The sequence below is a fragment of the Dicentrarchus labrax genome, unplaced genomic scaffold, assembly GCF_905237075.1.
Source record: "Dicentrarchus labrax unplaced genomic scaffold, dlabrax2021, whole genome shotgun sequence".
NCBI lineage: Eukaryota > Metazoa > Chordata > Actinopteri > Moronidae > Dicentrarchus > Dicentrarchus labrax.
This window is the reverse complement of record NW_026136705.1, coordinates 18,563,474-18,681,069: the sequence shown is the minus strand read 5'-3', so window position 1 is coordinate 18,681,069 and position 117,596 is coordinate 18,563,474. Positions and strand designations below refer to the sequence as shown.

Here is a 117,596-nt window from a genome sequence, read left to right as displayed (position 1 = left end):
CAGAAGATGGATTTGTGGGTTTGTATGACTTGTTCCAAGTTGTCCATCATTGTTCCAGAGAATAATTCTGAGCTACAGTGACTTTAGCATTACGTGGCTGTGTTGCCATCTTATGTAAAGTAAGTAATGCATATGTTATTTTTTGTATGATACATGCTGATAAAGAGTTTAAACACATACCAATTTAGTCATTATTGAAAAAAATTAAAACATTTCTCCTTCAGTCTTTGCACTTTTGGCTGCCTCTGAAGGCATTTCTTAATTAAAACTAGTTTATGGCTTCATGTCCCTGGTGCTGCTAATTTCTTTGATGTACTCTAGAGTCAAATTAAATGTCTGTACCCATGGGATAACAGGGTTCCCTGAAACTCGGCCTGAATCCCACATGGACACCTCTCTTGAGTACAGTAAGTCTCTGAATCAGCTTTATTGGCCAAGTATGTGTACACATACAATTAATTTGACTCCATTTTTGCATTGCTCTGAAATGTATCCATCTACATTTATTTATTAGTTTATACGTTTCAGGAAGACAGATATAGGCATACAACTAAAAATAAGGCCAACAAAGCTGTACACATATAGGAAAAATAATATATAACTATAATGTAACTTATGTACTAGTGAAAAAAATAGATGCATATATCAATATATGTAAAAAGCAACAATGAACAACAATATCAAGTGTTTCTGTAAACAATAATGCAATAGTACAAGGGTATAGAGTGCAAATAGTGCTGTGAAAAATACCTATTGCATATATAAAGCATTGCTTAGATTTCTGTCTAATAAGATGATGATATATAGGCTACATGTTTAAAAAACTGGGTATTTAAACTTATAAAGATATCATTTATCATTTCTAGGTACTATGAATAATTTATTGTAGGATTATTGCACACAGATTCTTTTCTCATACTGGATACCATATATATAATCATAACAACGAATACTCCCCTTTTGGGGTTAATTACTACATCAGGCAATCCAATCAAACTGATTTAGTACTCACAGACAAAGCAGCAATGCATTACTCTTGACAGGAAGGTGGGGAATTGAATTAGATTGAAATAAATGTGACATATTACTGACCATGTTGTAGCAGTGAATCAAAGACATGATAATCAATAGTCAATTAAGGTAAGCTACATCAATAACTCTCTGCTGGTTCTTCTCTATGCATATATTCAAACACAAGACAAAGTAGATTCAGGAGAATGTAGAGCACATATAAATAATCTCCTATACACTGAAGAGCAGAGTCGGTGTGGCTGACAGGTCAGAAATCACAAAATATTTTTGATTCTAAAAATAGTCCTGAAGCTAATTCTTCTCCCATAAAAGGGGATTGATTGGAACAGATATTTAAACAACATCTGAAGCCATGTGGAGGGGGAAAGCAACACAAATTCCACTTCCCTCACTTACACTGATTTATTCACTTTTTTAAAGCTGCCAAATGACAGCATAGACCATTTGTTGTATAAAGCGTTTCTTGCATCGGTTGATAAAACGAGGCGAAGCACAGCTCGACTTCTGCAGCAGGGGGATGTGGAGGCAGGGGGTTCCTTTTCTACTTTTACTCAACAGTTGCCTGATGACGGTGAACTGCCCTTATCAGAAATTCAGTGTTGTTCTACTTGTTAATAGAAATGTTACAGCATATTGCAGAGTGAGCATATAAAGAAGTGTTATTGCTGCACTTGTTGATAAGTCTCTACACACTATTCTGCTGCTGCAGCACATTTTGAGCTTTTGGGGGTGTTGCTTCAGTCCTCTCGGCGCTGCCTTGTGGCAAAGTAACTTCTCACACAAAAGGAAAAGAATATTTTTGCAGATGCCCATTTATGAACAACTGGAGAGCAGCCTCGTAGTTGAGGATTTCATGAGTTTTAACAGATGGTGCTGTTCTCATCAAGGTAAGAGGAGACTCCAGAGAATGCTCGGCAGGCTGTTTCTGCAGCTACAAAGCAAACAGGCACCCTCCCCGTCTGTGAAATGTAACATACCCACTATTCCAATATGAACATCCAGTTGGCAGTGACATCTCCCTTTTCAGCCTCCCCTCTGTCCCCTTTGTCTTCCCCCTTTTTCTCGTCCCTATCCCTCCTTCGCACTGTCTCACACAGCTGTAGGGTAAACCCACTTTTGTTGAATGCTGGACGGCTCTCTGGTACAGAGGTATGTTTGCCTGTTCCCTGAAATCTAAACTTGTGCTCCAACCCAGAGTTTCTCTTTTATCTCCATGGAAACGCAGCGCCGTCCTCATCCTGTCCCACGCTTCTGAGAATAATCAGTCACCCTTTCATGAAGTTATACCGTGCCATGTATAGAATCAGTTTTTTGAAAAGGCAGTGACACTGTCAACATCATGATTATATAAGTCGCGGTTCATAAGCCTTCTTTTCCTTTAGGTGCATCCGTGGGAGTTTAGCAATATTTTGTATCCGTGGTTCTCAGGGATCCCTGAGATTAGTGCGGTCATCTCAGCTGTTTAAATTCCCATTACTCTCATGCTCTCTGAGATGCTACTGGGTAATTAAAATTGATCTGTCTCTGTCCTCCCTGGAGATGCATTGAGGCTGAGATTGCCACCCTGGTTCCCTGATACACAGCACATATTTGTTACAGTAAGCAAAAAGAGGAAGAACATTACCTCAGCATTGCACAGTGAAGTGCAGTTTGTATTTCTGTATTTCATTTCCCATCGCTTCCTTTTTGAGAAAGACAGGAGTAACAAAACTCTTCATTGTTCACAGACCGGAAAATTTGATTTATACATATATGTTTTGCCAAATATCTTTGATAGGAAATGTAATAGCTGCTTTTTTTCTAATCTAGTAAGTGTGGCTTTAACAAAAGAGACAAGGCCCATGTCCCAGATCTGGTAATCTTCTGCTACAAAGTTTGAGGTTAGGCAACATAGTGGCTTTTGCTGAAACAGTGTGCTTGGAGTCACAGTTGACTTTTAAAATATTTTACCAAAACCCCTATTTTCCCTCACCTTCACCAAGTTGCCTAAACACAAACCAAATATATGAATAATGGTTCAGCTGCCAGAGGTGAGTAATGTACAGGAAACAAATGACATAAGTTGACATTTTGCAGGTCAATATAAACATTTTGTTGTTAAGTTGATAACAACCGTAATCTTGTCAGCAATACATAAGTATGTACGTGACTGGAGAGCAGCTAGTTTTTATGCCTCCCTCGTGGCCAAAAGGCATTATGTTTTCAGGTTGTCCGTCTGTCCATCCGACCCATTTTCATGACTGCAATTTCTCGGGAAAAGCTTGAGGAAAGTTTTTCAAATTTAGCACAATCGTCCACTTGGAGTCAAGTATGAAGTTAGGCCTGTCCCCTAATTGTTGAGTTAACTTTTAGTCGATGAGAAGAGTCTTAGTCAACGCAGTTTAGTCTGACATTCGCAGAAAAAGAAAAACAGCGTCAAACGGGAGCTGCACCTCGTCACCGGAACTAAATTATGGGATTGTTGCAACGACTGCTGCATTTGATAACTGTACGAACTGCTGCCACTAGTTAGTGGTCCTATCAGCTGACTATACCTGGACTGTGAGCTTGAAAAACTGGGGTGGTTTGTTTACACTTCTGGCATAAGAACACTGGACTGCTGGGTGGAGGAGGGTAAACCGGAATGAGCAGCACAGCCACAGTGGGGGTGAGCAGCCAACGGAGGGCAGCCTCCTAGTCAGCACGGCTGGGACCGAACACAGCCTCCGACAACATCTGAGATTTACGGCAGCTCCAACCAGCACCAGACACAGTGGGTTCAGACAGGGACAGGAGAACCATTAAAGGGAGAGGAAGAGGTGTGAGTTTGTAGTGAGGTTCGACTGTTGGCTTTATCTAATGACTGCTAGTCGACTAGGAAAATATTCAGTTGGGGGGAGCAATAGATGAACTGATTAGACTTTGGTGGTCAAAGGTCAAAGTTCATAGTCACTGTGAAAACAATTTTTTTTTACCATAAGAATTGAATTGGTCGGACAAAGAATTTGTGACATTTTTGACTCAAAGGTCATTCACACAGAGAAACAGGGGTATCATTTCTGTGCCCAAAGGTACATTTGTCAGAAAAGTACCCTGTAAGGTACGAAAAGGTCCTTAAGGTGATAACTGTGGATCTTTGTTTAACTTTAAAGGTACAAAATCATGGCTGACAAAAAGGGATATATAATTGTACTTTTTACAAGCTTAATGTACAGGGAAATGATACAGCAAATCAGTGATCATAGCCAGGGGCTCTATAGGGGGAAAAGTTAGGACAATTCCAAGGGCCCATGACTGACAGGGGCCCCAAAAATAGGTAAAAACTAATATAAAATTATTAAACCATCATCATTCAGTATATATATTTCAAATATTATAATGAAATTCATGATCTCTTTGTTTTTACTCGTTTTTGGGAGTAAAAGTTAAATATCCCCATTGACCAAAAAGTAAACATCCATATTGACCGACCACCCCCCTGTATCTGCATGAAATGGTTTGGTCCTGCTTTAGTGCACTTATCAGTGACGGTGTTTAGTTGCAGTCAGTAGATGAGAACTACAGTGATCACAATGTTGCATAGTAAATCAAAATCTGGTTTCAAAAAAGGAAAGAGAGAAAAGAGAGAGAGGAAAGACAAAGGCAAGGATGTCAATCTGTAACCCAGTGTTTCACCAAGAAAGGAGCCTATAGTCTGTGAGTGGTATTAACCTGTTGGCTTAATGTCCATAGGGAAATAAGATAGCTTGATAGATAGTTAGCATCATTGCAGAGAGTCTGTGGGGATTTCTGTCTCTCTTGCTCTTTTTACCATTACAAAAAAGAAAATGAAATATTTATTAATGACAGAAATTCAAACACATTAATAACAATTCTTTTCTCACATAATGATTATGAAATAAAATAAAAAAACAACAACCTACTGTCTGTACTGGATGCTGGACAGTTGGAAACAGCTTACCTGAGCCTGCATGTAAGATACAGACAATATTAAAATAATCCAGTTTGATACGTTCATTTAGATTGAATTATGGAATGACATCTATAGATACAGACTTTATTATAATAATAATTAATAATAATAATTTCGTTAAGACAATTTTCCATTTTGAAATTTTACAATAAAAATACACTGAGACTGTAAAAGATGGCCTTTAGCACATTTTTTATGGTTGCTTTTAATCTTGCATCAAATAGTGAACTGCATACTGTATGCAGACTTGCATGCATGTACAAATCACCAGCAGTAAATATTGTGCTAGTAGCCTACCAGTATTGAACTACAAGAAGCAAGACAGTTGCAAGCCTTTAATTAGAGTTATGTAAAGCTTTTGATGGGACAGTTAGGTCCTAGAGATGTGGTGACAACAGCTGCGCAGAGGGGGCCCAATTTGATTTTTTTGTCATGGGGCCCAAAATTCCTGGCAGCGCCCCTGATCATAGTGGAGTTGGGTATCGCAAACCCCTGCAGTCTGCTCTGGCAAGTGCACTGCTGAAGCTTACACAGTTTAAAACTTGATTTAGGCCATTACAGTATTCACTTGTACAATACAATAAAAAAGGAATTTAAAAGTTTAAAAAATTACCAGTGCTTGTACCCTGCTAGGATACAGGATTTTAGGTCCATTCCTGTACCTTCATTTCTTAGTGTGTTCTTACCTCAAAATAGGCTTTTTGCTATATTTTAAGAATGAACTTCTGACGGGGACACAATGAGTTAACATAACTACAATAGAGGCTTTCATCTTTCCGTCTCATCCATTATGCCTTTCACTTACTGTCTCATTCTGAATTTCAAGCATCATCTTAATCATGTTACTGCAAAAAAACATACTGGAGCATGTTTAGTTAATTGTGATCCTGTGAGTAAGTAAGTGAGGGAATGAGTTTCACCTACAGCTCATAAAGAGGCATCTAAAAATGCCAGGACAAAACAAAAGCACCACATTTAGTATAACTCTAAGAATCCTTCTTTACATAGTAATCAAGTACATGTGTACCTGTTTAGCCAGTACATCTGTGATAATTCTTCATTAATCAGTGTAAATATATATATTAACTAGTATCATACATATGTACCATCAAAAACTTCCTTGTAGCCAAAATAATATATTTTGTTCACTACATATATGAGTCTGGACAAACATACACTACTTGACTGGTTAGTGGAGGCATACAACTGTGGGGTGGTAATTCTAGTTCAGAAATGCACTGGTGGCATTTTCCTAATATAACATTGAATTTGCATTTGTCATAGTGTGAAAACACACCTTGCTTAACTCTAGAGCCTCCAGATATAGTACATTTCCTGTAACAGACATTTATTCTTGGATATAAATACAGTAAAGTGAGTATAAATTCCAGTGACTTTTGAAGGCAGTTTCCTGTGTACTGCTGTACACTGTATTTCGCTGGAGTTCTACCATAGAGCGATGCCAAGGACGAGTTAACAGCTCTTCCTAAGAAACCACAGTTTGCAGCAGCAGAACTGGCTCATGCTGCTCAGCTATCGCTCTCCAGACCCCAGAGAGAAAAAACAGATTGTCTCAGAGTACACACATGTCCTCTGTAAGTACATCCTGAAGCTCTCTGCTACTGTTCAGGATGTTCACCATCGCCGACCCTTAAGAAAAAAACAGCTTTGACTCTGCTGCAGTGATCTGTCAAGGACATGGCAGTTATCTGCAGTTATCTTTGGCTTATGTAACAATAAAAGCAACGCTAAATTTTTTACCCTTACTTGTATCAAAGCACAAAATGTTTCCAGAGTGCAGTATGATTTCTTTTTTTCTTCCTTTTTTTTGATTAAACTTTTCATAGACCACCACTGAAGAGTTTTATTTGGGTGATTAAACTATGATAGACGAGGGGCACTAAGGCAGTCTGATTGTTAATGTTGCCCATTCAAAAACATGTTTTATGTCTGAAGCCTTTAAAGGCAATGAACAATGATCTTTTCATTTCACTTGGCTGCGCTTTTGGTTTTGCAGTAATCATGCTATTATCATCAGACTCAAATGAAAGTGGGTTCCCTTGAAAACTCAGTTGTTTTCAAAACAACATTATACATCTATATGCCCACTTCCCCCTTTATCTGTCACCCTCAGCTTGACAGAGTGAAATGGCCGGCTGCTAAATTGAAAGTCTACAGTCTGCTTTTAAATCTACTTTGCAGAAGAAAAAGGGTTGTATTTTAACATTGATTAAACTTGCATTTGCAAATGAATCAGTTTTTAAGCCCTTTCCAGTTGACAGTGAAATAACTTGGAGTTGAATAATAAAAGAGCAGCATTTATTCTGAGGAAATGTTTTGGCATACCTTCACACACTGAAGTGCAACAGAGTTCATCACTTCACATCTATAAGAGAGTGCTGCCAAGACTGGACAGATATTTTAATCGAGTATGATAGAGTGTCATATGATACCCTGAATGTTTATTCATTTCATCCGTACCTGTAGTTTCCTGAGGGCTCTAGCACTCCAGTTGCAGCACACCCAAAAGGCCATATCAGAAGAAGGAGCTTTTTAATTAAAGCAAATGTTTTCTATTGAAAAATTCAGCCATTCATAGACATGCATGTGAAACTCACTGGTAAGTTAAGTCAAACATATCATAGGCTTCTTAATATCCAGTCAGCAGAACAGATTGTATGAGACACACAATTTCTGCTTTTCTGTTTTGCTAAATTTGGTTGATAATTGGCATTGTTCAACTTTAATTGTCTCTACTCTTAAAAAGGCTAGTTATGCTGTCATTCAAAAACATTTCTAATGATACTGTAAGAGACTGTACTTCCAAGAAAAATGACACCATCAATCTTTTCAGTAAGTGCCCCAAAAAACATGTTTAAATTCAAGTGACAAAGCCCTGTAGCGTCCATAGTAATTATGACAGTAGCAAGGAAGTCAAGTGACTTGATAAAGCAACAAGGGCCGTGTAGGGAAGAGGTTGGGGCGCCTAGACCAAAAATATATTTTGTGATTATATTAATTTAGAGGGCTTATACTGTAAACACTAGCACCAATTAAGGCACAGAGATTTAGTGCTGTTATAGTTCTTTGTTGATTCCAAGGCCACACAGACCAAGAATTGAATGAAAATGTACTAGTAGTGTATTATATTTGAATAAACCCAACTCTATATCAAGAGTTAGTGATATGGTACATTAAGCTTGTTAAATGTACAATTATGTACCCCTTTCTGTCAGTCATGATTTTGTACCTCTAAAATTAAAAAAAAGGTCCACAGTTATCACCTTAAGGACCTTGTTCGTACCTTACTGGGTACTTTTCTGACAAATGTATTTTTGGCTGGGCCACAGAGGTAGAGAAAGTTCAGCTAGTCTTAGTTTAGTGGAAGACAAAAACTTGAATTCAGAAGGTGTGCAGTTCTATTAGTCTGTATAATAAGGCAAATAGGTGTAAGAATATTTCCTTTCTTGACATAATGTGAGTTTATTTTGTCCAATTAAAGCAAAGAGAGCTTGTGGCACGTAACTCCAGATGGCCAGTCAATCTATGCTCCGTTTGTAAAATGCTGCACTCACTCGCTCTGTTGTTAATTTGGTTGTCATGACTTCGGGAGTGATTGACATCCTGTTACTGTTCCAGTTGCTCATCCTCATAGTGGAGAGAAAGCTGACGACTGTTCGTTTGAGTTCAGTGGAGCGGACAGCTCTGCAGAGTCGTGTAATTGCGACTTCATGACTTATAGGCTGAACAGAAATGCCCCACAGCTAAAAAACTGTCTTAGGAGACATCAAGAAAAAGGTCTGAAGGAGATGTTGCAACATTGTAGTGTTTGCTATAAAAGAAGAACATTTTGTGTTCATGATCCTGTATTATTGTTATTAATATTAGGCGCAAAGGTGCCAAATTAACAAAGCAAGCTGCTAGACACTGTGAAACAAACTTTATAGTCAACTGTGTAAGACTTCATTAGGATAGAACCATTAGGAATTGCATGCATTTAATCTCCACAAATGTTCTCATTTGTGGCTTTTCCATATGTGTGCCATGCATTTATTAACCCCGTACTACAATTGTCTTATTCTGTCTTTATAAAAGTGTGAAGCAATAATGTGATCAGGTCTTTTTAACAAGGAGTTAATTTTGCAGGATGATGAATAAGGCTTTACACTGGCCTGCTCCTTGTTAGATCTCATACTCGATAAATGCTCTAAATACTAAATACTGTCTTCTGCATTAGGCCTGTGTAGTTAACCTGGAAAAAACAGGAGTGAATAAAATGATGTTGTTTTTAAGAAATCCAATAAGCCATTGTTTTACAGCTTATTTTTCTTTTCAACAAAATAAAACAGAGATAAGTAACCAACTAGTGTAAAATAACATGATTTCACAGGGTCAGTAATACTCTTCACTATTCACTAAATTCACTATTTCGACCTTTATTTCAAACTTAACAAACTATGTCAGAATTACTGTCATGCACAGTATGTCATTTCTATTTGCAAACTGTCAGCATTTCATTGGCACAATCCACCACTGGAAAAGCTTTCAGACAGTGCCAGTGTTTGGGTAATTGTGAAAAACATGAATTGACACCAAATTTATTTCTCTGGTGGCACAAATCTCTGCTCATGTCCTGAGCTTTTATGTGGGTTGCTTTCATATCAGTGCTGCAGCAGCATCAGCATTCAACTGATTTAGCATGGCAGGCTGTGTGACCACAAGGGCAATGTAATCATCCCAACTAAGCATCAGTCAAACTTCCCACTTTCCTATCCACATCATTTTTTGTTGCAATTCAGACTTATTCGGCAGGGTCCAGTATTTAACATATAAAAGGATCTATTGCCAAAACTGGAATATAATGTTCATATGTTTGTTTTCATTAGTGTATAATCACCTGAAGAATGGTTGTTGTTTTTTTTTAACCTGAGAATGGGCTGTATTTTTCTACTTCCGCGGAATCCGCCATGTTGAACTGCCATGTTTCTGCAGTAGCCATGAATGGACAAACCAAACACTGGCTACAGACAGGGCCCTTTGTGTTTCTAGCAAGTTTCGCAGCCAGTGTGGTTTCTCTTGCACATTTAATTTGCTTCATTCATTTGAATTTTCATCTTTTGTGTTACTGTAATAGTCATTTGTACTAAGTGAACAGTCCATGCAGCATCTTGCCCAAGGATACTTTAAATAGATAGATGGCTACTGACCAACACATTAGCCTCTGGTGGTATCAAATCCCCATTAGATCTAATTTACTGAGCCTCCTTTCTCCTCAGTCATCAGTTTCTAGTAGCCTATCTATCATTTTATTTCTACACCAGAGATCAACCACTGGGGAACAACTACACAATCTACAGAAACCACTGAAGGGCAGTTTAAATTACATAAGGAACCAATATGCCTTGCAGCCTGAAACACGCTTGAAACCTGTTCACTGCACTTTTAGGAGTATTTTTTGTTGTTGTTATCTCTGAGTTATTCACTCAGTTTAATAGACATGCTGTAATTAAAGTCCAAAGAAGATAGTGGAATGGTTGATTTGATGGTTGAACAAGTGATTTTCTCTCTATCTTGGTGTTGGCTTACAACAGTTACAAAAATGCAGCTTATTGGTCAAAATATTTGTTTTTCTATTATATATAAAATAACTGCACCAGAGTTATATATGTGTGGCTTCTGTTTCACGTCGTATTTCAATGTATACCACCAGCAGGTGTGCTTTCTAATTTCGTTTGCTGTCGACAGGAAAGTAGTTCAACGTTTTTTCTAGAGTGCAAGAAAGATTCAAGGACAAAATGTAAGATAATAAAGTGAACTTTTTAAAAAAGCACTGAACTACTTAAAGATCTAAATGGCTCAAGTGGCCATCACTCTGAAGATACGTGCACAAAAGCATCTCAGAATTTGCGAGCTGTCAAAATCAATATCAGAAAGTTAAATTGCTGCAGAAATACAATGCAGAAAGGGGAACCATGTAGGGATCTGCATTTCAAATAATTGTTTTGAGTATGATTTGTAAGCATGTGTTCAGAGAGAATGTAAAAATGAGGGGAGAAATAACTGGCACAACTCCTGTTGCTAGGGCTACTGTTGTCCCTTGAGATGCAGCTTACTGTGCCAGTGTGTGTGTGTGTGTGTGTGTGTGTGTGTGTGTGTGTGTGTGTGTGTGTGTGTAGCTGTGAGGGTGTGCCCGTATGTATGGTCTCAGCATCAGTGCGCATTTGATTTCATGACAGATCCTCTCCATTCTGTGAATTAATGTGTGAGCCGCTGTGCCCCAAGGGAGCTGGTGGAGAGCCAGGTGTTGCCCCCTGTCTGACATCCTCTATCAAGGGGGACGACCAGATGAGGAGTCTAAAAGCCTTTTTTCGGAAGCAGTGCTACTGAATGATATCCTGGAGCCTCTCAAACACCTAAACAGAGACGACAAAGGGTGAGGGTGTTGACATGTGTGAAGTGAAAGTGAGGAAGAGAAGGGATTTAAGTGAAACTTTCTGTGAGTCTCTCTTTTTCTTTCCTTACCATTTTATATTGTACACCGCCTTTTTGCCAGCAGTTTGATAAGGAGATTTTGGGTTTTGTATTGTCCGAGAGCTTTGTGCAACTTGTCACCTTCCTCCAACTAACACAACTATTGATTTTTGTGATTGCCATTTTCCCACCTTCCTTTCAGCTTGTCGACTCAGATTTTAAAACAAGATATCATTCTATTTTTAAACATCCATCATTTTCCAGTGACTGGACACTGATTTATCCCAAACATCACCAAACAAAGGGTCAATTCACCCTACAAAGCAGATAATTTAAGTGAGCTGTATTGTCAAAGTGCATTTTTTTGATTTGACGTGGTTGGCTGTAGGTCTGAAGGTTTCTTGTATTAGGTTTTCTAATTAAATTATGTAACTGAAAAAATACATGTAATAGAAGCTGAGTCCACTTTTGAAATAACACTACTTTTGAAGGTTTTGTTTACGTCCCCCCATGTATCCTCCTGAGTGGTCTCAACCGATCTTCTTGCTCAGTCAGTCAGTGGTCAGTTAGGTAAGCCCGGGAAGCTGTCTGAATGGCAGATTGTCACTTGCTTCACAAAACCTCTGTGATACATGTAAGTTAGCATAATGAAATGAATGAAATTTAGTGTTAGTCATTCTGTAATACTGCCTGTTTATGTATAAACATTTATACGCACTGTTTTTGAACTTCCTTCGTCCTCCGTTTGACGCATCTATGTGCTGTTTTTTTTTTTTTTTAACACCACACCTGAAAGCAGCCTAATCTATAAAGTTTCCAAGTACTGCACCCTTGGTAATCTGAGCGAGGTAATGTATGTCACAGGTGCTCAGTTGTCTGATAATTCAGACATTAATGTGGTCCCCCCTCTATGTTGTAAGAAGATCTGCGCCCTTGCTTTCCCAGCGTTGTTTTTTGTAGCTGCTTTCACTTTGAAAACAAGAAGTATCAAAGCCATTTTTATGCTGGAGTCAGCAGCTACTAAGTTGGTGGGAGGAAACTGTGCCTGGAGAAAATGAGGATATGAATCAGTTTGTTTAGCTGTTCTTCATTACATTTTACAAGAGAAATGCAATTAATTGTGTTTACACAAAATGTCGTAGCTGCCCTTGCTGGAGGTGTTTTCAGATCTCTGTCTGTCTGACTGGCTTACATATTCCGGCTCCAGTTTGCTGTTGAGATATTCTTTCACAATATCAACAAAGGCTTTGGACTATCCCTGTCAGTGGAGGGGGGTTAAGAGGCAGGCTTGGCGCACTAACAAATCCTAGGTAACTGTGACTCTGCTTTTTGAGATGCAGTTTTCTTTTGTTTTTGCAAACAGTGTTTGTGCAGTCACTGCCAAAATGTTCCCATAATTGATGTTGCAGAAAGCTCCTGCTGCACATGGTTAAGAAGGAGTTTATGAAAGCTCTGTTCAAAAAACAGAAACAGTGCCCTAGTTGCACAGAGACATTGCTTTGAATTTTCACACCAGTAGGTTCTCAACTTTTCAGGTAGGGAGATAATTGGTGAAAGTGAAATATTAATGTCTGCAAAGTTAAAAGAATGTTACTTTATTTCAATAAATAAGATATCATCATGAATGTAGAATGTGGTGGAATATATTTCATGGATACCTACCTAACACACACATAGGCTTTTGAATCATTATAATTCTGATATATCAAACAGTACAGTATTTGTGGGTGCAAATGCAGCTCACAGTCTTAGAAAAAGTGTTACACTGACAGGAGTGGCAAGTAATTGAGGGACTGAAGATTTGGAAACACAGAAACCAAAAAGAAACAGATTATGCCCTTACCTAGCTGTTTGTTGGCAGTGCACTGGGAGAAATTCATACTAATTACATGTGTTCAACGCAGGTTCAGGTAAGCTACCTGGGGGTCCCATACACATAAATTTTTTTTAGCATCCATAGTTTTATTTGTAGTTTAGTAATATTTCAATAATGTAACATATCATCAGTACTCTTTCTACTACTGTTTCATACTGAGAATACCAACAGGCTGTGGAGAATTTTTGCTTTGTGGAACTGTACCTTTACTTTACACCCTGAGATTAAATTGATGCTACTCTGCATTTGAATCTGGATAAGATTCCTTTAAACCTCATTTAGATACTGGAATGTAGGTCTTGTCTTTATCTTTTCTCGATTAGTGGTGTATCTGCACACGTGGTCTGTAAATATGATACACTGATTTGAATATATATTTTTTTCTTTGTGCAGGGACAAGGACTTTGTTCTTGTGTGGATGAGGCTGACACCTGGATTTCTCTCCTAGCAATTATAGATTGCTAGAAGAACTGACTTGATTACTGGTAAAGGTCAAAGGTCTTCTTCTTTTTCTTCTTCTTCTTCTTCTTCTTCTTCTTCTTCTTCTTCTTCTTCTTCTTCTTCTTCTTATTTTCAAACTGACCTTCTGGATTGTAACCATAATCTGTGGTACTGTCCAACACTTGTCAGTGTTTTGTTCTCTCAGCTTTATCAGCTTCAGCCATTTGATTGTGGATGTAATTGTGATCTGTTCATCTTGCACACACCCACACCCAGCCACCCACTCACACACACACACACACACACACACACACACACACACACACACACACACACACACACACACACACACACACACACACACACACACACACACACACTTCAACTGCCATCTCCAGTTATGCTTGTACTAATGCCTGGGGAGACTCTTGGCAATTACCCTTATTGACCTCTCCAGAGGTATCAGAGTCACAGGTTATCAGACAAGGGATCCAATCACAATGCATATAAAGGTAAGTTGAGCAGAATGATGGAAGTCATGTTTCATGTTTTATTCCTCCTCCTTCTTGCCGTGGGTGAAAAGAAAAACACAGAGAAATCCAATTATTTGCTCAAACTGCATTGATTGTGTCCTCTCTAATAGGGTATTAGGCAAAGTCACAGGGAAAATGCAGTAGACAGTGTGTACCTCAAAAATAAAAGCCTGTTCTGTGGAAGTGGGGAAGACTTTTGTGGAACAACACATTGCTAGCAAGGGCTTTGTCATCTAATCAAAAAGACATTCTGTATTCTCCAGTGCTTCACTGAACCTGCTCCTTTGATTATCATTCAACATTTGAACCAGCTGTGCAATTATACCTGCCACATGTGACAAACCTCATACACTATGTGTGCACAATACAGTAAAACAAACATTTACTGTATGTCATGACCAACAAAAAGCATAAATGAATTTTAAATTAGGTTTTGTGACATTTGAAGTCTGTAGTGGGTCGTCCACAAAGATAACAACACGTGTCTTGACCACCCTCATCAAATACACAACTCACGTAGAAATCAAATGCACATGAATGAGAAACTCCAGTAACACGTGTGTTGGATATCAATCTGTTCATCATACCTGCTATGCATCTGTGTGTGTATGGACAGAGGGCAAGAGAAGAAAGATGCAGTAAGGAGGGGGAGATATGCATGTCCAAGTATATAAAGAATGAAAAAATAGTACTAGAGGGGGGCTATGAATGAATGATAATGTCTCTAGAAGTATTAAATGAAAGAATACCTTTTGACTACAAAATAAAGTGCATGGACATTACACAAACTGTATGTGCTTATGGCACACCAAAGGGCAAGCCAAAATCTCTATAATACATATTATCACTCTTATCACTCTCTGAAAATTTATTTTTATTTACAAAGGCAAAATAAAATGTGACAAACACCTCTCACTCATAAAATATGTATTAACAATATAGCTTAAGAATTTGTTTGAAGCTTTGTAAATTGCATCAAAGCAGCAACACACTCATTCAAACCAACTAAAAATGAGGTAATGTAACAAAGGGCATACAAAGTACTGATACAGTAAATTAAAAAATTTAATTATAATTTTTTCCTGGACTTGCTCAGCACACCATTTGGTAACCATTGCACTAGCAGAACACCCTGGGTGTCACTAAGCCCTTACATCCAAACCAACAATAAATTCCTCTTCATTTCCTTGCATACAACTGATCATCACTTATACACATACAACCACCTTCCTCGCTGTGTAGCTTTACTATAATTAACCAGAAAAGAGGACAAAAATCTGAAGATTAAACAAAAATGATCAACAATAAATAAAAAGTGCTATGGCACCGGTTGCAACAAGTAGTATTAGGCTTAACCTGTCACTTCAGAGCTCTGCTCTGCTGTAGCAGCAGATTGGGCTCCTTTTTTTTCTTCCATCATCTCACAGTTTATCATTAATTTTTCATACAACTTGACAGCCCTGACGTGAAATGTATAGCAAAACACAATACTTGAGATAAAAAAAATAAAAAAAAATGACTTTGTTACAGTTACAAGAGTAAATTAAATTCTACCGCTAAAAACTATGCCGAATGTGTCAATGTTCTGGGTTTAAATCTTAGCCCACATCTTAGCAACATCATTAATGATTAATGAGGGTTTCCTCCAAATGCTCTGGCATCCTCCCACGTCCAAAGAAATCCACTTATTAGATATACACCTGCCATAGCAGACACTGGTATCAGCAGAGCCTGCGGCGCTGAATGGCTTCACACTTCTCTTAAATAGGTCTGATGTGGCAAATCAACAGATGAATTTCCCCACCGAGAGCAATAAAGTACAACTGCATTTATATTACACAGGTTGACGCTGTGGCAATATGATACTGACTTGTATTTACAGTTACATTTAGTGTTATGAGTTTATGTCTTACTATAATTAATATGCAGTAAAGATTGCATTCCCAGGCTGAGCATTAAAAAAATGTTCCCTTTACTTCAAGACCTCAACAGGGTTGTTCTCTAAAGGGACTTTAAACAGAAGAACAATTGGTGACCTTCTGTCATTTATTCAAGTGTTAGTCATATGTCAAATACCTTAGGTCTTCTTCAGAACAATGGTCCTTTAATATAACAGTATGTTACAGAGTTGGCTATGAGCGGATTCGTCCTCAAAACTTAAACACAGGATACTAAAATAGCACACAGACAAAAATGAAATGAGGTGACGTAGAACCCTGGTGTAATCATGATTGAGCTATTTTTAAGATGAAAACACTGCACCACAAAATGTAAAAATGTAAAACAATGTCAGGCACAGGCACAGTGCATATGAGATTGTGTTTGGGGTTAATTGTCTTGCTTGACTGTACTTAGGGAGTGTATTACTCAATAATACACAATTGCATTGCATAATAATACATAAGCACAGATGGGAAGACGATTAGTATATAATAAGTCAAGACAGAGAACTGAATAGAGGAGGTACTCATTATTTAGATGAACTGATGGAGCATGGAGACAGCATGAAAACATATAACAATATCACATCTGCACCACTGAATTATGGTAAAAAATTCAAACAAGAAGTGCATCACTGAAAAATTCTCTTTTTCACTTATCACTGTTATGAAGACTTCCCCCCCTGAGTCACGGTTGAGCAGTACAGAGAACCAGCTGAGAATATTAGCATGCCATGCTGGTTTTACTCCTTTCCGTCACGCCTCTTCCATTAAATCGGCATGCTACTCTGCTGATTTAGTGAAAGTTTTGGTACCATCAAAATAACCAAGCAACTGGGTTCCTTACTTTTTTTTATCTTGCTTGGTTTTACTGTGTAATTACTGCAGATGGGTACAAAATGACATCAAAATGTTCAAAAACTGTAATCTAGCACCTTGGGAGGAGAGCGCTTTCTAAAGCCTCTCAAAGGACACCATCACCATGGAAATGACCAGTCTCTGAAAATAACAGAAATTATCAGTGCACTGTAATTATAGGTGTAGAAGCATGCACACCATTATTTATTTGTCATTGTGTTTTCTCTTTAGAAGGGCTCTGCATGTATGAGTTGCGAGTCAAAGAAATAACATGAATATGAGTTGTGGATATGTATTTTTAAAGTGTAAATAACAAAGTGTTTTGCAAGAATTATATATTATGAAAACAATATGATATACTATCCTGTCTTTTGATTCTTGTACAGTTTGCTCTGTTAGTACAACAGTAATTATACATTTATCCCCTCATTAATCACAAAGATGTATACTGTATACTTCTGGTTAACTTAATCTTTGTTGCAATTATGGATCTTTCAGTTGCCGAGGAAACTATCACCAGACAATAGCAGCACTATTCATGAGTACTTGCTCCAAATGTAAGGAACTTCTAGAGATACATCATAAAACACTATCAGAACCAGACCCAATCAGCAAGGTTATCTTGAGTCTTGAGCAGTTTTTGTGATTTTGATTTGCAGGTTGATGTTGCTGCAATGGCTCTACAATTTTAGGCATAGCTGTCAAAGCTTTAGATAAGCCAGCCAGTGTAAGTCAGCTAGTGCTTTGTTTTCAGGAAATGATCCATCCCTCCAACCAAGGAATCAGCAGAGCGAAAATCATCTGGTCTGACAGACCACAGGAGGTTGTCGTCTGCATAACAATGAAAACAGGCAGACAATGGAGGAAAACGTGTATATGATGCTTTTTTTTAAGTTTGATTGCTTTGGTTACTGAAATTAAATAATGCAAATAAAATTATCCTACTTTAATTATAAGTTCGTCCACTGCTGCTATATTGGTTTTGATTTGACCCAGTTTCAGTACCTCCTTTTTGTGGTTTCCTGGTAGCACATTGTGGCAGTGTACTGGTGTACAGTACCGTGGCCTTGAGTTTGCATGTTATAGATAAAAAATATGTCAAAGCTTTAGATTTTAGCCCTCATTACTTCTGAGTTATTGTGTGTAAGTACATATATGCAGGTACTAGGGAACAAGATGTGAAGTTATAGAATAAGGGGTTTAACATTTCAGGATTATTCTAAGAATTTATACTGTAGTTATTTTTTTAACTACTGCGTACCTATTCTATTACTACAGGGTATGTATGACCTACTGAGAAATAATCTGGACTTGTCAGCAAAGATGTAGAGATGACTGCATCACTTAATAAATCTCATGTGGTTTTATTTCAAAATAACCTCATTACCAACAAACATGACAATTACATTGCCCCTTTATAATTATGGCATACTTAGAGTAACTACATTACATTAACATGACATTATGTTGTCATGGATACTGTCGGCTTCTCTCAGCTGCCGCATTAGAAAGTCACAATGTGTATGTATGCTTTGAAAAGCAAAATGACCAAAGGGGGTATTGAGGTTTAACTCATATTACTGAACAACAAACTAAAAGGTCAATCTTATATTGGTTATTCTTTTAGATTGGGTGGGATTAGATTTTATACCTTCTACAAACTGCCTGAAGGGGATTACAGGGACACATTTATATTATCAAGTAGTTCAAACAGAAAATTCTAACCATATAATGTCAGAAAAGTATGATAATTGATATATGATGGTATATGTTGTCCGTTTCATAATAACTGAGGGCAATCTTTCACCTACCCTGATATCAACAGTTCATCACGATGACCGTCAATGTGAAAAAAATTAGGGTGATAAAAATGGGTAATTACGCAGTGACAGTGATCTGATTATTGTTCACAGGAGCTGAACTGGAACTTGCAGCAGTGTCACTCCAAACTGCTATTAGCATCAGGTTAATGGACTTGCCTGCAGGAAATGAGGGAATGGGTGAGTAGGGGACAAATGAAAATAACTGTGAAAAGACAGCAGCTGAGTGAGGTCAGAATAAATGTCTACAACGCTTTTAATTCTTCAGCTATAAGAGGGAAAGAGAACTCATAAGCCCTCGAGGGCTTAGCCAGAGAATGTCATAGCATTTAGATACAAATCCACACACATACTGTTCACTGCACATCCCTTTTTTATATACTGTCTGTGAACCGTCTGGTCTCTAAAAAGGCAAGGAGCAGTACAAATTTATGTCACAGAAACAGAAATCGGTTGCTCATTGTAATATTGTTCATAGTCTACATTTATATTTCCTTTTTATTCATATGCATTATTTCAATTGATCTGACACATTAGCTGGTGGTGGAGGAGGGTGCTGTTCTTGTTACCTTAGTGAACTAAAGGTGTTAGAGTGCTTGCTGTGCTCACTAAACCATATGGGTCAAGTTAAATGCTATACAATAGATTAAGTGAGTAACACAATAGACTTTAGCAGATATAATATGTTTAGCATATCAGGGTAATAGGCCTGTGTCCCTTAAATGAATGATTATTAAAATGATTACAGTGAGATAGAGTTTGTATCTTTTTGTACAAAATGAAGAAATGTATTCAGCTGTTAGATGGCAATACAAAGAGAAGCATTCAATTGATAGAGAGAAAGAGTAATTGTGTTGTTTGTTATTTTCTGGTTTAATTAAAATGACTTCATAAATGAAAAAAATGTGATTTGCTGTTGCTATAAGTAGAACATGAAAGAGACTCATAAAACTCAATTTAGGAAGATGCATCTACATTTATGTCTGATGTCAGATTTCTGTTATACAGTACATGGATAGATACAAAAAGAGGAGAGAGAAAGAGAAATCTTACAGTTTTGTTAGACCCATTAAGGTTGAAAGCATTTCAATCAAAGTGTTGAATAAAACACCCCAGGGAATCTGTGCCAAAGAACAAACAACCACAACAAAGGCCATGATGCAATGATACAAAGTGATACAAATAGTTTTTTCTTTTTCTTAACTTCTCCCATAAGGTATTTAATCCACCATAAAAAATTAACAGTGTGGGGCAGAAACTTCACTTTTTGAATGAACCTAAGCCGTAGATTTGGAAATCAGAGAAAACAGATGTTAAATGTTACTGTTTTATTATTTCCTGGAATCAGAATTGCCTATTTATGCCTCCAGTCACTTAGTTGACACATTTAAATTAGACACAGTGGAGTGACAGCACAGAATATAAAAGTAGTAGTAGTAGTAGCTGAATGCAACTCAGCTCAGCTAAAAATAAAGCAAACAAGTATCCATCATATAATTATATCCTCATGATGTTGTTTTGCTTGTTACTGCTTCTGCTTCTGCAGAATCTACATTTCTACTGTACTGAAGAATGCCAGTATGCATTACTCAAACATTGGGTGCATTTGCCTCTGAGTTGTGAAAATCGAATACTTCAGAAGCATACATAGGAGCTGTTATGGAGCATGCTCTCTAGGCGTAGAATAATTGAGATAGTTCAAATGCTGGAGAGTCTCATGGCATATGGTATCGGACACTCTGTGGGCTTCCTGCGGTATTTCATGTGACAACTTCCAGTCTTTATCCTCAGCTTGACTGGGCATATTAAGACACTGAATACTAACTAACGCTGAAAAGACTTACCCTGTGTTTGGAATTATTTGTCACTTGTCATTTGTTATTTGATACAGTAATGGTGACAGTATTTCTGTGTTTTAAAGGTTTAAAAACTGAAATTATCCAGACTTGAATATCATGTTAAAACATTCCCATAAAATCCCCCTGTTAATTCATATTTTCCACTATTGTTCACATCTCTTTGACAGATAATTTTCCATGATCATGAATGTATATTTCATTTAAAGGTCATCAGCTTACTTCAGGGGCATCGGGGATGGTTGGGGTTATTAAAGCCATGTCAGTGACATTTCACTTAGTGAGTCAAGTTGTTGGTTTCTCTCTGTCTGGCTAAATGCAAAGCAACATTAGCTGTCTCTTGTACAGCATGTAATTGTCAGGGTCATGTTTCAAACTTGCTTTTAAATTCAGTTTGTGTGTCAGCACAGACCCCCTGTGACACTATGGCGCGCCAATATGCTGCATCATACTGAGGGTACAATGAATCACAGTCAATGTAGTAAAACATAACAAGCTTTGGTGCTTGTCGGCATTAAATCTTGACTGAGAACTACATGTGTGAGATCACCCATCTCCATCCATCATGGCATAAAAAATAATCAAAAAGAAAATGTTACTAGGTGGGATGCTAATATTGTGCCCAATAACACTTATATTTACAGGAAGATAATGAAAATACATGAGAAAAAGCATTGATGACTAAAATAGAAAATTCACCATTTAACAAGTTGGCTATACAGTAGTACTCTAAGATAACCAATAGCTCAGTGGCACCACAGGACCCTGGCCTCTCCATAGTTCAACCAGAGCTTCATATTGGCGATTTAATAGGTTGGCCTTGCACTCTTCCTAACCTCTCCCCTCTTAAATGGCTTAAACGGCTAAAGTCATTTATCCAGAGATTCTGACCAATGTGTCATCCATCATAGTGTCTCCATTTCTTTCCTTTTTTTTAAACTTCTACTAACATTTAATCAATATTGGAACCCTCTCATTTATCATCCTCAGGCAGTCATACGATGTCCTGCCCAGAGGCTTTTGATAAAGCCGTCACTGTTTCCTTCCAGTAGCTTAAGATGTCTTCTATTTTGATTTATAATGACAAAAGTAAGCTACACTATGAACCAAAAATGTCATAAATGTTCTTTCTGTATATTTTTTTGTTGATTTGGTATTCCATTCCTTCTCCCATACTTTCTTTTATTGCTACAAAAATAAAATTTTTAATTAGTTTGAGGAGAACACATTTGGAATTAAAAGTCTTTCCCATTTTTCCCAGAATTTGCACAACACCTGGTGAATCATTACATTTTATTACATTAAAAATCAAACTAGGCAAAAATGTTAATAAATGGCAGTGAGATTTATTCACTTGAAACACGGTAATGGCCACACCTGTGTTCTTTTTAAACATGTGAATGATTAAAACCAACTAGCCTGAGATAACATGCCATATAATTGTCAAGAAATATACTATAGTGCAGCTAAGACCAGGATTCAGTTGAACTTTGCAGAGGAGTGAAAGAAAGCCTGTGAAGTAAAGAGAGACTCAAAGGTCTGCCTTTTCATGCACCAAAGACCAGCTAGTATTTCAGTATATGTTTGAACTATATAAAAAAAGACTTAATAGAAGGAGATGAAGAGATAAAGGGCAGTGAAGGAAGATTTTAAAGTCGGTATGCTCATGGATCTGGTTTTTGAAAAGGCTAAATGAGGGTATAAGCTACTTGCTGGACACTTGATCTCCACTCCTGTGTTTTCTAACATCATTATGGCATTACAGATGACTGGCTGTGTGTAACTTGAGCCCAACCACTTGGAAAACATCCCCTCTTGGTCTTGGTAGAATAAAAACCTCCTGAGGAAGTAATGCCTTGAATTAGATTTGCTCTCCATCCGTCCGCAGCATCTTTAAACTCAACACCACTGAGACCCATTGTTTGAAACAGCAGGAAATCAATGTCACCATTACATTTTACATCATTAACGTTTTGTGTGTCTGTGTGTTCTTGTATGTGCGTGACAGTGCATTAGTTGTTACTGAATACATCTCTCCACATTTACTAATCACATCACATTGCTAGGTCCTCGTTTCTCATGAATAGTACAGTGCAGCAGAAACCTTTGACACATCAAAGCACTACTGTCTAATCAGAAGTTGCATTTTATATTCATAGGATATAACAAGACATCTCTGAGCCATAACACTTTAACATCATCCCATATGCCTACAATTGCTTTAGAAATACCCATAATATATACACTGGGGAGAAAAAGACCCCGTCAAGAGGACGCAGTCAGCAATCTGACAGTAAATGCAATATGACGTGAGGAGAAGTGTCGGGCAGCCTATGGATTTAATTGGTTTATTCCATGTAGAATTGAAAACGACCCTTTGCTTTCTGTAGGGATACACATACTCTGGGACAAACTCTCTAAAATCTTTAAGAAAGGAAATCCTGTGTTTCTTAATGAATTCCATAATGGAATTTGCTTTTTTGATTCCATTATGATCTTTTATTTTACCAAGTGAGCATTGATTGATATTCCATCTATCCATATCTACAACCACTTATGCCTTGGAGGGTCGAGGGGGGGCTATTTGACATTGGGTGAGAGGCAGGGTACTGACAGTCATAAATAAGCAATTCTGTATGTCTCTGAGTGTAGGATTTCCTCTTAACACACAAGTCAAAGAATCGACAGACATGCTAAGGGCTCAGTCTGTAAGGCTGTCCTTAGGCACACAATGACAATACTAACGCTGGTGTTTATTTAGCAGGTAAAATTTTTGCATGTTCATCATCTTATTTTAGATTGCTGGCATGCTAATATTTGCTAATTAGCACAAAACTCTAAATACAGCTGAGGCTGATGGGACTGTTTTTCATTTTGCAGGGATTTGGTCATAATTTCAACCCTATGGTAGTGCTAGAGGAAGGTCCAGATGGATGGTTTGCTGATCCACCGACTGGCCAACTTTGGTTAAGAGACGGTGTTGGAGTTTGTGTATGAAATCAAATGTTTTTTTCCACCCTTTTATGCCCATATTGATGTTGAAAGATTATGTTTTGTTCACAATTGAGTCACAGGTAGTAGGAAAAAAGGAGAAGAGGACAGTAAAAGGGCTTTAGCAGATACTTAGGAAGATGGGAAAACTTCATCTTTAAGTTATTTGAAAATAAGTACTGTGTAGTGCTGTTGCACATATCAAATTTCAAATGGCCTAGCATAATAGAGCATCAAGTATTATTTCCAACAGCAACCCTAGATTTGTAATGTCATGTGAATATTTGACTAGAACTGACGCATTTCAATGCAAATGCAAAAATTCATTAAAATGACGGCATCTTCTCCTACTGTGGCATGGTGGCATGGTGACCTTTAATAAAGTCATTTTATGAAACGTCAGCTGAGCTCAATGGAAGACTGATGTTATTTGGTGTTTTACTCGAGAGGGAATAGAGTTTTTGAAATGTCTTGTACTAATAAACATTCAGCTGGTGACATTTCAAAGCTGATGCCAGGTACCCAAAAATCGATCATATTATGTGGCTGACTCCAAATGGCCAAACAAAATATTGCTCAGTATATAAAAGTGAATTAATGTAGATTACCCAGTATGACGAATTCTGCAAACAGGTGCACATTATAAAGGGAAAATATAATCAATCTTATGGAGGAAAGGTTGTAATTTGTTTTACAAACAGGGGTATTATTCTGAAGAAGCTAAGTGAGCAGGTGTGAGCTGTCTTATTCACATTTATCTGTGAAGTCCTCTAGGTGGAGAGTGAAAATAAGCACCCATAATGTTCCCTTCAGTTGTGTGCCACCACTTGACCACATCAAGGATAATTTACTTCAGTCGAATATGCTGCTTGAGTCTTTACTTTGCCTTTTTCTGCATAAATTTCACACTGCTTTGCTGTTAGTGCAGCTCATAACAGCAGGGTTATCAAAACTTATGTTCATCATTAATGTCAATGCGCAATAGTCAGCAGATAGGTGTCTGATCATGACGAGAAACACACATGCTCTAAATCTAACCTCTCATATGCAGAGTCAGTGTGCTAAGAGATGAATATTACATTCAAACAGCCCCACCAAAATCTGAATAAACAATCTGAGCAAATGCCAGTGTTATAAAGTAGTGCAATTATTTCAGTTCAGGTATTTGGCAGATGATGGACGTAATGGTTATAGCAGAATAGAAAATCACTGCAATCACTGGGGGGTTTGGTTTTTAACATGCTCTCGGACAGCGAGCTGAAAAAAGGGGCAAGAGGTGAGTTTTATATGTTCTGTTGGGGGCAGGAGAGTGGCAACTGCAAGTTTGTGTGTGTGATTATTTGGATTTTTCATGCATAATTCATAGCTTTAAAAATCACATAGATCAAAACTGGGTGTGCCTCGGTCATGCATTAGTTCTAGATATGGTTGTTCACTGGAGTGCTATCTTTTTGACATGAGGGAACACAATGGGGAACCCTGGAGCTTTGTAGACTGCCCAGCCTATGTATCATCATCATCTTTTGATAGTCAAAACACATTACTTAATCACCCTGACAAACCACTGGACACGTAACAAATTCCAGTGGGAGAGAAGATGTGGCCTGATATGGTTTTACAGCACAGAACCTCTACACTGCTTCCAACCTACTCTCTTGTTGTAGAAGCAGCTTCAGTAAAACATACACGATGATGATTCTTGACTCTTTGAAGACATGTCTTCTAATTTCACATAAGAGATATCATGAATATTAAAATGCCAACGTATGTAAATTAATCTTATGATCCATGCAGGCTTGAATTACAGATACTTTTTCACAGATTTCACATTTGTTTATTTGCATCTATGTGCTCTAAAAGAAAATTTGATTGTAAACCCCTTTAATCAGAAGTCAACAGTCTCATCTTGGATCATTTTAACATGCATTGTCTTTGCCCCAATAACCAAATTTAAAGTGGCATGCTTTACATACAAATATGCTTCCTCTGTTCCAACTGAATACTGCAGTATACCACCCATAATGTATCCCCCCTAATTCCACCAGTTTCCATCAATGAATCAGCTCCAAACTCCTACTTTGCACGTCTATTTGCTCTGTGCACTCCTGATTGTGCTTTGCACCGTGAACCATTAATTTCCCTCGAGCAGCTGAAGTGTAAATGTTAACCAAGGTCAACACGATTTGACTTCCCACCCATCTTCTCACCTTATAGGGCAGCATAGAGCATCCAATGAGAATATTCCACTTTTCCCGCACAGGAGCTTGCACTAGAATCACAGACATCTGAAAACAGTGAAAATAATTGGGTTGGGTTGTATACACAGCCTTAGAAATGGGGTGAATAAATACACTTTATGCAAATTATGGTTCCACCTCCATCTTTATTACTTCAAAATATCAATGCTTGCAGGTCTTTTTACATAATTAGTATAGTAATAGTAAATTACATTTTCTAGAGATTTCTTTAGTTGACCCTTAAACAAAGCACTTATTTCTTCCACATTAAAAACTGTGATATGTGCAGTGACAATATATGATTACCAGAAAAGTAGTTATGGTGATTTTTTAATATCTGGGTAATATTCAGTGTTACCCAGTCATCAAAATATCTAAATGGTGTGCACGACCACTATTCCAAGGATGTTAAGAGTAGCGCAAGTTGTCTGTTCTATCAGATATTTTCAGACAAACTTAAACTTAGGTTTGCAAAACTCACTTCTCTCACTTTCTATCCTATCTCTTTCATCTCCTGGGGTGGCCACTAAATATAAGGAAAATGTATTCATTCTCAGATAATGAGCCAAAACTTGTCTCCATGGTTACCAGGTGTGCTACGAATAATGTCAATAGATGGCTGGTGTCTAATCTCTAAGCTGTCTTAATTGTGTGATGGCCTCCCTTTCTGTCTGTATCTCTCTGCCTCCAACAACCAACAGTATACAGGGTGCATTGTGTGTGGTATCGACCAGGTCTGACCTCTTAGTAGTGTGGGCCTACCCATGCATATCAGTTGCATGATGACTTATTACTTTATGGAGATGGAATCTCATAAAGAGAGTCTGTCCATAGAAAGGATTAAGGATGGTAAATGAGCTTTGTTCAAAATCTATACTGCCCTCTGCCTCTCTATATCTACTATTATATCTATTATTTAATGCAATACCCATTAACGTCTACTCTAATCCTTAAGCACGCATGTGCATGCAAGGACACACATGAAGACAATCCCTGATCTGTGGTTCCTCTCAAGTGGTTGTACGTCTTCCTACAGGGCACACGAAATATAAAGGCACATTATATTGGAGAGCTGATTATGTTTGCGCCATCAGTTCTTTTTGTGTATTGGAAAAGGGACACTGAACTCAGGCACTGTGACGATGTGAACAAAACATGGTTGTCAAAAGCAAGGAGGCCTTGGGGCATTGGGAATCTTTTAAGCTTTTGTAAGTTGTCACAGAAACTGCACATTGCTTTTCAAGGAATCCAACATGTTTAGAGAAAAATGTTAAACAGGCAGGAGGAGAGGCATTGCACAAACATGCAGAATAGTGGATTAAAAAAAACAGTTAATAGCCTTAAAAAGACGGTGGATTGGATTGATGGAAAACAGATTAGTTTCCAGCAAAATGAAAACTATTAGCATAACTGAATATTAACAAGTTGGTTAGGACTACAATAGCGTCCTCAAGCATCTTGCACCACCATTGTGCTGAATATCCAGCTGAAGACAAATTTAATGATCAGCAAGTAGACGGACAGGCTTGACAGACAGAAACATACTGTAAGACAGAAGCCATTTAGCTTAACAATCAGAAATTTGCAGATAATGTGACTGAGTTGTAACAGAGGTACACAGATGGCTCTTTTTATTTCTACAATCACTATTTTGTGACTCATCATTCCAGACCTGACAGCTAAAATTAGATCACCACAATTTCCCATTGAGAATAAACCACCTCTTGTCTTTACTGAAAGATGAAGTTAATAACCTAATCCAATATTGATTTAACAAGTTTAGCACAGCCTGCCTGCATATCACTACTAAAGCTAAACAGGAAGAATTTATCATCATTAAGACCACAATTAAAACTGACTCTGGCTTTATTCACAGTCAGTTTATAACAGTTTATTACTGTAATAAACCAGCTGGCAGGACCAGAGGGTTTGGAGAATCATATAACAATAAAAACTGCAACTATTGTGAAACAGTTATGGAGGAAAATGCTGTTTTTGGTTCAAAGAAGTGACAAATTGGGCCCATTTGATCTCACATACAATTTAGTTAGCTTGTTGTTAATAAGGAAATTTCCACCCCACAGGTTAAAATTTGTAAAATTGTAATTGCATTTCCAAATGGGCTCTCTTCTTGTGCATCATTGAAGAGGAATATGGCATTTGGCACTTTCATTTTCAGCAGCGAGATCAGGAGGAATACATTTGCAGTTGTGTGAGAGGTTTGCATCATGACTAGCAAATTGCTTATTTTTTCTTTGCTAGGGTGCATTCAAAGGAAAGGATCCTGCCACAAAAGCTTCTCCCAAGAGGAAACTGATATCCTTGGTGTGGATGAGCAGAAACGCCACAAGCTAATATATAGCATATGAAATTAAATTAGTTTAGGGGGAGATATGATAACACATTTGTTTACTGAGTTCCTCTGCTCCTAGGAGAACAGTTGCCCATGGTTCGTTTATATTAGAGCAGACGCAGTGGTGAACCGCAGTGACAAATTTGCTACAGGGATAACACGTCTGTCATAAGTCTCTAACTGCTGCACCATTTCTATTGTCACCTCAAGAAATATATGAAACATGGTGCATAACCATAGTTCTATCGTTGACATCAGACTGTCAACAAAAATGACACTTTGGCAGTGCAAAATTATGTAACCCACCATTGCTCTGCAAAGCTAATGCTCATTTGTCTCTGAAAGATCCCATTTTCTTTTGGGGGCCGAAGGTGTTTGAAACAACCCCTCGGTGTGTATGTCTGCATGAGTGTGTGCCAGTGTATGTGAGACAGGCACAGCTGAGTCAGACCTCCATCACTTCAGTATAGCCCCAGCAGTTACCCAGGCTAGTCATCCATTAAGCCTCTGATTGCTGAAGGAGGCCCTGGGTACACTCTGTGCTGACACCTCTGTGCCAAATACAGCAGGCTGATCTCCACCAGCTTCATAGCCTGTGAACTGTTTTTCATTTACTCGCCATCCCTCTCTTGCTGATATTGTTAAGCTTTAGCACAATTATCTTATCATGTTCCTGCATCAGATCATGCCTTGGTATGCACCCAGGGGACACACAAAGTGAAAGTGAAAAGCATGAAAACTGTTTGATGTGAAAGCTCTTTACACCGGCAGACTGGACCAGAAGCATGACTGTTTATTAAGAAACAACTTTTGTTATGCAGAACAAATTACATCTCAACTTGAACACTTTATGTGGTTTGTGAATAAAATTAATAGGAGCTGTAATTTACCTAACTGCTATCTGTGAAAATGTGCTTAAAATAAAGCAAGTAGCTAATGTAGTGTCATGTTTCCAGTGTCTCATTAAAAATATATACATATAATTAAAGCATGAAATAATTAAAATATAACAAAAAATAAATAAAAGAAATCCCTCCTCCAATGGTATGCAAGACAGCTGAAAGGTTGTACACCAGTAACACCAGGGCTCTGCTCTTGCCTTGTTACTGTATAAATACATATATGTATGTATGTATCTATATATATATATATATATATATATATATATATATATATATATATATATATATTTGTGAGTAAGGCACAGCCTTGAACAGTTTACAGTTTGATGTCCTTTAGGTGCTTTGTTTTATTTTTAGTGACAATTTGCACCCCGATGTTTTGATGTGTGCTTTGCACTACTGTGCTGCAGGCCTGACCCTGCCTTTCATCTCTGTTTCATCCTCTATACTGGCTGGAACAAAGGAGCTCTGCTTTCCTATGTTTCTAATTTTGTCAGTTTAATCAAAGCAAAGCTTGAACTGTCATTCGCAACTCTGAATTTACACTATGACCTGTTGGAAGACAGGCCATTAAGATGAGTTTTCCCTGTTCATGGGCTACAACTATAGGCTATACAGCATCACACTCTGACAGGGCTTCAATTCAAGCTTTCCTCACCTGAAAAATCTGCAGCTCTGCCACATTAACCACTGTCAAGTATTACTTTCGATGACATGTTCGGCTATATCCCTTCCCTCCTCTAACCATTTGGTACATTGTTGTCCTACAAGAACCATATTAACTGTATATGTCAAGCATGATAAATAAATTAAACTGCTTTGGTTGAATTTGTGCTGAAACACACACAACATTAGTGAACCACATGGCATCACAGCACATATTGAAATAGAGGACAATAGGAAATAATGGGTACAGCAATGAAAATATATAGGCACACACTGCATATACATTCAGCATTCAATATCTATGAGCATTCAAGCACCATCGCAGTGTAATAGGGCTGCAGCAGATGAACGGCCAAGAGTAACAGGCGGTTGACTGAACAGAATGACATCCATAAAACGAATTATGATCATGACAGCAACATGCAAATCATTTCTCAAGTTAATGAGTTGTAGAAAAGCATGTGCCTATATGGCTGTGTGTCTGTGTGTGTATTTGAATCTGAGATATTTGGAGTGTGTGAGACAAGACACTGGCCATCTGCAATGACTGGCTAGTGTTTACATGACAGAGGATGGAGAAATATTAGTGCCAGACAGATTAGAGCTGAACACAGCCACTTAGCCATAAAATGTAGTCACCGGTCCATCATCACACCAAGAATCCATCTGACAGTGAGCACATTAACTGAACATAATGTCTCTGTTAATCCCGCTCCCAAACATTGTATTGCTATCTATAAATCTCATTTGATAAATTGGAGATCCACACTAAATATGCACTTTACCGAAAATGTTAAATGTCCACAATGTTTTAGGTGTGTAAATCCTATTTCTTTCCTATCTCACAATAATAATCCATACTGATATTTTCTTTTTTATACATAAATTTGTTCGTTGTTTGTTTGTTTAGGGGGGCAATTTTTTTTGTTGTTGATTGCCAGACTTTTGTAGCTAGACTCAAACTTTCACTCAAAACCTTTTCTGTAATGCTCCATTCATCAAGCAAATGCTTCAACAAAATCATCGTGTGGATGACTGAAATGTCCCAGTGAGTTGAAAGAGGGAGATTTATTATGGAAGGTAGGCTGTTAATCAATAAGTTTCCACTTTTTAATGCCACTGACATCCTGCAGAGAGACTGGCCTTTGCTTTTACTTGTAGAGTTAGTTGGGTAATTAAAAGATAGATTTTGCAGAGCATGTTTGGAAGGTTTAGTTACATTTATGACTGTGGCCAGTAAACCATGCAGAACACACAACTTAAAAAGGCCCTTGCTGCATAACATATTATAGCCATAAGCAGGTTAGTATTGAATCACAAAGTCTAGCCAAACTCAAATGAATCTCCTGCAGTGAGTCAGGTAAGGACAAAAACATTGGTGGTGCGAACGTTGCATCTCTTATTGATCTTCATTTAACAAAAATTGACTGTTAAGCAAAATTCTGCTTAAATCCCAATGACAAAAAAAAAAGGAAAATGTTACTTTGCTTCAAAATACTTGCTTACCTTGTTAGAGATGCCAATCATGCACATCCCAGACTGGCAGAAACACTGATTTTCCTTCTCTTATTATAGATGGCTATGTCTGGAAGTGTGTGTGTGTGTGTGTGATGACAGAAGAAAGGGATTGAGTGGTAATCATAGACACTCTAATTAGTGCTTTAGGCCTCATCTTCTTTAGTGTAGGCAGCTGAGGCACAAATAGATGCACTGCTCGTGGTTACACACACACACACACACACACACACACACACACACACACACACACACACACACACACACACAAATACACGTTATCTATGCAAATATTTTTGGGGGAATAACCATGAGGGGTAGGCAGCTGGACACAAGTCTAGTACTGGAGGGGTTTATAGTTTAAAAGGTTAGTAATTATAATGATCAATTTGTGAGTTGCCACTGCTTCTCAGAGCCTCTGAGAGCTATCAGCCACATATAATGGTCTTATTTCTATTGATCCTGAAAGTGTTGGTGCTTTTACTTGACCTTTGGAGACTTTGAGGAGGAGGAAGCCACCAGCAAAGCCACCTTAATACCTTTATGCTTGACTCAATGGAAGGCTGCTTTAACCGTCAGCAGCAAGTTTGATTCCAATCTTTGAGGAAGGACAAGGGTGACAGACGAGACCGTAAATGACTATTTGAATGCAAAATTGTGAAGATGAAAGGAGACAGGAGGGGCGAGTGGTGCTAAATCATGAAAGCCGTGGTGGCGCATCAGTGAGGAAACTTTAAAAAAATACACATCACAAAGGAGCTGAATAGGGAAGATTGTGTGGGGCAAAGCAAAAGGAAGGAAAGCAAACATTCCACTATAGGAATCATATTTTGTACACTGAAAATGTCAAACTGTTTGTGTGATCCGGACATTTTTGTACAATATTCTTACAATGCAACATTATTATATGTGAAGAAATGTCACATGGAAAGAATACTGTATGGTGCGGTGTGGTACTAAACTAAACATACAAAAAAAAAAACCTATAACCTCTATGAAGGTTAATCAATAAAAACATACTGTGATGAAGCTTAGAGGATACAGCTAATTATCTTTCTGACATGTTGATTTGTCACCACACACAGAGAAATAGGGGTTTTTACCACCACTCAGCTGCCCTTAACCCCAACCACTGTGGTTGTAGCTTCCAGGTATGAATGTGATCAGGGTGTTCCTGCAAAAGAGAGGTTTTGTCTCAGTGAGAGGTCTTTTAGAGGTCAAGAAAAGAAGGTACAAAAATGTACCATGTTCTAAGGTACAGTGCTTGTACCCTGCTAGATACAGCTGGAGCAACAAAGCATTTGTACCCACCTCATCCAAGTCCTTTTCTCTGCTGTCTCCTTTCCTACCATTTACCTTCAGTTTACGCTGCATGAGCTTTACATTGTTCTCCAACAATCTTTTTACTTAGGTTTTCATGCTCTCCTTCCTCACAGGTCGGGGGCTCTTCCTGGCAACATCCGATCCATTCTGAATGAAGCATGTAATTAAAATGGATTCCTGTCTGCTCTTCTCTGTTACCCTTTAATGTGCTTCTATCTTGACATCACATTGACAACCGCTTCGATTACCGGTCTGTCGGTAGAAATAATATGCTGACTGCAGATAATAAATATGCACTGTGCGTGAGAAGTAGGGGTCATGCTAAAAGATACATTTTTTTTTTTTTAAAGAGAAGAATTGTCAGCCATAAGGGGGAATATAAAATGGTGTTTCAACAGAATAATTAATTAAATAAAAACATGTCCCCCCCACCCAGTTTCTTTTCATTTCCTAAACCCACAGTGCATACACTTAACTAAATAATTCTGTCATGCATCATTAGGTTTTGGTAACTATGTGTGTGTGTGTGTGTGTGTGTGTGTGTGTGTGTGTGTGTGTGTGTGTGTGAGAGAGAGAGAGAGAGAAGAGAGAGAGAGAGAGAGAGAGAGAGAGAGAGAGAGAGAGAGAGAGAGAGAGAGAGAGAGCGCTTTAATACATATATACAGTATTTGGCCTCTCACTTGCATCTGTGATTCATTTTGTTTGGCTCACCACCAGGATAATGACTTGTCTCCTGAAGAGCATCTAGGGAATGCATTAACAACAGGAAGGTTAAATAGATCTATCAATAATATTAATAGCGGTGAGAGACTGTGGAGCACTGTGGTATATCTGGGAGTTATTCACTGTATACAAACAATAGGCACTACAATGTAACATTTGAACATATTTTTAAAAAGGCTGCTTTGCTTATCATTCCCTCTCAATGTTAACACAGCCCAGGCAACTAATTCTTCTGCTGAAATTTAATTACAACTCAGAATGCTGGGGATTATGTAAAGGAAGTAAACATGAGAAGAATGACACGGGGGGTTTGTCCCCTTGAGGTCTCTTTGCAACAGTTTTCACAGATGATCCATCATAATATTGTATAATGAATTAAGGACCAACCTTACTAAACATAAAATATCATATGAAAAATTATCAGAACAAATATCAAAGCAATCATTTTTCGATACCATATCTTGCAACACAAAACAAAACCAAATTATTTAAACAAAACAAAAGTCATGAATGCATCAGAGTCGTCCAATATCTCTCCTTAAATAGAATACAGTACACAACTAACAAAACTATAATTATGTCAAATAATAGCCAATTAAAAGATAAACCAAACCAAAAACATTATCAAGAATTCATGCTATTTGTCAACATGGACAGTCTAAGTCTTAAAGACTCAGTAAAACACACAACTTGATTTGGAGAGGTGTTTTACTCAGTGGTTCAGGTAAAAGTGGTGTCTAAGTGGAACAGCTTTAGAGGATTTGATGTTTTTTTGTGTGTAATGTAAACCAAATAACAGAAATGCAAACTGTGGATAAAAAAAGAGCACTAGCATTATGACAACTGTGAGAGGATAATCCTCACATAATAATGTGAGCCAACAGACAACAGAATAATAACATGTGCTAAAATCTTTCAGTGGTACTGTACGCTTTTTATTGACAGAAGCTGGCACGTGAGGAAAACAATTAGAGTTTTATCATTATTAAAACAATTTTTGAAAAGATTTTAGAGATTGTTGCTTGAACCACAAAAACCAAATCAACTGCACTATGAGGTACAGTGTAAAACGTATTAACTGCAAGTATAATATTGTTCTGGATCTGTATATTCTGGACCCATGTCTTAAGTAACAGTAAGCATAAGTTTTTAATTACATCGTTTGCAGTAACACTGACAGTATAAAATACCATTTGTAAGCCCTCCTTAAAGGTTAATTACCAGGCAACATTATTAAGGGGATATATGTTATGTTATAATAAAACAACTACTACTTGTAGTATCCTGCCCACTGCTAGAAGAAATAGATACTGCTGCCAATGACTCTCTCCCTCTCTCTCTCTCACACACACACACACACCCACACATACACATACACACAGAGTGAGTAATTGCAGGTTTAGCATATTTTCTACCGATAAACCAAAATTCCATAAGTAACACAGAGTGAGTTTGAGTATGCAGACAGTGTGTGGTTTGTTAACATGTAATACAGTATGTGACTCAAATGCCAACGCACTATTAGTCGAGCCAGAGGAGAGGAGCAATGATAGAGACACTCTGAATTACCTGCAGCTTTTAGTTTTCATTGTATAGGCTACATACTATTTCTAGATATTTCTGAAGGACACTGATTTCTATTTCAACAAATTAGGTCTATAAACTGTGATGTGGTTTACCCTCCTGATGACCCTTTCCTCCAGTGTTGCAAGTACTCTTTGATAAGCTAAGCTAAGTCTCCAATCCAGTCTTAACTCCAGCACCCTGTTATCAAAAATAGCAGGGTGCTAAAAGGTTAGGGGCTACTTATTAAGGCATTAATTATAAACTACCTCTGTGTCTGGAACAGCAGACTTTGCTTGGTTTATATTTCTATAACTGAAGGAAAATTGGGGAACCAAATTTCTATTTCCAAACCAATTTCTGAAAATGTCAGCAATCTGTGTGGAGAAAAGTGAAGTCAGGAAATGAATGAGAGGAAAGTTTGGCTTTTCAGATACCTGAATAGATCTTGAGTGTTGATTAACACTGACATATCTCTCAGGTGAACCACACAGCTTTTAGAGTTATAGCTGCATAAGCCATGCTGGCTGATATTATCATGTGGCTATAGTATAAATATAAAACGCAGGAATGTAATGCCCTTGAATCAGAAGCAGCACACATAAATCAAACAACTTGGAACTCAGAAGGATTGCTGAGGGGGTGTTGAAGAGTATTTGTAGAAACAGAATGTACTACGTATAAATAGAGAATGATATGTTTGTAAGTCACATAATTATCCAAGTGTACACTCTGAATTTCATTTACACACACATGTGGCATTCTTTTCTGACTGGGTCACCCTGACATGCATGGCCTTTTAGTGAGGCTGAGAATATGTCAATATGTCAATATTTCTGTTGAATCCAATGAAAAATAATAGAAATGGCTCATCAATGACCTTTTATAAAGATGGCTGTTGCATGCACATAAGCATGTGTGTTATGCATGTGCTGTACACCTACATGTTTGTTTGTGCTTGTGCGCACAGGCTTGCATACATAAGCAGCACTATTAGCATTGATTACTCTTCTTCTGCAGGTAATTGGCATTTCTCTCTCTACACATGGGACCTGCTTTTGGTATGTTAATAAGCTCTTTCAGTGGCGGCTGCTCCATGCACTGAATGTAGTTGTTGTATTTTGCATTTTGAATGCACTCTCAGCCTTCCTTTCAAGAGTATGGTGGACAATTGTAACATTTTTGTCGTATTCTTTCTGCTTCAGAACAAACATTTCTTCTTTACCACAATGACAGATTCAGAAAATCTGTTTCTGTATGGAACCTTTCTCCCAATTATGTAATTCCCTTCATGATCAAGGAGAATAAGCTCAGACAAGAATCTGACTACTTAATTAAAATGTTCTACTGTGTCCTGAATATACTGAATTAAGTCCCTATTTCCATGCCAATTTAACATAAAATAAAATGTTCAAGAGATCTTGTCTGTTTTTGATATTTTCAATGTCTGAACCTAATATATATAAGAGAATAATGGTTTACTAGAATAGTTTAATAGTGATAAAAAGCTTATTTGTTAACAAGAGATATATTTTCTTATTTGTTTACATGCCATAAGCCCTCCACATTACTTTTTTCATATGCTACCATAAAAGTTGTCATCCTTTGTTCTTTTTCCAGCCTTACATCTTCCTCTGCATTTCTACTTCTTTCTGGGGAAGACCCACTGAAATCCCAGAGGTGTGTGCCTGAGTGTCTGCACTGTAACTCTGAGTCATCATAATATGTCTGCTCCAATTCTGTTTGCAGGTTGTCATTCCACTGCCTACACTGCACCACTCACTCTCTGTCTCTCTCTCTTGCTCTCTTTTGATGGTACAGCACCAAAAGTTAGGCAGTATCTCTGAAACACGGACTTGCAAAATACATTTGAAAATGTTGATGAATGTAACCAAATATTCTAAGACAAAAGGTCCAATAGCTTTCAGGGGTTTTCAGTGGATCTTGTGGTTTTCTTCAGCGAATGCAGCTGGCTCAGGTGTCATCACATGATCTGATGTGTAATCATTCAAAGCCAGAATACAACTGGTTCATGCTTTCTGTTTGGATTGATGAGAACAGTGAACAGCTTGACGTGATTGACCTTGATATTCAGGATTTTCACACTTTGATGAAAATGATGCTTCTGAAAATGACACTGTTTAGATGGCGAATTGATGAAATGCTGCTGTTGTGGCCAGACAATCCAGCTACTCTGTTTTTAGTTCAACATTAACCAGGCACTTGGATCAGGGTTCATGTCTTACATCTGGCTGACAGATAGTAGTACATACACAAACTAGTATTCTCAAACAACCAAAGCAGGAAGACAAATAATATCCACATAAGAACATTGTGAAAAAATTGACAAATTCATAACTTATATAACTTAAAAGGCTGATGTGTAAAAGGTAAAAACAGAAATGATTTCCAGTCTCATTACAGCAGTTGAATAAACTATTTTGAAGAAACCCAATCCACCCTGTATATATGCATTACATTAATGCACTCCTGTTTTCTGTACAGTTTTCTTACCTTTTCTTATCTTTATTTATTTATATTTTTAAAAAAGTACTTTATTTCTGGGTGATTTTTGTGTGATTTGTATATTTTATGCACCAGTGCACCAAGACAAATTCTTCGTATGTGTAAAAACCTAGCAATAAACCAAATTCTGATTCTGAATCTGATACTGAAAGAGGAAATAGAGTACAGTAAGTGAGAAGAGCTGTGGTATGCCATCTAATAAAATGCAACAAATTGAGTAAGAGTTTGGCCTATGTTTGAGTGTAACTGTACTTTATTGCCCATATCCTTGATATTGATATCATTAAGCTCTGTTAGTTATGCTGTTTAGTACTGTTATTTATGGAAATCAATGTATAACATGTTCTTATGTTCCATTGTAGGCCACATATACTCTTAACACACTGTATCATCTGACATTAACCTGTTAAAGTTGTCACACTTCAGTCAATACGACGGTACAGTTTGTAGAAATGCACACTGTGGAAAAAAACCCATAAAAGCAACCCTTCTGTTGGGATAAAATGAAAAGGTTATCTTAAGTTTACCTAGAGAGGTGCCATTTATCCATCTCCATTAGAATACGCTCCCAAGAAAATGTGAGTGCGCCTTTTGTTGTCATTTACGGCAAACGTTAGTCGTTTGAAATGAATGCCTGTCATTATTGGTACAAATTATATTTTAGACTTTTATCTCGATTCGCTGACTTTACGCAAACAAATCAAGGTTTTGAAAAAAATCTGAAATACTCTTAAAAACATTTAACATACATAAAAACGTATCAAAAATACAGCTAGAGGGATGACGTGTACGTACGGGTCCTTCGGACTTCCGGGTGTGCGTACACAGACTGTAAACGGAGTTACCTCGCTCTAAAGATGTAAGTTTCTACCCTCGTTTTATGTTATTTGTCCCTAAATCTATCTTATGTCAATTAACCAGTATTAATGTGCTAATAGTGCTCATTTTATCTTCTTCATTAGGTCTAAAGTAACGTTTAAAATCACCCTGACGTCGGATCCCCGGCTGCCATATAAAGTGTGAGTTCACTGACAGCTCCGCAGACACAGCTGTAACCTTACATTAACTACATTTAATTCATTTTTCATATTTTCTAAACGTTTTCTCTTACCACATCCGCAGGTTTTGGTATGTAATGCTGTTTGTGGAAACGTGTGTTGATGTATTTAACTTGAGCAATAGAAAATGTGCTCAGTGAGAGAACATCTGTTAGTGTAAAGCTGTGATTACGTTTATAGTATAACTACACAACCGCAGCGTTTGTTCTGTTACTTTTACTGTAACGGAGCTGACAGCCTACCAATAATGTCACTGTGTCATTGAGCTCATTTATCTGTGTGAGTCCTGCAACAAAACCAGGAAAATACAAATGATCATCCCTGTAGATCTCTTCTGATCAGATCAGAGAGGACAGACAGCAGCAGCAGCTACAGACATACTCACAGACATGGACTAAATGGACAGTGGACCCTGTAGAGTTACTCTTGGACAAGCTGGGAGCAGTAATACTTTTCTTGTTAAAGTAACAAGTTATGCCAGTGTCATTCATTTGGTGCCATCAGACTGATGGTAAAAACACAGTGTAATAATCCATAGTTTGTCATTGTGTGCACAACATAATCCATGTCTGCTGTGTGTGTCACACTAAAGCACAGGCATGTTTTAAGACAAATACTTGTGTCATTAATGAATCATTTGTGTCAAATATGGTTTTTCCACCCCCAAAAAACCCAATTAAAAGTACCTCTCCCTTATTGAAAAATCCTGCATCATGAATATGAAAATAATATTAATCTCAAGAGTTTACTTTGTTGGACACAAGGAAAAAAATAAAGTCCATTGTCAGTGTTTGTGCTTTGGGAGGCAGCAAGTTTCCACATCACACTTGTGTGTGTTTCACAATGGACCACAATTGGCTTCCAAACTGTGGTGTTACAAAACCGTGTTCGTACATGCACGTCTTAATCTCAGATTTAAGGTGAGCACAGAAAATCCCTGTGGAGCAGATCAATTTGAAAATGGTCTTTTCGTGTCAAACTCAGCACATGGATCATAATGGTCAAACAGCACACGTTTGAACGGATTGGAGATTTTGTTCAGTTACTGTAAAATGAAATGAAATTTTTGATTTAAATCTATTCCTGGTACTTCAAATTAAGTAATTTTACTGAAAGGTAGTAGTAGTAAAAGTATTTAATTTACTATTTAGAGCAGTTGTATATACACCCAGTGGAACCCCTTTTAAGTTTCAACCTTTTGTGCAGTATGAAGACATCTGGCAAATTAGGTGTGAACTGGCAACTTGCTTATTGGCAGAATTCCTTCTTAATCTTCAGGAGCCAATGTATGATTTGCCATGCATGCTTTTCTTAAAGCAGCTGTTACTTTAATTTGTCTGCCACTGCTTTCTATTGTGTTTTTGGTGGAGGATGCATTAGTGAATTAACTAATTCCAAATGTGGATTTTTGAAGACAAGTTCTCTTAGTGTTTTACACTGTGTGTGTGATTCAAGAAGGATTTTAGTAGTATTTAATGTTGTGTTTTTAGCTCTGAAAATAAGCCAGACAAATCATGATATAGATATTTTATTATATTTTATTTTATTTTAGGTTTCCTTTTTGCCTTGAAACCTTGAAATGAGCCACTATATTACTTTAGAGGGGTATGATTGTTCAAAAGCACAAAAACATTAGCAAACTACATGATGCTAAATGACAGTTATAAACCGAGTTATTGTGCAGGATGTTTGGATTTACATGTTTTGGATCTGTTTCACATCTGTCTTTGTCCTGTGCATTTTAAATACATTGCTGGAATGAGCCATATTGACAACATTGTTGAAATCAGACACAAAATGTCAACTGAACATTTGTGTGTCTTTTTGTTCCACAGGCATTTTTTGCCACATGGTCAACTTTCCTAACAGAGATTCATGTTGAATTTTGATTTGAGCAATTGCAAATAACTTGTTGCAAAATATTGAGGCCATGCAGACTTCCTAGCCTTAACGTGTTGACAGGGAGTCGATTCTCTAATGAGGTCAGACAAGGTCTCGCTGCAGTTGTTAATGTCTTAACATGAATAGAGAGATAATAATGACAGCAAATGAGGCATCCATTCATTCTGGCAGAGGACTGAACTTAAGCACACGCCAGTCTATTCAGCTTAAATTCATAATCGCCACTGACATTCAAACAAGTTCCGACTTTCACTCTCACTCATAATGCTGGAAGCTCCTCTCTCGGCTACTTGCTGCTGTACTGACGGTGTGAATTGATTTTTCCCTCCACCACCACCTTACTTGGCGGTTACATATCTAACCTTGTAATTTTATTTATTTATCTTATTTATCGCACATCTCAGCAAAATATTTTTTGTATAACCCTTGAAGGGGAGAGTCTCCACCTTTTTGCTGAAAATGAACCATTAAAGAAGCATCCAACTGGAAGTGTGTAACTATATTTATGCCATAAAAGGTCTCATATATTCTGACAGAAATGACTCAAGCAGATGTAATGTTACACTCGATTGAGCTATGTAAGGAAATGTTCCTTTTGTTCTCTTCCCCGTTGAAGTCAAAATGAGCAGCTACAGAATTGCACTTCTGGAACTGCGAGACCATAAGGGACTTGCTTTACGGCACTAAGGCAGCCCAGGTGTTGATCGAAGCTCAGGTCAATGGGTTGAGAGATATTTAATCATGTGGCATTCCTGCTTTAAAAAGTAAATAGTAAAACATAGGGAATAAAGTAAAGGCTGGCCTTTATGGTGTTTTTAAAACACTGTTTTGTTTTGTTACAGACTAAGTGTCCCAGAGAGCACACCATTCACAGCAGTTTTGAAGTTTGCAGCTGAGGAGGTAAGTTTAGTATTTGTGCTCTACTATAAATATGTAGTCACTACATACTTTTAAGTATCTGCATTTAGCCTTAACGTCCTGTTAATACATATGGATAGATGCATGTGTAAATATGTTTGAGATGATTGAGTCTCACCATTGTGCCCCAGAGAGCAATCTACTCAGTACATAATTAAATTTTTTTATATTATTTGTTTATTATTAAGCACTGATTAAAAAAGATAATTAACATCGACATTCTTTCACAACTAGACTCAAAATCGCTTAAAAGGTGAAGTCTGGGAAAAGCCAGAAAAGTTAACTTTTCGGATAGGGTAAGAAATGAATAAATAACAGAAGAAGAAATGCATATGTAACCTCTAAAGACAGTCATCTTTCTCTCTGCAGGAGCTATACAAAGAAATACTAAAAGATTAACATCTTTTATGTATTGTACTTGCACATATATGCATACTACACAAGATTAATTATATCTTATAGATATTGTTATTGATATTGACTTTAACAAACTAGTATCGGTCGGGCTGTTATTTCAATATGGCCAACAAAGTTTACCAATTAAATCTGCATTAATGGTGTTAAGTTTTATAGACACAGGATCCATATCCTTTAATCAATACAGGCCGTGCAGTGCCTCATGTCTCATGCACACTTTATTTTACATGACCATGATCCAAAGTCTCTTTTTAGACTTTAAGTTTTTTTTCTGCACACAAACACCCAGCGATACTGCGACTAGGAGCATAATGATGGAGGACTGGAGGTGCTAATGTGCTGCGTTTGTAGTGTGTAGATACTGGGATGTTAATTTGCTTTGCTATTACAAACCACCACCATACTAACCGTCCACAATTATCCACATCTGACTTTACATGGTATAGCCATGGTTGCTCCATTAAGTCAACAGAGATAGCCCTGAAGAGTTGGATAATGCTGATCATTTATTAAAAGGGAAAACTGTTTGAAAGTAGACTGTTTCACACAGAATCAATCTGGGAATACAGTTTTTTTTTTTTTTTTTTGTCAAAGGCTCACATGCCAAAGTGTGTGATTAGCCAGTGCCAGTTTTTCACTGTAATTAGCAGGGAATGTATTTTAAGCCTCGCTTTCAGTGATCATTAGTAGTGTGGCTAATGAAGCTGTGTGGCTGTGTTAAACAGAGAAAAATCACAAGATAAATTTATAACAGTTAAACTCTGTGATGTGGTGGAAGTCGGGTTTTTACCATAATCCTTTTGTAAACAATATTTTATCCACCAATTTTATGCTACATGAAACAAAGATCATTCATTCCTGAACTAAACTGTATTTCATGCGTGCTTGATTGTGATACCTGGCAGTATTCTGGTGAGCAGCACTTTGCTAACCTTATCTCCCTGGTGACAGACTGCTCCCCTCCGCCCTTTCACTGCAAATCTCCGCAGCCCACATCCTCCTCTGTAGAACCCTGAAGTAGGACATGTATTGTGACCATGCTGAGTGATTTTCTTCCAGAAATTCAAGCGTGGCTATCTTTCCCTCAGGCTCTCTTCGAACTGTTTCTATCTGTGTGTGTGTGTGTGTGTGTGTGTGTGTGTGTGTGTGTGTGTGTGTGTGTGTGTGTGTGTGTGTGTGTGTGTGTGTGTGTGTGTACGTGCGGGCGTGCGACTCTGAATTAGTGTGAAAACACAAACCCATGTGTGTCTGTCAAGCATGAAAGTTGGCAGACAGAGGACTGAAAACAAAACACATTACACAGCTTTTTTTTTCTTTTTCGTAACTTCAGCTCCTATTTTGAAGCTGACACCCGACAGGCAGTGAATCTCAGTGCGCTCGCTGGCTCAGTGGATGAAGCTTGCTTTCTTGATGATTTATTCACACGATGTCTTCAGGCCAAGTGGAATTGGGTTGCCACATGTCCCTGATTATTTAACCAAAATATTGTAGCGCTGCTGGAAGTTCTGAAATGTCAAACGGTTCAGTTTTGAATTTCACTAATGGGGATTTGAGTGTGATAATTTTTCTCTGCTTAATTTTCTTTCACAGTTTAAAGTGCCATCAGCAACCAGTGCAATAATAACAAATGGTGAGTTTGGAGGAAAAGTCCTTTAACTACCGACTTTTTGTCTCTTTAGCAAACTACTCGATGTGCAAAAGTGACATGTTTACCAGCCGTTAAGAACAATCTTACTTCAGACAGAATCTCATTCTTTTAGAAACCATGCGTCTTGACTCAGCTGAGTGTCAAAACCTCAACAATGAGCTGTGAAGAGTTGAGGGAGCTCGAATGCTTGATGCTGGAAATAAACTGACAAATGAAAGTCAGACAATGATAAATCAGGATGATCAGTAAAAGCTGTATGAGCAAATGACCTACAAATTATCACTTCAAAATATTGTCACGTTCCTTTTTGCATGTTTGTGCTTTATGACAACTGAAAGTCCAAATGATTTACTCAACATTTACAATATATATCTGAAACAAATGGTAACTGCCAAATCCAAGTAAAAAAGAATTAGATGGTTAAGATAGAAGGACACACAGCGAATTTATTGATTTATCAATAAGTCCAGTCCAGTTCCTGAGGTTTCAAAGGAGAAAACTGCTGTGTTTCTTTCACGTTAAACTTCCAGAGTGTGCAGCTGTTACTAATTCTGCTTAAGAGGCATTACGTAATTTATGGGCTTTATTAATCTCTATTGGCTACTGAAATTGAACTACATTTAAGCAGTTTTAACTCCAAATAATGGCCTAAAAAGTCCTGTAAAATGTAAAAATATTCAGCTGGATTCATCCTCATACAATATACTAGTACCACAACTATAGCAATCACCAGAACAAATCACAGTAAATTGTCTGTGTGGCTGTTAGAGGGAAAATTGTTGGCTCATTCATTGTTCCCAATAATTAAACTGTTGCGCCACATAAAAACTGACAATGTTTTTGTTTACCTCTGCTCTGTATTGACAGTGTTACAAAATTGAGAAAGAGACATTCAGAGAACATTCACAAGCAGTATGCCTGATGTATTTTGTCACATGCTGTAGTATAGTCATAAAAGGAAGGCATTTCAGGGCTCTGTGGGAAAGTATCAGACATACGAGTGTCGCCAAATAATGGTGATGAGATGAGATTTGTGTTAAAATGGCTGAGATATGACTGCCATGTCAAACATGAGTTTTAGTTTTATCACTACGGAATGAATGGCTGATCTGTTATTATTCCAGATGGAATTGCCTGCTGCTGAGGCACACTTTCATTTTTGTTGCCTAGTGCAACATCATTATGGATAAACTGGTGATATTGTAAATTATGTTTTTTTTTTTTTTTTTTTCCCATTTCTGTGCTAGTCATTTGTATGACAATCTTTTGGGTTTAAATTATGTTGTTTTTTCTTTCACCCTTGCCTTGCAGACGGAATAGGAATCAACCCTGCCCAGACAGCAGGTGAGTTGTTATGTTCTTTTAGAGCCCGTGTTTTATATAATCTGTGAAAAGCTATTTTTTACACAGAAAAAAAAAAAAGAGTTGTTCTTACGCCTCCACTAAAGCCACTCTAGATGGTTTAAGATGTTGTTTTTTATTCCATTCAAATGTTTTAAGGGGCTTGGAAGAATAATCGACCCCGGGGCTTTCTTTTAAGCACTTTGCCACTTGTCAATGTGCTTTCATCAAAGCAGTAATACATTAATACAGAACCTGAATAAATCATGTTTCATAATGCACTTTGGTAATGCTGGTGGCATTGTGTTAATAGTCTAAAACATTAATTTGAAAAAGCCCACAGAAGCAGTGACTTCTGTGGGTGGTTCCACAAAGAAGGCAAAGAAATGTAAGGCTTCATTAGAAAAGCCTTACCTGAGGGTAACGTGACAAATCGATCTGGGATCAAGCAGTTCCAGCCATTATAATCACAGTTATTTAAATCCGGTTTGAACAGGAAAATTAAATCAGTATTATGATGTCAAACAGGGACCATTGATTGAGATTGCAAAGGTGAGAAATATATGATGAATACAGAAGAAACACAAAGGCAAACAGTTATCACTAACCTTACCAGCTTGGAAAGATACTGCAGATCAGTAATATGCACCAACTCTGACATAGGCAGTAGTGAAAACCACCTAGAGGGTTTCGACTTGTCTGCTAAGGCCACATGTCACCCAGCCTCACGTCTTGTCTCTCTCTACATCCTGAACTGTCTAGCAAAGTGGAAATGAAAATAGAGGAGTCCAGGCTCATGATGCTGACTTGGGAAGTACGTTTTGAAAATCTTTATGTGTAGAGTAACTGCCCCCAATCTGTCAGGAACCCAAAGGTGATGTAATATTGTACCATAATGCAATCAATATCCATCCACACATATTGGTGTTGGAGTGTGGTCAGGACTGCAACCGATTAAAACTGTTCAACCCACAGAGGTCACTACATCAGTGCTAAATAAAGATAATTTCTTGAGGAGAATTACAGTGAAATAAAGTGGCTGGTGCATGGTGGTGTGTTGGGGAGTTGGGGAGTTGCAATACTGGTTAAACTTAAGGTAATAATCCTAATTTAACCAATATCCCTGTGTATGAGCAGGCCTCATACTTGTCTGCATGGAAATGGTGTTTACTGATTCATGAATATAGATGCAGTGCCACGAGAGGCAGGAATTTAATGTTAAATTCAATTAAAAAGTTACCCCTGACTGGAGGCGAACTAGATGCTAGATGCACAAAGCTGTTTAGTCAGAATTCACTTGACTTTAGATTCCCACATTACTGCAGAGCCCTGGTGAATCACTTTTTCTCTGTGTCAGCCTCCTTGGTGTTTTCCCTGAGGTTCATACTTAACGTGTAGCCCACCTCTCCTTATGTAAGTCACCATCCTTCCCAAAGACTGGTAACAGATATCTGGGTTTTCTGCATAGAGCAGGATAAGGTAATGCCTCCTTTGACTGAAGGCAAGATTGGGTCTTTTCTGCTAAGAAAGGAAAGCGTGGTGGGTATTCACAGCAGCTTTTTATCTGCGTAACATTTGTGCTGTGTGCTGCCAAGAATAGCCTCAGTTCAGACACCTCTGTCAGACTGCCTTTTTTCACCCTCTGCAGCCACTCTACCTCATGTTCACAGCACTGAGTAGACGGTGGAAATTGATCCAGTGTAATAAAACAATCTCTTTTTCTTCAAACATCTGTATAAGGCCAGTTTCATACATTTCCTGCAGTGTGTGAACAGTGCACTTACACTGATTGTTCTGGGAATGAGTTTTACATATATGATCTAAGCATGATCAGCAGGTTGAATGAACACATTAATGAATGGAATTGCTATCTGTGGTTCCATAATGAAGTAGTATAAATTATTCAAATGAACTGGCTATGTGTGTCCTCGCCAAAATCCACCCAATTTCTAAACAATAGGCAACTGCAGAGGGACAATTCGGCTGGATATTAGGTTTGAGGAAATTATTTTATCCCTCACTTTAGACATCTCTGACCTTATATATCTTTACAATTAATCTAACTACCCAACTTGTGTGCAACATTGCAAACAGATCTAGATTTACTTCATATTAAGGTTTAAGTTAATCAGATTCAGTTATACTAAATTAAATAGTTTTCAGGTTGCCACCACTATTTTGTTCCAACCATAATTTCTGAGGCTAGAAATTGTATCTTTTGAGAATAAAGTCCAAGTTTCTGTTCAAGCTGGTGAGTTGACATGTTTGCAGTGCATCAGTGTTTTTGATAGTAAAACTCCTTATTAAAGAACACTAATTATAAACTGTGATCTTTTATATGGTGCTCTATCCTGTGTTGCAGGGAATGTGTTTTTAAAACACGGCTCAGAGCTTCGCATCATTCCCAGAGACAGAGTGGGAGGACAGGGAGACTGATGCTGCTTTTCCTCGTTGACGGCATAATGACTCACCCGGCAGAAGCATATAACACTTGAGACCCAGGAAACACCTCGGCGTGTGTCATATTTATTTTCTGGCCCACAACTGACAAGTGACTCACATGAGAATATATATATTTAAACTTGATGATGACATGCACACACACTTGGCATGCTCCCTGCTTCTTCATTCTCAGTCAAGTTTTTTTTCTGTAAGTGTAGTTGCATCAAAAGATTGGAGTGACATCGAGAGTACCCAGAGGTACTGAGTAATTAATATACACATACACAGCAGCTGCATCATGGGAAACATTTCAGATAAGTAACAAACAACTGAGTCAACAGTTATAGCTTTTGTATCTTTGTAAATGACAATAAACTATCAATATGACTAACAAGAACACATGCCTATTTTGCAATGTTTACTTTTGTCTTTATTGGCATTGTGAATATGGTCAGGTGAGAGGTGATTTTAGAATAGATATATAACCTGCTTCTAAGGACCATTGTTATATTAAGTAACTGTTGATATGCGGGTGAATTGTCTGTCTACATTAGGTCCTCGTTTTTTTTTTTTTATGTCAGGCTGTTGTCAGGCAAATATTCCTCAAATGCAAGATAAATAAACTTTCATCATGGATATGTACTGAACTTGTGTTGTGAACCAGCTCCTTCTATAACTATACAAACATATTTACAGATAAAAATATTTTAGCCATTAAAATGTGACTGTCAAACATAACAAACATGTGGATCTTTGCTGCCCTCTGTCAGGTTGCATTTTAACATCAGTTTGTACTCCCCCAAATGCCTTGTCTCTGTATTTCAAGCCACATATTATGCCCCCATCTTCACAGAATGAATATAAAAAGATTACATTGACTAATACACAGTTTTTAATATGCGTGACTAGCATAATTAGGAGCTGAGGACCGGAGCAGGTAGTGAGAAAACAAGGCAGGCATCCAAAAAGCTTAGATTAAAATGCAGAGCCTCCAGAATCTGTCAATATTCACTGAGTGAACCTAAAAAAATGGGTTTTCATCTGGGAAATAAATTACGTGTTTGATTGTAGTATTTTATTCTGAGCCTTTTCTTTTGTCAAGATCTGCTGGCAAGTGTAAGAATCAGTGGCTGAAAGATATACCTTCATATTAAGTCTGCAGATTAATCTCTACTAGTAGGTAGACCAGTAGCTTCTAAAATGCGCTTTGCTGTTTCTCTCTCTGACTGATTAACGAGGGAAAGCAGTTTATAATTCCCTCCACATTAATCATTATCATCTGAGAAGGTCTGAATCATTTGTTCCTGAATTGGTTATCTTTCCCCACCCTTGAAAAAAAAATAAAAAACAGAAATGTGTACTTGTTAAAGAAAAATAGGCTAGAGATAATGGAGCGTGCATGCTGTAACACACAAGAGAAAGAACACCGTTGTGTCTCACCATCCATTAGGATGCAATCTCAGATGGGGGTGGGGTTGGTGGGGGTCACAAATGGATTTTCTCATTTATTTTAATCAAAGTCACTGCAAGGCACATTCACCAGAAATGTACTTTTGAAATAGGAACCAAAGAGTGCAGTGGAAGCAGATGATGTCGCAGTGTTGGCCTACAGAATGCTTACTGCAGTTATTCAGCTATTTGCAGTGTATTTACAGTTATGTGTACCTGGTTAAAATGGCCATTCTTAATCCTAAAAATCTTTGTGTTTTTCCTTTTTTTTTTAAATTAAGCAATGAATGGTATATAATATTTGACATTTTACATGCCGACTAAATACAAGCAAAAAGATAAAGATAAAATGAATTCATTAAAAAGGAAATCAGCTCAATTCATCACATCCTGATTTTGCGCTCTTTTAGGCATGAAATTAAAATTTCACACTTAGGCAAAAACAAGTGCAGTTTAATCTTTATGGGCAACGAAGTAGAAATTTGCTTCATAATCACATTTCAGGTTGAGCTCTCAGTCTTAAGCTCCTAAGTTGAGGATGCAGCGCTGCACAGTTAGACCTGTGGCTCACACTGACGCCTGAATGAGGTCCTGACTGGGACTCACACAAGAGTATTTCCTCTGATCCCCCACTGTATCGGCGGCAGGTCCATTCCAGGCTTCAGCAAGTCCATCATGGCTCAAATATCTTTTCAGGCAGCTTCCACAAAGACGTATGATAAAACCGCAGTCAGTTTTATAGCACAGATCATGCAGGCAGATGCCACATTATGGTCTGGCTGAGAGTCTCAGCATCAACTGTGTGAGTCCTTTAGTTGTGATGAGACAATGCAGAGAGAGAGTGTGTAGCTGTGGGTTCATTCAACATTTGGGATGATGGATGGAGGACAAAAGATGTTTTAGTTGGATAGTCAATTTTTTTTTTTTTTTAAAAAACTTTGTCCTCTACTGCTCTCATATAATCAGACACCAGTTTCACCTCAAAGTGCAGCAGTGTGGGTGGAAATATGTGTCCCCTGCTCAGCCTCTTGTCCTTGCACCTGTGTGAATTTAGGTAGACACACACAAAAAATAAGCACTGCAGAAACAACATACTACAATTGTTGCAGTGTAGTCCATCTATTGCAATCAAACTCAGTCAGTACACAGCTCATGATCTGAGTTGGGGAGGATAGTTGAGGATGATTTCCAGCTGTGTTTTTAAGACTCTCAGTTTGAAAATGGCAGACAGAGAAACAGGAAATGGGATGCTGACATGAGAATGACAAAATAGTATTGACAGCAGCTGTGCATGAAGCTGTCCATCAGTGTGTGTGTGTGTGTGTGTGTGTGTGTGTGTGTGTGTGTGTGTGTGTGTGTGTGTGTGTGTGTATGTGTGTGTGTGTGTCTGAGGCAGAGTCAGAGGAATCAAGGCCCACTTGCTATAAAATGGGTTTTCCATGGACCCCTCCGTGGAAAACCCACTGCTTTTTAAATGACATGTTGAGCATGCTCCTTGGCCTCCCATTAAAGGCAGCCCATCTAAAATGAGATCTGGTGGTCCTCCACAGTCACAGCGTAGATAAGCCCAGCGCCACAGGTCAGTGAGCTAGATAAAGAAATGGGGATCCGGGGAATGGAAACAGCTCCCCTCTGACAGCCCATCCAGCTAATTTTCACTTCATTCTCACACATCTGTCACTCAAAAACAAGCAGCACATGTGTATTCAAACGGTGTCCTAAATGAGCTGGAACCTCAATCAGCACATGCACACAGCCAGGTGGTATCACACCTCAGGGAAATTGATAAATGTACAAAAAGCCATGCAGGGGCTCCATATTGAGCTTATTTAATTATATGAATGACCTAATTCTGCCCCCTTCTGTCTTAAAATTAGAATGGCAGCTGGAGGAAAACACCATGGAGGAACACATACATTGTTGGACTGCTGCTGCTGGATTCATACACTTGTATCTCTTCCTCTGCCTCTGGAGTACAGATATTTACGTACACAGCATATACAGACATATTTCAGTTTTATCTAATTCAGCAGTGAGGGGGAAACACTTCAAATATCTCTGCCAAGAGGAAGATTCTTCTTATCGCAGATCTGAACAACTGATATCCTTCAAGCTAAAGTGACATAGAGGATGTGGCTTTAAAGCAGGATTGCTTTTCCAAATATTGAAATACTGATGTGAATTCTGAGATGCAATCAGTATCTATATCATCTTTTAAAAAAGGGCCCACACTTTTCAGACTTCATATGATCCATTTACTTAATATCCAAAAGGTGACTCATCAACCTCTTACTTGACGAGTTACCGTCTGCCTCTTACCACCGCTCTCCTTCTTTGCCATTGCTGTTTGTCTGATAGCCTATTTAAGTCTCTAGAATTACATCGATGCTAAATGTCACCTTTTAGATATGGAATGACTCAACCCTTTATGCATCTGAAGAGCCTCTTCAAATGGTTGTAAGTGTGCCGACCTTCTTTCTGAGACGGTACTGTTCACCTTGACTACAAGCACCTGATACCTTTCTTGGTAAGTGTGGATCCGAAAGCACAAACACTTTCACATTAATAACAGATACTGCTAACTAAACTATCTCACTCTTACAGCCTACTTACAGTTGTGTACTATGATAGGCCTATGTAACTGAACCTATGAAATTATTTAGCAATAACCAGCACTGACATGTTGTATGATAATAACTTTAGCTAACATTAAGGTTACTGTATTCTTTATATCAGAAGCATATGATTCACTACAATAGCTGAGATTACATTCAAATAAAATGCTAATTTATTGGATGTACTACAGGTTACATCCAGTTACAAGAATGTGCAGCATCTATACTTTTCTTCAACTGTGGAAGAGAGACTGTATAAGTTTTAAAAGCATCTAAAAAGTCGCCTCACTAAACAGTTTTTCTCCTTTGAGTTAAGTGGTCTCCTAAATCTGTTGAGGCAGTCCTCGAGCTAATCTTTTATAATCCCCTCTTTCTTTGAATCTCTTCTCTCTCTGCACCAACTTTCTGTACCAATGTGTTTAAGGGGCTTTTGGGAGTATTAATAAACCGCTTGGAGAGTGTGTTTTAAGGACACAACAGCCACAGGCTGAGTTTGGCTTGTTTGTGCTATATCCATGAAGCTTGGTCAAAACAGAAAGAGCAAAGTCTAAGTCTGTCTCCTTTCCCAACAGCAGCTCATTTTCTCAATGATAGCATGTCGACTGTGTGCAGGGATATGTTGCAGAGCTTTACAACTACTTTCTATCTTGTCTTGTCTTGTTGTGTTGCTTTTGCTGAAATAGCTCAGCAACTATTGTAGTGATTGGACATCCATGGTCCCCAGACGATGAATCCTACTGACTTTGATGATCCTCTGACTTTATAGCACAATCATGTTTACATTAGTGGTTTTTGTGACGGCCATGAAATGTGGTACACATAGCCACAATGAATGCTAATGATTTTGGTGATTCCCTAACACCACCAGCAGATTGACATTTGTGGCTATGTTGAAACGTCCGAACAACTATTACACTAGTACACATTCTGGTTTCCCTCAGTCTTATAGGAACTACTCTGACATTACATCTAGTGCTGCCATCAGTTCAAAATGTGTTGTTTATTACCAAAACTAATGTCATTACCAAGAGAATTATTCAGCTTGTAAAAAAAAAATTGTATTGTATTGTGTCTTCAGTGGTTCTGGAGGGATGATGGTGTCCCTGATGGTGTCATTTGGGTAACTCGACTCATGCTTGAGAGTAAAACTTTTAACAGAAAGTCTGCATTACGAAATGACAAAAATAAATGGGTATATAGGAGGCAGGAAGGCTGTAATGAAAGTCATTAATCAGTTGCATTATGGGAATTGTAGAATTTAGCATTTTTCTAGCTTGACCAGAGACCATAAAAGTCAAGATACCTCAGCCTCTGATGCTTCCATTTCCCCATTATTTTTTAAAAACCGGTCCCTTATGAGTCTGCCAGCTTTATGGAAGTGCAGTAATAAATGGATGGAATGGTTTGTCTTTTTTTTTTTTTTTACTGCTAACTGGTTAAATCCTGCTTTCCTTCATTATCTTCTTTGTTTAGGTTAGTCCCTCTGAGGGGGGCTTACCTTTCTGTCAGTGTGTGTCTGAGTTTATTTTTGGAGGTAGGATAGTGACAGGGCAAGGTAGGGCTGGCCATCTTGTGCTTTTTGTTTTGTAAGTGTAGATAAGTTAGATCTAGACAGGTGTAAGTTGTCAACATAAAATCAAAATTTTTAGAGCACATTTTATTGTTGTACTGCAGTACTCCAAAATTTGATTTGTCTTTTTTCAGAAGCTCTTCTACATCTTTCACGTCTTTTCACACTTCTTGTGTGTGTGTGTGTGTGTGTGTGTGTGTGTGTGTGTGTGTGTGTGTGTGTGTGTGTGTGTGTGTGTGTGTGTGTGTGTGTGTGTGTGCATGCGCAACAGCAGGTGTTCGTGGACAAGGAACAGCTTGTTTTAACAGAGGAAAGAAAAGAGCTCGAGTAAAGGGAAAGGGTGTCATACAGAAGGTTGTTAACCTTCAATCCAGCTGCACTCTTTCTGTTCTGTGTCCGAGTTCAGTTGTGACAGCTGAAACTTAATTTGGCACTGAGACTCTCTCTCTCTTTTCTTTTACGCCTGCCTTTAACAGCACCGCTTTCACACTGTGTATGCGTAGGATTTAGCATTCTGCAGGGTGGACAAAACACAGAGAGCAGATAGATGCCTGTAATGTCAAAAGTCATAATGAAAATCCTCACTGAAGTTAGCCTGCAGGCCGAACATTGATTTTTTTGAGTACCGTCTGCGCTCTTTGATGTCCATCTACAGTTGGCTATATATTTCTTAGTGTACATGCAGCAAAATGTGGTAAACCTCTGATTTTGTTTACCACTCTCAGCCTTAAGCCAGCAAAAACTTGCTGTGTCATGGTCAGTGGGAATAAGTCACTATAACACAACACATGCCTGATAGTCCTGAACATGGGCAAAGAAAATGATCAGTTCTGATGCTGGACCTTCTCATTTCGCTGTCAGTGCAACTTAATAATTGCATGTCAACTCCTGTTAACCTTTAGCACTTGACTCGTGAGCTGATTTCTGGATTGCTGCTGCCGCTCTTCACCACCAGGGAGCAGTGCCCTATTAAAAAATAATAACACAATTTCTTTTCCCTGACCATTTAGATGGAAATCCTGGCTGCATTTAAATGATTGATCAGTCTTATTCAAAGGAATATGGAGGTGTTTCTTATCTTCTTCTTCTCACACTACCAAAATCATTTGGTTTCTCTGATAGGGTTTACACAGCCTTAGTTGCATGTACAGTGTAAGTAACTGTGATGTAAGTTTCTTCTTTTTCCTCACAAATACTTGGTCTCAGGAATATAAACAGCTTAATTTGTACTTCTCTGTGGGCCTTCTATTGTTATCTGTATTACACTCCTATAGGTCTGTGTAAAAACAGTAAACAATTAAAGTTGAAGTCTTCAAAAAGATACCAAGAATGTTTCATTGTTTTAAAAAGTCTTCTCTTCTCTTCTCTTCTCTTTTCTTCTCTTCTCTTTTCTTCTCTTCTCTTCTCTTCTCTTCTCTTCTCTTCTCTTGTTACAACTCACAGTAACAAGAAAATGCTGTAAAAGCACTGTGATAGCTGACAACAACCATTGCAAATTGACACTGCCTGCAGGGCTGAGGGCTTTGTCTGATGTGTGATGGAGCGTGGCAGGCTTGTCCCTTATTAGACTCATCACCTCTGTGAAATCACATGAAATAGAGAGAATAAGCTCTGTAAGGGGCATGTCACAAAGCCAACCAGCCAGAAAAGGTTTCACACACAAGCTGTAAACAAGTCATTAATTCCTAACAGTTCAGAATAGAGACTCTTCTGAATTTAAGGTAAAAGTCACACCAGTGAATATCAACCTGGGATTCACAGTAACCAACATACAGTAGCTAGTAGTCCTGATAGAAATTGATGCAAACTAGAGTGTTTTTCAAAAGCCAGGAAGGGGCAAAGTGGTTCATTGAACGGCTGTGCTTTCTCACAGTTTTCAGGGCACTTAATCTAGAAGCAGATTCACAGATACAATAGATATTTACCCAATTCTCCTCTAATTCATAATAATAACCTTGTTCCTCTAACTGAAAGGCAAAACATTGTCACCTGTAATGTAAATGAGCGTGTGAGACACAGGAACAAATTGGCAGTTTCACCAGACAGTAAACATTTACCAGAATGCCACTTTGTGTAAACTCACACGGTCATTGTATTGATGATTACAGAGCAGCAGTGGCGCTGAGATGCCTGTTTGGAGGAAAGAGTTCCTGGTGTGTCCTCTGAATGCCTTCTTTTTCACGACTGTAATAAGGGAACAAAGACGGACCAGATGTGAATCTCTATGGTTTGTATGTCCTTGTGTGAATGAGTGTGTGCAATGGGGGGGTTCCCATTACACTGTTAGCTGACCAAGACAAAAAGTAATTGTAGGTTGGTTCAGCAGTGAAGTAAAATCAATGGTTTTGCATGTTGAGCTCTAGCTTTTATGCATGGGTTTCCTCAAGAAGCAACAGGTACTGCACAGTTATGGAGATAGTGAAGACAGAGCAGAGAGTGACAGGAGGAAGGTTCCTTTCATTGATGTTGAGTGTTGAAAGGATGAAAGCAACAGCTGTGTGATGGATGTGTAGGAGGAAGTGTGGAAGAGGTATTCAGATCCTTTACTTCAGTAAAGTACTGATAGCCCAATGTACAAATACAAATTAAAGTCCTCCATTCAACATTTTAACTACAGGTTTATCAGTAAACATTAAAAGTTCAAAAGAAAAAGTATAGTCACTACACATTCCATGGAACATTTCAGAGAGTCATATTTCTTTACTGGATTATTATTCATGGTGCATTAATATGTAAGCTGCATATGGTCAAGTATAAACTATAATTATAATTACTGTATATGCTGTTGAGTAGTTTAAACTATATCAATGCATCTTATTTTATTTTAAAGGTTTTGCATGCAAAATATAGCTGTTTAAATACAGTGTAATAAAAAAAGTAGGCTAACATGACAATACTTAAGTACAAATAACCCCAAAATGTACTTGTTTTATATCCACCACTGTCTGTATGCATATGAAATTAATTTCTGTGCCTTAAATGTATTCACTGTATGAATAAATTCACAGCATGTACATAATTAAATGTGACCAGGAGCAATACAACCAACCTATTGCAATCAGGATGCAAAACATGGAGCTTCTCCGTGAACTGTGCGTGGACTCAAACCCTGCTGGACATCTGCAAATGCATAAAGAGACAGATCAGAAGCAGAAAATGTCCCATTATACTTCCATTGTCACACTCAGCTTTGTCACAGTATCACAGATTAAAACACCTACCTCTTGATTCTGGTGGGACAAAGGTGTGTGGGTGGTGAGTGTCTACAAACAAGTGTAGTCTCAGTGTAGTGCAGTCACATTTTCAGGGTGCTGAGCCTCGCAGAGAGAATCGGTTGTTTCAGTTATTTTGAGACTTTTGATAGCTTTTTAATGTTTACTCCACGTGGTAATCAGACAAAAACCATTTGACCAAGCATTACAAAGCCTGCTTCATATACATTCAGGGCAAACAGCAATACTCTTAAGTCATTTTCATGTTGACTATAATACTGACTCAATTATGTAATATTGATTTAGACTAGTCTGTTCTGGTGTGCTCCTGCTGCAGAATAAAAATGTACTATGTTGGTGAATATTCATTTGGCTTTTAATGGCGAATGTGGGTCCAGCTCATCGCAAAATGTCTATTCAAATAAATTAGCTTTTATGATAAGCAGGGAACGTGTTTGCAGCATGCACGCCAAGATGTTATGCAAATGCAGCAATCTGATGGGTGCTTAACCCTCATACTGTCTCATTACCTGACAGTTTTGAATCTTTTACATTCCCATATAGGCTCAAACCCCAGAATATCCATGTGTGGCCTTATCACAGCAGAGCAGCTGCTGTGCAGAAGGAGCCCCATATCCCGTATTTTATGAATATGTCATAGATCCGAGGCTGGACTTTCCAAAAGTTTCAGTGTGCTTGGTAGGTGATAGAGATGGACTGCAGGGATGAGACAGAGTTTCAGTGCTAATTAGTCCAATGGGAACAGAACAAATGTGTCTGTGAAATAGACAACCAGGGAGTCAAAATAATGAGAATCACTTGTAAACAGGTGCTCATTCTGCCATCATCATTTATATGTTTTCCTATGGAAAATCATTTTGTGGGAAACAAATTGCAGCTTAAAGACTCAGGTGAAAATGTTCACTAGTCTCTAATTTTGTTGACGTAATAATGATCTTTACATCCTTCCTTTGTTCCTCATCACTCCCTCCGTCTCTCATCAGACTTTAGGATTCAGTCTGTCTAAATATACTCAATTCTCACAGTGCGTATTTAACACACGTATCTGAATGTGTCCTCTCATGTAAAGTCACAAGAAGAATGTTGTAGCGCATATAAAGAGTATGACAGCTGGAAAAGCCATGTTGCCATGTACTTGGAAATAACAAGGTACTTGGAGCCCTCTAATCACCTGGCATTTTAAACGTGGGTGGTGATGAGTCAAGAACAAAAAGTAGTCACTAGCACTTCAGGTTCAGGTTCAGTCCTATGTATAAGGATTTTAAAGACTCGAGGCTTGTATAAGAAGGTTTGTAACAGTGAGGAACTTTTCAAATATTAATGTCTGAAACTTGTAACCAATTTCATGGTGATCCTTCAACAGGATTATAGCAATTATAGAAAATTGCCTCATAATGGTGTATGAATATATATTCACGGTGCTGATGCTCGGTCGCTGACTGATGAACTTATATAAGTTCCTGAAAAGTAGGATACACCATGTTAGCTCAGTAATCGTACCAAATCTTTGCACAAACTTCTGACTAACTTACATTTGAATGATAGCAGCCATGCTTTTTATCTGACCGCAGAAGTTGCTGAAGCCACTGCAAATCTCTCTCCACAATTTCTAGATATCAAGCAAAAGAACATTCAGCAAAAATGTTTAAACAGCAGAGAACTGATCACATCAAAAACCCTGTTTGCAGAACAGGGAGAGCAAAGAGGGTTTATTCTCTCATGACTTGACAGATGTTCCAACTTGCTGCACACATTTCCCCCCAGGACCACCGAGGTCTAGCAGGATAGATTTTGAGTCTTAAGAAACAAATTTGCAGTATTTGGTCCCTGACAGCCGAATGTACATTTCAGATCCCAATGCTGCTGCTTATGGCAATATTTTGGATTGCTTTTTTTGCATTATAGTTGACTGATATGGACTTACAAGAACAGAGTCATTCTTTCTCCAGTCTACTGGAAAATGGCAGGATTGTACAGTGTCTTCTTGCTTAAGGGAAGGTCGATAGTTTTCAGAGGCCCAAATTCAACTGCTTATTCACCACAAAATAAAGAGCAAAATGAATAAATGGATGAATGCATACATGAATAGGAACTAAACAAACCAGTCCCTCACGTCTATCAACACATTCTCAACTCAAGCTTTCTGCAAGAAGTGTGGGGAGCAAATGAGGAGAAACAACAACAAGCAGACTAATGACAGTGTCTTTTTTTAACAGAATAAATAAAAGCCCAAAGTTTATCTGGCAAGCATCCCATCTCATCCATATTTTAACCACACATGTAACATAATTGATCCCCATTTTACTTATTATGGTCTTGGCACTGCCATAATCACAATAATCATCATACTAAAGCCAACTAGTGCATACATTATCTGTACCAATGTGCAAGAAATGAAAGATTCAATTAGTTAAAAATGGTTATTATAAATTTTGTTTTTATTTTTGCATAGCCAGTATTATTCATTAATTTTTCAACCCCTTAGTAAGTTAAATCTGCCTTAATCATTGAAGCAGTCACATAACAAAGTTAGTGGAATTATTGAACTTTCTCTTTTCAGCATGGAAAACACTGACGAGCTGCAGCCCCCTGGGCTACAATTTTGACATTTCTCACAATTTCATCAGTGTCTACGTCCACAGATGACATGATTATATGATCTGTGTAACATAGAGTGCTCGTGAGCAATACTTAAATAGGTTATTTTTCTTCAGGGCAAATATTATCTTTAAAATTCCGTTATATATTACAAAGAATGGTCCTGACAGGAGAAAGTCACCAATTGCACTAAAATGTAACGAATCACATCTGTGTAATTCAGCTCACCCCCCCCCACCCCCACCCCCGCCTCCCTGTGAATGTCAGCTGAACTGCCCATTGGCAACAAGGCTGAGCCAACAAGCCCTCAATATCCTCCAATATGTGCACAGATGGGCGGTGCACAGGCGCTCAAGTGTCTGAAGTTAAAACTCCTGCGCGCTATTTTAGCTGAGTATGTCGAGTGTCCGGACGGATAGATGCGTGGGAGCCACCGTGTAGGTATCCAGTGGACTCCCGACACTTTGGGGATTTTTTACCTTTCTGAGTAAAACAGACCGGAGCATTTTTGCATCGCCTTGGCAGAGTGACAGTTTTCGGATGGTTTGGATCACATCCGTTGCCAAGATGCTCCACAGACTTCTCCTGTGTTTTTTAGTAACAGGTATTGTTCTCGCGCAGCCTGACAGTGCCGGATTATTTTACGCACTGAGGTCTGAACTGTCAGAAGATGCAATCTTGGTGGCCAACAACGGAATACGTGTGCCTTTCGGGAGATCGGTCTTCATCGATCCAATCAATGATTTGGTGATTCAGACGCAGCCGGGAGACCGGTGCAGCATCACCGTCCTGGATAATGATCCGCTCTCACAGAGACCAGGACATCTCTCTCCCAAAAAGTTTCCGTGCGATTTTGGTCCAAATGACGTGACATACTCCCACTACGGGTCGAGAAGTCCGGCTAAAGACAGAGTGAGGCTACAGCTCAGGTATGACGCGCAAACCGAAACCGTTATTATTCCGTTTATGATGGAGGTTGAAGTAGTTTTTACGCAGCTAGAGTTACTCACCAAAAACATGCCTCTCACTGTCGATAATTTGAAAGGGATCAGTAACCCGATTGACAAGAAGATTTTAGAGTTTACTTATGACAGAGACTCTCATAAATGTGAGGTGACATCCCTGTCAAGCGGGAGCGCACTGCCTAGATATGGAAGACTCATTGATGGGGAAAAACTTTCCAAAATGATGGACTGTGATGAATTCACACAAGCTGACATCCGCTACGAGCACACGTTTGACCGCAAGTCTCCCAACAGGGACTATGTTCCCATGGTTGTGGAGCTGCATGATAAGGAAGGCAACCTAGTGAAACAGGAGTATTTCCATCTCATGATTCGCATCAAAGAGGGGGAAGAAAACATTCCACCCAAGCCCAGCTTTGTGTCCATGATGATGATGGAGATCAGCCAGTTTGTCATGACCGCCCTCACCCCTGATATGCTCGCTGCTGAAGATGCAGAATCAGACCCAGATGAGCTTATTTTTAATATCACCTCTCCCTTATCTTATGAAGAGGGCTACATAGTCAGCACCGATGACAGAAACCTCCCCATCACGTCTTTCTACCAGAGAGACTTGCGTGATCTGAAAATAGCTTACAAGCCCCCCTCTCTGGACTCAGACACTGAGAGGATTTTCCAGCTTGAGTTTGAGGTTATAGACACAGACGGGGCTGTCTCAGACCCTTTTGCTTTTATGATAGTTGTGAAGCCTATGAACTCTCTGGCCCCTGTTGTGACACGTAACACTGGCCAGCTGCTGTATGAGGGGCAGTCTCGGCCCCTCTTCACTGCCCACAACTTGGAGATCAGCGATGAAGACAACCTGGACACTGTCACCATCACAGTTGTGGATGGACTGCGCCACGGGGACCTCATGGTGCTGGGCTCTCACAGAAAACTCTTTACACCTGCTGACCTTACAACAGGGGTCGTTGTGTATCAGCATGATGGGAGTGACACATATAGCGACAACATTGTTTTCAAAATGTCGGATGGAAAAAACGAAGTAGAATTCCTTTTTCCCATTACAATCGTTCCCACTGATGACGAGCCACCAATTATAAATGCCAACACTGGCTTGGTGCTATTCAAAAACCAGATGATGCCTATATCTCCCCTCATGCTCAGCGCTGCTGATATTGACTCTGAGGACTCAACTATTAAATTCACCATTGTCCCTCCCTTTTCTACTATTGGCACAGTGTTCCTAAGGCAGTCAGATGCCCCAGAGGACCCCTCCTCTTGGAAGTTCAATGCTGAAGATGAAGTGTATGAGAAGGAGGTGACAGAGTGGCTTCAGAAAGATATCACTGATGGGAAATTGTTTTACAAGCACACAGGCCCTCACAACACAGACACTGTCATGGATCAGTTTGTGTTCACAGTTCAGGATGACAATGACCCCCCTAATGAATCAGGAGAGAATGCATTTATAATTCGGGTTTTACCCATAGATGACGTACCCCCTGAGCTGTACCCTGGCACCACCCTGCAGATGACCGTTCAGGAGTACAAACTCACTCAATTTAGCAAAGAGTTTCTGCGCTACACTGATTTGGACTCTGAGGACCGTGACCTCAAATACACAATTATCCAGCCCCCAATAGATACAGATGAAAATAATCCAGTTGTGTTTGGTTCTTTGGTTTTGACAGACAGCCCTGACACCGAAGTCACAGAGTTCACGCAAGCTCAAATTAACCATCATAAGATCTCTTACGGCCCCCCGGAGGTTGAGCTGGGAATCACAGCCCACGTAGTGCAGTTTCGTTACACTGTTGAAGACACGGCTGGGAACAATGTAGAAGGGGCTTTCACTATCTACCTCCAGCCTGTCAACAACAAACCCCCCGAGATTACAAACACTGGCTTCACTGTGTTAGAGCGTGGTATGCACATCATCAGTATAGCTGAGCTAGACGCCACAGACCTCGACACAGAGAGTAAACAGATTACCTTTACTCTTAGCCAGCCCCCTAAACATGGCCAGGTCCAGGTTACATTCACTGACCTAGAGAAAAAAGGGGTTTTCAGACTTGAGGATATTTCAGAGGGGAAGATATCATACATTAATGATGGGGAGGAGACAATGAGCGATGAATTTCAACTGGATGTCAGTGATGGCATTCATGTTGTAACCGTGACAGTCAAAGTTAATGTAAAGCCTGTCGATGATGAAATCCCGACCGTCAGCCTGCCTGCTGGAACAATTGGTTCTCATATGGATGTGTTGGAAAACGGAGCCACAGAGATCACAACTAATGTCATTCAGGGCCATGATGATGACACAGATGACCTCCAGCTGACCTTTATTGTGGAAGATCCTCCAGTTATGGGTGAAATATTGGTTAAAGGAGTGCCTGCCACCAGGTTTACACAGGCTGATATTATTAATGGTGTGGTTGTGTATGCACACACCGGTGGTGAGATAGGTCTCACCTCTCAGCCAGATGGCTTCAATTTGACTCTCACAGACATGTCAGATGATTGGACGGTAGGTGGCAATAAGGTCAATGGAGTGCATGTTCGAGTCACCATCCTTCCTGTTGACAGCCAGCCCCCTGAGGTTGGAGTTGGGATTCAATTCAGTGTCATTGAAGGGGAGAAATACGCTATCGGCCCTCAGCACTTAAACGCTGACGATAATGACACTCCATCGGATGATATCCTTTGCACCATCATCGTCCAGCCCACCACTGGCTATGTGGAAAATATATCACCTGCCCCAGGCTCAGAAAAGTCCAGGTCAGGAACAGCTATCAGTGCTTTTACCATCAGAGAAATCAGGGAGGGGAATATCTACTATGTGCAGAGCATTCACAAAGGGGTAGAGCCAGTGGAGGACAGGTTCACATTTAGGTGTTCTGATGGCATCAATTTCTCAGAGAACCATTTCTTCCCGATTGTCATCATTCCAGCAAATGATGAAAAGCCAGAGATTTATTTGAGGGAGATAGTAGTGATGGAGGGGATGAACGTCGTCATTGACACTCCGATTCTGAACGGGGCAGATGCAGATATTCCACCTGAGGAGCTGATATTCATCATTTCCAAACCTCCCAAACATGGTGCCATTTTAAACCAGTTGTCCACAGGCTCAGTTTTGGTGACTAATTTCACTTTAGAGCAGATTAGGGAGGCATCAAGTATTATTTATGAGCATGATGACTCAGAGACAACAGAGGACAGCTTTGAAGTCACTCTGACTGATGGAAAGTACTCCGTGCAGAAAACAGCCATGGTTTTGATCATTGCTGTCGATGATGAGACCCCCAGAATGCTAATCAACGATGGGCTGGAGGTGGAAATTGGGGAGACCAAAGAGATCAACAACAAAGTGCTCAAAGCAACAGATTTAGATTCAGATGAGAGTAGTCTCACATACATCATCCGATTTGGGCCTGGTCAAGGTCTCCTGCAAAGAAAAATTCCATTCGGGTCTCTGGAGAACATCACGCTGGGCATGAATTTCACACAAGCTGAAATCGATGAAGGGCTTATACTTTACACGCACAACGGTCAGGAGGGCATCAGAGACTTGGTCAAATTTGATGTCACAGATGGAATGAACCCCCTAATTGATCGTTACTTTTACATCACTGTGGGCAGTATTGACATGGTGTTCCCTGATGTGGTCAGTAAAGGTGTATCTCTGAGAGAAGGTGGTAGAGTGACTTTGACCACAGATCTTCTCAGCACTACTGACCTCAACAGCCCTGATGAGAACTTAGCCTTCACCGTCACAAGGGCCCCTGTGAGAGGCCACTTGGAGTGTACAGATACTCCTGGGATGCCCATTGTGTCCTTTACTCAACTTCAGCTGGCTGGCAGTAAAATCTACTATATCCACACGTCAGATGATGAGGTGAAAATGGACAGTTTTGAGTTTGAAGTCACTGACGGCTACAATCCTATTTTCAGAACATTCAGAGTCTCTATTGTAGATGTTGATAATAAGAAACCTGTTGTTACTGTAAAAAGTTTAATTGTCACAGAAGGGCAGATTAAGCTGATTACACCATTTGAACTCACTGCTGAGGACCAGGATACACCCGAGAAGCTGCTGAAATTCACCGTCACCCAGCTGCCTGTTCATGGTAAACTCCTCTACAACCAGTCCACGCCCGTCAATAGCTTCACCAAACAAGACCTCAATGAAAACCTCATCAGCTACAAACACGATGGAACTGAATCCTCAGAGGACTCTTTCTCCTTTACTGTGACTGATGGCACACATACTGACTTTTATGTTTTCCCCGACACTGTGTTCGAGACTCGGCGCCCTCAAACCATGAAGATAACCATTGTAGAGACCGACAATGGCATCCCCCAGATAGTGGTGAATAAAGGTGCCTCCAGTTTGAAGATCTTGGCAACTGGTCACCTGGGGTTCCCATTCAGCTCCAAAGTGCTGCGGGCGGAGGACAGAGACAGCAGTCCGACCTCCCTGGTGTTCCACATCACTACCCAGCCCAAACATGGTTACATTGTTAACCTGGGACAAGGAAACAACTCCATCAACACATTTAGTCAAGGTAAGCTCTGAAAAAAGCACCCACCTGTATTATAACATATGACCTTTGCATGAATATTGCATGTGGATGACATAATCAAATGACAATGATTTTGTTCCGTGTTGTTCAGTGGTTTAGCAATGGTAGACTCCTCAGGGATTTCAAATGCAATCTGTCATATCTGGTAAACAAAATTACCTGAAAGGTTATTCCACTCTTTTATATAATAACAATTATGATAAATTATTGTTAGTAAGCATAATGACATTAGTGTCAATCTGACATGAAAAATGCCTTTCCTTACTCTAGCATCTTTAAAGTAAAAAGAAAGTGCTTATTTAGCAAATAGAAGTGGTTTTAATCATTACCAAATCAAATTATTATAATTCCCAGATGTGTGGTGTGATTCTCTTTAACCTCAGAGAAAAATGTTAAGGTTAAAAAAAGTTTTGATACATTTTTAAAGCTGCCTACCAAAGATTTTAATTTATGGAGTAATAATTATTCATATGTGTGACAAGTATAGGCTTGGGAATTTCAATAGTTAATTTGGGGGCCTGATTTAGATGTGCCTTGCTCATCAAATCATAATTAGCAGACCAAAGTTAGAGGCTGATGTTTTGCGCAAATGTCTTGTAGACGGTTAGAGATGAATAATTTATTATTTCTGCATCTCCGGGGAAATGTTCACATCTGATGGTCTCTACAGTGGTTTGTTAAATGAAGCAGGACAGAAGTAGAAGATCATGGGAAAAGGTCATTGCAGACCTTTTAGTGACAGGATGGCATTTGAGTTTCAGTACATTCTAATGGTTTGAGCAGGTCAGTTCAATTTGAAACAATTAATTGTAATTTGTGAAAGATTTAAATAGAAAACTAAAACTTCTCAACAAAATACATTTCCATACACCACCAGCACACAGAGTGATGATAAATATGCCGCCTGAACTATGAATTTGTAAACATTTTAGCATGTGTGCATGTCTGTTTACTGATAATGCAGAATCAAGAGAACAATTGTACTGATTGAGGTTTAAAGCGATGCAATCAATGCAGTATTTCATGTCATGCTGAGGCAATTATGCGAACAAGTAAGGAAATTCACCTGCTCAAGCCACAGCTTGTCACAAACAGGGCCTGAGAACACAGAGTGAAAAAGAGCTCTTCAGTCTGCAGGAGACGGACACTCCTGACAACCGCTGTGCGGCTGCAGTCTCTGGAAAAAAAAAAGGGCACAGATGAGACAAGAGTGCGGCGAGAAAGAGAGGCAAAGGGGCAGAAGAAAGGGCAGAGAGAGCAAGTAAAGTGGAAGAGAGTGCAAAGGAGGCAGGGAAAAAAAGTGGAGAGGGGGGAGGTGTAGATGGCATGAGAGAAATAAAGAATGAGGGTAGGGGCGTGAGAGAGTGACTGAGAGAGAGCAAACAGGCTCGTCAGAAGAATCAGTCAGGTGAAAGAGACAATCCCTCGCTCTTTATTTACTCATCCTATTTCCAGGGCACATCCCATGAGGCATTCTCTTTAAATATTTGATGAACTTGTGCCCCTGGTTCACAGTGTTGACTTTAAATTTGCAAGGTCCTCAGGTTCAAGGCTGTGTCACAACGGTTCAGAGAACATCCTTTTCTTGCGGCCTCTCCTGTACAATCAGATTGATACTCATTAATGTGAAAAGGTGAACACTAATGTGAAAGAAAAAACAATGCTCTCACAAAAAAATAATCGTATAAGGTGTAAATGTAAATGTAAAATGGTAATACTGATACATTTATTTGTCCGTGTACATGTTAGGAGGGAAAAGGGAGAGGCAGCAATCAAAGGAAGCTGCCTAAGAGGTTTAAGATGCTTCCCAGCCAGGAGTCAGGGGTTTATACTTTTATGAACCTCCTTCCTCGGCCATCTATTATTGAGGGAGGTGGTTCGCAGGGGCCAAGCCCTTTTGCAGTCTTGATGATTTTTCTGCACTGTAATAGATGTTTCTGGAGAATGGTGGAAAAAAATTTAGGCAGACCCCTGTAATTCAGCGATGTTAGGAAAACAGCTGTGGAAGTGTAGGTGCTCGCCACAATCCTGTTTTTAACATTCTTACCCTTGTCTGTCATTAAAAGATCCACTGTCACCTGGTTTTCAGTGCTGTTGACACAGAAAGCTGGCAGGTTCAGGATTTAAACGTCTTCTGTTGGTTTAGCCTGAGCTGTCTCAGATTTGAGGTTGTGGCCTTATCGTCCTGGATTACAGATGCATGACTTTCAGAATGCTCTCTCTGGTAGAAAATTGTTCATGCTGAGTGCTGATAAGGGACTGAATCAGTGTGATACTAGAGACCTGCTGTTACTGTAGCTGATACGGTGCTGAAGCGGGACAACTTCCATCTTTGAACAATTATTCGACAGAGAGAGTGTTTGAACAAGCCATAAAGCCGTAATACAACTTCAAAGTGTGTTTCAGGCCATTTATGTGGCCAGCATGAAACTTAACATTAATTTATATATTTTTTTCAATCTTAAAATGCAAATTGTTAATAAATATATATTTTATCTTGACAAGGGCAAATCTCTTCAATAAACAATGTATAATTTAGCCGTCACCTTGCTTTAAGGAGCAAGGAGATTGATAAGATTTGTATCATGCATCATCTCACACTGACTTGAGCGTAACCCTTCTGTTTAAAATGCAGAGTGGCCCTCATTAGCATTCTGTCATTAATTGCATCAAAAGATTTGCTGTTTGCTCCATCTTCATTTTTTTCCCTTTGCTGGTTTTACACTGACAGGGTTTTATCATACTGTTTATCAACTTTTTCCATCTCTGATTTTTATATTTTCACTCCAAAAAACTAAACTGACTCTCCTATTACAGCTGATATTGATGACCTGAACATCTGCTATGTGTTACGGAATGAAGAAAATGCTACTTCTGATCTCTTCCACTTCTCCGTAGAGGATAATGGTAAGATTTCACCATTTTACCTTTATATTTGTATTGAGATTTCAGCCACTTTTTTTGCACTTTAAACTGCATGAGCAGAAAGGTCCTGAATACGTTGTCAAATGACATTTCAACTAAATGTTACAATCTGGCTTAGGTGGAGCGCTCAAACCTGTCACTTTTTGGGTATGGTAAGGTCTCTCTGACCTCTAGACTCATCTCCTCAGGTGAATCTTTAACACCTCTTTGAGTTTCTGCAGTAGATGTCAGGGTACAGAGAATCACTCATCAGTAACTCACAATTCATGACTGTGATGGAGCCTCAGGTTGGCTGTCGGGCATCATATTTCAGCTCATATTGAGTTTCTTTTTGTTGATTGTTCCTGGCAGATTTTTCAAACAGTTCATCAAAGAATGATTTTGATAATTCTGTTGTTTTCATTCATAATCTCTGGGCTAAAATGAATCCCCCCTGTCAGCTTAAGATGGCTGATATTTGCCCTGACTTTATTTAGTTCACCATTTGCCTATAAAGTGATCTTCCTTTTAGAGCAGCAGTGCAGTTGTGGGTCAGAATATCAGTGTCTGACAAAAATGTTCTTTTTTTGTATATACACTACACATGATGCTACATCACATTAGCTTAATGGTAAAGTGATAAGACACCCAGGTTAATCAAAGATACAAAACTTGTTTTTGTGCTGCTGAGATTAGTGTGCATCACTTTTCACAGTTCAGTGATTTAATGAGACTGCCTGTATAATTTGTGAATATGACTGCAGGATGTGTCAAGTAGTATAACTGGATATTCAGTCTTGATGTCTTTGATCTGAAATATGTATTGAAATGCAAGCTACACATACATATCGTAGCTCAAAATAAATGTTGTTGTTCTGTCTAAAATGTGTTTATGTTAGTATTTAACCATTAACACAGAGCGATGAGCACTTTCAGTTTGAAGAAAGTAACAAAAATGCATGCATTTTATGTTTAAAATCCTTTGTTTTATGACCGACTTTAAAAGCATTATAGCTGTCAGTCACTTCCTGATTTATGTACATGAAATAGCCACTTTAAATTCTGTGCATTTAACTCTATATGTCTGCTTGCAATGTGCGTGAAATCAGCAGCCATTTATCGACTCAGCAGCCAATTAGGCAAATCAGCGGCTGGGAGTCTTGTGTAGGAAATTTCTGCAGGTGAAGGAGAGCTTAAGAGGTGGTTGCATTCCGAGAACAGCAATCTCCGGAAAGAAATCCAAATGTTGTAACACTGGAACAGAAATTATGATTAATGAAGTAACAACACTGCAAAGAATTTACTGAGGCTGCAATCAAATTCAAACTAAAAAAAAACTTTGGGTAGTGGGCTGGATGAATAAAACACAATCAAGAGTTGAAGCGCAAACAAGTGGGACATGTTGCAAATACCAAACACAGACAACAAGTTGGTTGTCTTGGTCTTGTTAGAAGCATATTTCTCTTTATGTGTTTTGTCCTTGAGGGCCTTTGTAGTAATCCATAAAAATAATGATTATATATTTATAGAAAGGTTTGTAAAGATGTTATTAAAGATAGAAATATATGGAATGACTAGATATATTTCATATTAAAAAAAAGTGCACACAATGATTGCTTTCATAAAACCTTGATTTATGTGTGGTTTAACCGTGGTTTATGTGTCACGACCACAGAGCTGCAAGTCCCAGTTCACACTTGATGATGATGTTTTAAAACAGTCAGATAAGGGTTTAGTTGCTACTGGCACCTGCTCCCTTTTTTCTTTTTGAATTAACCTTGTGTTGCTCATAGTTTGTCTGCTGTCACTGAGATATAAAATACAAGTACATTTTTATTTTCTCAACTCCACCACAACCTTACTATACATGAGCAAATGTGCACCTAATCCTGCAGTCACTCTTACTACATATACACCACCCATTTTTTTGTGCAGTCCACCCCTTAAATCTACTATAGAAAAAAAGAGGTGCATTCATTTTATGATAGGTCACACATTTAGGTACAGAATGCATTGGGAACAAGTTGCAACTGATTCTCAGTTCCCCCAGTCCTCATTTTCCTCCTGTATGATCAGATATGATGACACTGTAGTATTAAAGACTAAGCACTCACAGAACAATTGATGGAGAGCCTCGTAAGCCTCCCATCACTGGGGTATTTAAATATAATGGACTTTGCAGAGAAATTGTCAGATTCATATTCAGAAATTCAGCTAAATGACAGAACACTTCTCCATGAATCCCAAGACTAAAAGACTAAAGAGATCATAAAGTGTTGAATTTTAAGATCATGGTTCACTTTTTAAGGTTATTTTGTACATCACCAGGGCTCTGTACTCTTCAGTTACAATGGGCTACAACAGTCCTGTTCAGATGGGGATTCTCACCTCCAGTTCAAAGCTACTCTAAGCCTACTCTTCTGGGTCAAGCGGGGTCAGTGCCTAATGCTCACTTTTTTACGAAAATACATGTTTTTATTCCTCTATGGCACATTATAAAAGGCAATTGTATTTCTCATTGATGTAAATGTTGTATATCCCTGCAAACATCTTAATAAAAAAGGTGTTAGTCTATGCCTTAACCACCTAAAATCCAAAGAATAAATGTGCCCTACACAAGAAGAAAGCCATGTTTTGCACACTCTCCACACTGAACTAATGGTTTTGTGAATTAGCCCTAGACCCATTTTTCAAAATTGGTTTTCATACTGTGGTGCTAATGCACTTAGAAGAAAGTGCTAATGCGTAGAAGAATAAGTTACTTCATGCACATGAAAGAAACATTGACTTGTCCATGCTCCTGGAAAGATCTTTCTTTATTTTTCTCTGCTCTTGGCAACAGTCTGGCCTCTAAGGCTTTTAAAAAGGAGTCTATATTACAGGCATGAAAATGGGTCAGGGGTGATAAAGGTGAGAAGGATATTACCCCTCTAGGGGTAGAAGAAAATTTTGAATATTCCATATTTTAAAGCATCAATCTGATGCACTTTGAGATGCATTTTTTGCCAACCTGGGGAGAGCTGTAGAAACTTAACTTCCGCCATGAGTCAAAAATATTATGGCCTCCTTACTAAGTATTATGCAAGCCATTTCATGCTGAAAATATTAAAACACGAGCGAAGTGAACTGCTTGTAAACCAATCAGGTTTGCAGTTCACTGAATCTCTGGTACCTACATCCCCCCGCCCGTACCTACACCCCCCCACCTTAAACATTTTCTCATCGAATCTACACAATTCACGTAGGCCACCTATTTTGGTTTCAAAACGACGTATTTCGCCAAAAGGTGAGTGATTTTCATGTATGATATTATCAATCCATAAGTTTACTGGATCCACTTGGGCTTCCTCCCCTCTCAGGAGAGTTGGTGTTACTGCAAAGTGATTCTGGAAATTTGCAAAGGAAGAACAGAAAGACACTGTTAACATAGTTATAAGGCGGCACTACAGAGAATCACAGCAGCAGGTACAACAAAGTGTGAAGCATCCTTCTCAGTGTCTTCATCAGAAATCCCCCAAATTAACTCTTCCTGCCTACAAGCCTTTATTTTACAGGAAGTAAGAATTATGCCCTTGTGAAACCATAATGTACATGTAAGCAAGTACACCTATAAATACATTATAAAGATGTGTTAAAACACTTAACACTTCCAGATGTGTGCTGGCACACACTCATGCAAACAATCCCACACATGCATGCACAGCAGAGCACAGAGGGGCAGCCGTAGGCTAAGGAGTGGTTGGGCCTCCAGCACAAAGAGGTGTTTGATATTTAAGAGCCCAGGCAGCATTGTGGGTAATGAGAGCCCTGGGCGTTGGAGCTGGGCAGAGCTCCGAGGCAGCCACTGGTAATTACGTGACCCTATTACAGGCTCATCTACAGGGGAAGAGTGGCAGGAAGTACCCCTGTCTCAGGTTAAGACCAGCTGGGATCACTATAGTTAACTGTAATGGGCTGGAACACAGTTTGTTTCCCAGGCTTCTCTTTGGCTGTGGGATGGTCAGATAGTTATAATGGAAGTTGAAAACGACACAAATTACAATGAGGCAAATTTTAAGATCATGAGAACAAAAAACAAACAAAGAAAAGCAGCAAATCCTCACATTTAAATAGCTGGAACTAGAGAATATTTGGTATGAAAAAGTACTCAAACAATCCACCGATCATCGTCACAATAGTTCACGATTATTTTCAGTCGATTGGCTAATCCATTGATTAACTGTTTCAAAAGGTTGATTCGCTGCAATGACAAAAAACATCTGCTATATCTCATCCACTGACATAATACAATGTAGTAGAATTTTGTCACTCACAGCACTGAATTTGTACATTTAAAAAATCAACAGCAACATGTCTAGCCCAACATTTTTCCTCTCGACCTCTCTTCTCATCCCATCATTTTTTCTATATGTTTTTCCCTTCCCACTGAAAATGATATTGATTGTTAAAATACAATAATTTCATCTCATCATCACCTCTCCTTGCCCATGAGCAACCCCCTGCAGCTTTATACCCATTTTTCACTGCTTCAGAAATATCTTAGCAGACCCATTATCACTGCAGACTATTGTGAAAGGGCACCACTTCTTTATCATCAGTCTTGTTTGTGCATGATGTGTGATTGAGTGTCGATCTGTAGTGCCAGTGTGGCTTTTCTTTCTCCTCTATTCAAAAGGCATTTTTTAAATAAAAAAAAAACAGTGCTAACCCTTGATGAAATGACCTCTTTGTGTGGCCCTCTTTGCTGTTAAATGAGCAAATTATTTATGTACATGCAGACTTTTTCATCTAATGGATGAAAGAAATCAGTCCCCTAAAAAAAGAAAGAAATAAATAAATTTTAAAATGCTTCTGCAATAACTTTTAAACTCTTTAACTCAACAATAGAATGACTCACAGAGTCTGATTATGCCTTGGCTGTGAAATTTGAAATCAGCCATGGACATCACTGAATGTGAAAGGGATAATCCAGTTTTTGTCGTGTGGATTTCTGGAAATTTCTTTAATTTGTTTCAAATCACATTTGTTGTATTACGACTTTCCCAATAGCTAGATGTTAAAGAACCTAGGAAAAAAACCAATTACAGGCTTGATCTGGCTGCTACCATGGCCACAAATGAAGCAGGTTAAACCCTTGACCTTTTTTTTTATTGTTGTTAACCTGCCAAGCAACGTTTAGTGATCAGTGCAGAATTGCAAGGTAATACATCAGCATGCAGCGCAGACTGACACACACTCTAACCCGTCCCCTGGCATTAGGAGAGGATTCTCTTTATCTGTCTGCATTCAGGAATTTACTGTCACTCACTTCTCCCAGGGCCCAACTCTCCTATCTTTATCCCCTTCATCTCTCCCTTCTCACACTGTCAGTCTTAGATCTTGTTGGATGTGTTTTATTCATTTTCCATTCTTTTACTCTGCTCAGCATCCATGTTCATTATATATTTCATTCTTTGGTGTTATTTTTGTCTGTCTCTGCGCCTATCAATGTCCTCTTTTTCCTCTCGAGGAACAATCTTAATATTTTGCCCTCCCATCTCGCAGAGCTTAATCTCAAAGCATGCTGTGGTTTATTGTGCCGAGTGTCAACTCTGTCTTAGGCATCAGTATTTGGTTTTACTGTCACACCCTTGCTGTCTTTTCCTGCTGTCTGTCCCCGCCTGCCGTGTTTGTCTGTCAGCGTTGGTGCTGATGGATCTCTCTGTTGTAGGATTACGGCACATTCTGCAGTCGCGAATGTCACTCGCGATGATCTGCATATCATTAGAGCATTGAGATGAGAGCGTGAGACTTGTTGAAAGATGTGAAGGGATTTTTCATCATGTTAATCATCTTTGATTCTGTATATTTCTCTCTATGCTTGACAGCCGACTGTCGACATGTAAACAGCATGACCAAACACGTTCTAATCTCAAGAACAAAGAAAAAACTGGAACTTTGCAACATTTATTTTGCCACTTAAGAGTTCTGATTTACATTTTCGACTATATGAATACATTTCATTTCCCAGTTATCAGTATTGGATTCCTTTTCTCATCTTCTCATCATCTCATTTTTTTTAACCTTTTTTTCCACACACATACTTAGCATCTTAGCAGTTTGATGTTCTTACATGGTGTATGGTTTTCAAAATGAAACTGTAGGAAAGTGACAATTCCAGCTCACATAAAATGTCATCCTGTCTCTTGCCATTTCATTTTGAAATGGTCTTGATGGACCATTAATTTATATTAAATCATATAAGCACTATAATGTAAAGTGATACATTATTTGCATTCTTCTATTCACATTTCAATATAAACGTACACAACACTGTTGTGAGCTCTGCTTTATTATTTGTATTTTTAAACCTTCTAATGAAAACCATACATCTAAAAGTAAAGCCACTGAAGCAAAAATGAAAATTTTCTGGCAAAAAAAACTCTTTTGTTTTAAGGTGTTGTAGGAGATAATGGAGGGAAGTGAGAGCAGAGGAAAGAGAAACCAGAGATTTCAGTAGCTTCTTTATCATCTCCGTGCTCAGACACAGTTTACTCTCTAGAGTGCCAGTAACCGTACTGAGATACATTAAACTCATCCCTCTGTTAAATATTATATTGGTGGCATGGGGAGACTTGTGCTGAAGCTGGAGTGATCGGCATGCTGGAGTTCTGCCTCTGTGATGTGCACACAGGAGAACAATTGCTTTTTAGGTGTTATCATTCATCTGACACTCACACAGACAGCGCTTACACATAGATACAGACGTATGTACACACAGCACACATAACTGTACAACTGTGGGCACACGCATTCACCTCAAGGAAGAAGCCATTTCTTTGTCCTCGAGCCTTCTCCCTTTAAGCTATGCCCAGGGACGTATATGGCTGTCTTTGTAGACATCAATGAAAAACCTCACGGTTATTAAGTGTATCACAGGAACTTCAAAGGAGTGATGATTCTCTGCCCCAGATGTCAGTTTCTTATGGTTTCGTGTGCAAGGTCGCTTAAGGTGTTTCTACAGCACAGTTGTGCCTGACGGCTGTTTAATGTAGGCAGGAAACAATGCATTATTCTACTTGCACGCAAAGTTTATCTCCTTAGGGTGGGTGGGAGAGGCAGTGTATGTGGACTTCACTTCCTCTGTTGCCCAAAGGCACACACATGCATAATCAAACATCAGGTTTTGTTTGACATCTATCCAAGTGATTGATCAAACGCAGTGAATTAATAAATAATCCCTACACACATGTAAAGTGGCGATCCAGACACTCAAAGTGTACTTGATCCTGGTAAATTAACAACAAAGAAACCTCACCTGCTTTGGCTTCAACTTACCCTCGAGTTGAGCAGCATTTTAAACGCTTGAGTTTGCCCAGGGCCATGGATTCCTGGTCAGCCTACTGATAGCGCTCCATACCTCAGGAGATATCAGCTATCATGCCGATTGCCTCAGGCAAAGTGTAGAGGTAGTGACACACACACATACAATACGCACAGACACAGACATTCTATTGCTGCTAAAATACCTATAAAATGACCTGCTTTCAGTCCAATATATGTGGTGGCCACAAACACACACATACACACACGCACACACACACATACACACTCCTTGTAGAAGAAACAGCTGAGAACAGAACCCATCATAATCTTTGTGATCCTCTTTGCCACTAGTTGCACACATGCCAAGCCTCCCAATGTTGGTACAGTGACTGCCACACATCTGTCAGGATAAACTATAAGGTGTTGAAACATCCTGAGGGGGAGTGAGAAATTTGTATTTTGTCAACCATCAGAATTTATGTAGAGAATTACTAATATTACTACCGAAATATTACTGGTGGTCTATTTCAGCACAGTGTCGCAGCGCTTCACATGCTACATGCTTTGTAAAAAAGAACACATTGGCAACTGAATAAATAGCAGATTTATGGATTACTTCCTTGTTCAGTGTTTCTCGAAAGTTTTTCATGGTAAGACAGATCATTGGGTTTGTTGGTTGCGTATAGCGGTTCGGTTGGCAGTTGCACTGGGAGTTGGGACTCGTATACAAAGGAGTACAGAAGGCAGATGGAGACATAACAGTGAGGGAAGGGCCACGCCGCCAGCAGCAGAATAGATGTAGTGAGCAGCAGACGGCATAGTCTTGCTGTGAAAAATTTCCTTTGATTTTGGGTGTGAACTCTCAGACGTGCACACACACACACACAAAACAGTTGAAAGTCAGGACAGCCCTGATGTTTTAAGATGGAAACTAAGAGCTTAATCTCATATTTGTTTTGAATGAAAAAATGAAGTCAGTAAAAATCTTCATTTATTTATCTAGAAGTGACTTTCTAATCTAAATATTGGCTGTTGCAGCATGCACCATCTGGCTGTTATCAAAAGCACAACAGTCCAGCACAAAGAGGAGTGACCTCATGTTGGATAGGCACCCTCTCTTCACACTTCACTACCACACTCACACATACAAAGACACACTTTAACACTTGCTTCAGACAGCCCCAAAACCTGTGATCATAGTTCCACCTTTGTGTGCGCGCCACACATAAATGTGAGTTATGTTTGTTGGACAAGCACGAGTCTGTTGGAAAACAGTTTTCATGGAATCTGATCTAAAGATTTAATGTGGCAATTTTTAAATCAGGGTCACCGTCAGTTTGCAGGATAAGTGCTCTATTTATATTATCCAAACTGACTTAAACATCGCAGGTCTGTGAATCACATTAATTAGACTTAAGTCAGAATCACATCAAGAATTTGATAACAGATTCTGCTTTACAAAATCAAGAATTACTTTCAACTTTTTGACTTTCAACTGACTTAACATAGCCTCAAGTTTAATGACTTGAAAGACTCCAGCCTCTCCCTACGCCCAAAGTGTGATATTCTTGGCTAGCAGCATATTCACAAATATAGCAGACACTCTGGCCTATGTGAAGGTCAGAAGCACTTGTGTTGATGTGCTTTTGAATGAATGATTATACCTTCATGAAAGGTTTCTTTTAGTGGTGAAGGATGTACTGTACATATCTTTGAGAGTTGTTGGTTATGGTGCAATGGGAGCTTTGTATGAAAAGACATTTTATTCAATAGGAAATAGAAAAGACACCTTCTTTGTTTTGTTTAATGCAGCGTTCAATTTTGGTTTTACAGAAAAGTGTCTCTCTCAGGACATTTTGAAAAGGTACATGAAACCCTTTTTCCGAGTGTCTTACTCAATTACCAATTTTTAAAACACTAAAAGAGTCATGTTATTGTATATCTATATTATATCAGATCATATGGACCCAAATAAGATAAGACAATATGATTCTTAAACATCAGAAGGTGAAAACCAGCTGCTATAACGAAACATTGGGTCACAAGCTTAGAAAGAGCAGACCAACAGCAAGAACATTCTTACTGTGCATTGTCATTACAGGCCTTTTGATTGTTAAATAATCTGCTCTGACTGGACAGCTGTCAGTGATTACTCAGTAAAGTAGATCCTACATCACAAGCCAGCATCAAAACTGTATCATCAAAGTTTTTCTCTGCAGATTTCTCCAAGTGTCCTGATTCTTGAAATTTTTTGGACAGAAAATAAGACAATATCCCTAATTGGTTCAAAAAAAAACCTTGTGGTGAGTTTTTGTTAGGAAAGCCTTTGAAAGAGGGTGTAAAGTAAATTTAGCTCTATTGAGGATGATTTCAAAGCTGCTTTTTGGTATGGTCAGCACATATGAGAGGCCTTTTATCCTTTTGAAGGGCTGGAGGAATGAGACAGTCTGAAGCAGATTCCTATTGTCTGTGCATAGCTCCTCACCTTCAGTGTGAGGTCACACAGGACTGGTACACAAACACACACAAACACACACTAAGATTTCAGCCAGCTTATGCTGTATTTGCTATCAGGGAGTTGAGATGAAAGTCAAGGTTGCAGTGAAGTTGAAATTGAAGCGTTGTGTGTGTGTTTGTGGGGGTATATGTGTGCGATTTTTTATTTGCACCTGCTAAGTGAAGCCTGAACTTGGCCTTCAGGCTTTCTGAGAGATACATAGGCTCTGATTATATTAGCTGTCTCCTCACCTCAGCATGTTGTAGCTATGTCTGCCAAGCCAGAATGTGCTGAACTTTTCACCTCTGGTTTTAACACCAATGTTGCTGCACCTGTATGTTAGTTGTGGGGGAGGAGGGTATCATCTTTCTTTATGATACTATTTATTTTATTTTATTGATCGGGATATGGACATACTGTCAGCGTGCAGGATTAGTCACCTAGTAGGACCATCTATTTTGCACAAGGAGGTTTGAACAACAATACTGCCATTTATGACCTCTATGATGATGGAGGTGAAGTACTACACTGTGTGTGCTTTTAACAGCGGTACTGCTCTGGCATGTAAGAGGCATAAATTACTTAAAGAACAAACAGCTTGGAAATCGTCCTCAATAGAGCTAAATGAGATTTCCTTTCCGACAGCCTACACGTAACGTTTGCGTCCTCCACCTCTGCATTTCCCCCTGCCAGGAAAACACACACAGGCAGACATTAAGTTTAGCATTCACAGGAATGCCATGTATAGTTAGGCATTGTTCATCACTACATAAAAGCCTAAAAAAAGGAAAAAGATCCCTCCTCCACTTCTTTTATTTCAGTTTTACAATGTTCTTTCATGATCGCAGAGCTCCATCTTTTCCCCTGCAGGTGGGTAAATTAACCAAACAAAGCAGCTCATTCCTGTCCCCTTGTTGAAGTGGCAGCTTTTTGAGTAGTTCTATTAGCCTAACACTAACAAGAACATTTACCCTGCAAACCCTTCCTTAATGACACTGATTGGCTGGTGTTCTCAGGATATGATGTGCTATTTCAGAAGAAAAGAAAATACAGTTTGACAAAGAGAAGTTTGAATTCAATTATAGGCACACATGAAAAGATTAGCTGTTAGATATAGGAATTATAGGTATTGTGGGGTTTTTATTTTTTTATTTATTATTATTATTTATTTTAAATATTCTGCAGCAGCTGTGTTGTGAACATTTGGACTGCACACTGAAAATAATTAAAACACTTTTTCTTCATTACAGTTTTACAGTGATTGCTCCCTTTGGTCACAGAATTCCCCCTCATAGTTTCCTTTCCAGTTTTTATAGAATATTGAACTCAGCATTTGGTAGTTAAATCAGAGGAATATAAGCACAGACCCACCCCAGTACATACAGTATTTCCACAGAGATCTTAGATAATCAACAATATGTTGCACACAACACACTTTATAGTTTAAGATACAGCACATTCATTTAATTCAGATATATAAATACTAAACTGTGAGTGAGAGACTTAAATGAAACATAAAAAAAAAAAGAAAAAGAAATGGATAAAAAAAGGTAAGAAGTAACAAAATGTATTATTGTTTTCATCTATTTTGTCCAGGTGGGAACAAGCTCAGGGGACAGCAGTTCCGTCTAGACTGGGCCTGGATCTCTCTGGAGAAAGAGTACTACGTGGTGGACGAGGAGGACAAGTTTCTGGAGGTGGTGTTCAGGCGGAGAGGCTACCTGGGAGAGACTTCTTTCATTGGTAAGTCTTTTTATCTTTCTGTCTCTCTTCCTTTCTCTTTCAAGAGCACTTGCTTTTATGCATTCTAGCAACATGGCCTGTCAGTTGGTCAATCAGTCCAGCACCATCCCTTTCACACCACCATGAGGTTGACATGTTTAGTTTTGATTTCCATGAAATTTGGTACAGACACTTATGTCCACCCTGAGGAGGAATTGCAAGACATTTTCTGATGTCAAAAAAGTGCATCAAAATGTAAAAAAAACTATACTTCTCTTTCTATAATACACATATGTGGACCAAACATAATCTCCAAAAATTGAAACCAAAAGCATTTGAAAAATGTCCTTTCAACACAAACTATAATTAGATTTATCCCCCAAGCCTAAATAATTTTGTTTGGCCTTGAGCCATTTCAAATATTACAAAATATTAGTTTTTGTTATGAGTTTGAGGAGGTTAGATGAGATAGCTGAGGGCAGTGTGATGCCCTGTGCAGAGATGTAACTCTGTACTTGTGAGTAGAAAAGCAATGTCAAGAAAAGTTGTTTTGCTACAAGAGTGCTTGTGAAGCAAACCGCCATTTCAGTCAGTCAACTCACGTTTGATATGTTTATTATAGCAGTATAGCATATTTTAGATTTTGGCATCAAGGCTCCGACCTCATCACTCCCCGCAGATATGTTTACATAGAGATATTGGGGAGTGATGCGCAAATACCTTAACCCCCAGTCGGAGCCTACAGGTCGATGCTGGGGTGGTGGGGCTTACAGCGCAGCAGCAGCAATACGGATGCAGGGCAACAGCGGCACCGACAGAGCAGAGGAAGTTATGGCGGTCCATTTATGCAGTTTAAATAGACCGCCATATTGGAAGGGAGCGCTTGGTTAGTGATTATGGAGTGAGGCATGTCAAGTGTGTATATCCATGCAGCTCGAGTTGACTGTCTGAACTAGCTCGCAGGCTTCGCTCCATTTTCCTTGATGTTCAAAGTTCAGCTTCATTTTTCTATGAAGGGCAAGTGGTTTGTCACATTGAGGATATGACAAAGTCCTCAAAACAAGTTCATGTTAAAAATAAATCTGCATTGCATTGTCCAGGTGGATACAACAAAAAAACACAGAGAGCATAAATACTGGTGAGATTACTGAGGTTAGAGCAAGTCATTGATAAGATAACATCATTGACATCATTATCACCACAATTAACAGAATTGTCACCCCATCATCTCCTTGTCTCCTTGAAGTAGAGCAAAGCTGTAGATATGAATGGGTGTTTGTTCGTTTGAACTGGAAGTTCCTGAGGGCTCCGACACACCAAGCTGACAATCGGTGTATGGTCAACCATTGCCGTACAGATTGACTGCCACTGTGTCCGTTTGAGATTGGCTATTTTGTCTTTTCCTAGTATTATTAAGAGTGGAAATATAGATAACTTTTATTTTCTCTCATGCACGCAAGCTTCTTTTTGGCTGATGCGTCAGACTATCTTTGTCAAGTGGTTTTATGTAGGTGGGTGAGACCAATACAAAGCTACATACTTAGGAAAGTGATTTAATGTACTGTAGGCTGTTACTGTGTGTTCCACATTAAACCTGTTTTGCTTTTAAAATTTAGCTTGTCATCGATGTAAGATAGCGTATGAATGAATGGCTACTCTTAGCCTTTTAGCCATATTAGCCTGTAAAAATATCTCGTCACAGCAGTTGACACCATTTCTAGAAGACTAAGTGAATGATCAGCCGAATTAAAAATGAAGTGAGTGTCATGCCAGCTGCAGCACACATCAGTGTACAAAACACAGAGTGGGCAGAGAACACACTGCTGGCTCTGCTCAAATCTCAAATCCAGCCAGTTCCACAAACATCAGTGCCAGAGTTTTTAATAAGCTTTTTGCCCAGCAGATGGAGGTGATTTTGTGCTGGAAACAACACCGCAGCATGGTTTTGTGCTTATGTCTGAGTGTTTGTGCAGGTTCAAAGGTTAAAAGGATGATGATGATGTTGTCCCTGAACGCTCCCCTTAGCCCTGACTGTCATGCTTCAGCTTGTTCACTCTGGTAGAAGCAGCAGCCGTAAGCAGCTTTTACTCCCTCCCACCTCTCATTGTCATTCTGATCCTTGTTAATCTTTGGGTCATGTGTTAGCATCACAGTGAAGCAGTTTATGTAAGCTTTGAGATTTATCTACCTGTGTTTGTATGTGATTCCTCTTGGGAAGGTTTGAGTATATCTCCTGGGCACACATGAAAGCTTGCGTTCTGACTCTCATCTCTTTGCACAGTTGGCGTGTGAGCACCTGGTTATCTCTGACCACACACACAACACATACACACGCATACGCTTTCAAGCCCTCTTTCTGAATGAACGTATAACATGGTATGTCGACATGGTACTTAAATGTCTCAGTGTGAAAGTGCTTTCCATCTGAGCTGATGTTGCTACAACATGTTGAGCTGAGGCATTTTTATTCATAAGTGCACAGTCTGAAGTAAGATTAAAGGGAAGTACTATTTGCTTGTAACCTTTAGGAAAAACATGTATGTTTCTCCACAGCACCAAACATGACAAGTCACTTTTACAACAGTATTTTGTCTTATAACCCAAATAAAACTTGCTTATATGCCTGCATGTGCAAATTTCATGCCATATATGCCAAGTGTGGATCTGGTCAGGCAATGATGATGAAATATGGTCCAGTTTAGGGCAACACTGAATGAAAAATTGAAACTGATAAAAGTCCTCTCATAAGTTTCGTAGATTTCAATTTGCTGGGCTGGTGAACAGAAGAATTGAGTGAGTGAACTAATAGCAGTGCGGCAATATACTTATTGTGGACAAAATAGCAGGAACACCACACAGTGTAATGCGGTGGTTCTCAATTATTTTCTGTCATGCCCCCCCTAGGGGACAGACATTTTTTCAGAACCTGATGATATTTATCTGCACAAACCACTGTATGGGTTGCTGGCACCAGCATTCTGCATACAATCACCTGATTATCAAAACAGATTAATAAAATGAGCTGAGATAACATCTGCAACAACTTAAAACAATTTCCAAGTTGAGTTTATTAACTCAATTTGTAACATTTAAACAAGACTGCTCAGTCTGTGTGATTCTCAAAACAGAGAAAAATGATTCACTGGGATGTGCATTTCTATAGACTTAACACAGTAACATTCAAAACTTTTTTTAACTGTAAACATTGGTCACCCTTCAACTTCATCAGCTTATTCCTTTTCAAAAAGGTATACGACTTTTTAATGTTTGGTTTTTTTTGTGCAAAATTTGCAACAATATTGCTTATATTTAACGTTTGTCTGTTAGATGTTCTTTGAGTTATTCCTGGAGGTCGTCTGAAATGTCAAATATTCGTCTCCCAATCGTGTCAATGGAAAGGGAGCCAGTATTCAGTGTCTCTGCACTTTTCTCACCTAGCATGATTGTGACCATGTCCAATGCTGCCGGCGTATTAGCTCCTCTGCTATTGTGTGAGGTTTTTTTGCACCTTGCGATGTGGTGGTATTTGTACGAGGCTAATGGTGTGTTTTTATTTACTGATGCCGCACTCACAAAATGACCGGCCTGTTGGCAATACTCATCGAGCTTTCAATGAAAAAAGTCCAGAGGCTTATTGACTGAAGGTCTCCAGGTGCCGTCTTAATTTGTTTGGTTTCATGCTGTCATTTCCAACCGTATTCACGGTAAACCCAAAGGCTTCATCGTATTTCCTGCTCTTATTAGGTTTATGCCGGTTACCGTCACTTGCTGTTCTTGCCTCTGACGCCTCCTCCGTTTTTCTTTTTACTCCTGTCAGAAACTTCTCCATCTCTCCTCCTCCGTCAGTCACCCCTGACTGTCGCGCCCCACTATTTGAGAAGTACTGGTGTAATGCAATCCAATCTAATACTGCTACAGGAATGGTACTCTCAAATGACACTTGGTGTGTACTACTTTTAAGACTGTAGTTTGTGTCGCTGTTAAGCAGATATCTCATTAAGAGTCAGTGGTGGCCTTTGCTCATTTAGGTTTCATGTGTTTGGCTCAAGTCTGAAGGAGACTTTTGAGAGTTTTCCTCTTGCCACAGTCCATACTTTGCAGTGTGCTTGAAGCGAGCACTCGACTGGCCTCTTCACAAGTGGCCTCATTTTGCCTTGGTATTGGTCAGTTAGCTAACACATACTTCTGATGGTACTCAAGATATAATATGACTCACTTGTGTCATTGCCTTTGTGATTTTGATTTGCATAGGATGGACAAAACAGAGCACACTCACAAGTTTCAGAAAAGTCTCGAAAATCATATACTAAACAGATAAACAGCTGGCTATTTTATGCAGATTCATCTTTACTCTTTAAAGTACGAGTGTTTCGGATTTAGTGCCATCTAGCAGCGTAGTTGCCTCCTTCTCTTCACCCTCCCCTTTCAAGTGCTAAAGAGAAACAAAAAATGCAGCGCTATCTAGAGCCAATGTTTGTTTTGTTCGTTTGGAAATTTAAGAAAATAGTGAAAAATGGCCATTTCAAATTTTCAGAGCCCAGAGCGACATAATTCAGTCAGTGGTTTTGTCCTACCAACAGTCTAAAATCCAAAGATATTCAATTTACTCTTTTACAAAACAGAGAGAATCAGCAAATCCTCCTGCAAATGTAAAGTGGACACTGCATATAGACAGACAGACAGGGATTAGACAGGGATTGAAAAGCAGGGACCAAGACACCCAGCGAGGTTGTCAGAAGCTTGCTGCCGTTGCAAGGGCTAGCTGATTAAAGCTGCCGTGGTGCCTGGCAACAGTGTGGAGGAGAGCTGTTACACATGCCCCATCACAACAGGAAGTACAGGTAGAGAGGATCAGTGAAGGAGGAACGCAGAGATAGGATCAAGGTTCAAAGATGCCCCCGCAAAGCACAGCTCAGACAGAACTGGGCTGGATAGCATGGGGATCATATTGGATTCTTCTAGCATTGTTTTCAAGATTATACCTCACTTTCTCACTTCTTATGAAAAAAAAAGAAAGAATAAAAAATTAGAGCTTCAGCTTAATTCTTCATTGGCTTGTGCCCTCCTTCCTCACCTGCTGTGTCGTCTTCCAATTGAGTTCTTCCACATTTCCCTGTCTCATGTGGCACTGCCCCACTGACTTGTCAACCCACTTAACCTGTCTCACCTCCTTTTTCTTTTCAACCATAATCTCACCTCATCTCCCCGTACTGAGCGTTTGGTCCTTTTGCTCCTAACCTGCTTTTCCTCATCAAAGACACTACCTCTCTTCTTCCAGCTCCCTTACTCCCTCATAGCCCTGGGTCTATGCCATAGGCTGTGTCTTATATCCTTCCTCCACCCACTCTCCATTTGTCATTCGTCTTATATCTAACTCTCTGTCTCACTCCAGCGCAGAGCTCACTTGCCGTTTGTTGTCGCTCTGTCTTCTATTTTCCCACTTCCTTGTGTGCACCCTCTATTCGGTTGTCACCCATTGTGGTGAATTTCTGCTGGTTCCTCTCCATCTTTGTCTTTGTTTTGACACATTTTCTTTCTCTGTTTCCTTCATGAAACCCTCCACTATCAGGTCCACATTCTCTCCACATCTTTCCTCTTTTTCCTTTCCTTTCCTTTCCTTTCCTTTCCTGTCTTCTTTTCTATCTGCTTTGCTGTATGAGGAATATAAGGAACCCCATGGGGGCAAAAATGGAATTGAATTCTGATTCTTATTTTTTACTCCTTGCATCAGTCAAAGCTCACTCCTTGAGGGCTCTTTCTCCACTGTCCTTTTCTGTTCTGTCGTTGCTCTGAGAGATAAATTGAGGATTGTTAACAAGATGTACATTTGCCAGGTTAATCATCTCCTGTGGGATGTATTCCACCCTCATTATTGTTGCCATGCATGGTGGATGGAGATATGATTTAATTTTACCAGGAGAAAATGTTGCCCCCCTGAACCCCTTTTCCACAGCTCTCCACCTCAGTTGCCTGACCTTAATGATATAATGAGCATGAAGGTACCTGCAATCATAGATGTTATGATGAATTGTATATTTTACATTCAGCCACACTCAGTATATGCATTTAATACTCAGATAAACCACAGTACAGAACAAAAGAAAGTTTGCAGCTATATACAGAAGTTGTGTGTGTTTGTGAGCAGCCCTCTGTGTCTGTGAGTTTGTGTGTGTGTGTGTGTGTGTGTGTGTGTGTGTGTGTGTGTGTGTGTGTGTGTGTGTGTGTGTTAAGGAAACACAAACACAAGGGACTGTAGCTCTGAGGAACAGCACCACAGAAATCAAAAGCCCTTAGGGTGGGTATATCTCCACCTGCTGAGAAGGAACCCTAGTGTGACCCCAGGCAATGTCTCTTCCCTCCAGGGAGTCCAGCACTGGTGGCGCAATGCAGCTCCACCCTTTTAAGATCAACACTTTCTCTCTCTGGAGGGCAGCTTCATGTATACGTGTGTTTTATTTGATGTGGATCAACTCATCATCAGAATATAAAGATCGATAGAAACCACTTGTTATGAGGTCACTTTTCTAGAGAAGTTATAATCATTCATTATATCAATCCTATTTCTTTTCAACGTCAAGTATATAACATTTAGGAGGATCTATCGGCAGAAATGTAATGTAATATTCATAGATATGTTTTCATTAGTGTATCACCTGAAAATAAGAATCGTTATGTTTTTGTTACCTTTTTGTTGTTTTCTACAGTAGCTCAGAACAGATAAACAAAACACTGGCTCTAGATTGGGCCGTTTGCATTTTTTGCTGCATTTTACGGCCACCATAGTTTCTCCTTGGAAGAAACTAGATTGCTAGCTGCCACTAAACCCTACATATGTCAATACACATCATATCGAATTAAATTCTGGGATCTGTGTATGTGTAAGCTATCATCATGAGCTACATTTACTGAATTAAACAGGACTGAAATCTTGCTGTTTTAGAGGTTTATAGTTTACAGGTACACAATACCTGTGTTTATATATCCAGTCCAGACCGGATCTGATGCTGGTGGCACATCTTAAAGATTGCAATGTTTCTTGGTTAGTGTGTCTATCCAACCAAAACTCCTGTCCACAGCAAGATATCTAATAATTTCTGCACAAATTGCAATGAAATTTGCTGTTGATAACCATTGTAGTGATTTTTATTTTATTTTTTTCACTGACCGTACTGACTTTTTCTCTAGCACCACAAAATAACAAAATCCAATGACGGGATTGCCATGGAACTTACTAAGCACATTTATGCTTCCCCAGAGGATGAATTCTCTGGGTCAGAACTGGATGTGTGACAAAACTACTTTAACTTTATTGCAGTTTAAAGTCAAGTGAGAAACAGGATTTGGGTTTAAGCTTACTCATGTACAGTATTGGTGGCATTTTCCCTGTACTCCCTGATGCTCTATACTGGTAAATACCATCCGTTTTGAATTTAGAATGCTGCTGTTTCATGATGATGTTGTATTTTTGATGTACCCACTTGTGCCAACCAGCTTTGTACAGCCTTTATCTAAGAAAGCTTGACCCAAGATGATTTTTTTGTTGCATTAGTGCAGCTGCAGTGAGCAATAGAAGCATCATTAGCTTTTTCTTGCGAAAAGCACAGCAATAGAGAATGTTGAGGTAACAGTGCCTTGATGTGCAGTGTGGGGTTGTTGACAAATATGAGGTGAATTAGGCTGTTATATTTAATTCACTGCAGGTCAAATGTGAAATATTGCAGCATTGCATTATGGTTGGCTGTGGTGCTTATCTTTTAAAAAGATGGTTTGATTTGAAATTGCTACAAAACCGAGAGAAGTATTTGCTATTGATGTTCTGGTGTTCAAACTAGAGCTGCAACAAATTAATTGATTAGTTGTCAATTATTCAATTAATAACCAACTATTATGATAATTGATTGCATCGGTTTGAATTTTTTTTTTAAGACAAAAAGTCTTAATTTTCTGATTTCCAGCTTCTTGAATGTGAATATTTTCTAGTTTCTTTAATCCTCTATGGCAGTAAACCTTGGGTATCCTTTGGTTAACAAGGCAATTGAGAACATTATCTTGGGCTTTTGGAAACAGTGATTAACATGTTTTATCATTTTCTGAGATTTTATAAACCAAACAATTAATCCATTAATTGATAAAATAATTCACATGATTCAGCAATGGAAATAATCATTAGTTGCAGCCATAGTTCAAACTCCATAACCTTCTGATCCCATTTTTCCACATTTGTGTTGAGGGTTAATTGTGAATTAATAAAATTACCGAGTGTGACTGTGTAAAAATTCCTACATGCACGGTTATTTTCCGCTTGAATTTTACATACAACACTCACCTCTCAGATCTTACAGCGTGTATGATCTGATGTATCCAGTCTCATCTGCATGTGTTTGTCACCTTCTTTTTTCTCTGTTTGTGCAGGCTTGTGAATGTCTGAAAAAGGAAAACAAATCCTTTTTTATTTACAGGAGCATGCATCGGCCTGGCATGCCTCCACTCAGCGCGCTCTCGTGAGGCACTTGTGAATGTAGACAAAGGCATATGAACAGCACATTTCCAAATGTAATACATTATTGTATGGCTTATGCCACCTGGGTTTCCTTGATGTGTGTTTGATGTGAAACCCAGTGGCACCTGTGAACTCTCCTACATTGAAGAAAGTGTATCGATGGGATGAATGTTAGACGGATCGTTGTAAAGTGGATTCACATGAAAGACCTATTATTAATGAAAGAGACAGTTGAAGAGAAAAGGAGGCAACACACACACTCACATTCGTACCTCACCCCTGGGAAATAATCGTGGTAGCTAATCCATCTCAGTAAGGTGGAATATGCTTATTTAAACGCTTCAGTCACAAATTCATTTCACACATTCCTGAGGCTCTGTAAGTGATCAGTGAAGAAAAATAGACGCAACGCTCTTTTTCTCACCACTCTCTGAACAACATTAAAGGGTGTGAATATCTAATCTGTTTTTCATCTGTTTCTCTTTCCTGCCTGTCACCCTTTCATGGTCGCTTTCTTTGTTTTGTCTCCTCTTCCTCCTTCTTAATATTTTTTTTAATCATCTGGCCTCTTCTCTCCCTGCCTTTTTCTTTTGTACGTCTGTATCTCTCAGGCATTGGCACAGAGGATGGTAGTGCAAAGAAGGATGAGGATTTCAAGGGCAAGTCCCAGAGACAGGTCCAGTTCAACCCGGGACAGACCAGAGCCACGTGGCGGGTTCGGATACTGACTGATGGGAAGTATGAGCAAGTTGAGACCTTCCAGATCTTGCTGTCAGAGCCAGTGATGGCAGTGATGGAGTTCCCTGCCACAGCAACAGTTGAGATCCTGGATCCGAGTGACGGTCAGTACTGATTAGACCATTAGACCATTGATAGTCTTTTGTGGTGTCAAGAAAAGTGGAAAGTACATTTACTCAAGTATATTGTAATAATAGTATCAAGAATATAGTATATAATATTAATGTTTGAAAATAGTGATGTATGTGCAGAGTTTAACACTAGAAGGATGTTTTCACATTCATCTGCTTTTCAACATTTCTCTGAGCTTACGAGAAAGCTAGAAAATCTGATTTCAAGGGGTGGGGCCTGCAAGCATGGTTTGTGACATCACAAATATTTTGTAAGTAAATCCTGGTCCAATATACAACTTATGCAAATTTAATGTAGATACTTAAAGGCACCTGACCACATACACTGAGAATGGACTCTACAGTGAAGAAGGAGACATATTGTGTCCTCTTTAATTAAAATTTTGAATACATTACTTTTACTTGAGCCTTTCTACACTGTGGTAATTGCAACTTAAGTACAAGATTTGAGTATTTATTCCACCACTGATGACAGTGATGATGACAGATGAAGGTATTGTTGTCCACATTTGCATTATTATTATTATTTGAATTTATCCATTATTTTTTGCACATTTAGTCTGACCATTTTAAGAGAATTTTCTATCCTTGAAGAAACAATTTTCTAGATACTGTGTACAGATGTGGAATATTAGGTTTTGGCAGCATTCATGTATAACAGGGATGCCCAAAGTTTTCTGTATATATTATACATATGAAACTTGACTGTTTACTGTGTGCCAACTCAAACAAACAGATTATTAAAAAGTATATTGTATAAAGAAATAATTTATTCTGTATTTCCACAAATTTCCATGAATATGTTTTTATTCAGTTTAGTGTGTCTATTTGATGTGATATCCATTATTCAAAATGAAATTCAAATGCAGCCCCCATGGACAGACAGTATGGAACATTGAAAATCGAAGTTAATAGAATATATCCAAAGAGGTGTTTGCTTTGCCCATCTGAATAGGCAAATATGACTAAGCTAAGTTTCTGATATTCATAATACACACCTCACAAAATCCCAACTGCCACTCAAGTATTCCTGTTACAAAGCAATGAAAAATACACAAACCTTTACTGCATTGCACATGTGTTGTGTGAAGTATCAGTCAACTTGGCACACACAGAATGAAGACTTGTCAATATAAACATTGCCTACTGTAGATATAGAGTCATGTTGAATCTGCCCTCAGGCAAAGAGGAGAAAGAGAGTTTTGACATGACAGCCGGTAGAGATTTAATATAGGGATGATGACTGTGTTGCATTGTTACACTTAATAGCACTGAGTGATATGCCTAAAAGCAGTATGATTAGAGTTACCTGTTTATTTATTTGTCCATTATCATCAGGACAAATAAAAGGTTCTCAATGGCTTTACTAAATACTGATTTTGCTATTTAGTGGTGAACATTAGTCAACCCCTAATGGTTAAGTATGGAAAGTGTCTCAAGCATGCACATACAAAAAAACTTCAGTGTTTTGCTTTCTCTCTTAAACCTGCCATTTCCACTCGCCTAGTTCTTTGTGTCTTTGCCTCCAAATTGAAATGTTAATGGAATATTGGGTAGTGCAACGGACTGGCTGCTCTGCTTTATCAAGGCCAGATTTAGTCTTCTGCAGCTTTTACATTTAGTTTTTTGTATGCATTACTCCTCTCCTCTGTGCAACTTTTATGTAATTATAGATGCGCAACAAAGATGGAAAGACTGAAGCCTCCATTATAGTGACACAACAGCTGCTCTCATCACTCTCTCCCTCTTATCTGTCTTCTCGTTCTCTCTCTGTCTTTTCTCTAGGTCTTGATCTCTCGCTTTCTCCCTCACATTCTCGCTCCTCAATCTATCCTCCCCTGTGGGTTAATTATGGTGTGTGCAGAGGGCAGGGGCTGTTTTGTTTTCTGTCATCTCTGGGGATTGTCTAATGTGACAGAAATGTGCTACTCTGTACTCTGATGGGCTTTAGCTATGATTGTGGTGTTAGCTGTACTCCAGCTTCTTTCTCTAATGATGAAAACTGGCTTTGTCTGGTCTTCTGTTTAGCCTGGAGATTCCCTCCCCAGAGGATGTGTCAGCTAGGCTAATAGCTTTAGAGGAGGAGAGAGGATTGCTAAGCTTTAACCAAAAGTGTTCCAAAATTAAGGAGAGCATAACAGACTGAGTTTTTCTTCTAATGACATGGGCAATCTCTGTTGTCTGTGCGAATGCCTGAAGCTCTTCTGTATTGTTTTATTTTTGTTTTAGTTGTAAGAATGTGTACCCTACACCATCATTCTGTATTAGCCTGCTGCTACTTTGATTAATAACGAGAAGTGGGCTTGTTCTGTGGCGCATTTGCCTGTGGTACACCCACTTTCAGTGCTGCAGCAGACACAAACTCTGTTTAATTACAGGGTGTGATAGCCTAGCTTTCCTCCTGCAAAACTTTATGGCTTTCTTTCATATATAATCCATGCACAGTGCTGACTAGAGATGAAGGTGGCAGCCTGCTGTTTTGTCTGTTTGCTGCAAGCAGTACCAGCATCTTGCTACAGTCAGTGATATCTTTCTTGCTTCCTCTACAGCGAGGATGCTATATGTCTTCACAGCAGTAACTCCACTGCATTTTGCACCAAGGTCATACTGCTAAATTATGAAGAACTGTTTTCTGTCTTGTAATTTTTGTTGTTGTTTTGAAATCGTAAGGCCAGCACATCCGTGTGTAATTATAAGAGCTTTATCTCAGTTAGGATGTGACATATCTTGACTAATGTAGGGCACGTCAGACGAGGGACTGCATTCTGTGAGGTTGCAGTTGCATTGAGCTCTGACATGCTTTTGTGCTGTGTTTAGGTGGATACTGGCATCAACAGTCCTCTTGTTTTACATTTTAGGCGTTTAGCTGATAGGCTTGACCACTTTTACAAGCTGGTGATAAGTAAAATGCTCAGCTATCAGAACAACAATCAGACAGTAAAAACTGGATACATAGAATATTCATGAAATGATCAATAATGGAGAAGTTCCAGGCATAAACATAAAAGCTGAACAGGTTTTGTTCTTTCGTTTTATTGTTTATGGCAAGACAGTAGCAAGATCAGGTGCTTCAAGTATTCACTATTTTAACACCCTCTGTGAAAGCATGTGTTTTTTTTTTTTTTTTTTCTCCCCATGAATGTTTTAAAGTGACTGCATGTTTTCCTCCAAGAGATGAACTTGACTCACTTGGCTGGAAATTTGCTTTTTCTAAATCTTGGGTGGATTTAGAGCCACTAGAAGAGCAAAGTGTGAGGTGAAATGTGAAAGTACTGTGAGGAGAAGAGGTGTGGAGAGAGAGAAGAAAATCAGGGTATAGTGGTGTGTGTGTGTGTGTGTGTGTGTGTGTGTGTGTGTGTGTGTGTGTGTGTGTGTGTGTGTGTGTGTGTGTGTGTGTGCGTGTGTGTAATAGGTAAGCAGTGGACCCTAATCCCCTGCTATGAGTCCCTGTACCCCCCTGGGGAGTGACAGATTGTGGGCAGTGACAGAAAAGAAAAATGAAGGAGAGGGGAGAAGATTGAGAGGAGAGAGAACAATTTAGGGAGAGTTACCGTGAGAGAAGAAAAATGTTTGACCCCCTGCGGTGCGTAAGATTGTCTCATGTTGATGACTTCATCCCAAAGAGTCATCTGTTGATGTCTTTTTATGCTGGGTGTTGAATCAAACATCCAAATCTGCTTGCTTGCTCATTTTTCACACTCCAGCGCTTGCCATTTTAATGCCAAAGTTGTTGTTGCACGACCAAGCCACAAGTGTCTTGAAGTCCCCATTATTGATTCACTCAAGAAAAGAGAGGGGAACGGGGGAACAAAGTCACAAGAAGATCTGGGACAAGGTGAAGCTAAGTCCACTATGTTAGTGTTTTTATTGGTCCCTGTGCGTCTGTGGAAAGTAGCTCCAACATTTATTGTTTCTATAATGCCGGTAAGTTCTTCGCTTTGATAGATGATGCTTTCACTGGCTCTCAGTCTCTCTCCCAATCACCCAATCTCCTCTCAGAGACGGAAAGTAAGAGAGATGGTCTGGCTGACCCCACTGTGTACAGAGGAGTCGGTGTGTGAAACTCCCAGCTGATTCACTCTGAGAGGCTTGCATGTGTAATTGTCTGCGACACACCAGGCAGTAAGGAAAACTTCCAGAAGGGTCTCTTTGAAGAGCACCTCTAGTTGCATCAAACCGAAAACTGTGATGGAGAGTTATTTTTGAATATGAATAAGCACACTGCAGGACCACCACTTCAATAGATCCGAACAAAAAATGTCATCTTCCGCTCGCTAATGCAGAGCCAGAACAAAAGCTTGTATCAGTCCTTGATGGCCTAATGTACTGTGGATTTTTGCAGATTGTTATACATATCATTACCCTTTTCTTTTTTCCTCTGACTCCCTCCGCTACCTCTCTTTTCTCCTCCAAACAGAGTCGACTGTGTTCTTCCCGGAACAGATCCACTCAGTGCAGGAAGATGTTGGTGAGCTTTTCATCCCGGTGCACCGCAGTGGAGACATCAGCCAGGAGCTCATGGTGGTCTGCTACACACAGCAGGGTATGGACTAGCCTTTTTTCACCCCATCTAACCCATTTAACTTCAATGTACCTTGCCTGCCATGCTGCCTTGCTGGCCAGACTGACCATATATGATGGTGAATGTATTTAAAGCTCAGTGAATATTTTGTGACCTCATATACTGTATGTACATAAATAATGTAATAGTTTGAAGTATATAGATGAAAAATATTTAAATCTTTTTTTTTTCTCAGATTATGCAAACAAAGTATAACCAGACATAAGTAATAACTGCAATTTACATTTGGATCACAGATTGTGTTTTTCTTAATTTCTGGTATCCATAGTGTTTTAATTAAATGTTAATGTATCTTTAATGTGTCTGGTGGTGTGTCAGGTGCACCTGTTGCACCTTTCCTGCTTGACAGTGCCAATGAAGTCTTTTTAAAATGCAGCAAATGTACCAGAAGAGATGCAGTTCACACCACATTTGCATTTTCACGTAAAGGAAGTAGCAACATAAGCGCAGTAGCATCACAATTAGACGTCGGTGCCTTTTCCATGGTTTACAGTAGTTCATCCAAATCATTAACATGCTTCCATACAACCTCCATAACAAATCCAATCTCTTTGTAAGCATTCAAATTACTTTTAATTACTTATTTCCAGCTGGTGAGGGTGACAATGTGTATGTTATCCTCATGCAGTTAAATACCATGAAGCAGATTTAGAAAAAATACGAAGGGACTGATTAGTCTAATAAAGGGACTGTTGTTAAATGTCAAAAGGCTATAGTGGCTACACCACAGGCTTGATTTTTGAGAGGACCTGTGGGGGTGCCCTGTTTCCTTTGTGTTCTGGCATTAAAGCCAATTCTTATGACTTGCGTGATTGTCCTGCTGTAATTAAAGGTCAAACTTTCACAAACCATAATGGCTGAATTTTATTAAACTCAAAGGAAGTGGCTCCATTGTAGGAAAAAATGCACTTGAAGGTGACATAGCATTCCTAAAATAAGTCAGTTTTCTGATGCCTTTTACAACTATAATATGTTTCAATAATTAAGATTAATTAATTAAGATTTTTATTTAAGATATCTTCTGTTTTTCACTGTCCTCCCCTCTTCCTTCACGGATCCCTCTCAAGGTTCTGCCTCAGGGACGATTCCCACCACCGTCCTGTCTTACTCTGACTATATCTCCCGTCCGGAGGAGCACAGCAGCATCCTTCGCTTCGACAAGGGTGAGAGGGAGAAGCAGTGCCGCGTGATGATCATTGACGACTCTCTGTACGAGGGAGACGAGAGCTTTAACGTCACCTTGTCACTGCCTGTCGGGGGGCGTCTGGGAATGCACTTCCCCACCACCAAAGTCAACATCTTGGAAGATATGGATGACGGTAAGGCATGCTGATGCTGTGCTGCTAATATTTACACGTATGTATATGTGTATGTCTGTCAACCAGTAGGCAATTAGTTTCTATGTTTACTTCCCGCATGTTTCTATTTCCAGAACTGCAAGGAGTAATACATTTTATAGAAAAAAATCAAGCTTGAATGAATTTATTTCCACTTGGTGTGAGTATTTCAGGTTAAACAACACATGAATGTGGACACATAAAGTGCATGTGAACACAGTGTGCGGTCGTGAATTCGCAGTGCTAGAAGTTCTGATGTTTTGCATTGTAATCCGAGCCTTTGCATCACAGAAGATCTCTTAATTAAGCTTGTTTACAAACTAACTGTGTGTTGAGGCATGCCAGGATAGTGTTGGAAAAACCCTGACACCGACCCTGCAACCGCAGCAGACAGATGGAATCAAACTCACATCTAGCTGTCATTCAGGCAGGTTTTAATTACAGTCGAGACTCACACAGGAGTCCAGCGGGACTACATTATCACACATGTCCCTGGTCTGCTTTCATCCTGTTCCAGCATCGTATGAACAAAATAGATTACATCTTCAGAAAGGCAGAGAAATATGTTAAAAATGTATTTGCGGAGGGACAAAACTGCTGGGAAATTCCTCTTCCAATCTACAGGCCCTCGCTAGCATCTCACTATTCTGTACTGATTTATTTCATAGACTTAACTTTGAGAGATTGAATGTCTCTGCTCAAGGTTTTTGTTAAATGCCATGCTGCAAGATTGTTAAAGTAAAAGTCATATTTTTTTCTAGAGACGAGGGAGCACAAGTGTTATAAATCTGAGTTAAATACCAGCACTGTAACTTCACATCATCAGCGCCATATAGATACTGTCAAATAAGTATTTCCTGTCATTACGTACACTGTTGTTCTCATTGTACAGGCTTTATGAGCTCACCCACCCAACAATCATAACTAGAGAAACTAGAAACTGGTTTCCTGTTGGTAAAGTCTGAGTATGAACAAATAGATACATTTTAATTGAGCTACATGAGGTCCAGCTGAGCGTAAATCACTTGTTTTCACTGGCTGCAATGCTCCAGATGGATGTTAATTTTTCATTCTTTTTTCTACGCACCTTGTTTGTTTATTCGTCATATTCTGTAGCTGGAAATGAGCGGTTACATTTGGCTGCCATCCAGAATAACAATACAAGGAGGAAGAGAAAACGTTCTTCAGGCACTTTTAGGCAGAGCAAGGAGAGGAGTTCTATTAAAAGCCTTGATTGATTACACCTGGTACACCGGGAATAAACAACATTGCATCACATTATAAGGTAACCAGAACATAACTATATCTGGTTGTCATCAATACAATACTTTATTTTATACTGTAAACACATTTGTTGTAGTGCATGGGCCAGGGTGTATCTCCAAGTTAGGATTAAATCTTAGAAGAATTAAGTTCCTTCCCAGACATTTTACTTTTTTCATTTCAGAAGACTCCCAGTCTTCCTTTTTGTCTTCCTTTCCTTTGCCGTTCTTTTCATTTTGTCATAAATTGTTTGTAGCAGAAAGAATAGTGTCAGAGAGGACTTGTCAGGCTATTGCCAAATTGCAGACTGGGATAAATAAAACAATGCCGACTTACAACTGAGAACTCATTTAGGGATACAAACAATGGTGCCAAATTGAATGCGTGTATGTGTGTGTTTGTGTGTGTGTGTGTGTGTGTGTGTGTGTGTGTGTGTGTGTGTGTGTATGTGTGTGTGTGTATGTTTGTGTGTGTAGGCATCTGGGGGCTAGTTAACAAGAAACATGACACACTGTCTGATTGTTAGTAAATTGTCAGAAGACTTCAGTTGTGGGACTGAGTTCAAAGGAATGTAAATGTGTTTGTGAAAGCCCAACTCCAGTGAGAGATGATGTGTCATTTATAGCCTCCCGGAGGATAATACACCGTCTGACAGCGCTCTAATACCTGCACCCAGGCAGTCAAACCGCAGCCTCCTTCACTTTAGTACGAACTCAACTCGCCATGGAAATTGGAAAAAAAACAAGAGTTACGACGCTACTGTGTGTGCTTGCGTGCGCAGCGGCCGGCGTCTGCTGTGCGTGCCGTGTTTATGCGCGTGTTTGACTGTGCGCGCCAACTTAAGGTTAGACCTCAAATTCAGCATCAAAAGTAAGTGGTGAGCACTTGTGTGACTGCTAGTGCTCTCTCTAGCCCCATTTTTCCTTCCCCCAGGTCAAAGTCAAGTTCAGTCTGCTGTTCTCCTTCCATCTCTACTACCACCACTCTCTCTCTGTCTCTCTCGCTCACACACACACACACACACACACAGACTTTCTCTCACTTTAAAAAAAGACCCAGGGGTGTCTGCTAGATTTAGTGCTTTATCAGATTAAACTCTACAGTACCTGTCTCCCTCAGTGTTGCGCTCTGCATGGCTGCACACTCTGACTCAAAGTGAGTGTTGTCATCTCCTTGTACCCTGCCAAGGAGAGAGGACACTCAGACTCTCTCAGCCGGGTGCATATGGCCACAGCTGAGTTTGTAGAATTGTAGATTAGCTCAGAGTATTTCTTGGAAACCTAGTCCTTCATTTCAATATTAGGGCAGCCTTTACTGTTGGTCACACTCCAAAAGCAGCGGAATTGCTCGCTCATTGCTCGTCCATGTATTATGCCCTGCCTATAGATAAAAACTGTTTCCAGTTGTCAATATGTGGTAGCACATTCCATGCTTAAACCAAATTATTTTAATGATACATTTCTGCATTATACATGCATGACATCTTCCACCACATATCCCCAATTAGCATATAAGGAGCAAATTGTGGCCCTTTTCTCCCAATTCCTTCATTTTCTTCCTTAATTGTGCCCCCTGTTACATACAGCATAACGATTTTATTGAAAAAAGAAAAGAAAAAATGGACACATTAGCATGTAGTGAAACCAGGAGCATCCCCTCATTAACCCAATAAAGGCAGAAAAAAATGCATACATTTTACCAATGCATGAAAAGATTGCTGATATCACCACATCATATAGTGTAGTTCGCAACCTTTTTGGCCTGAGACTCTTAAAAGTGAAGCTGTGTCTACTTGCAAACTCCTTGTGACAGATTGCATTATGTAAATCAGTCAAGCCAATTAGTGATGTTTCATTTGAATACTTTTTAGATGCCCAAAGCGGTGAAACTGTCCAGCATTTCACAATAAAAAAGATCAGAAACAAGTCAGAAAAAATAAACAATTATGTATATAGCATCTTTTTTTGTGCCGTAATCTCTTTATATGTATGAATTTTAACCCAAATCACAAAAGGGGAGTGTATGAAATAAAGAAAAGCCGCTCTTTTAAAAGACAATTTTGTAAGATCTTATTAGTCACCTCCTTCCAAAAGAAGGGGCCCTTCTTTAGAGGACAGCTGAGAATGTTCTATAAACTGTATTTAAAGGCACAGTGACACACAAATGGCTACAGACACCCACACATAGTAATTATCACAATTTGGCTTTACACCTTCCCCAGACCTCACACATGCTTCAGAGCGCTAAACCACATGCATAGCCCCAGAGGGTAGAGAGAGGATGCAGTTCTCACTCATCAGTCATCACTCAACTCCCTCTCGTGGTGCCAAGAATTTGTCATCCCCAGGCGCAGTCGGGACATGTGTGAATGCAGACATGTATATTAGCATTCGAGCAGAAGTTTCCTCTCTTAGGATGAAAGGAATGTGTGCCAGATTGCTTACATGGTGTTTACAGATATGATATATGTTTCCGCTACCATTGTTGAGGCATGCATTAACGCAATAATAATTATCCAAAAAAAAAAAAAAACACTCACCAGCTCCCACACTGTTATGTATTGGTTTCTGGTTAGATGTTTTTATCCATGTGTTTTTCCCACCTACACAATTTACTCTGCCATTGTGCAAATACACAAATTCTATTTGCATTACAAACCAGCACTACATCTGTTAGATAAAGCTGAGTGTGTAGGAGGAGGAAAACATATGAGAGAATGACAGATTCACTGAGAAAACAAGTCTTTAGTTGGAGAGAGAGGACGCAGGCTGCACTTGATCTGTGATACTAACTGGATATTGTTGCCCTGGGTTGTCACTTACTGTGTCAAGTTGAGAGTCAAAATGTAAGTGCAGTAAATTTTCTCATTCTCTTAGTTATGTACACTATTCTTAGCTTTTGTTATCTGGCCCAGTTAAAGTATATAAATAAAATATGAAAGTATATATATCAGTGAACTAATATTCAGGAAAGAAAATATCTCTGGACTGCTGAAGTGTTTGATCATGACACAAAAAAATTATAATACGCATGCTATTTTTGGATTATATGTCGGAATGTAAGAAAGGCGCCAAGTGAGGGAGACTGGCACCTTAAAACTGAGACAGAAGAACTTTTATTCTGTCAGTTATTTGGACTTGACAGGGTAGTTTGTGAGAAATGAAGCTGTCACATACACATTGGACTGCCTCCACTTTGCTGCCTCAGGAAACAATGCCAGTTCAAACAAGCCTTTGAGCAGTCTGGGGGGCCTCTTTCTCTCTGTCTCACCATCTCACTATGCCACATTCAGAGAAAGAGACGCGCATACACATGAACACACACACACACACTCACACACACACACACACACACACACACACACACACACACAGAGACCTTGTTATTCAGTGCTAACTGCATCCTTTTTAGCTGAAAGTACTTCTGTCAGAAGAATGGTAACAATGAGGTGGGATGAAAGGCCAGGAAAGGTTGAAAGGTTACGCCTCCCTGCAGTTTAACTTCAGACTAATGGGCTGTCGCTGTTTGACCTCTGTGTCCGGCTTCTGGCTTTACAAATGAATCATGTCAGACTGCGGGTGGCTGCTGGCAGATCTAATGTTACCACAGGTGCACACATAAGGAGAGAAGGCAAATCAAATTAACACTGAATAAAAACTAAAGTAACAAAGTTGCAAATATGAACCCTGATACACAGGTGTGTACACAACAAGGACAGGGATTACAAAATGAAAAAACTGGGAAATTATGAACCTATAGTGGTTCTAACAGTGGTTCCCAACCTTTTTCCTTAATGGACCCCTTTTACTATCATTTAGTAAATTCACAACCTCTGACTTAGTAACATATGTTATAGATATTTCATATAATATTCAATCCATAACAATAACAGTACAGATTAACTGATAAACTGTACAATTAATCCAAATAGTGAACACAATAACTGCAGGAAGTTTGTGTAATTCAAGCAATTTGGATGAATTTTGAGCTGAGTATTTCCTATGAATATTGCATCAGAGATAATGAGAGTTTTATACAATTATCTTATCATATGTATTATGTTTTTTATTTTGTTTTTTTGTTTCAACAATCACATACGTAAAAGGCTTCTTTTTTGGCAAAAGTGTCTTAGCTCTTTGGTTGTTTTAACTTTTCTAATGCAGGATGAGGCTGTATATCAGAGAGTGAAGGTTCTGTGAATGTAGCTTCTGTTTAGGTCTTCAGAGTTTGAATCTTAAATAATAATCTAAATAAAAATTTCATTCAGTTTTCTTCAAGAATTGATATAGGCCTACTGTATATATTTTTTTAAGTTGTCTTGCACCCTTTAAAATCAAGAAGGCCCCCTAGTGGGGGTAGAACAAACAAGATTATAAAAGAATACTTCTAATACTTGTTTTTATTGCTTTTTTGCTGCCCAGCTCCAGTGTTTTACTTTGGAGAGGTAGAGTATCATGTGGATGAGAGTGATGGATATGTGGAGGTCAAAGTGTGGAGGACAGGAACTGATCTGTCCAAGACTGGCACTGTCACCGTCCGCTCTCGCAAGGCCGAGCCTGTCTCTGCGGAAGGTAAGCTCCCAGTCATATAGTCAAATGTTGCTTGTGCTTGAATGGTAATTACTGAACTGAAGCAATAGGATTAGCTGCTGGCGTAGTGTAGATCTACTCAGCGTCTTGTAATTTTTTCCAACCCTTCATCCCGCTCTCTGCCCTTCCTCCAGCTGGTACTGACTACGTGGGCATCAGTCGTAACCTGGACTTTGCTCCGGGCGTCAGCATGCAGACATTCAAAGTCACCATTCTGGATGACCTGGGACAGCCAGAGCTGGAGGGGACTGAGAGCTTTGAGCTTGTCCTACGTATGCCAGTGAACGGTATCCTGGGAGAACCTGGGAAGGCTATAGTCTTCATCAATGACTCAGTGTCTGACTGTAAGTAATTTATTCTCTCCTAAATCTTTTACTGTATCTTTAAATAAAAAGAGCTGCTAGCATGGCTGTAGACTCTTGTTTTTCTTTACTCTCAGTGTAATTTAATAATAACTTGCATGTTTTCTATCTTTTGTTTCAAATGTGTTGAATTAGGTGTATTGTTATTAATGAATATAACTAAATGTCTTAGAAACATGTTTTTTCTAGCTTGTCATGACAACTTCTTTATAATTCAAGTTTTCTGCTTTAAACACATCTTATCAATTAATTTGTCACTTTTCTTTTGCTGTGTATTTATAGTTTAAAGAAATGTATTACCAATGTCCAAAAAGCTTGTTATAACAGCTTGATTTGCTATGTAAAATCAGTTCAGCCAGTTAAATTCAGCCCACACAGCATGGAAGACATTATTAGTCCCTTCGTTGAACTGTATGTGATGATTGAACTACCCATTGATTGACAGTGCCAAAAGTCCAGTTCCGTGAGCCGGTGTACACTGGAGAGGAAAATGACGGTCAGATCACAGCGACACTGTACCGCAGTGGCGACATCAGACACAAATCCACTGTGCGCTGCTACACCCGTCAGGGCTCTGCAGAGGTTGCCTCTGACTTTGATGAGAGACCCAACACAGAGGCATCTATCATCACTTTCTTACCAGGTGCTTTAAAAATCACGCAAGTACATCACATCACACGTGTTTTCTCTCCTTTTTTTTGTAGATTCATCTTGTGTCTTGAAAATTTACACTCTTTTAATTAAATAAACAGCCCTAAACAGTAAACAGTTTTTTTTTTTTTTCACATGTTTTTTGCAAAATCAGCAGTGTCTTGCAGACATTGCAGGAGATTGCAAGTTTAACTATATTCCACACATTACCTGCTACACTGTCATTTTTAGCTTCCAAAAACTAAACAAAGGGAGGAAAGGCTATATAAATAAGATATTATATGCTGTAAAAAGGAAAAAAATAAAGAATTATTGTAGAATGTATTATTTTTTATTATCCGCTCTTCCACTGCAAATTTCTTGACATGTCCCGTCATCACCATTTCGCTGTGCACTCTAGGCGATGCAGAGAAGCCATGTATTCTGTCACTGGTTGATGACACACTGTACGAGGAAGGAGAAGAGCTGCGGTTGGTCTTAGGAAACCCGAGGAGCAACTCACAGTTTGGCGCATCAGTGGGAGCTCTGAATGAGACCCTGGTGAAAATCAAGGACACAGCTGACAGTAAGTGAGATGAAGAGGAAGAGACAGAGGCGCGGGGAATGTCAGGAATTAAATGGTGAAAATGGTCAAATAAAAAGTGGTTAATCCATTTCAGTTATCTAAATAGTAGAATAGTTTAGGCTGACGAATATGAAACATACAGTATACAATGTATACCTGAACACATATGGTTTTAATTTAGAATTGTCATAAGCGGTGATAAATATTTACAATGTTTAAAGGTTTATGTCCATAATAATAATCCCACAATATGTTAACAATTATATATTATATAATATTTTTCTTCCTTTCTGTCCCTTAGAACCCATCATCCAGTTTTTGGAAACCAAGTTCAGTGTTAGTGAACCGAAAGAAGCCGGTGCCGTTGCAACTGTGAGGATCCCTGTGGTACGAATGGGTGACACATCAAAAGTGTCAGTAGTCCGTGTTCACACCAAAGACGGGTCAGCTATCTCAGGAGAGGACTACTACCCCGTGTCTCAAGGTAAACAACCATCCGACACCAATCCAGCTGTAATTAAACAGCACTATCAAACGGTAATGAGACTCTGACAAAGGATTATGCACACTTAATGTTCATAAGAGTTTACTAACTTATAGGAGAAGACCAGTGGATGCAAAAGCAAAGGTGATTTGTACAAAAGAGGTCAAGACACTCAAATACAACTCAAAACCTTTACAGCAGTGGTCTAACACTCCATGTGATACATTACCTTCATTCTTACTGGCCTTTAGATATCCTTGATAGATTTCTGTTAAGCATTTGCAGTAGCTAATAGGAGAGGTTTTGAAACAAGGCTCCTTATAGGAATGTTGAATGAATGAAAGTGGGCATAGGGATTTATTTGGGCGAGGGTCATTGATTTCTAATTTCATCCCAAATGGGAAAAGGTAATTTCTGCAATAGTCCAGTGGAGGGTCATGTAATTTTTAATTGAATTTCAGTATTCCTCTTGCTTTGTCAGCAGGATGAAATCTCCCTCTTCATCCACTTAGCTTTTAGCGCAGTGAACCTTTCTTACCTTAATCAAGGCTTGAAATATTTATATGAATACTTTCAGTCTATTCAAATCATACCTGCCTACCCACCGTTCAAATAGTGCCAATTTCCCAGCAGTTTTGAATCATACAGCGTTGAATTTCTCATTTTTGCTCAATATTTTCTCAGTGCAGCACATTTCCAATGCAAAGCTCTGTTACTTATCTTGGAAGGAGATTGGCCACCTTTAACACTATGCAAATAGAAACCTGCAATGCTTTTTAGCTAAGTGATATATTCCTCTGAAGCAATAAAACATGACTTGGGCTAACCTGGGAGGCTTTTCATTTTCTTGTTGAAAACTAAATTCAGCAAAAAAGAGAGAAACTTAGCCTTGAGGTCACCTGACTATTTATATTACCACAAAAAATACCACCAAAAGATATTGCTCAGGTTCCAACAGGGATGCATTTCACATGTTCAAATGATGATCTATTTGTGCTGTATTGTGTGTTCTGTATACAGTTTATTAAGCTGTTTTCTATGTGCATGTTTGTGTGTGTCCAGACATTGAGTTCAAACAGGGGGATAAAGAACATGTGGTGCAGGTGGAGGTGCTATTCGATGGAGTCAGAGAGATGAGGGAAGCCTTTACTCTCCACCTGAAACCTGATGAAAACATGGTGGCTGAAACTCAGGTGAGGAATGTGTTCATGCCCAACCATCACAAACAATCGCACAAAATCCGCTTTTTCAGCTTGATGCAAAAGTAAAGAGATGAAAAACTTTTCTTCATTTTTTTCTGATTTGACCCATATTTATCCAGGTCAGTCCCGCTGAGATCAGGGATCTCTTTTACAAGGGTGTCCTGGCCCAGACAACAGCAGCACTTTATTGTAGCTGCAGTCAAAAGAGCGATGAAAACGTTTCAGAATAAATAATAGATTATCTATGAAAAAAAAACAGCGAGCGGAAGAAAAGAAGCAGCGTGTGAGAAATAAGAGAGAAGGGTAAATAGAGAAGCCAAGAATCAGCCATGACTGTGAGATTGTAAACACATCCAGCTCTGTGATGGGTGGAATAATTCTGTTTCACAAACAGCACTGTGTTAGTACTTATCATTAGTCGTAAAACCTCTTTTTTTGGAACAGGTAACTAAAGTGATAGTTTACATCGAGGAGACCAACAGCATGGCTGATGTCACCTTCCCTTCCCTGCCTCATGTGGTGTCGCTGCTCCATTACGACGATGTCGCCAGGACAACAGACAACCTCCACCCACCAGCTGGCTACCCCGTCATCTGTGTCACTGTGAGTCAAACTTAAAACAATATTAAGGGACGCAAGTGGCTTTGGAGATATCTTTGGAATTGAATAGCTCGTTGTACAAAAACAGCACACTCTAGCAACATTTAGGAAATTATAACTTGCCAGACTATGGTTAAATTTGTAGGCTTTCTCTGTAATGAGGTAGGAGGACCTAATCAGGACCGACATCCTGTGGGAGTGGAGGGCACATTGTTATCCCTCAGGAGTCATACTTTTCTTTAGCAAAAGTTAAATTGTCCTTCCGGAGTTGGCCAGTATGTCCTTAACATGGCACAGTTTAGTAGGCCACAATCCTCGTGCTTTCATACACAGGAGAATCACTTCCACTCTTGAATACAGGCTCAGTGAGACACTTAAATGGATTTTCATGATGTGCTAAGACATTTGTTTCTCAGGTGACTGCTGCTGCTGTGTGTGTGTGTGTGTGTGTGTGTGTGTGTGTGTGTGTGTGTGTGTGTGTGTGTGTGTGTGTGTGTGTGTGTGTGTGTGTGTGTGTGTGAGTGTTGGTGTGTTTGTCTGTGTGTGTGTGTGTGTGTGTGTGTGTCTGTGTGTGTGTCTGTGTGTGTATATTTCCCTGCGTTGTGGTTAGGGAGACAATTAAGTAGTCTTTTGGAAACTGAAATGTTGAGTGCTGCATCAGGAGGGGGCACAATGTCAACAGGTTTGAAAGGATATCCACGGAAACACTTCAAAGTTTAAACCCCAATCCCATATCCCTATCTTTCTCATTATAAAAACACAATTCTAAGAGCTTAAAATATGAAAACATGACATGCTAAAACATCTGGATTTCCTTGGCAACAGTTACTAACTCGTTTGTATTCTGTACCTCTTTCTCCTTTTGTCCTCTGGCATCTGCTGTATCTTTCCCACCTCTCTGCTGTCCCTGCCCACCCACCCACTCCTGCTATATTCCTTATCCATCCTCCAGGCTTGCAACACAAAATACTCTGACTATGACAAGACAGGCTCTATCTGTGTCAGTGAGCACATCAACAACACCTTGACCCGCTACCGCTGGCTCATCAGTGCTCCAGCTGGCCCTGATGGCGTCACCAGTCCCATGAGGGAGGTGGACTTTGACACCTTCTTTACATCCTCCAAGATAATCACACTGGACTCAGTCTACTTCCAGGCAGGCTCCAGGGTCCAGTGTGCGGCTAGGGCTGTTAATTCTAATGGGGATGAGGGTTTAGAGCTCAGCAGCCCCATTGTCACTATCAACCAGGAGGAAGGTGAGGACAGAACAATGAACAGCCATTTCTGCATCTTATGTTGCCAGTTTTCTAGAGGAGGAATTAAACACAGCCACATCTCCAATCTCATAATGCAATGAGAAACAAAAGAGCTTTGTCCTCCACGCATTATGAATTTTCAGGAACAGTGCCTTGAATAAACAGTACCTACTGTATGGTGCGACTGCACAACATACACATTGAAATAAAATGACACCTAAATCACTGGAAAACAAGAGTCATAAAAAAGCAGTGAATACTCCATTACAAGTGAAAGGCCAGCATTGAAAATCTTACTTGAAGAACGCATGCAAGTTTTATCAGAAAAACTAATTAAGTATCAAATGTGAAAGTAAAGAAAAGGCCCTCAGTTGGTCAGCATGGAGCTAATTTTAATGATTTTATATATGTTTATTTAACTCATAATAATCATATTATATTTTATTAGATCATCACATGTTACGTATGTAAAATCTTAATCTGCAAAGTAAATAGGTACTAAAACTGTTAAATAAATGTAGTGGATTAAAAAAACAATATTTCCCTCTAAATTGTAGTGGAGTAGAAAGTGGCAAATGGAAATGAAGAAGAACAACTACCTCATATTTGTACTTAATTACAATACTTGAATAAATGTACTTAATTTGTACATTCAGCCACTGATAAAAAAAAAATTACAACATGCTCTTAGACTGACATTCTTAAGATACCTTTGTAGAACATTTAGTAAATTATAAGACTATACATACATTGCAGAACAGGCAGAGACACAGTTTCATTGGTTACAGGAGCCCTAATAAACCATAGTCCAGTGTTGCTTCAAGCTGTGTACTTTGAGAAAGAAATAGAATAAATAAAAACTCTAAAATATTCTGCTGTTGCTATGTTATCACTTATGCTGCACTCACTCCACCTACACATCCTGAATGCAACAAGTTCAGTCACTCTCTCTGACGGTGGTCACTAAGTATTCTTAGAAATGGCAAAACTGGTACCAGGCACAGTAATAATTTGGGCAGGTTAAGAGAAAAATGTATTGAACAGTATATGTAACTATATAAATCACGTAAAGCGGATTACATTAGTAATCAGCTGTAGACCAAATCATACCCTGTCAGTTTGTCTTTTTTCCTCCTCCTTGCAGTCTGTCGTTGTGTTCAGAATCTCTCTGTCATATAAAGGTATGTGTCAACCGCGTAAGATGGGGACTGTTGGTGCTGAGCCTTTCTCTGCCAAGCTGCGCTACACTGGAGCAGACGACCCGAAACACCCCAACCTCATCAAAGTGACTGTCACCATGCCTCACATAGATGGTAGGTAGGAGCTGGAGGCAGGACTCATACCGCAGATGAAGTGAAGTGTAATGTAGTGTGTGTAATATTCACGTCTGGAGATCCTCAGGAGCATGACAGCCAGAATATAGATCTTGCTGGGTTGTATCGAACCCCGCTGTAGAAACCCTCCAGCACACCCGCTACTTAACATTCCCTTCTTGATTTTTAATCAGTTTCCTTCTGCCTCGTTTCCTCCAGGTTTCCGTCTTCCTTTTTCTGTTGCTCCCCTGCTTTTCTTTTCATCACTTTTCCCCTCTTTGCTCAACTATTTCTTTCCTTTTTTTAGAAATAATTATTTCTCTCAGTATCAAAGGTGGTTGGACACAGTCGGAATCACATCACATCTTCTTTTTGTCTTGCAGGCATGCTTCCGGTAATCTCCACTCGCCCTCTAATGAACTTTGACCTGACTCTCAGTCCTGACGGGAGCCGGGTCGGAAACCACCGTTGCTCCAACTTGCTTGACTACAAGGAGGTCACCACAGGTCACAGCTTCATCACCGCTTCCACACACAGCCCCGAAAGCATGGGCGATGCGGCGCCGTATCAGTTCAGTAGCTCCTTGCGGGGGAACAGCACATTGCGCTTCTACAGAAACCTGAACCTGGAAGCATGTCTCTGGGAGTTCACCAGCTACTATCACATGTCTGAGCTGCTCACTGACTGCGGAGGCACCATAGGGACTGATGGACAGGTGTGTTTGTGTGTGTGTGTGTGTGTGTGTGTGTATGTGTGTGTATTCCCGTGTTTCTGTGTACATTTGTCCACAACGTATAAATTCCAATCCAATCTAGGACGGTGTATGTACATCTGTTTGACTGTTAGCCTTCCTGTGTGTGTGGGTGGGGGGGGGATCCACCTGTGTGTGTTTCTGTCTGTATGTTCAGTCTATTTACAGCCTTCTCAATGAGAGGGTTGCACAGACAAAACGGCACCATATCTGTTTGCCTGCATTTACCTCTCATTCCCTGCATGTTTGTGTGTGTGTTTGCCAGCTCGGAGCCCTGGTGTGTGATTGACAACTTTTGCACATATGCACACGGAAACATCCACACTCAAACAAGTATTGCCAGCCTATCAGTCATTCCACTAATACTCACCACTGCTATCTACATGGAGCATTAAAGATTAGATTAACAAGAAAAAAAAAATCATGACAAGAAAGTCACTTTATTCTTTGATATTTTGAGCACACCTACGTCCTGTCAAGGTTTAGAGCACAAACTTAGTTCCCTATTAGGCAGCTTTGCTCAGTTTTTCTCTTACTGGCTTGGTGGTATGGCAGTTGAGCTCAAGTACAACATTGGTGTTCAATTTTGGTGTTGTGTCCAGCTGTCAGCTAGATGCTAACAAACTTCCAGTAGCTGTTTGCTGTTGTTTCATCATTGCAAATGATGTTGCAATTGTTGTTTGTGTATACTGTACAGAGCCGCAGTATTCTCACGGCTCTTGTTGTTATTGTGGATTAGGAAACAGACCCTCCTTTGCTCATGTCCTGCTGCTCTTTTGTGCTCCTCTAGCCTTTGATCTGTGAGGGTCTTGTTGCTGATCAGACTGCTCAGTGTGTGTGTCTGTGTGTGTGTGTGTGTGTGTGTGTGTGTGTGTGTGTGTGTGTGTGTGTGTGTGTGTGAGAGAGAGAGAGAGAGAGAGAGAAAGAGAAAGAGAAAGAGAAGAAAGAGAAAGAAGAAAATGGAGAAGAAGTAAGAAATTAATTTACTTGCCCCCGCAAGTCACAGCGAGAACAGCTTGCACACATAGTTACACATGATGGCCGTCATCCACAAGACCTCAAGTCCACTTCGTTAAGGGAGATCACTGTCACACTGTCACTTGGGTTATGTTTTTTTCCCCCATGAAGTGCTAAAAGAAAAGAAAAAAGAATCAGTCAGATTCTTGCAGCTCCAGCAGGGTGCACGAATCAAAGAGCACAGAAATAATAAAACAATTCAGATACCTCTGAAGAACAAAAGATCAAATTAATGTTAGAAAAATGTCAAACATTTTTGCAAGATTATCAGTGTTTTAATCTTTTAACTGCTATTCTTTGTAGGGGGAGCATGCACTAAAGGTTATGATATTTCAAAACAGTTGAAAATACAAATACAAATAATTTTGAATCTGTGAATATCTGCTATCCTTATTCTGTTCCAGTCAGTAAACATTTCTTTTAGGAAGCTGTTCTAATGAAATTATGGCTTTGTAAAACCCTAGAGCTGAGGTAGTTTGTCTCTCAGCTAGGAGTCATTTAATTTCTCATTTGAATCCTGATTCAGTAATTTCACATCTTACTCTGCTGAGACCTCATAGACACTGTGGTAGATTGGGTAGATGTCAGCTGTGTGTGTTGTGAATTACAGCTCTTTGATTGATTCTCTCTGTTTGCAAAGACATTGTACCAGACTCTTAATCTAGTGCTACTTTGTGTTAAAATGTTATTTTAGAAATAAATTAGATGTTACAATATATGTAATCAAGTGAGGAAGAATGGTTGATCAGATAAGTACCAAAAACATCTTCTGCCAAATTGCTTTTCTTAGTTTATCTTGCTAGTTAATCTCATGCCCAGTATAGAGTTTGATAATTGACTATGCAAATCAATTAAATAAATGTGGTGCATTTACAATGTGTTTCTGAGACAAACTCTGGATTTGTCAAACTTGTGTGGGCACACAGTTCAAATCTTTCAAGTCACACAAAACTGTTAATGTAATGTTGGTAAGCAGAGACACCTAGTGGCTACCTTCATGGAACTACATCTAAGATTACACATTGCAGTTTTTTACAATTGCCAACTCACATTTCTCTATACCTTTTTTCAAAACTCTTCACACAGTTCTCTTTAGCAATCGCATCACATCCAAAATGCCCTAATGCAATCAAAATACTTCATGCACATCTCCAAATCATTTTACCCAAACACTGATAACATTTGTCTGCCAATTGTAACAATGTGTCACTCATTCAAAAAAATGACCATACAATTCACTGACAGGTAGCACTACATTTGTTTTTATTATACACCACTATTCCAAAACGAAGGGTGCTTCTTTATTGCATTGATTGTATACCTTACAGTATTATACCAATCAGCCATAACATTTTGACCACCTTGGCACTCTGGTGGCCATAATGTTATGCAGCCACATACGCAACAAACTGTGATGCATTGTGTGTTCTGACACCTTACTATCATCCCTGGCAATCATTTACACATATTCAGCATTCATTGATTCCAAGACGAACATCTGAATATGTCGCTAGTGGTCATTAATGTTGTACCTCTATGAGGAAAATAATTCCTCTGAGGGAGTTTATGCGTTTGTATTTTTTAGATGTAGATGTGGCAGAATGTAGCACATTGCATTGTAATTTACAGTGATCTTGTTGTTTTGACAATAGAATGTTGAACTTGGTACAAAAGTACAAAATTGAGTTTTGGTGTTGATTGAGTTTGAGTGAGAAAACAGTTCATGAATTTTGAAAGATGAGGTCACTGAATGCCTTTTATGTCAAAGCAATGAAAAGTAATCCACAGCTAAGTCCACATTGACTTCTGTTGTGCTGTACTATACAGAAATGTGAGTTAGCAATTGTAAAAAACTATTACATAGGCATCATATAGTTATATAGCGTTATATAGAATATGAATCAGACGTTGATATTAAAATACTATAATAAAAAAATTATAACAGCTTTTCAGTATACAAAATAAAAGTTAACGGATGAGAATCTTTTCAAAAGCGTGTGTCATAACAATTATATTCCAAAAGATGTGCTTCAATAACGGTCAACATGAATAAACAAGTTACTTGGAAAACTAGATAGAAAAAACAATACAAGCCCACATCACTGCCCACTATGCTTCCTTGTGTTCAACAGAAGAAGACCTTTCTGCATCTTTGACAACACTGAGTAGGAGTGAAAGAGTTCAAGCACCCTGTGGAGGAGAACAATGTGTTCTATGTTACATCTTCTCTGTACTTATTATAGTTTATCGCCCTACAATCACCTCTTAATCTAAAAGGATTATACGGTTGTTGCATTACATACTGAGGATTTTTTTCTTGCAGCTTCAACCATTATATCAAGTAAATACCTTCTCAGTAATGAATTTTACTATCTGCGAACATTATGAGCCTAAAATTAAAACTGTTTATTTCCTTACAGGTGCTTAACCTGGTCCAGTCCTACGTGACCCTGCGTGTGCCTCTGTATGTATCATATGTATTCCACTCTCCCGTGGGAACTGGTGGCTGGCAGCACTTTGACCTGCAGTCAGAGCTGCGCCTCACTTTTGTGTACGACACGGCCATTCTCTGGAAGGATGGCATCGGCAGCCCCCCCCAGGCCGAGCTACAGGGTAAGTTCCAAATACTGTGTGAACATCGCAGTTTGTGTTCATCATTCATGTTTAAAAAAGGAGTTTTTGGATAATCCGGTGTGTTTTTTTGTATTTTTACCAGGTGCATTGTATCCGACCAGCATGCGTATCAATGAGCAGGGACGTTTGGTGGTAAACTTCCGCACCAAGGCTCGTTTTAGGGGTCTGTTTGTGGAGTCTCACTCTGGAGGCAGAATAAAAAGAGCCGGTGAGACCGACAGATTATTAACCAAATCAGTTTTACTATTCCTCAATAGTATCACCATCACTAAAAATACAGATGCTTTGCTTAAGTGGTTAGTTTAATTGGCATCACATTTCATTTTGTCTATTGTAAGTCAGTCCATTCATTATGAATTTCTCCCCCTCTTAACATCCGTTACCAAGCAACCTCCATGTCGTCCATGGCGATGAGTGTGGACCACCCAGGTCTGACCTTTAACCTTACCTTAGTGAGGAGTGAGCCCACCTACAACCAGCCAGTCCAGCAGTGGACCTTCACCTCTGACTTTGCTGTGAGTATGACCGCATGAAGTTTGTTTGTTTGTGTAAATCTGTGTGCTACAGCAGCTGGAAGGACGGATACAGACTGACAATTGAGTATCTGTCCCCTCTGCTCCATACAGGTGAGAGACTACTCTGGGACCTACACAGTAAAGCTGATTCCCTGTACAACAGCTCAGAATATGGAATACACTGTTCCACCTGTCTGCAGTCCCAGAGAACCAGTCACCTTCGATCTAGACATCAGATTCCAGCAAGTAAGGCAGTCTTTGTTTGAACATTGAGGTTCCAAAAGTAGCATGTTTCTTTCTTTCTCTGTCACTGGCTCTCTCTTTTTTTATGCATCCTTCTTAGGTGAGTGACCCAGTTGCAGTGGAATTCAGTCTGAACACTCAGATGTTCTTGCTGTCTAAGAGGAGCTTGTGGCTCTCTGATGGCTCCATGGGTTTTGGACAGGAGAGTGACGTTGCCTTTTCTGAGGGTAAGTGCCCCCTGCCTTGACTTAAAGACTTTTGTCATCTTTGCAGTGAAGATTTAAAAAACTACACTAGAGGGTGTAAATGTTTTTCCTTTACATTACTTCTTTCGATTTTTCAAAGAATACATTGGTTTGCGTTCATGGCAGCACAATATTCAAGGTGATTGTCATTTACAATGCAAGGTTGTAGAATACAATTTAGATATAGTTCCCTGTATGCTACGTTTAAAAACAAAATAAAAATTGATTAATTAGTCATAGAAATGAAAATTTTAAAATGACTAATTATATTATGATGAATTGAGAGCCAATATCTGGAGCCAGTGTTTGGTTTGTCCATTCTGGGCTACTGTAGAAACATGGTGGTTCAACACGGATGCAGACCCAATTCTTATTTTCAGGTGATTATACACTAATGAAAATTGCATTTCTGCCAATAGATCCTCCTAAATGTTACACACTGGACCTTTAAAAGGTAGAAATGCAATTTAAAAGCAATGGTTTGCTGTGGATATTTGCACGCGGATTTGTAGTTCATCAGCTAAAAGATACCACCAATATGGCCGTTCACACTAATTTCCATTTACTTATTAAATATCCTATCTTGCTTGGGTTTCTGAGTAAGGTTCATAATAATGACTTTGTGTGGGCTTTTCAATTATGTCCTCTTCCTTTATGTCAGGTGATACAATCTACGGTCGTGTGATGGTGGACCCTGTGCAGAACCTGGGAGACTCTTTCTTCTGTAGCATAGAGAAGGTGTTCCTCTGCACTGGTGCTGATGGATATGTACCAAAGTACAACCCAACCAAGTTTGAATTTGGCTGCCTTGCTGACTCCCCGTCATTGCTCTACAGATTCAAGATTCTTGTGAGCATATTCAGGTTTTTAATACGGAGAGATGCAAAATAATATTTTACAATCAACACTAAAAATAATGCCCATCCTTCCTTTTTCTCCCCCTCAATCTAACACACCTCACCAGGACAAGGCACAGCCAGAGACTCAGGCACGCGGGTTTGGTGATGTCGCTTTTAATGCAGTGCTGGCAGTGGATGATCCATCAGCCATGTCCCTCGTCAAACAGCCAGGGTCTGATGGCTTTAGGTTGGACTCTACAGCCATGTTCCAGGTATTTTACAGGTTACTATTACACATTGCCAATGACATTTTTTTTTATTGTGAACCAGCAGCTACAGTAGTAAGTAAACTCAAAAAGCTTTACTTTATATGTGCTGTTGTGAGATATAGTTGCAAAGCCAAGAGCTTGGAACATGCGGACTTTGCCTCTCCACTATTGTATGTACAGCACTGTATGTTTTGCTTCGTCTGGTGTTAGGGTTTTATGTTGTATTGTGACATTTGTTGTATGTTAGAGGGCCACAACGGAGGGTAGTCATGAATCTTTATTGTGATTCAATCTCGATGATTGTACAACTGCTGTGCAGTTATTATGTTTTTAATCATCAAATAAATTCAGTCTAATCTTATCAAAACTGCATGTAGATAATTATATTTGCAAGCCATGCTCATTTTGGACTCATAACCAATTCTGTTTGCTTTCTGTTATTTTGTGTTTTCTTCAGGTTGCTGCAGGCCGTGAGTGGTACATGCACACCATTTACACAGTCCGCTCCAAAGAGAATGCAAACAGAGGCATTGGAAAGCGCAGCCTAGAGTACCACTCTCTGGTTTCCACAAGCAACGATCTCGCCTTGACCTCGTCAAGCAGCAGAGGTCATCGCTCCAGGAGATCGGCTGCCGATGAAGTCCCAGAGGTGACTGAGGATATCGGTGTGGACAACAACCGTGGCACCAATATCATGCACATTGCTTTGGACCGCACCAAGCGTCGGGCAGGGGGGCCAAATGAGCTGTTTCCCGATGGGCTGGAACCTAGTGAGCTGAACGCAGAGGAGGAGGAGGAGGGTCTGGTGACTGTTGTGGGGGCACTGGTGGGGCTGCTGCTGACTGTCCTCATTATTGTCACCATCATACTCGTGCTGAGATCCAGACAGAAGGATGGGAAGGAGGGATGGAGGGAGGGGGTGCAGGAGGTGGTGAAAGGGTCTGTCAGTACGGAGCCCATGTTGGTGGTGAGGATGCAAGACTGCCACAACAGCTCAGAGGTCTGAGCAACGGATGCGTGGATGGACAGATGGACAAAGGGGTGAAGATTTGGGGGCTTTTGTAAAATTTTGGATGTTTTTTCTTAAACTGGTATTAAATTACTTTCATAACACCAAAAATCTGAGATTGATCCCATACATTATTGGGCGTGTGTGTGTGCTTGTTAGTTGGGGGGGGATTTCTACAGTATGGGATCCATTATGTACGTTGATCACTGCACCAGAAAACAGCACGAAAGTCCTATACGCTGTCTTCACTTAACATTCCAACTTGTGCTGCTAGTAGCATGGTATTTCCACTCTCTTACTGGCTTTATGGTGTTAAAGTGCCTGAAGCAGCTATATCCCTTCAGGACAGTCCCAGTCACGGAGAGCACTTTTCTCATAAAGCTAGTGTCACGCAGGCCAAGTCAGAGATTTAGTGCTGCAGGTGTATCTGGGGTAAAGGGGACTCGATGATGTCAATGTTCATACTGAAAGGAATACTTCACCTCAAAAAGAACACTTAGATATTATCGACCTGCCCCTGTGTCAGTCAGAACTTCTCTGAAGTTTGTGAGATACTTTTGTGTATCTCCCAAAATATTAACGGCAACAAGACCATCTTTTCCGCAGCTTGCAAAGGATCTAATTTATTTCTGCACACAGATTGTACAGTATACTCCTGTTAGTATCTTAACGAGTATTGGTAAGTATTTCCACTATTATCACCTAAAACACCTACTGTCCATCCATTGCCAGGATAATATCATTTAGGGAAATATTGGGAATTTAAAGGTAAACATTGGACTTATTATAGCTAAGTGTTTGGCCACAAAACATTTAAGACTGTATTAGGTAAACTAATATTCATTTTGAGATGAAGTGTGCCTTTAGGCCTACAATTTTGGACTGAAATATTTTCTGGGACAGTCATTTCTGCATTATACAATGTGTAACAAAAAGTGTAAAAACAAGATCCCACCACTTGTTCCTCTGTTAACTAAACTTGCAGATCTCTCTTATCAGACTGCAGGAGATGAATACCACTGCTGTCATCAGGATTTAGGTTTATTAACCAGCTAATCATTGTATTCATTCACTCTGTCTACTTTTCTTTATTTTACTTACCATATGATGAGGAATGTTTTCCTAGATGTATTGAGCATGTCTGTTGCTGCTGAGTTGGGTTGTTCCCACTGTTTGTTTTTTCTAATATTGTCTGTATTTTTGTAAACTCAGTTATTTACTTTACCTTGTGTTACCACAATGTTTACTATTATCCATCATCACAGTGTTGCTCCACTGTGTGTTCCTGTGATATTGTCATATTTATACATTTTATTCATACATAATGTTGCATATTTTTTTTAAAATAACACTGGTTAAGGTACGTATATACACTCATCTCAGGAGTTATTTCTTTTACAGAGAATGGACCGTGTGGTGTAACACAATTTACTACTGTTGACTGAAGAGAATCTCTACAAAGCCACTTTCCACTTATGTGTTACACTGCTAATAAGTGTGGTGCTGTGAACATGCAAATATTGTATCCATATCCAATCATTTGACCCCTATTCTTCTCACATTATGCTCCTGTGAGCTTTATTTGTCACTAGTGCTGTGTGGGATTTCAGTGTTCTGAGTCACGTTTTTTGAACAAAGGATGCAAACTAAATAGCTGCTTACAAATCAGTATGTCACCATAAGAAATGTTAACGTTTGAGACATTCGATATAATCTGTGTCTCATTATTTTGTTGATATCACTGGTGAAATTTCTTGTTTACATGTGTTGTTAAACCTGTGTCTTACTCTGCTATGGATATACAACATGCTGAGATCAGTGTTCCTGAATATTTGTCTTATTATGGTGTTGTCAGTCATCATTGTATAATTATTTCCAATATTTATCAGGGCTAGCTAATGTGATAAACATCAGCCAGAAATCAGCTGAGTTGTGATTCAGCAAGGGATGTGATGGTTTATACAACTAACAGGCTACTGAAATCCAAGCTGTGATTTTTTTTTTTTTTTTTTTTTGGCCCTGATGCATTTGGAAATAACACCATATCTGACATTGAATGCACTTTTTGAGTCACATCCCTCACATGCCAATCCAAGCTATGCAATGTAATGTATGTCCCACAATCAGTTATCCCCATGTATATGACAATTTTAGCACAAACAATCAAACTTGATATTCAGTTTGTGTCTTTTTATGAATGGGTTTTTATGTATATGTATTTAAGAATAAATATTGTTGCTTACTGGTTGTTGTTGATTGATTAGACTTCAGTGCTTTGAAACAGGGCATACCTGAGACCTTACACCCATAAAACCTGACTTGACTTAAGAATAGAAAGCAAGAACATTCAAATCTTGTGTTTTGACCTCGTAAATTGTTGGACAAATCCAGCAAACACCTAAATGTTTGATTATTTTGCCTATTGGAAGTTCTTGGTCTCAGCTATGTAGGAAACATTGTAATGGCCAGCCTTTAGAGATCTGGGAAACTTGCAAATGATTTGCAACCTGAGTTGGTTGAATAAGACTTTAGACTAGACGTGTATCCAATTAGTTAATATGTATACCTCACATAAGCACACATATTTTAAAATTACATTCATAGGCAAATACATCATATAGGCTACCAAAGACACCAAATCAGCAGCATCTGTAAATATAAAAAAATAAAAGTGTTATTTTGTTCAGTGTAATGTCACTTCCATTACCCTTGGCCTTGTGACTAAGTTTTGACCTGATTAATTAGGTGTAAACAGAAAGAGAGAGGGAGAGAGAAAGAGTGTGACCAGCAACCACAGTCTAGCCATAGAGAAAGGATGGCACAAGAAGATAATAAATTGAATGCAATAATGCCAGACTTTAAAGAGTTCAATGACAATGAAAAACTAAAGATTATATTAGGAGAGGGACATGCAGCAAACGTAGCTAGCAATATGTGACTACTGTTGAGGAAGGGCTTCTCTCTTAGCCCTTTGCCTCGCGTGTTCTTTAATGAAGCGATAGGAGAAGATTTAGTTTACTCAATAATCAGCTTTATTCTTAACACCAGGAGAATATGCAAAGTTTACAGAGCTCTGGGTCCAGACTATAGTATCCCTGACAAGCAACAAAGTGTGTGTCAGTTCACGAAGTCCGACTCTCTATCTCTCCCTGACCCAGTGTGTTATAGTACATCTGTGAGAAACGTCACAATAAGGCGTCGTCTTCTTCCCATCAGCTGTAGGCGCCTTCCCTCCTGTGTAATCTGAAACTTCACATACAAATAGACAACACGCCTGTTCTTTGCTACAGATTGACTAACACTCTCTGTTCTTTGCAACAGATTGATTAACACTATCTAACCTTCGCATGTAACTGACAACTTGTTCATCTCACAGTATGGAGTTGTTGTGCATGATTATGTGGCCCTCCCTATATCTCAAGATCCTGTTGTACGGCTGCAGGGAGAAACTGTTAGTGTGACCCTAATCATTGCTGAGAGTTTGCTGTTTATCCATCCTGTTTCTCAGTACAGAGTTCATGCAATATACCAGCCTTCTATTTATTACATGGTGCTCAATCATCATTTGCTAATGCAACTTTAATCAACTTAATCAAGCATATATGTTTTAATCATTAGTCACATGACGGATATAAAACACAACATATATTCACTGCATGTCACAAACTGAGGGAGAAACATTAAAATAATATTATTGAATGTGACTAACACACATTTTCTGTTTGCAAGTTTGTTGTATTTTTTATG

The 117,596-nt window shown here is 39.2% G+C and overlaps 2 protein-coding genes across 2 annotated transcripts; both read left to right on the top strand.

Moving 5' to 3' along the window:
* The first annotated feature begins 38,362 nt into the window (after positions 1 to 38,362).
* ufm1 (ubiquitin-fold modifier 1) lies at positions 38,363 to 47,951 on the top strand. The gene is made up of 6 exons (XM_051401774.1): positions 38,363 to 38,437; positions 38,541 to 38,597; positions 41,381 to 41,438; positions 43,464 to 43,503; positions 44,833 to 44,865; positions 47,225 to 47,951. Coding segments are annotated over exons 1-6 (264 nt in total). The 5' UTR covers positions 38,363 to 38,435; the 3' UTR covers positions 47,299 to 47,951.
* An 11,193-nt stretch (positions 47,952 to 59,144) lies between these two features.
* Positions 59,145 to 116,094, top strand: LOC127364399 (FRAS1-related extracellular matrix protein 2-like). Its single transcript, XM_051401896.1, has 24 exons — positions 59,145 to 64,308; positions 67,144 to 67,233; positions 78,629 to 78,775; positions 87,866 to 88,096; positions 92,541 to 92,666; positions 93,773 to 94,024; positions 99,727 to 99,876; positions 100,029 to 100,238; positions 100,702 to 100,899; positions 101,308 to 101,472; positions 101,774 to 101,956; positions 103,019 to 103,149; positions 103,603 to 103,761; positions 104,711 to 105,014; positions 106,196 to 106,327; positions 106,711 to 107,042; positions 110,516 to 110,708; positions 110,812 to 110,937; positions 111,117 to 111,244; positions 111,356 to 111,490; positions 111,588 to 111,714; positions 112,394 to 112,581; positions 112,697 to 112,843; positions 113,298 to 116,094. The coding sequence occupies exons 1-24, from the start codon at positions 59,310 to 59,312 to the stop codon at positions 113,844 to 113,846; spliced, it is 9,402 nt and encodes a 3,133-aa protein (XP_051257856.1). The 5' UTR covers positions 59,145 to 59,309; the 3' UTR covers positions 113,847 to 116,094.
* Positions 116,095 to 117,596: the final 1,502 nt, after the last annotated feature.

Bases quoted from the DNA above. Each gene is read 5' to 3' on its own strand.
- ufm1 (XM_051401774.1), top strand. The intron at 38,598-41,380 runs GTGAGTTCACTG...GTTTTGTTACAG, and splicing joins CCCCGGCTGCCATATAAAGT to ACTAAGTGTCCCAGAGAGCA. The intron at 44,866-47,224 runs GTGAGTTGTTAT...CCTGTGTTGCAG, and splicing joins CAACCCTGCCCAGACAGCAG to GGAATGTGTTTTTAAAACAC.
- LOC127364399 (XM_051401896.1), top strand. From the start codon at position 59,310: ATGGTTTGGATCACATCCGTTGCCAAGATGCTCCACAGACTTCTCCTG. The intron at 100,900-101,307 runs GTGCTTTAAAAA...TGTGCACTCTAG, and splicing joins TATCATCACTTTCTTACCAG to GCGATGCAGAGAAGCCATGT. The intron at 111,491-111,587 runs GTAAGGCAGTCT...CATCCTTCTTAG, and splicing joins TAGACATCAGATTCCAGCAA to GTGAGTGACCCAGTTGCAGT.